Source organism: Phodopus roborovskii, unplaced genomic scaffold (assembly GCF_943737965.1).
Source record: "Phodopus roborovskii unplaced genomic scaffold, PHOROB, whole genome shotgun sequence".
In the NCBI taxonomy this organism is placed as follows: domain Eukaryota; kingdom Metazoa; phylum Chordata; class Mammalia; order Rodentia; family Cricetidae; genus Phodopus; species Phodopus roborovskii.
In genome coordinates this window covers 2325448-2432850 of record NW_026126515.1, presented here as the reverse complement: position 1 = coordinate 2432850, position 107403 = coordinate 2325448, and the positions used below count along the sequence as shown (strand labels likewise).

At 48.2% G+C, this 107403-nt stretch overlaps 1 protein-coding gene across 1 annotated transcript; it reads right to left on the bottom strand.

The window, feature by feature from the left end:
- Nucleotides 1-23462: 23462 nt before the first annotated feature.
- On the bottom strand, nt 23463-103876 carry Galnt16 (polypeptide N-acetylgalactosaminyltransferase 16). The gene is made up of 15 exons (XM_051196225.1): nt 103456-103876; nt 53964-54121; nt 51099-51197; nt 50437-50504; nt 49165-49230; nt 46961-47082; nt 44994-45081; nt 42731-42815; nt 42233-42336; nt 36576-36702; nt 35032-35124; nt 33616-33699; nt 28295-28436; nt 27575-27700; nt 23463-23779 (listed from the first exon to the last, which is right to left on the bottom strand). The coding sequence occupies exons 1-15, from the start codon at nt 103630-103632 to the stop codon at nt 23642-23644; spliced, it is 1677 nt and encodes a 558-aa protein (XP_051052182.1). The 5' UTR covers nt 103633-103876; the 3' UTR covers nt 23463-23641.
- Nucleotides 103877-107403: the final 3527 nt, after the last annotated feature.

Genomic DNA, 107403 nt, shown 5'->3' with positions numbered 1-107403 from the left:
GGAGTACAGTGGTTCTGTTACGGCTTGAACAGTATGTTCTCTAGTCAGAGTATATGGATACTCCTAATTCTGTTATTTTCCCTGTAGTCAGGTGACTTTTGATAGCATCTGTCCTGCTGACAGCTATATTTCTCTAGCATGGTGTTGGCTTTGTTTAAAGTATAACAGCAGACACGAAGGGGGTGGTACACTTCATTCTCCAGCGCTATGTAATACATGATGTTGGACTTAGAAGAAAATGTTTCAACCGTGCCCATTGTCACACAGGAGAGGGTCAAAGTGGCCTCTCAGGATGCTGGTAAAATGGCTCAGCAAGTAAAGGTGTTTGCCCTGCAAACCTAGTGACCTGAGTTTGATCTCAGTAATCCAAATAAAGGTGGAAGGAGCTAACTGATTCCATACAGTTACCCTTAGACCTTCCTATTGATATTTAAATTTGAAATAAATTTTTTAAAACTTTGCCTCTTTTAAATTGAGGTCTGTAATAAAACAGTGGTTTGAACCAGCTGTTACCACTGTCCAGTGATAGCAAAGATAGTCATTGATTGGCTTTTCTCCATAAGTAAAACAGGTTTGATTTCTGCTACCTAAGGCTAGGACTTGAAGAAAAATTACTAATCTAACTTGTGCAGTATGCTTGAGGGCTTCTAAACTGTTTCTTGATAATAGCTGTCTCTGTTTTCTGATTCCTGATCTGGGATCCTGGGAGTGTTAAAGGGAGATTTCAACTATCTTTTCAGTTCTCTGGCTTAAAGTACTTCAAGGTAGGAGTGGTGTGATATGGGATCTCCTGTATGCTGCAAATATGTGTTGCTTTTATTGGTCGGACAGGCAAAATTTAGCCAGGCAGGAAGTCCAAGTCGGGGAGACACCATTCTCCAGTAGGATAAGGCCACATGGAGACACAGATTAATAGGTATGGGTTAATAATTAAGAGGGGGACTAGCCAGTAAGAAGCCTAAGCCAATGGCCAAACAGTTATATATTAAATCTGGGTGGTTATTTTTTGAAGCAACTGTGAGACCCAGTGGGTAGAGGAAAATGGGTCCAGTGTGTCCCAGACTAGATGGGAAAAATCTCTGTTTTATGTGCAGTAAGGGATGAGCAGTTTTATACTTGTTGCAGAGAAAGGGCGGGGCAGTTCATTACACTGGCTTACTTGAAGGTAAGCTGTATTGTTTATAGCTTGAAGTATTTGGCAGTTGGGTTGAGTGTGACTGTTCTGGTCTAAGGAACACTGCTCTGTAGGAAGACCCTATGGCTGGACATTTTTATGCCAGCTTGATGAAACTAGCATTAGTACTTAGGACAACATTTTGCTGCTTAGGAAACAGTTGTCTCATCCCAGTAACATCCCAGTGGGAAATTATTATCAATTATTTTATGTGCATTTTAAATGTTTTGTTGACTTGGTTTTGGTATTTTGGCATTTTTCCCCCCCTGAGTCAGGATCTTATATAGTGTGTTTGATCTGGCATTTGACATGCAGCCTATATTGGCATCAAACTCTACAAACCTGCTTTAGCTACCCAAGTGCTAGAATTGCAGGCATATGTGAGTGTGCTTGCCTTTATTTTTTGAAAGATATATTTATTATGTATGTGTGCATGCCAGAGGAGGACACCGGATCTCATTGTAGGGTTGTGAGCCACCCTATGTTTCTGGGAATTGAACTCTGGAAGAGCAGCCAGCACTCTTAACCTCTGAGCCATCTCTTCCAGCCCACTTGCATTTATTTCCATAAAGGATGAAAAAATAGGAAGGACCAGGTTGTTTGAGTGATTCACTCTCACATTGCATAGCAGTAGACTTTGCTAAATGGAATAGCCAAGATTTTAATCTCAAAGATCTTCAGGAGGGTTGGAATACCACAAAATGAATGGCTGTGAGCTACATGGTGCATCTGATGGCTGTAGAGGCCTGATCAGATTTGAGCACTTAGATTCACAAGCCTGACAAGTCATACTTAGTGCACACTCATCACACCACATTCTGACTGAGTTGTCTTAGGATTACTACTATTGCTGTAACAAAACACTATGGCCAAAAGTAACTTGGAGAGGAAAGGGTTCATTTGGTTTATATATCCTGAATCACAGTCCTGTAAGGGAAACCAAGGCAAGAACTGATACAGAGGCCAAGGAAGAATGATACATATTCTGTAAGAAAGCTTGCTCAGCATGCTTTCTTATAGCACCCAGGACCACCTGTCCAGGGGTGGTACCACCCACAATGGACAAGGTGCTCCCACATCAATATCAAGAAAATGCCCTACAGGCTTGCCTACAGCTAGGTCTTATGAAGGCATTTTCTCAACCAAGGTTTCTTAGCTGACTCTAGCTTGTGTTGAGTTGACAGGACTAGGCAGCACATCGGCCCAGCAAGTGTTTCCCTTCCGTGTGGTGGTTCATCCATCTTCCCAAGGATTCTCTGCACAAAGACACAGCTCATGTACAGGTGATTTGTATAAAAGCCACCCTGGCTTAGACACCTCATGTGCAAGTGTCACCTCTTATGAGAGGTGACTGTCTAGGTTACCTTAGAGCAAGAGGTATGCCCCAGTCATGAGAGTCACTACTGAAACAGCTGTTTTCCTTGAGTGTGTAATTTTCCCCAGTTTAGGTACAATTTGCCATTTGAGGGTCATTACTTATATAATAGGCACTCTTGCCTATAGTAGTACATCATTACATCCTCTCAAGAATAAAGCTGAAAGCCAACCCACGGTCAAGTTTGTTGCAGAAGTTGTGTTGATCCCTTATCTACAGACACTATAGAGAAGTTTAAGATGGCACATCTAGCCAGCTCCATGAAGGAAGTGCCTCTTTCTAAGTTTGAGGGATTTGTTTCTGAAACATTCTCACTTTGTTGCCAAACCTGACCTCAAACTTCTGGACTCAAGGGGTTCTTTGCCTCTATTTTCTGAACAGGTTGGGCCACAGACTGGCTAGAGGACAGCAGGAAGCTAGGACCAGCAGTGAGGGGGTGTGGCCTGGAAAGTGCTGGGAGCCTTTATCATTTATTAGAGAAGTAGCCATTAATATTCTAGGTATCAACTCCAGAATATTTGTTACTGTGAATGTGAGTATGTGGGATATATACTGAGTGCTTTGTATTCTCACTGGGCATCAGCAGGAAGAGCTGCAGCCTCTGGGTCTCACACTACATAGCTTTAGTTTTTCCCTTTGATATAGCACTGAGAAGTTCCCTTTAATCAGTTAACAGCACATTCTACAAGTAACATCCCCCCTAAATGTTTTTAAGCAAGTCATGTCCAGGGGCGGAGATGTGAGGCACCTGCCTTTCTCAAGACCCTGCCTGCCTTCTTGACTCTGAGAGATACACATGTCCTATTGTCAGAGAGTTAATGTACCTATGGACATAAAGACTAGAAGCCTTATGGGATAAAAGGAACTTTTAGAGAATTTTTAGGAGGAACTTTAGGAGACTTTTTAGAAGGGACCTCAAGAGAATTTTTAGAAGGCACTTTTAGATCTTAAGAGAATTTGAGAGAGCTTTTAGAGGAGAGAACTTTTAGAAATTCTAAAGAGAACTCTTCAGAGAGAACTTTTTTGGGAAGAACATGTCTTGAGGAATAAAGAGCCATGAGAGGAATGCATGTGTGAGCCAGTTTATTTCTTTTGACCCTCAGATCAGAACCTTTTACAAAGCCCCTAACCCCCCCTGCTATAAGCCATAAGCCTTCTCTGAACCCCCGATAAAAGCGTTAGAAGGGTAGTAAGCCATTGTGTTTGGAGTGAAAAACAAAACTATAACATATAATAAAAGCCAGGAAAACTATAGCCACATTGCCTTAGAAATCAAACTAAGGCTTAGCCTTAATTCCCTATGCTGCAGGTAGCCTTAAAAGATTTTTCAGTCATAACCTGTCAAGTCTTTGCATGAGAAGGATTAAGCACTCTGCTTTAGAGACTGAATTAAAAAGCCAGAGTATATAATGTCATCGAAGCCAAGTGAAAGGAGTTTTTCAGTGAGGCGGGTAAGATGAAAAATTACAAAAGGCTTTGAATTCTATTTCAGGAGGTCTCTAGCAGTATGCTATGGAAGACAAATAGTGCATTTGCCAGTAAAGAGTACAGGAGCATGGGTTTGGTAAATGATATATCTATCTGATCCTAATGTTTGGAAATGGGGGCATGAGGATTCCCCCACTTGAGGCCAGGGAGTAATACCTTATAACCATTCTCTCTCACACACAGAGCCACCCCTTTCCAGAGGACTTTATCCTCGACTATGATCCAGTTTTTGCTTTTGTCAAGGATTTTTATCATATAACAGGAAAAGTAGTACAACAAAGTTCATTGAAAACTTAAAAGAATGGTGATACAGAATGGTAATTAACTTGGGAGGGTGACTGTGTGTGTGTGTACATGGCATGCATGTTAGTGCACATGTATGTGTTTGCCGGAGTGTCATATATGAGTATGCCTTGGATGTCATATATTCCTCAGGTGACAGCTACCTTTTCTTAATTTGAGACAAGCTCTCACTGGCCTAGAACTTGACAAAGAGGCTAGAGTATCTGACCAGCTGGCCCCAGGGATCTGCCTGTCTCTCCTTTCCTAAAGCTGAAAGTCCAAGATGGCTTCTTAAAACCTGCATCCTGGGTACTGAGCTTGAGTACTCATGCTTGTCAGACAAGCACTTTACTGACTGTGCTGTTTCCAGCCCTGGATATTTTATTTTACTTTAATGAGGGCAGTTTACTCACATGTAAGCAGAGGAAATATCTTAAGTTTTTATTTCTTTAATCTTTTGAGATTATAATATAGTTACATGTTCCCTTTTCTCCCTCCACACCTTTCCATATATCCCTTCCACCTCTTTCAAAGTTATGGTCTCCATTTTCATTAATTATCATTACATATGTGTGAATGTGTATGTATGTATGCATGCATATTCAAATACAACCTGAAGAAAATTATAAGAGCCAGAGGAACTGGGTTTTGCTGTGAGAATGCCAGAAGCTACACTTACAAAGTCTCACCAACATGGCTGCCTAAACATGAGCTGAACAAGAACAATAAGCTGGGCAGTGGTGGCTCATGCCTTTAATCCCAGGACTCCAGAGCCAGAGGCAAATGGATCTCTGGGAGTTCGGAGTCCAGCCTGACCAACAGAGCGAGTTCCAGGATAGCCAGAGCTACCCAGAGAAACCTGATGGTGGTGCTGGGGGCCAACAATAGATAAGCTAATGTGTATGGGGGAACTCAGGAGGCCTCAATCCTACCCAAAGGATGAAGTCAACTGAGGAATGCTGAGAATGGGAGAGACAGTCTTCCCCAGGTAAGAGCACACCAATATGTTATCTAATACCAAATGGCCACCCTGAAAGTATACACATAAAAGTAGCATCAGACCATAACAGAATAATAAAGCTCAGGTTAACAAACAAGCAGCAGTTATACATCTGAGCTACTAGTCAACAAGACAACACAGCCCTGTGAACCCTGAATGAGCCCCACACCTCTGCCTAGATGGACTTTTCTGGATGGTAGACATGGGGAGGGGTCCACATTGCTGATTGAAGAGACCATTCAAAATCTAAGAGAAGCCGAGGCAGCTGGGAGTCACAGTCATCTGGATAGAATGAAGCTGAAAAGAAAAGGAACTCCCAGAATTCCAGGGAGCAAGAGCCACAGAGGAGTCTGCACTGCCCACAGTGGGCTTGCTCCCCTACACAACCAAGACCATCTGCCCAGGGACTGTACCTCCCATACCTCCCACAGTGGGACTGCTCCTCGACACAACCCTAGACCACATGCCCAGGGATTGTACCACCCATAGTGGGCTGGGCCCTCCCACATCATCAATCAAAAAAATGTTCCAGAGTTACCTGCAGGCCAATCTGATGGCTGCATTTTCTCAGCTGAGGTTCTTCTTCCCAGATGACTAGTTTGTAACATGTTAATAAACCATCACAGAGACAGCAGCTTCCAGAAGTGGGGTGAGGAGACATATAGAAATGATCAGCCACAATAGGGTCCTCTATGATTATATATATAGGGCATGCTCTGAAGCCCCCCAGTGTGTGACACATTCATAACAAGACTGAAATGTCCCTCAAGGCAAGCCTCTAGACTTCCTCAAGCAGAGCCTAGAAATGCCACACAAAGGAATCAACTGATCTGCAAATAATCTGTGCAGAGCCTAGAAATGCTGCACAAAGGATATCAACTGATCTGTGTGCTAAAGACTGACCTTTATTAAAGGAAGATGAATAAAGTAACATCTGTTCAACATTCCAATTACTAGCTAGTCAGAGAAAAACTGGGAAGACATTGTTCATAGATGAAAATCAGTCAGCAGGAACTAACCTTGAAATGACAGGGATGGAGCTACCAGTAGTGGACATCTGTTATCTATTGCAAAGATACAGAACCAGCCGGGCATGGTGGCACATGCCTTTAGTAACAGAACTCAGGAAGCAGAAACAAGCAGCTCTCTGTGTGTTCAAGGTCAGCCTGGTCTACAAAGCAAGTTCCAGGACAGCCAGGACTGCTACACAGAGAAACTTTCAAAAAACAAAAATAAATATTCAGATCTCCTTACAGCTAATATGATTGTATTAGCAGAAAAGAGAAGATATTTCTAAATTAAATATTTTAGAAACAAAAGGAATTTCTAAAGAAAAATATATATTGAGCTGGAAATATGGCTCAGCTGTTTAGAGCATGTATTGCTCTTCCAGAAGGAATGGAGTTCAATTCCCAGCACCCACATCAGGTGGCTCAAAACTGCCTGTAACTCCAGCTCCATGGGATTCTTTGCCTTGGATTTCCATGGGTACACACATGGTATACATACACATATACACATGATTAAAAATAAAATAAATCTAAATATATATACATATATTTCAAATGCAAATTACACCGATTAGGCTTTAATTAAAAACAATGTGCTATATTCTTGAAAATTGCTGGGAGTACAAGCTTACCTGAAATAAAATGTTAGGTAACTCATATGTAATTAGTTTGACTTAGCTATTTCCTAATGCATAAATTAAAACATACATGACAATTTTATGCAATCTGTCAAATAAGGTTAAAAATAAAATGTAATTTTAAAGCCCTATTTGGAGTGTTCTAATTTCATTTCTGTTGTGGTGAAAAACACCCTGACCAAAAACGACATAAGGAAGGAAAGGGTTTATCTGGCTTGGGATTCTAGGTCATAGTCGCTGAGAGAAGTCAAGGCCGGCCTACTTGCTATTCCATACAGTATTGTCCAGGGAACTCACTTGACAGTCAAAGAAGCATGGCAGGAACATGGGGGATTCTGCTGGCTGGCTGGCAAGCAGGCTATGTGCTCAGCCTACAGAATGGTACCACCCACAGAGGCTGGACCCTCCTACTTCAACTTAGAAAGGGCAATCCTCCATAGAAATGTCCACAGGACAACTAAATCTAAGTAACTCTTCAACTGAGATGCTCTTCCCAGATAATTTTAACATGTGTCAAGTTGACAATTTAACTAGGACATAAAACAAAATAATAAAAATTATATATAAGGAAGTACTTATTGCATGTAATTTATAGCAGATCAGACACTGCAGAAAAACAACAATAGAAAGTGAAAGACTGAAACACAGAAAATTGGGAAGGAGGTGGTGGTGAAGGGAAGTGGGGGAGGGGCTATGGCAAGTGCTTCCTGCCCTTCCAGAGGACCAGAGTTCAATTTCCAGTACTCACTCGGGTGGCCCACACCTGCCTGTAATTCCATCTTCAGAGAATCTGATGCCCTCTTCTGGCTTCTGCCAGCACCTGCACACATGTAACACACACACACACACACACACACACACACACACACAGTAAATCTTAGCAATGCTAACTTTGACAGGTAGCAAAGATTTGTATGACCCCTCTGCAAGAATGATATAGAAGTGTGTAAATCTTTTTTTTTTAAATAAAACATTTATTTTCTAGTCTTCAAAAAGCCAAATTCTTCTTTCCACAAGCTAACCATGATTAACTTAGAAAAACAGATACTGAGGGTTGAAAAGGTGGCTCAGTGGTTAAGGGTGCTTACTGCTTTTGTAGAGGACCCACATTCAATTGGCAGCACTCACACAGTAGCTCACAACCATCTGTAACTCCAGGTCCAGGGCATCCTCAGGCACTGCACACTTGTGGTGCTCATACATACATGCAGGCAGAAACACTCATGGAATATTTTTTTAAGAGAAGAAAAAAGCATTTACCTTCAAAGTATTCCCCTCTAACAGGAACCTTGGCTTTACAGAATCTAAACATTAAAAGTCTTTATTAAAAAAAAAAAAAAGTCTACATCTTTGCCACTGTAAGACAAGACAGGCCCCAGCATAAGCACTCCATTCACGCTTCAGGCCTCTCTCTAAGAAGCATCCTTATTATATTATTCCCATTTAGCAAAATGTGATCTAAAAGAGTCAAACCCTGTGATATTTTCCAATGTCACGTTGGCACAGTCATCAGTCATCAAATCCTAGAAGAGCACCGACAATCTCTTCAACATTTTTATCACAGTTATCACAGTGTAAATTCTTGATTCTGCATTACCTGCCCACAAGCTCTCATGGCAGGAGCTGCAAAGGTTGTGGGTGGCAATCTTAGCCACCACGGCCACACTGGAAATATCACACTGGAAATGTCTTTTCATTTGAAGTCGTTCACCACAAAAATATATGACACTGTATGCTAATTGCCTTGACTTAACCATTCTACAATGTGATCATGTAGTGTCTTTTCTTTGTCTCACTCTCTCTGGTTCTGGGGATCAAACACAGCTTTGTACATGCATGGATACAAAGTTGCATAACTATGTTGATTTTGAAGTTTTGAGACAGGTTATTGCATATTCCTGGCTAGTCTCAAACTCACTATAGATAATCTTGGATTTTAATTCCAGCACTTGGGAAGCAGAGGCAGGCAGATCTCTGGGAATTGGGAGTCAGTTTGGTGTACATGGCTAGTTCCATGACAGCCAAGACTACAGAGAGACTCTGTCAAAAAAATATTCACCATTTAAAGTAACAGCATACCGTGGGGTTTATAACAAGCAAGTTTAATGTATGACAACATAGCTGTGCTATAGCTCAGTTGGTAGAGTGCTTGCCTACCTAACCCATGCTTGAAGCCCCGGGTTCGATCTCTGGTACCATATAAAGTATTTGCAATCCTGGCACTTGGGAGGCAGAGGCAAGATCAGAAGTTAAAGGTCATTCTCAGCCACACAAGGAGTTTGAGGCCAGCATAGGCTACATTAGACCCTGTCTGAAAAATCAAATTCCAAACCAAACAATGAAAAAAGTCCGTGTGCAACAAAATGCTCTTCAGGAGATTCAAAGGGCACTTACTCTAAACGCTGAACATCTGGGTATGTTATTTACTGGCCCAAGGTGAGGCAAACATTCTACATTTTGCAAAACTTCCATGTGATTATACTTTGAGTAGCAGCAAACCCCAGCTTGTCCAGCTTCCCGTGAAGTAACAGAACAAAAGTGCCTGGTACATTTAGATGCACAGTAATAAGTGACCTGAGCAGATGGAATATTGCAAAAACAGATTGACCCCGGGCACTGTGGGGAAAAGTATAAACTTCAGTTCCAGGGACTATACAAAGTTGTTGTGGGAGAGGATGTTGGTGGGAGAGGAGAGAATAAGGAAACAGATGGACATGTACAATATGCAAAGGACAGCCCAACAGTAGGCTAGTCATTCAGGTGAGTGACAGGTGATGGGGTGGAGGGACTGAGAATCTGAGAAAATCAGGACATTTGAGAGATTGCAAGGCTAAGAGAAGTTAGTTGATGGTTGGTAAAGAGGGTGGGGGTCAGTGATGAAAGCCTTGGGGATCATTTCCTAGTGATTTACTCCTCTATCTACTCCAATCTTCAGCTTGAGCCGTAAGCTGGCTCTAAGAAAGATGTTTTGTCTTTGACAACCACAGCAATACTTTCTGCTACATTTGAGGGCCTGTGCCAACTCATCCTCCACACACCTTTCTCTTTTGTGATTATATACTTGCACTGGATGCCAGACTCCAGACATATCATGGAAAGGTTGGTTTAAAAGCCTCTTCCGTGCCAAAGAATATTTGCTTTATGCTGCTCCAGAGAACAGGGTGAAGCTAACAAGAACTGATTACATCACTTAGCTGAGACAGGCCCTGGGTCCTTGTCAACAGATGTTTGAATTTAAGGCCTCTGGACTGTAATTTAAGAGAAATGGGATAGATCATGGTTTCTTTCTTAGAAGTCTGGGACTGAAGGGTTGCCATGGTTATGTTAAATCCCACCTCCACACACAGGCTTTGACTGAGAAGTACCTGCCCTGCCGCAGGACTCCAGGCCTAGCCAACTGCATTGCTCATGTGGTCTCAGACAAAGAAAGTGTGGGTGAGCCTTCCAGTGTCTGCTCCAGTGTGACTAGGAAAAGAACACCAGCAACACAGTCCCCTCGACAGCCGTAGCCATCCCAGAGGTTACTTTGCCTTTGACCCTTTGTGAGCCCAGATGCCTATACCATTTGGTTCCAAGAGGGGCTGCCACAATCACCCACCATCACTCCAGTCTCAATGATAGGTCACAGTTTCAATGACAGAGGAGTGTTAGCTGGGGATTTGAGGTGCCGGCACTGAAGGGCTATTAAGGACAAACATTTTCAAGTCTGAGGGACTGTTGTGGCTCTGGGGAACCTAAAAATCAAAAACCTTGATGTCCCCAGAGGTGTTGACTTCTGAGGCAGGCCTTCCAGAAAATTTCAAGGATTTGGTTGAGAAACAGCCTCCTTCACTTGTGTAAAACACCATGGTTGCCCTGGCATAACTACATACAAGAGACCTGCGTGACCTGTGTGACAAGAGAGCATTTCTGTGGTATCACCAGTTTTTCCTGAATTGGTGACTGCAGACACTGGGATCCTGTAGTTGGTATAAAAGAGTCTGGGTCACCCTTCAACAGGCCCCAACAGGAAGCAATGTTGGTGGCCCCCAAAGTATCTAGAGCATGATATCCTAAAGCCATCCATTGGAGGTCACTCAGGCATGCCCACACAGACCACCTCCTCCCTTTCAATGAGCAGTTTTCTGAGCATCTGTCCTGTAGATCTGGTAAGCGCCAAAAGGTTTAATAGAAACATGGAGTTTGGGGGTGGGGAGATGACTCAGTGGGTAAAGCACTTGCTGTGCCAGGGTGAGGACCTAAGGTTGCATCTCCCAAATCCACTGAGGCCCAGATATGGTAGTATGTGTCTAGAATCCGAGTTCCTATGACAAAATGGGAGACAGAGACATAAGAACCCCTGTAAGCTCGCAGGCCAGCTAGCCTGATGCACACAAACAAGACAGAAGGTGAGGATGGACACCCAAGGTTGTCCTCTGACCTCTACACACATGCTGGAGCACTCGCTAGTGTCAACACAAGCATTGTCACTTCATATACACACATATAAACATAAGCAGAGAAGGAAGGAGGGAGGTGGGACTTAGGGAAAGGCTCTGACGCTAGCCTTCTGGTCAACCTCTGTGTTGACCTCTCTCTGCTTGGGCTCTAATCCCCCTGCTTGGGATCATTCCTGCATGGTCACCCTGCTAACCCTTACACATCCACACAGGTGACTTCATATTCCTGTGCCTGCCAACAGATGGCAGCTGAGCTGACTCTCCTTCACCTTCACCACGGACCTTCTTCATCTTTGGTGCTAACAAGCATCACACAGGCATCAGACTTTGGGGCTTTTATGCTTTATGCTTTAATAACATTTAGTGCTACAGGCAAATACCACTAGAAAAGAAAGATTCCTATTGCCATTAACTCACCTCTGCCTCTTAGAGGCCTGATAACCCTGCACAGTCCCACTTCATAGACAGGAATCACATTTCATGTAGACACTTTGTGGGCCTCCCTGTAGCACCAGAACATGCCAGGAGGCTTGGTAAAAACTCCGAGGGCTGCTTTGGTTTTCTACTATACTATGTTAAAAGGGGCTTTAAGTCGAAAAGGCTGCTGATTTGTCCACTGCCTCCTGTGTTGTTTTTATATCTGGCACAATATCCTGAGAGAGGTTTGAGACAAAGGAGGAGGCAGCACCTGCATCTGGTTGCCTCAGGATGAAGCTTGTTTTGTTGGTTTTATTTTTTTAATATTTAATAAGGGTGATAGGCTTATTGCTGTTTTTGGTTTTTTACATTTATTTATTATGTGTGTACATGTGTGTGCGAATGCTCATGCACGTATGCACGCATGCCCTACAGCATGCTTGTTGAGGTCACAGAACAACGAACAGCTTATAGGAGTCAGTTCTCTCCTTCCATCATCTGGGTCCCTGAGAATCAAACTCAGGTTGTCAAGCTTGATGGCAAGCCCCTTATTGTCATTTTTACTATTCTCTGTGATGTTGGCAGTTAGAGCCACTGAGTCACATCCCAGGCCCAAGCATGGTTATTGTTATCTTTTAGGATATACACTGAAATATTTACAGATGACATGGCATAATGCCTGGGGTTTGCGCCAAACAGTTCTACAGAAAGTTGTAGCTAGAGTGATCATAAACTGGTAATTACTGACAGTAGGTGTTAGGTAAAAGATGTTTTTTCATATGTGTGAGATGTCCCATCTTGACGACTTTAAGAAGGTGAAAAGGACAAACTATGAAGTTGTGCCTGCCTTGGCTGCTGCAGACCTAAGCCTTTTCTTCTTACACTCATACTCTCTGTCCCTCCTGGATGGCTACCTAGCTAGAGGGGTGTTGCCTTCTCAGAGCAGTTCCTATGTAAGTCACAAAAAGCTTTTGAGCCAAAGGTCTTTTTGTTTGTGCTTGTGACAGGGTCTTTCTATGTAGCCCAGGCTGGCCTTGACCTTGCTGTCCTCTGGCCTCATCCTCCTGAGTGCTGAGATAACAGGTGAGTGCCATTATGCTTGAGAAAAGCAGCTTTTGCTATGGACTGTTTGGCTGTTTTCAGGAGGCACACACAGGAAGCTGAGGTGGTTCTTCTTTGTCAACTAGCCATTCTGTAAGTCTAAGAAGCAGCAAGGGGCATTTGGAGTCACTGAAGTTGCAACTTCTGACAGAGTCATGAGCCTCACCCAGGGCTATGAATCAAACTAAATCCTGGTAATACTTAGCAACCCCTGCTTATGCCCCTCCCTAGACTGCCTCTGCCCAGACACAGTGCCTGCTGGAAAGGGCATTCCCTGATCTGATGTGCTCGCTGTCAGTGCCAGCTTTTATGATGCTACCAATGAAGCCCAGCCTCGATGTAGGCATCCCCAAGGCAGAAAGCACATGTGTCCTATGAACTAGTCTCAAGCCTCTCAGTGTGACTCCCTCAGCTTCTGAGGTCTGAGCAGTATTCAGGGACACAGGGGGCCCTAGGAACTTCTGTTGAGCAGACAGAAGATGCATTAATATGACAGTTGATAGTCATAGTGTCACCCTAACTTTAGGCATTCCTAACAGAGAGTCACCAGTCTCTGGGGGTGGGGGTGGTCACTGTGATTTGCAAAAGTGGGTCTTTGTCTGAGACTAGCAATTAATTATACCATTCTATAGGTCACATAGACAGATCAAGGGAGACTAAAGGCCACGATGTTTCTCATGTGACTGGCCTACACCTTACTCCATGACATCACCCCTCACCTTGAAAATAGGCTGAGCCCATTGCCCTGATCCTGCTGAGCCCACCCAAAGCAGCTCCTCCTGCTTCCTAATGGGGCAGGCAAGCCAGCTGTGCTCCCCTGAGAGCAGGGTGGAAGGGTTCATTTCTCACTTTCTCCTTCTTGTCCTACGGGCTGGCACGTCTATCTCATTTTTATCTCCTGCTGTGTTCACTCATCTTACACTAAGACAGGGCATGGACCTGGGGACTATGAAGTGAGTAAGACAATCCATTTTGGTCTCCAGGCCCTGCCTTTGGTTCTTAAACATCCTCCCTAATCACTACGCCAGTGTCTTGGCTGAGGCCCTCATCTGTTCCCAGCTCATCTCCCCACCTCAGGGTAACCCTGTGTCCTCTCATCAGCACCCTCCTGTCACAAATGATCAAAACCCAAACAAGAAAGGGGTCAGCTCATCTGGCTAATGTAATCAAACTGTACCTGAGCATGGGTGGGTCTGAGGGGCCAGCTTGCCTGAGAGCCTCCTTCCCCAACCCTGAGGGCTGAGATTACAGGCCGGCTGCCAGGCCTGCCCAACTGTTTGTGGGTGCTGGACATCTGAATTTTTATCCACTGAACCATCTCCCCAGCACCACTTTGAGATCCCTAAAGACACAAACTCTATAGCCAGTATTTTCATTTGCACTAAATCCCCCAAACGTGCGCTGCTGCCAGAGAGCTTCCACGTGGTCAGATTTCAAAACAGTCAGGAACCCTGAGCACAACTGTGAACAGTTCTAACTGAATTAATATTTAAAGAAATGTAAAGAATACATGTTTTTCAGAGATGTATAGTTTAAGAATAAATTCTGGGAGTCAGCTATCTTTGGACTCCAAGCCCAATCCTGTTCTAGCTGGGTGTCCTTGGGTGACTCACACAGCATCTCTGAGTCTGGATTTCATCGTTACAAATGGAGACGAGCACAGGTCCAGCCCACTGAGTTCCTACAAAATGAGATGAACTAATGCTTAAGTACCCAGACTGGGTCCTGGACATCCTAAAGTCAGGTTCTCTCTACCACCCACACCCCCTTTCTTTTCCTATTTCCTCCCTCCTGTGCCCTCCTGGGATGGAAAATCTGGGTCAATGTGAGTAGCTGCTTAAGTGAGAGGAATATTGACGAGAAAAACTCAGGAATTATAGCCTTCGGGGAAGCAATAACATTTCACTTAAAAATTGTTTGAGCGGAGACTGTAGACATTTGCAATTTGTATGCAAATAAATGAGACTTCTCTGTCCTGAGCTGAGACATAGCCCTGGGCTAAAGCTTACAGAAGGCCCCTGCTTGGGCAGAGAAACCCCTGTGAGCTTCCCTCCACAGCCAGTTTAAAGGAAAAGCTTGCAGGATTGGAAGCTGCAGCCTCTACTGCCTTAGCCCTTTAGGGCCTTCATTAGCATGTCAGACAGCTAACTAGCAAGGCCGCACTCAGGCAGGCTTTCTGACTTCTCTGCTGTGTAATCCACCAGCTCGAATTCATTCTCTGTTTAATTGGGTACTGATTTGGCATTAACTTGCAAACGCTGTGTCTCCTGCTCTTGATGAAAAAGAATTTGCACTGGGTCAAACCTCACCTGATTTCATAAAAAGCCAAGTCAATAGACAAATTAGAAGAGGAAGCCAAGAACGAACTGGCATGTGTCCTCAAACTCTGACTCTCAGAATCAAGAGGCCACAGTTTTATTGTTATGCGCGCTTATGCATTCATTCATCCAGCAAGCATTTGTTGAGTACCTTACTTACTGTGTGTCTGGCACTGTACTAGGTGCTGTGGATAGGTCTGTCTTCATGGAGTTTGTAAGCCAGCGAGTAACAAACAGAGGTACAGACAGCTCTGATACAACCCTGACTCAAGATGAAAGAGCAGACAGCTAAGGAGCCCCCAGTAGGTCCTCTCAGCCAGGTGTTTAGGAATAGAGAAGCTGAACCTCATGAAACACCTGCCACGTATTTATTCATTCTTGAGAAAAGGTCTCACTATGTAGCCCTGGTTAGCCTGGAACTCATTCTATAGACCAGACTGGCTTCAAACTTGTGTGTGTTCATCCTGCCTCTGCCTCCCAAGTACTAGGATTACAGAGGACCACAGATATGACACCCAGCAGCAGTACTTGGCACTTTTGTTTTTCGAGACAGGGTTTTCTCTGTGTAACATCCGAGGCTATCCTGGAACTAGCTCTGTAGACCAGGTTAGCATCCAACTCAGAACTCACAGAAATCCACCTGCCTCTGCCTCCCAAGTGCTGGGATTAAGGGTGTGTGCCATCACCACCCAGCCAGGACTTGGTACTCTTACCTTATCTTACATCATTTGTCCATCTCTTGGATCCATCACTGCCAGGCTTTCTCTGCCTGCAAAATCGACAAGCACACCTCTCTCTGTAAGAGGGGGCAGGAAGGTGAGACAGTCTATGGACCCCAGGCTACCCTCCACCTCACAATCCTCCTGCCTCAGCTCTGGAATGCTGGGCTTACAGGTGTCTATCACCATGCCAACATCACTGTGCTCTCTATTTGACTCCTACAAGACACTGAGCTGGGACTGGAGCTAAGGTCAGAATCAAGAAAGATAACGCACTTAACAAAAACGCCTTGGGGAGGAAAGGGTCTATTTGACTTTACTCATAGTGCACCATCAAGCGAAGCCAGGAACCATGGAGGAACACACTACTCTCTGGCCTGTTCCCTACGGCTCACTCAGTTTCCTTTCTTATAAAACCCAGGCCCACCCGCCCAGGGAAGGAAATCACCTATAGTGGGCTGGGACCTCCCACGTCAATCATTAATCAAGAAAATGCCCCTATAGATTTCTGCTACAGGCTAATTAGATGGAGGCATTTTCCCACTGAGTTTCCCTCTCCACAGACTACCCCAGTTTTTGTTAACTCAAAAATAAAAAATAAAAACCCAAAAACAAAACAAAACAAAAAACTAACCAGTATATGACTTTCTAGAAGGACCCATTTTGGCTTACACAGAGCTTCATTCATGCATTCATCATTCACTGATGAGATGAAATTTTGTTGTGCCACACTCTGGTGAACAAGGCACCAGAGTTTTCCTCTGAGTACCAGGCCTCCTTCTGTGCATTTACTTCAGTCCACTTTCAAATGTCACCAAATCTCATAACATCTCCTAGATATCTGGTGTGAGGGTGTGTAAATTCTGTAGTTCTGTGCTGGTTTCATTATCCTGGACATGGAGATTATAGCACAAAAGTCCCAGGGGCAATGTGAACTCAGAACCGAAACATAAAAAGCAATCAGGATGATAAAAAGTGAGTATTTTGGCTCAAAATAATATTTTTGTTTTATTTTCTTTGCTTTAGGGTAGGGTCTATAGCCCAGGCTGGCCTTGAACTTACAGGATCATAATTTTAAACAATGACTTATTTCTTGTGTGCATGCAGTGTGTATGTATGGCGTGTGTATGAGGTCAGAGAACAATTTGGAGACGTTGATTCTCTCCTTCCACCAGATCAGCAGGTTTGATGGCAAGTGCCTTCACCTGTTAATTCATCTTGTCAGCCCAGATCTCACAATTTGAGCACCGACTCTGCCTTCTGTTAACTGAGCAATCTTTAAAAATGTAAAGATTTTATTTTTATTTTATGTGTATCTTAGCATTTTGCCTGCATGTATGTGTACCATGTATATGCAGTACCGAAAGCGGTCAGAAGAGGGCATCAGATCCTATGGAACTGGAATTACAGATGGCTGGGAGCCACCATGTGGGTGCTGAGAACCAAACCCATAGGTCCTCTGCAGGGAACAGCCAGTGCTCTTAACCACTGAGCCCTCTCTCCAGCCCACACTGAGTAATCTTAAATGCATGGGTTAATGTCTTAGGGAGTCCTTTCCTGTCTTGCAGATGGTGTAACCTCAAAGAATTGTAGGGAGGCGTGAGAAAGCTGGAATGTGTGACTGTCAGTGTATGCCCAGTAAACAGTGGACCCATCATGTAACTTACAGAAGCTGGTGGTGTGGCACAGATTCCTTGATTAATGGATCTTTGGGGTGGAAGCTTGTCTAGAAGGAAGGCAGTCATACGTGGATGCTAGTGGGGGAAAACTCATAAATCACAGGAAGAAATGCTGGCATGTGGTAGTGGGCTCAGTAGCAGCTCTCAGCCTGGACTCACACCCTTCCCAGCTCCAGAGGGATCATTCACTGTCTAAACCTTGTGGGAGACACCCTACTTAGCATATGTGAGCCTCCAGCACTCAGCCCTGAGTCTTCTGCCCCAGGCTGTGTGTGGCCCATAACTTCTAGTCACCAGATCAGAACGTATCTCAGTCATCAAACCAGCTCACTCAAAAAGGAGCAGGCAAACTGGGTACAGTGGCTCCAGGAGGTAACTCCAGCATTTAGGCTGTGGGGCTAAGGAAGCAAGAGTTCAAGGCTATCCTTGGCTACATGGCAAGTTGAGGTCAGCCTAGGCTAGATGAGACGTTACCCAAACAAACAAAAAGCAAAATCAAACCAAACCAGAAAAGCATGCCATCAGAATCTTGCTGAGGCAGCCTGGTGCAGTGGTGCCCGCCTTTAATCCCAGTGCCGGGGAGGCACATGCAGGCAGATCTCTGTGAGTTCAAGACCAGCCTGGTTCCTATAGTAAGTTCTAGGACAGCCAGAGCTACATAGTGAGACGCTGCCTCAAGCAAAGAAACGAAACCCAAACCCCAGCAAATATACTGAGGCCCCAATCCTCCAGCTCTCTCTCTCAATGCAGAGGACAAAAGGCTTCTACAAAAAAGCCTCGGATCACTTGGATAACTGATTGAGAGAGAGGAATCTGGGCAGCTGGCCTAAGGCAGAGCCAGGGCCACACCCCTTCACTAGAACCTCAAGGGTCTGAGCAGGTGGTCCTTGAACAAAAGGCTTTTATTGAAAGACAAAGGCCACAAGGCAGACTTGGTTTTAGGATGACTTGAGGGGATTGGAGAGACCTGGAGAGCCAGGAGAAAACAAATATTTCATGGATTTCTGGATTCCTCACCTCCATTCTCTCCACCCAGAGCCACAGAATCTCCCAGGCCTCCCTAAAGGAAAAAAGAAAACTAAAAACAAGCAAAATTCCAGCCCTGGAGAAGTGATCACTAGTTCAGGTCTGGCCTCTGCAGCTTTCTTCCAGATCCTTCCATGGGAATAGACTGGTCTGAGTCACCACTATGTTGTGTACACAGCAGAATATGCCCAGGTCACCTAGCAAGGTGACCACTGAACCCAACCTGGCTTCCCCTAGACCTCCCCAGCCCAAGGCAGTTGTCATCCAGGATGGAACCTGCACCTGTCAGGAAACATCACTTCTGGAAGGGTAGAGTGTCTCGTTGACTCACACCTGTTCACTTGGAACCTCCAGCTCACCATGAATGATCCAGAAAGCCCCATTCCAGTCTCTCTCTCTCTCTCTAAATCCTGCCCACTTAGAGGCTCCAAACAAAGGAAAGGTTCCAAAAATCTCAGTTCCGAATTATTAGCAGCTACTGCAGCTTCCTCCCCTAAAGTTGCCAGCCACCCAAATCCTCACCTAAAGCAGTCAGCTTTTGACCATACTTGGGCACAAACCCAGCTTGTGTAGGACACATCACCCCTTTCCTACAACCTATAAAGTCTCCACGCTTTTGTTTTTGGGCACAGATTCTCCAACCTTGATCTCTGGGACTGGAGAATCCAATCGCTTGGGGATTGCTTTGCTCAAATAAACCTGTTACTGTGTCAGTGGAGAAACCTATTATTGGTGATGGTGGGGACAAAAAAATTACTAATATCACCTTAGCAAAAGGGCCTGGTATAGAGCAGGGTGTGTGCGTGCATTTTTTCCTTTCCCAGCAGCTGCTGGCCAAGAGAACACAGCCCCTCCACTGCTCCATGACCAGGCCTTTACTGAGCTCCTGGCAGGGAGGTCCTCTTACCATGAGAGAAGCTGGTTGGGTCCCCTCCCTCCTGGAAGAGTGGTGACTCAGACCAGCATAGGGGACACACAAAAACACCAGACAACAGTTGGGTGGGGCTTCTCTATTTCTCTCTCTCTCTCTCTGTATGTATGTATGTATGTATGTATGTATGTATGTATGTATGTATACAGCCCCACCCCTGTTCCACACCCAGGTCTTAGCTCCTGGCAGGGAAGTCCTCCTACCAGGAAAGAAGCTGCCTGAGTCCCCTTCCTCCTGGAAGAGCTGTGACTCAGACACCGATGTACTCACATACAGAGGACAAACACCAGACCACAGTTGGGTGTGGTCATGGGGACATTGTGAACTCTGGCCTTTCCAGGTTTCCTTCCCTGGTCCCAGGGCTGTGGAAGAGTCTTTGAGGCCTCCTGATGGGCAGTGGAGCTGTCATAGGTATAAATGGGAATAAATAGAAGAGCCTATTTGAGGATCAAAGTCAAGTGACTGGGAGCAGGGGGCGGCAGGGAGCACCTCAGCAGCCAGTCAACAAAACAGCCTATGAACCAGACAGGTAAAATACAAAGAACTGAATCCGAATCCCGGGACCTAGGAACTGCTCTCTGTTGGACAAGCAGGAAGCCCTTGACTGCCCTGCAGTGAGAACTGTGATTAATGGCTAGTAGTTAGCTGGGTGTGGTAGTCTGAATGAAAATGCCCCCCCCAGAGACTCATAGGGAGGGGCATGATTAAAGGTGTGGCCTTGTTGATAGGTGTGGCCTTGTTGAAGCATGTGTGTCACTAGGGGTGGGCTTTCAGGTTTCAGAAGCTCATGCCAGGCCTAGTGGCTCACTGTCTCTTCCTGCTACCTGCAAATCCAGATGTAGAACTCTCAGCTCCCTCTCCAGCACCAGGTCTGCCTGCACGCCACCATGCTTCCTGCCATGACGACAATGGACTAACCTCTGAACTTTGAACCAGCCCCAGTGAAATGCTTTCCTTTGTAAGAGTAGCCATGGTCATGGTGTCTCTTCACAGCAATAAAACCCTACCTAAGACACTGGGCTAGCTAGTTAATGGTAGTTAGCTGGGCTCCTAAAGGGAATGACAGACAAAGGGAAGACTGTGGCCAAGAGCTTCTGCAAGGACCACGGACTGTAGCCCACTTGAGTGCCCTGCAGCCAGTCAGATATCTGTTCTAGACCCTTTAGACCCAGGGATCATTTTGAAGAACCCCAGGCTAGCTGCTCTAAGGTGTGTGTATGTTCGTGTGTATATTTGTGTGTACATGTGTGGTGGTGGACGGGTTGTTAGCAAGACTCTGGTCTATCCACTGCAGTTTGTTTGTTTTTGGCTGGGGGGGGGGCGGGCGTTGTGAGACAGGGTTTCTCTGTGTAACAGCCCTGGCTGTCCTGGAACTTGCTTTGTAGACCAGGCTGGCCTCCAACTAACAGAGATCCACCTGCCTCTCGCTCCCAAGTGCTGGGGATTTCCACTGCAGTTTATACGCACACCAAGTCGGTACTTATTTTTATCTGGAAAGGCTCAACTTTTGATCACAGAAACAGTGGAGTTTGTCTATTGGTTTCCATGGAAACTGTTAGGTAGAGCATCTGCTACCCGATCAAGCAAGCCTAGGGCAGTGGGACTCTTATAGAATGATGCTGCTGTTTTCACCCAGGAAGACCACCATGTCTGAATGCTTTCTCATGTACAAAACAGAGGAAAGGCAGGTCTGAGGGACTAGGATGGCTCCCAGGGAAGAAGAGAGAATTGCTGAAAGGTAAGCATGGTGGGATGGCCACATCTATTCTGAGAAGCCCTTGGATTGCTATTTCTAAGCAGTCAGCAGGGCCTTTGTGATGAAGCAAGGAACTTGGGCTCAACCTGACACTGTTTCCTGGATCCCAGACTGCCCTAGTAGCAAGGCCACCTGCTGGCTCCCCTCAGAACATCTGTCCTCAGCTACAGGAGAGGGCTCACCTTGAACTGTTCAGTTTAATTCACTTTTACAGGATAGGGACCTGATTCCCCTCTGACAGTGGAAGCTAGCTGAATGCTTGCAAAGTCAGAAGTCAAGGCACCGGCACACGTGGACACGGAAGAAGTGGTTTTATTCCAGGTGTATTTCATAAAGACATGGTCCCCCAGGACAGCTTAGTGGCACATGCTTTGGTCAAGAAGAAAAGCAAAACAGAGCTGGACTGCATCCCCACAACGGACAGTTGACAAATGCAGTGCCTGGTCGGTCGGACCACAGGAAATGGGGAGAGGTCTTCTCAAGGATGAGCAACAGTCCATACTTTCACACAGAGAGGCCCAGGTTCCTAGCCCCAATGGCCATGCTGGAGCAGAGCCCAAGTCTCTAGGGTAAAGCCTCTACCTTGACGCCAGTTCTGTCCCAGACTACAGCAGGAGGATTCCCAGATGGATATGGGACCAAGGCCAGTTCTGGAGAAAGCAGTGTATGAGACATCGTAATGGGATTGATGAAGCTTGGTCACCATGGTGAGAGACCCCTATGCTGATCCCAGGGGTGCATACGTATTTGGCACAGAACCACCAAGAGGTTGCTGGTGAGAGCCAGAGGTGCAAGGAAACTGCTGGAGAACCTTCCAGATGGGTACCACAAACCACTTGGCTCCTCACACCTGGCGATGAACAGGCCAGGCCCAGCAGGGAGGATGATGAGGGCTCATTCTGAGCAGAGGGTCAAATCCTTTGGAAACCAGGAAGCAGAGAAGATCCAGGCTCCACCCCTACCTAGGAAATTGCATCTGTACACACACATGCAATATTCTGGATATTTGTAGACTTTCTGGAGTCTGTAGGATTCCCTATGAATGTGTGGCTGTCTGGTCTATGAAAGAAAGACTGGGTGCCCCTGGGGTAAGAGTGGCCTCCTTAGGCCGACAGTTCTGGTTACCAATAGTCTTTTACCCAAGATTATACTGTGGAAGCCAGTGATGGGGAGAAGCCTGGGGTTTCAGGACGATATCGATGTACAGTCTCTGTGTCCTCAGTAACAAGAGAGGAGGGAGCAGGGAATTCTCTACACAGAGCCACAGCTTCCCAGCCCACTGCAACAGCTGGCCTTTGGAGAAGGTCTGGGCATGAGGTTCAGCCTGGGTGACCTGGTTCCTACCGATGGGGAGATGGTTATACTCCAGTAAGAGGGTCCCATTCTGAGCAGCCACTATGCCCCATGATGCTGTGTTTACAGAGGCAAAGACCTTTGAAAAGGTGGAGGTCCAAAACAGTGAGTGAAGATGAAGGTATTCCAGGGGGTATGACCAGCAGCCAGCTAGTGCGGACTGGTCATAAAGGCCCGAGCATGAGGTCTTGGCCTGACATGGCTAAGCAGAAGTAGAGTCTGCTTAATAAATTATGCCCCGGGTCCCTCCGCAGGCTCTTGCTAAGAATGTGGCCACCTGGAGGGGCTATAGGCATATGCTGGGCTTGGGGCCCGGGGCTATCCAAGCATGGACAGGATGGTACCCTGGAAAGAGACTTCGTTTTGTTTTGGTTTTGTTGTTGTTTCCTGGTACTCCAAGCTGCTTCTCCATCTCTGTTCTTCTTTGGATCTCCATCCTCTCCTCCCAGGGTACGTCCCTCCCTCACCCACCCACTGGACTGGGCCCTCAACCCTTCCTGACTAGAGCTGCCCCTGCCTTCTGCCTCTTCACACATGCTGCCACCTGTCTCCTTGTGTTGACCGCAGGCTAGCCCTGTGACCCAGTGTGGCCCCTCTGTGGGCTCTCTGTCCTTGTCCCTGCTAGGCACCAAGGGGAAGGCCCACACACCACTGTCTGGGGCCCCAAAGGGGCCAAGGGAGAAGACAAAGGGCCAGGAACAGCTGCACACTAACCATCCCCTCTCCCAGGGCAAGCCTGGGGTGGCGCAAGGGGGCATGGGATACGCCCCAGACCCTCCCCGAACTAGCGTTGGAGAAACGTGTGGTAGGGGTGTGTACTGATGATCCATTAGAAATGTGAGGAGATGGGAAACAGCCCGCTCGACACTCCCCCACCCTAACCCCTTCCAGTCCCCAAGTCTCATGCAGAAGGTACAGGAGGCTGGGGGCTACCATCATGTGTGTGGCAGCAGTTGCCATTGCTGAGCCTGGGCATCTGCCTGACACTTGCTGGTCACCAGCTGGGCAGGCTTTGTCTCCAGGCAGAGGCCGCTGACCGAGTGCTGGATGAAAGACCCTTTCCTTCTCCATTTCTGGGTAGAAGGGAGAAAGGACAGAAAGAAGAAAATTATTAAAAATAACACTATGGGAGCTGGGGATGGGGCTCACTAATACAGTGCTTACCCAACACACACAAGGCTGCAAGCTCCGTGCCTAGCACAGGGCCAAAAGGTAGTTGGTATCTTCATTTCATGTGCACATACACGATACTGCACATGCCCAGGACATACCACACTATTTATTTATTTACGTGTGTGCGCATGTTTAAAACGGTGTGCTTATGTTTTTCCTGCACAGGTATGTGAGCGTGTGCATTCATAGAGGCCAGAGGTGGATGACAGCTGTCTTCCTGCATCACTCCACCTTATTTTTTGATACAGGGTTTCTCCCTGAACATGGAGCTCATCAATTGAGCTAGACCGGCTGGTCAGCAAGCCCCAGGGATCCCCCTGGATCCTCCTCCCCAGTGCTGAGATAACAGGCTGAACCTGGCTTTCTCTGTGGGGGCTGGGGCTCTCATGATTACGCAGCAAGCACTTTAGCCACAATGCTGTCTTCTCCCCAGTCCTTATCCCCCGTCATCTAAGACAGACAGCGTCCCTCTCTGGAGTGCTCACTTCCGTAGTATAGCACAAAGTTACTGTATAGGTCAAAGGAAGCAACACTGCCCATAGGGGCCAACTCAGAAGTGTATTGTATTTGACCTGCATGGTGTTATTTAGCTACCACATGAAAATCTGCATTTTCAGTTTCTTTTTGGAGACAAGGCCCAGTTTCTATTAGTTGGTTGGGCTGGGGCTCTCCCTGCAATCTGTTTTAGGCAGGGCACTCATTCTCCAGCTCTCCAGAGTCCTAACCTGGTCGTGACTTTTGTCCCCTGGCCGCTTCCTTACCACTTTCCTGCAGACACCTAGTTAGTGAGCCCTGGTTGAGGCGAATCTCTTCTTTATGGGAAAAACGGCTTTTGTCTTCCTGCAACCCTACATGCGTGGCCTGGCCTATAATCCTGAGTCCTAGTACCTACACACTCAAGTGGCAAGGGGCCATCACCTTTGCAGTCATGGCTCATGCAGTGTGGTAAGGCCAGGAGACTTGAGTCCTTCTATGGGAGAGTCACAAAAGGGATCTGTAGTAGCATCTGGCCTTGCCAGTGAATTTGTGTTAGTGGCCACACCCCTTTGGGCGTGGCTTCAGGTGAGGCCCACCGCCCAAGAGAGATAGCCCTGTCCTGTGCCTCTCTACCTTGCAGTCAAGTCCACCTGAAGTCATGCCCAAAGGGGTGTGGCCACTAACACAAATTCACTGGCAAGGCCAGATGCTCCTACATGGATCCTAGCATTTTCTTCTCCCAAGTTTGACAAGGTAAGGGGAGGAAGTTGTTCCTATAGGACATTTCAGAAGATGAAACAGATAGAGGATGGTGTGTTATCTGGAACATGGAGAAAGGACGAGAGGCTCGGGTTGCAAGACCTAGAGAAGACTGAATAGCAACAGGCGTTTTTGTTTCTTGGCTACTTCCCTTCTGTGCAGCTATATCCTTTTTCTTGTATCCACCTTACCTTCCTAAGGGGCGATGGAGCTCAGGACCATGAGACTAGAGCCCACAGAGCTCTGAGGTAGACAGTCTGTGTTCTCACTGGGCAGATAGGGGGCAGAGATGAGCTGCACTCAACTATGGAGATGGTGTTACTTTCACGTGCACACCAGCATTTCCAATTTCTCTCTGGATACTGGACTGCTGTGACAGCTTCTCACATTTAACTCCACCGGCCAAACCTCCAGCAATGTCAAGCTGGGAATACTACGGCCTCTTCTCTCCCAGGGGAAGGGGAGGGGCTTGCCCCGGCCCTTGCGGCTCAGGCATAGTGCCGCCTTGGCACCTAGCTCTCAATAGTGTGGTGACTACTTCTTTCACCTCTTTTACCAGGTCTGAGAGCCAAACCATGCTCTCTTCCTTTTTCCCTTCTTGTACGTGATCTGTACATTCCTTGGCAAGGGGAAGTGATGAGCAAATGAATAACCCACTGGCAGAATTCTTACTTCACACGAAGAACTACCAGGCAGTCTTTCAGACCAATTCTCCCAGTCACTTCATTCCGAGCCTGTGCAGACACAGCGCAGGTTCAGGCACTCTCCTACCCTCTATTTGCAGGTCCCTGTGACGGTGCAGCAGCCCATTACTGTGTGAGTGTGGAACCCTGGGATTGGCTGAACTGGATGGAACCTGCTGACTGCAAACTCTCAGGAACCTCAAGGATGTATGAAGCCCAACTGGCCTTGGAATCAAGGTCAATCAATGTGGGACCTGGAAGGAAAGCCCAGAACCCTGACTGTACTGACCGTGGGAGAGTTGTTTATTTGTCCTCTATGGTGATGAGAAGTATGATACCCAGAGTGCTGGGGTGGGGTGTGGGGTGCAGCTAGCAGAGCTTGTATGAACACAATGCATGCAGCTTGTGAACATATGAGTCCTGGGGATCAAACTTAGGTTGTTGGGATTGGCAGCAAGCACCTCTACAATCCACAGAATTTTCAGAGAAGTGTTTGAGTGGGGGCTGCCCGGGCAGGCAGGCACCAAGAAGCTCTGACCTTAACACAGAGAAGGCATTCATGGGCTCAAGGATTTCCCTTCAGGATGGGGTCGGAGGCCCCAACTGAAGGGCAGGCTGCACCAGCCCCACTGCAGGAGAGGGCAGAGGTCGAGCTGATTTCTAGTAGGCTGAACGCTAACTGAAGTGGCCAGACAGTCCAGCAAGAGGCTACAGAGTATTTCCCCATCTCTCCCTCTCATACACCAAGGCTGGAGGGAGAGAACCTGGCTGCTTTTCCAGAACAGAATATCAACCTTCCACTCATCCCTAAAGAGAGAAATGACCCAGGCAAACAGAAGAGGCGTGGGAGGAGAGCCTGCTGGCTCAGTCTGAGCGCCAATCTCCACCACCTCCACCACCCTTTGCACGACCTTCAGCGGGCTGTGTTACCTGCAGGGTGGGCAAGGGGAGGGCTGCAGCAGACTGGGTCTTGGAGCCCATGCTCTGGGGTGCAAGGGGTCTTTTTAACCTGGAAGATTGCGGCAGCGAAGAGATAGGCTGACTCCAGAAATCTAGTGTTTAGTGCTCTGCCACTAGCTGCTGTATGCCCCAGGCAAGTGACAATATTTCTCTGAGCACCAGTTTTTGCTTCCACAAATAAGCCTGAGCTGTTTCCTAGGACACAGCTAAGGCTACTCATAATGAGCTTGCAAACCACCATTTCTGGCCCTCAGATGCCCAGTGAGCCAGCAGTCAAGAAATTCTTACTAAGTTCCAGCTTATGTCTGTGGGCTTAGGAGCCACACTGACCTGGGTTTAAATCCCAGCTAGTTGTACCCTTTCCCAGGGATGGGAGCTGATAACCTGTGTCTAGGGAGCCTTTGCTCACTCACTGTACAATATGGTTAGTGGAGAATTATCTTACCAAGTGGCTAGAGGAGGATATTCAATGACTGTCAATGTGAAACATCCAGCATAGTCTGGGAGTCAGAGTTAGCTTATTTGAGCTTTGTAGTTGTTGTCAAAGGCTGGGCAAGCAGCATTAACAAGACAAATTGCTCCTGCCCCTCAGACTGGCAAGACTAATGTTTTAAACAAACACTTAGCTGCAGTGTCTGCTCAAGAGTGAAATGATATGCTGGACCTAGATGATGCCAGAGGCTCCTTGAATCCTTATTCTAGAGGGCTTATTTGAGAGTATATGCCTCAAGTTGGAACTCCCTGCTCAGTGCCTGCCAACCCTGCTCAGTGTCCCTTGGGGCTGTTGGCCATCTGTGCCTGGCGGTACTGGCTTACCTGTTTGCCTTCTTTAGGATTGCAAACTTGGAGTATTACTGGGGACCCAGGGGAGGACATTAAGGTGGAGGTGGCAGCCAGGCATTTCCCTTGCTGCTGGATGAGGTGGTCACTGAACAGCCATGCCTGCAAGACAGGAAAAGGATAGCTCTGGATGGACAGATACAGGCAGACAAGTGATTAGGAGAAGAGACTGGGGACTTTTTTAGATTTCCAATGCATAGCCGCAAAAGCTAAAGGAGTGTATTCGTCTCAGAGTTTCCATTTTTGCTTCATGTTTGAAAATGCTCATAATGAAATAAGACGAGGAAGCTCAGCTGGAAACAGCTGGCGTGCAGTCAAGGAGGCTCCCAGAGATGCTGGAGATGGGAAAGGGTATAAGGACATAAGACCTGGCTAGGTCCATGGTGGGGTCTCCACAACCTGCTTTAGAGCTGGCATGGGTGTGGCACTCAAGCATTTGCTACACACACATCGTCCGGGAAACCCACAGCCCATCATACACATCCAAGCCATACTCCAGCATAGAACTGGGAAGTATTTCTTCCTTTAGAAGAAGTGGGAGACACAGGGCTGGAGAGGCATGGGCATGCAGCAGGAGCAAAGTGCGAGGAGCCCCGGGAAGGAGGTTTATAGAGGCGGCAGACAGAACAACAATGAACAGAGAGAAGTCCTAACCCCAGTCCTGGCCAATGGTCTTGGCACCTATCCTGTGCTTACCTGGGCTGGGGGAGGACTCTTGGCAGACCCTCTACAGATCCCCATTCCCAGCAGGAGGTCACCGGCTGTGTTCTGGCCCTGGGATTCTAAGCAGTTGACTCCTTGCTTAATGACACCAGGGAGCACTTCCTTCGCTGGGACACTGAGGAGAAAGGCAGTGTCAGGCTGCATCTCTGCCCAGGCTAGCGAAGCCACCCCTTCCTCCAGAGGGCAGCACACAGTCACTGAGGTCTCTGTGACAGGCAGGCCAGGCTGCAGTTTTGTGTGTGTGTGTGTGTGTGTGTGTGTGTGTGTGTGTGTGTGTGTGTGTGTGGAGTGTTAGAGGGGTGAGCGTTGGGGAGTATGGAGGGGGTTGGTGTGGCAGTGGGGTGGAGGTGAACAGGATTGTAAAGAAGAGGAACACCTTCAGCTTCAGTATGTTCTTATGGGAGATCCAGGGACTCCCTTAGCGACCAGGCCTGAGACACAGGGGACCCTGAGAGGACACTCAGGCCTGACTCACAGGACTCCTTAGCCCAGAAGCTGATACCTGGGAACCTAAGGGTGACATTAACACCCAATCTCAAAGTAACAGGGAAAGAATGACTTTGGTATGGATGATTGAAAATGTCCAAACATGCAAATGTGTTCAGTCTCACTATAACTAAAGAATGCGTGAGAGAGCAATCACTATTTGCTTCTCATACATTTGTGTGTGAGTATGTGTGTTTTAAACAATGCCCGGTGTTGTTGTCACCTGTGAGGCTCAATCTTGTCCTGCTCTACCAGCTGAGAGCATAAATTAGTTAAACTTTGAGACAGCAGTGTGAAATTAGGCATCAAAATCCTTAAAATGTATATGTTTTTGACATAAGAATGACAGTTTAAAAAATTTTCCTGATGGTGGGGGCTGGAGAGATGGCTCAGTGGTTAAGGGCACCAGCTACTCTTCCAGAGGACCAGGGTTCAATTCCCAGCACCCACATGTCAGCTTACAACTGTCTGTAACTCTAGTTCCATGGGATCTGGCATCCTCACACAGACATACATGCAGGCAAAACATATAAAATAGAAATAAATTATTAAAAAAAGAAACTCTTCTTAAAAAACAAAAAAGAAATGATTTTTCCCATGGGAATAAGTTTGGTATATTCTAAGATCTTTGTATGAGAATGACTGATACAAAAAGCATTGGATGTTCTGGTTATCCAGCAGGTGGGATGGGCTAGAAATACCCACAGGATATAAACCCTGCACCCATTACACATGACTGAAGAAAACCTGGAGATACAGACATTTGTGAGCTGCCATATGGTTGATGGGAATTGAACCCTCTGGAAGAGTAGCCAGTGCCCTTAACTACTGAGCCATCTCTCCAGTCCCAAGCTATCTCATTAGTAAAACATATCATGTATCAGGATAATACTTAAATACATGTACACATGTGTGCACACACTGATAACCTCTGGGTACCAAACCTAGGGAGGCTGCCATCTCCAGCCGACATCCATCACAAAGTATCAGGAAACCAGGCCCTCCTGAATCTGACCCCTGTTCCCTAGTACCTCTGCCCAGAGAGAGCCAGCACCCTGGCAGGGGACCTGTCTGCCACTCCTTGATATGGCAACCCTTGAAGGGTCTTAGCCAAAGCAAATCTTCCCCAGGCTGTTCAAGAACCCATGGGACCCCAGAACTGATTTGCTCTCAGGAAGCCTCGGAAAGCTCCCTTCACTCCCTCTTACACCCTGGACTGCCCCTCAGAACTACAGTACAGGTCCAGAGCAGGCATTGCAACTCCATCTGATCCATACAGAGGGGTTACTGCTGCTTTTAATCAGGCAGCAGTTTAAAAAATGAGGAGGCTGGCAAGATGGCTCAGCTGCTAAGCCTGACTACCTGAGTTCAGTCCTAGGGACCCACATGGTAGAAGGAGAGGACTGATTCCTGCACCTTGTCCATATAGGCATCCAAGTCCCCACCCAAATTAAATTAATTAATTAAAATATTTTTTAAAGGCTTAAGGTGGCTCAGTTGACTAAGTGTGTGTCATGCAAGCAGCAAAGACCCATGTAAAGCACCCATGTAAAACCAGGTATGGTCAGTTGTTTCTGTGACTCTAGTGCAGGGAGTTGGCACAGACAGGCAGAGTCTCAGGATGCGAGCCAGCCAGTCTAGTCAACTGGTGAACCCCAGTGAGAGACCATCTCAAAAGATAACGTAGAACACAACAGTGGAAGACATCTCACTTCCACCCACATCTGCACACACGCACGCACAGAGAGAGAGAGAGAGAGAGAGAGAGAGAGAGAGAGAGAGAGGATAAAATTAAAACCTTCAAGGTCATAGAGCAAAACCTGAATCCAGAATATCTTGAAATAAAATAAAGGGGGGGGATATCAGGCCCCCTGAGCTGGCACCCCAGCAATTCTCATCCTCTGTCTGGAGGGGCAGCCTCACTCCCCGCCGTTCACCCCATCAGTTGACTTGCTTTCATTGTCCTAGTACCTACACACTCAAGTGGCAAGGGGCCATCACCTTTGCAGTCATGGCTCATGCAGTGTGGTAAGGCCAGGAGACTTGAGTCTTCCTATGGTAGAATCACAAAAGAGATCTGTAGTAGCATCTGGGTGTTAGTGGCCACACCCCCTTTGGGCGTGGCTTCAGGTGAGGACCACCACCCAAGAGAGAGAGCCCTGTCCTGTGCCTCTCTACCTTGCAGTCAAGTCCATCTGATGGCTGAAGGAGCCACGCTTGCACCTCCTACTAGGAAAAGTTTCACCCTCGCTGCAGTGTTGGATTCCCTCTCTGCACAGACACAAGCTGCCTTCCAGGGCTCTTGAAGACTGAGAGTTGTGCTCCAGGGGAATGGATCAAGGGGTGCAGGGTTGTTCTGATCCCCCTACCCTCTTCTGCCCACTCCCCATTGCTCAGGGGCATGTGCCAGCTGGTCAGCTGTCAGAGGTGACAGGCACAGGCCCTGTGGGGCTGCCCAGGGAAGCTTGGGAAGGAAGTCATATTGGACAGCAGTGTCAAGAGCAGAGGCAGTTCCTGATGTGTACTGGCAGTTCTAGTTGGCCAAGATGGCAGCCGCCATCATCTTCCTCAGCTGTCCGGAAAGCAAGCCAACCTGTCTATAGGTGGTCCTCTGTGCCTCCCTCAGTGATGCCCCTCTACGCAGGGCTGCAATTAGATCTGACAATGCCTTCTTAGAAGTAGCTGTAGCAGCCGCAGCTCAGGCTGCCTTACTCCCGCATTCTAGGGAGTTGTTATGGCATACTATTTTGGTTAGAGTGCTTCCTGCCATCTGCTTGAAGTTATTGTAGAGTCTACAATGGCCACTATGTGACTAGCACCCGTATAAAGGTGTGATTCAGTCAGCACTGCTGTTCTAATAAAGGCGGCGAATTGGCAGCTGCTGAGGCTACCTGAAGCTAGGCCTGAACACAGAGCAGAGCTGTGGCCGGATTGCAGGCAGGCCTGGCAAAATGGAAGCTATTTTATCCTTCTCAGACCTTGTGGCGACATGCAGGCAATCTAAGGATCCTTGGTGTGGAGGGACAATGACATCGATCTGATCCACCGCTGGCTCCTCGACCTTTGACCTGGAGCTGAGTCAGCTAGATAGGAAGGAACCATGAACTCAATGGGCCAGGGGAGGGGTGGGCATTTTGTCCTAATTTAACAATGCACACTTAATATGCTGCCCTGTCTTGGGATGGACCCAGGTTTGGGGTAGAGAACTTCTTCCTCTGGGGTGTGGAGAGGAAGAACCCATTTCCATTTCCCCAGTTTCCCTCCTCATAGACTCCTCAGCGCCCAAGCGTGCGTCAAAAATGCCATCCAAATGTAGGAATTTTGACAGTGGGTAAAACACTGCTACTCTCTCTTCCTCCATGTCTCAGAAGGACCACATGGGTGAGGATGTGCGCCTCATACTCAGGGCTCTCACTTGCGTTCTTGTGAGTCAGTGCTCTACATTCCTCAGCTTGGGGCCGGAGGGCTGACTGCTTGCCGACTTGCTTCCAAAGAGGCTAGTGTAGCTTGGACTGTTGTTCGGGAATTTCTTAGACATTGCCAGCAGTCAGCCGGGCTTACTGGGCAGGCTGTATTTGGAATGTTGAGTTGTATTATCTGGGTTCAGCATCTAGCTATTTTCCAGGACTTGGCTGCAAACTAAAGGTGGGAACGTTCCAGGCAGTAGATATGCCCTTGGAGAACAGAGGTCCTCCTCCTTGTAGACAGCGAGGGGTGGAGTGTCCCAGAGAGCCATGACAACATCATGAGAGAAAGAAGCAACAGGGGAATGAACAGGCTCCCCAGGGGACTGTTCTAGAGGAAGGAGGCCAACTCCAGACACTCCCAAGTCTTGCTCTCTAGAATTTATTCTCTCAAAAATGTTTCTTTTAAAAGATGTTTACCCAGTGTGTATTTTGTGATAGGCACTATTCTAGGGGCTAGGGGAGAGCTTTGGACAGCACCAGCAATGGCTTCTGCCTCAGGCAGCTTCTAGGCAAGTGCAGGAGGTGACATCAAATTAACCAGCTAGGAGTGTATGTGAGATGCTGACGTAGGCCCCAGAGGAATGCCAGAGAAAGATGCTGCTATCAATTTAGTATTCAGACAAAGTGTCCCCAAGGAGGGGACAAATGAGTCAAAATCCAAAGAGGGCAAGGAAATAAACTGTATAACCGAGACACCCAAAAGGATTTAGAATCAGGAAGAAGGAACCTGAGTCCCCTCACCCCCACACACCCACTCCCCCCCCATCACAGTCATGGCCATTCCCTACCTCCCTCAGCTCCCTTCAGAGCCCACACAGCCAATCCTATTTGCATTTTGCTCCCTCTTTGCTAGAGCAAACATTTCCCTGTGCTTTCTTTGTCTCTGTGATTACATACTAATGGATGCATAATATTTGTTTAAATGGCTGTATCCATGATCCAATGGGCCAGCCTAAGAGTTAGCTGCATCTCATTTCCCCCCAGCAGACTGGCTGGCAGGGTCTGCGGTCAACAGCTCTGTGTCCTGATGACTTTATCTCCTTGGGATGAGCTTCCAGTAGAGAGAACAGGGTCAGAGGTGAGGAAAGCTGCAAGGCCTCAGCTGTATAACGCAGTGTTGTTTTCCTAGGGAGACAATATCCATTTCTAGTCTGGGAGCCAGTCTGCTAAAAATGCAGCCCTCTCATGCCTGACTGATAACTTGTGGTAATGCCTCCTCTGTTCCCTCAGAGCCTTCGAGGGCAGATGAAGGCTTGGCAGCTGAAGGATGCAGCCTCAGGGCATTGCCGGTCACTGGTCCCCAGCACTGGAAGCCCCCCCCCCAACCCCAGTCCTACTCACGTGAGCTCAGGGTAGACATTCTCCAGGTACCACCGGAAGGACTTGCAGTCCATTTTCTTCCTCTGCTCGATCCGTGTTGCCACACTGAAGGGAAAGGCAAAGCTGGGAAATGACCGAGATGTGGGGAGGAAGGCCCGAGGGAACGCGGCGGGAGACTAGCCCCCACTTCTCACACATCTCAGGTAGTTAATACTAACATCTGACAGGAACACTCAGTTTTCCTCATTTTAGTTCCTGCCTGAGCTTTCAGGGGCCACACTTTGCACACTTTGCCCTCAGCCTCTTGCTCCCAGAGACTCCTGTTAGCCTACACAAACTGTCCTCTATTTTTTTTTTTTTGCAGAGGGCAGAGGATTTTTGTCAACTTCTGTTTTAGGAGACAGGGTCTAATGTGAACATCTTTCAGGGTTTGGCAGGTCATGACCTTCTGATGTGCAGTTGGGACATGCTCTTCAATCTCCTCACCTTCCTCAGTTACACCAACCACAAAGGCCACCGAGGACCCAGGTAGTCACCTCTCCAAGTAACTAGGATTCCACTGCTCACCACGGGTTTTTATGAGGATCAAAAGGAGGCATTGCGTGCTTAGCCCAGGTTATGTCCTCAGTAATCATTAAAAGAAGTTACTTCCTGGCTTGCTTTTCTCTTTTTAAGAATAGATAGAAATAAACAGAGGTGGGATGATTCATTCGCCATTGATCGCTAACAATGTTTTCAAACTTTCCTGACAACAACATTAACAAGGAGGTTAGCACATCTTACATCCCATGGACACCCAGGCTGAGGACACACGGATGGGTGCACATCCACATACAATGCAATGAGTTTCATAAAACAATACTTACCGTAGACTGCAATCAAGTATGATTTTCTAGTCTCTTCAGTATTTAAACTCATCCATGGTGTCTTTTGCATCTTTTTTTTTAATGTTGATGATGATTCACTAAATTGATTTCATAATCCATCTGCATTTTTGAATTGCTTTAACTACACACTGGTCATCACAGGCCATGACAGGAAAGTAGGCTGATAGATCTCAGGCTTGGATGGGTGTGGAGGCAAACCTGCATGGTCCTCGGCAGACAACTCTGCCATGACTACCTCGAGGCAGACAACTCTGCCATGACTACCTCGACGCTGCTCTTCCTGAAGGCAGCTTTGAATGGCTACACTTTAAGCTTCCATGAAGAAACTTCTTATCTGTTTCCATGAAGTATGTAGGGCTCGGGTCTTGGATCAGGGTCTTATTTGTGCATCACACTCCCTCTCAGAGCTCAGAGAAGCCAGAAAAGCCAGGACTCAGTTACCAGGGAGACCATTTGGTCTTCCACTTAGACCAGTGTGCACTGTCCCATATTTGCTGGGCTATGCAAATGTGAGCAGAGGGAGGCAAATAGGGGATTTGGAGGGACCCACCTGCCAAAGGCCTTCCCAATGGCAGACGGCCGAGCCTCATAGTAGTATTGCTTGTACTCATCCATCCATACCTCTGCAGTACGCTTTGTATTCCTAAAGGCAGGGAAAGCAAAGCCAAGTTACCAGAGAGGGGGAAAGAGTGGAGGTAGGTTCTTACAGCTTTTAAAGTGGTGCTGGGGCCTGAACCGATGGCCTCACGTCTGCCAGATACCCGTAACCTCTGGCCTCTTTTACTTTTATGAAGATACAGTTGCAATTAGCTACTTGGGCTGGTCTTGAACTCAGTCTGTAGCCCTTGCAGGCCTTGAAACTTGAAGCAGCTGGGACTACAGGCCTGTACTGTCAGGTCTGGCTGTTTGTTGGTTAACAATATACACTTAAAAAGAAGACGAGTTCGTGCAGCAGAGAGCAACAAGAATTCCCGCAGTACAGCAAAAACAATAGTGATGCGGGTGAAGTGAATCGCTACAGCCTGTCTGCAGGGTGATCTGTCAGGACCCATGACAGGCTCTCCACTCAAAGAAATCTGCCCCATTGAAAGACCTGTCATGTGGGCAAAGGGGGCACACACAAGATTAGTTGCTTAACAAAACACTGGCAGCAAAATGAATGCCCTTCAACGGGAAAATATTTCTATACAATGGAGGGCGAGGCAGCCTTGGGAAAAAAATGCCATGGCCAGTGATGCTGAGAAGGAAGGATGGCTGTGGTATGGTGCCAGAGAGTCATGCCTCTAGAAGAGGGCATGGCAGCAACCTACTGACACAAACTATGGAGGGCGGCGGGTCTCTACAGACAAGCTACACAAGAGGATGTGTCTAAAGGTCTGACATGATCGAGCAGGTAGTTCTACTTAAAGGCTTTCATGCTAAGGACACCAGCAGGCAGATCTCTGTGAGTTCAAGGCCAGCCTGGTCTACAGAGTGAGTTCCTGTCTGAGAAACCAAAACCAAACCAACAAACAAACAAAAAAATGGGGTGGGAGAAGTCAAAGAAAACTTTAGATCATTATTAATCAAACGTGGAAAGCACTGCTCTGACCTATGCAAACCAGCATGAGGGGGGGGAATACATTCTTAGGAGGGGATGTATACTCAGGACAGTCCCCTGCCCCCAAATCCTTCATCAGGACCATGGGTCATGGGATGGTCTTCCAGGACACTGTTCACTCTCCTGTGAGACCAAGTGTACTCTATGTCTGGGAACATGGCCAGGTACCAGGCCAAGTCTACGTGAGAGCATTGAAAACCATGACCAACAACCATGTTCAATGAGGTCAGCAATATATTGATCATTTGACCGTTTGTCCAAGACTGTGGACAAAGGGAGTCAAGACAAGAGAGAGACAAAAGGGCAATGCTCCAATTTCATCCTTTACCCTCAGAAACACCCAAAATGTCAGCCCTAGGGCAGCAAATGGAGAAACAGAGGCCGGAGGTATAGGTTGGCAGCCCAAGGGCACACAGATGGTGAGTAACTGGCTGGGGGTGTCTAGAGTGAGGGAACCCCATGCTTCCTCCAGGGTGTTTCCCATTGGGACCTACCTGATATAGGTGAGGGCATTGCCCTCAGGGAAGTTGTAGGGGTGACGCTTCCTGAAGACATGGCCCACCCTGCTGCAGGGCACAATCTCCAAGCTGCCACCACACATCCATACCCTGAAGGAGAGTTCTGCAGGAGATGACTGTGTCAGAAGAAGGAGAAGGATCCCTCCAGGTGATGGCGGGAAGGTGGGAAGGGAATGGGTTTCTTTCTCTTTGGTGTCTCCCTGAAGGTATACGCTGGGATGTGAGCTCTTGTACAAGACAAAATGGGATGCTTGCACCCCTTGTACAAGCTCACGTCATGCAGGCACACATGCATAGGCATATACATGGTATTCTCTCTCTCTCTCTCAATAAAATAAAATGATTTTAAAGAGAGAGGTGAAGTCAGGCATGGTGGCACACACCTTTAATCCCAGCACTTGGAGGCAGAGGCAGGCAGAGCTCTAGGAGTTCAAGGCCAGCCTAGTCTACAGAGTGAGTTCCAGGACAGCCAGAACCACACAGAGAAACCCTGTCTGGAAAAGCAAAAGGGGATGAAAGGGTAAGCTCTACAGCTTCAGAATGGCTGCTCTACCATCACAGAAGTTCACTGAGAGGTACAGATGATGGCTCTGGCTAAGGATGTGTGATGTTTGTGTGCAAGTCCTTTGCAATAAGTTTTAATGTGGTGTTAACATTGTGGTCCCTGGACAGGCCTGGGGCTCTCACTGGCACAGTAGCTTGGGCTCCTCTCAAGGACTAATATCAGCCATGGTAGTGGATTTTCTTAGTTCCTCCCATAAACTGCCAGGCACCCATCCCCTTCCCCAGCCAGAGATCTGCATCTGGCTTTGGTGGTTGAGGTTTAGAATTGGGGATAGATGACTAACTTTGTTATGTTAGTGAGGACACCTCATCTCACTCAGCCCATAATGTCCGTACTTGTCATAAATTATTATCTACAATGGCAATGACAGCATCAGTAGCCATCATCCACTTACTATCTACTATGCGCCATGATGTAAACATCTGATTTTCACATTAACCCAGAAGTCAGACTATTACCTATCTTCCCTGCATCCTCCCCATCCCTTTCTTTCCCTTCCTCTTCCCTCCCTCCCCCTTCCTTTCTTCCTTTCTTAGTTTTCTGAGATAAGATCTTGCTATATATCCCTGGCTGATCTAGTATTCTCCGTGTAGCCTGTAGTCCAGGCTGGCTTTAAACTCTCAGTAATTCTCCTTAGCTTATCATGTGTGCCACTTTTTCTTGTTTTATTTGAGATGGGGGTCTATGTTGCTCAAAATGGTCTTGAACTTGTGAACTCAAGTAGTCCTCCTGCCTTACCCTCCCCGGTGCTAAGATAGAAGTATACATCATTGATCCTAGCTCTATTTTTATTCCCTCTCCAAAGTCACTGGACTAATAAGTGGCATCAGCATTGCAATATAAAGTTCATACTCTGTCAAGCAAACCACACATTGTTTTCTTTCTCTGACTTGTATGTGTGCGTGGCCTGCATGTGTTTGCACCTGTGTGGGCACAGTGGTATAGGTACCTGTGTGTCCGTGTGCGTGTGTGTGTGTGTGTGTGTGTGTGTTTGTGTGTGCATGTGTGCATGGGGGCCGGAGGTTGATGTCAGCAATCTCCCTCCATTGCTAACTTATATGCTAAGGCAGGGGTTCTCCCTGATACAGATACTGGGGCTAGTCAGCTTGTTCCAGGGATCCCACCCCTACCTTTCAAGGACTGAAATTATATGTTGCGCACTATATCCACTTGGCATTTCTGTAGGCTTTAGGGATTTGAACTCTGGTCCTCACAGATGCACGGCAAACATTTTGAGCACTCCCTAGCCCAAGCCACACTTGAGTGAAGTTCTTTAATTCATTCCGCAAATGTTAACTAAGCATCTTTTGTGTGTTGTGCACTATTCTGGATTTTCTTACGCGTGTGTGCACGCATGCACGTGTGCATGTGTGTGTGTGTGTGTATTGGGGGGGCAAAACTTATGACAAGTAAACAAGAACATGTGTAGCACATGGGAGATGATGTGTGCAAGGGAGAAAATGCAGCCAGGTCAGGGGCTGAGAGGGACAGTGGAGTGGAGGTGGGCGCTCAACATTTTTAATTAGGATCACTCAAGAATTTTTCTTATTTTATTTTGTATGTGTGTGGGTGTTTGCTGGCATGTATGTCTATGTACCAGATGCATGCCTGATGCTTGAAGAGGCCCGATGATAGTGTTAGAAACCCTGGGACTGGAGGTACAGCCGTTGTAAGCTGCCATGGGGTGCTGGGAATTGAACCTGGGTTCTCTGGAAGAGCAATCCATGCTCTGTTTTTCTTTTCTCTTTTTTATTTTGGTTTTTTGAGACAGGGTTTCTCTGCATAGCGTTGGAGTCCTTCCTGGAACTCACTCTGTAGACCATACTGGCCTCCAACTCACAGAGATCTGCCTGCCTCTGCCTCCCGAGTGCTGGATTAAAGGTGTGTCTCCTGCACCCCCTCCCAGCAATAGTCAGTGTTCTTTTTAAAAATTTTTTACATTCCCCCTCCCTCCTCACCTCCTGCTCCCCCTACTCCCCCCCCCACCTCCCATCCATTCCTCAGAGAGGGTAAGGCCTCCCCTGGGAAGTCTACTAAGTCTGTCCCATCATCTCATCGAGGCAGGACTAAGGTACATCTCCACCCCTATACCCTGTGTCTAGGCTGAGCAAGGTGTCTCCATATAGAATAGGCTTCACTAAGTCAGTTTGTGCATTAGAGTTAGATATTGTCCCAGTCACACCATTGTATATATGAAAGGAGTCTAGTTTGGTCTTATGCAGGTTCCCCCTTGTCAGACCTGAGTCTGATCTCTCACTAGCTGATTCAGTGAGTTTCCCCATCATGACCTTGCCTCCTTTGTTCATATTATCTCCTCCCTCACTTCAATTATACTCCAGGAACTTGGCCCATTGGTTAGTTGTAGATTTTTGCATCTCCTTCCATCTGGAGGCACACTCACATCACAAGGACATTTGCTCAACTATGTTCATAGCAACATTATTCATAACAGCCATATCTTGGAAACAAGCTAGATGTCCCTCAGCTGAAGAATGAATAAAGAAAATGTGGTATATTTACAAAATGGAGAACTACTTAGTGGTAAGGAACAATGACATCCTAAAATTCACAGGCAAATGGACTAAACTAGAAAAAAATCATCCTGAGTGAAATAACCCAAAACCAAAAAGGCAAATATAGTATGTACTCACTCAAAAGTGGATACCAGACATAAAGCAAAAGATACCCAGCCTACAATGCATAACCCCGGAGAATCTAGAGCCCTCTTCCAGTCAGTGCTCTTAACCATGAGCTATCACTCCAGGCCCTGATTTGAGAAACTTCTAACTGAAAAGGGGACACAGAGCAGAGATCTGAAACAGGCAAAGATCTGAAGAGGTTTTACAGTTCTCAGGGGAAGGATTTTCCAGAAGGGTATAAACCCTGAGAAACAGGCATGGCCTGTGAGCTCTGGGCAACAAAGGCCTGTTGAGTGAGGCAGGGCCTGGGAAGAGGGAGATGGGGGTAGAGTTCATGCATGGGTTTCCAGAAAGAACCGAGGAGCCCGCAGGAGGCCTCTGGGTGTCCTGTGAAGGACATGGGAGTCCCTGCAGCTTGAACAGAGGAAGAAATCCTAAGGTGACTTCCAAGGTTTCTAGATCTGCTAGCCCAACCCAGGTGGCCTCTTAGGAGACACAGGAACATGGCTCAATTTGGGTGGTTCCTGTTTTCAACCAAGAAATAAAAAGTCAAAGCCATCAGAGATAGGAGTCTCGGGCCCAGCAGCTGACCCTCTGAGGGCCACAGCCAGCCTAGACACTTCTTTGTATTTCTCCTGATGAACGGAACCTTGGCTAGAACCTCTCCTAGCTCTGCCTTTCAAGTTTCCCAGCCCAGGAGCCCTTGCCTTAGGCAGAGTTTGAAGTGAGCTATTTGATCATTCAAGGGTTTCTCTGTCAGTTCCCAGCATGGGGAAAAAAAATCAGAGAAAGAAAGGGAGGGAGAAATGTCTGCATGCAGGAAGGCTGGGCTTTGCCATGGCTTCACAGCAAACCTGTTTTGCCAAAGCTGCCTTCAAGCAGGGACCAGGATACAAAGCAGGCCACTAGGACTCCAATCACACGAAGTGGGTGAAGATGCAAGGGTCACTGTGCCCCAGCTCACAGAATCTGCTCCTGCGAGTGCCGCCTGTCCACTTTGAAAGTGATGTGAGAGTTGGAGAAAGCCTGTACCTATTTCCACTTGGTTAGTTAGTTCACCTGTTTTCCTGGTGAGGACAGGGAGAGAGGGCAAGGCCCACCCCCTAACATCACACACAGACCCTGAGAGTATCTCCTAACGCTCAGGGGCTCTTCTGGGACACCAGTCACATGGGTCACTTCCTGGCTGAACTTAGAGCCCCACCCACCACTCCAGAACCCTGGCCGGGTGGTAAAGGAGATTGTGAGAGGAGCTTCCAGGGCAGGACCAGAGCACTACCCTTGCCCCCCAGGACCCTGGGATAGCTCTCCACCCTGCCTGGTCTCTGTTTAGGAGGCTCCCATTTAGACTGAATGGACCCAAGTGCTTCAAGCCCTGGGCGTCCAGGTTTGGCCAGCAGGAGGCAGCAGCAGATAGAGATTTGTGAGAGGTGACACCCCCCCTACCCTCTTCCAACCAATCTCTCCACCCCCACCATGACCTCCATCGCCCCGTGAGAACACAGTAACTGCCAGGGTGCTCCCTTCCCCGTTTTTCAGACCTGTAAGTGGTTGGCTACAGCTCCCTGTGGCCACAGCACCACCCAAGGACTGTGCTGGTCAGGCACAGTCTGAGTTGTGAGTGAACACCCTTGCAGCAGGGGACCTGCATTTGCCTCCTGCTGGGGCCTGGCCTGAGATACCCAGTCTCATGCCCATTCCAGCAGCACCCAGAGAAGGAAGTGTTTTTTCCTTCATGTTCCCAAAGTTGACCGCTTCTCCCAGTGACCCAGACCACCTAAGCTGGAGCCTGGGCTTCAGCCTCACATGGTGACCTCCTCATGGTGCTCTGGGACAGCATAACAAACTACCCCCTCTCTTGTTCTGCTCCACGCTGTCCTCAGTGTTCTGATGGTCTCACACACACAGTCATCGCGGCCACAGCTGCAATCACTACTCAGAGCAAGCTCTGGAGGAAACTGGGTACCAAAGAGGTTTAATTTGCCCAGAATCAAACAGATTAAAGAAACCAAGCCAAGGCTGCACCCAGCCCTTCCCTGCTTACATGTGACTGTTATGCCCACGCCTCTGACTCCCTGCTTATACTTGACTACATTGCTCTGTTGTATACTTCCCTATCCCTTCTGGTAGAAAAACAGCCATATAGTTAAGCTGTATTTGGTCGTTTGTTCCTACACACACATGTCTAGCCATCTGGTCACATGCTGGTTGGACCTAAACTTTTTTGTCTATCTGAATGAATCTGCACAAATAGCTCCCTGGGCCTGTTTTCTAAGTGTGTAAAAATGGAGACGATTACCTCTGGGGGCCCTTATGATGATTAAATGACTCAACAAATGTCACATCCCTAAGACCAGGCCCTCACGTGTAGACTGTGAGAGCAATCAGCATTGCTCTTGTGTTTTTACTGCTATTATTTATTGACTCACCAAAGTTCTCTCCTCCCCAGATGTCCATCTGGGCGTCATATTTCCCCAAGTGATTAAACCAGGACTTGTCAATCACGAAGATTCCTCCAGCTATAACAGGTGTCCTGGGGGGACAGAGAGCGAAAGTGCAGCCATGAAATTTGGAAACCAAGAGCCTCAATTCTGGCCCCAACTCCCTACATGCAGGGTTGCTGGGGCAGGAGGCCTGGTCAGCTTTCAGGGTCCTCAAAACTGCTCCCATGATCTTAATGTAAGGACTCAGGAATTACACTGGCCTGCCCCTGTCACCTGGCAGAATGCACTCAGGCAGTGCCCTGGTCAGCCCAGGGCTCCATGATTGTGTAGTCTGCTGGAAGGTGCAAAGGACCCCTTTAAAAGACAGACCTAGACTAGGAACCCTTGAGCCCTGGTGATGATGTGCCCTCCCAAGAGCCTCCCAGGCCCTGGTTCAGGAAAGTTCCCTGGGCTGATGAGCTACTCCTGAGGGAGCAGCCTGACCTGATGGGCTTGGTGGGGTCTGTCCGGGTCATCTTCTGCTCCAGTGGGATCTGTTCCCATTTGAAATGCAGACTCCAGTCGAATCCTACAGGCAAAGTAGGGTGAGGGTGGACTCAGGGAAGAACCTGTTGGGGGCTTTGGACGTTTTCTTCCACCCTTCAGCCTCTTCTGATCACAGCAGGGTGGTAGAAGCCACTGTTCTGTCACTTCACATGGAGGCATGTGCCTACCTCACATGCTGTCACCTACTGGCAAGACAGATACTACAAAGTGTATGATGCGCCCATAGAGCTCTGCAACGCTCAAAATGAAAACTATGAGGTGTCCATATTATGTTAAAGGTAGTTGGCAAGGCTCACCCACAGGGATCTGAATGAAGGATACAATCCATACAGACATCTGGGGAAAGGGAATTCCAGACAGGGGCAGCAGCAAGTGGGTGGGGATTGAACTAGAATGATATCAATGGGCTTATAGATCTGAATGCTTATTGTTGGGATTGTTTGGTAAGGATTAGGAGGTGTGGCCTTGCTGGAGGAAGTGTGTCATTGGGCACAGGCTTTGAGGTTTTAAGAGTCCATGCCAGGCGCAGTAGCTACCTTGCCTCTTGCTTGTGGATCAGCTGTAAGCTCTCAGGTACTGCTCCAGCATCATGCCTGCCCGCCCTGCAACCATGCTTCTCACCATGATGGTTATGAACTCATCTTCTGGAACCATGAGTCTCAAATTATATGCTTTCTTTTATAAGGTGCGTTGATCATCATGTTTTGTCACAACAACAGAAAGGTAACTGAGACAAAGTAAAAAGGCCCTGAGGTGACTTCTCAAGAGGGGAAATGGCTGGCTTCCCTTAGAACCTTACCCAACTCCAAGGTCTAAGTTCTAGTTGGATCCACTTAGTGGGTAACCATGCCCTAAAGAAGAAGTGTCCCCCACGCCCACTGGTTCCCAGTAACAGACTCTCTACAGCAGTGGCATCCAATAGAACTTCCTGTAATGACAGACATGGTTTATATCTCTATGGCTCAGTGGGGTCACCAGAACCTTGTATGGCTGCCAAAGCCTCATGTGGGTTAAGCACTTGATACATAGCCAGGATACCTAAGGAATTTAATTGTAAATCTTATTTCATTTTAATTAAAGAGCCATATGTGGCTAGTGTCATCTGGATTGGGCAGTCTAATGCCAGGGTCCATAATTGTCCTAAAGGACAATAAGGCAAGCCACCAACCCAGGCCACATACACCACATAAAATAGTTCAGAGGGGACTAGAGGGGGCTAGAGCAGTTGTTCTCAAGCTTTCTAATGCTGCGACCCTTTAGTACAGTTCCTCATGTTGCGGTGACCCCCACCCATAACATTATTTTCATCACTACTTCATAACTTGCAATTTCGCTACTATTACAAATCATAATATAAATATCTGTGGGTTGGGACCCACAGGTTGAGAACCACTGTGCTAGAGCAATGGCTCGGCAGTTAGGAGTATCTGAGACTCTTCAGAGGAGCCAGGCTCCATTCCCAGCATGCACACGGTGGCTCACAACCACTTGTAACTCCAGTCTCAGGGGATCAGATGCCTTCCTCTGGCCTCTGTAGACATCACATGCACACGGCACACACACACATACACATAAAGTATAAGTAAATAAATAAATTTTAAAAACCAGTCCAGGAGTTACATGAAGAAACAACAACAACAACATGAGTCTAATTTGAATAAAACAGTCTTAAGACAGTACGTCTAAAACATTTCAACATGCAATCAGCACAAAACACCAATAAGACAGCTTACATTTGTCCACACTAAAATCCTAACCACTGCTGAGGGTTTTATATATTTAACAGCCCGTAGCAAATCTGACCAGCTGCTGCTTCAAGGCTTGCTTAGCAAATGTGGTGGGTAGCTGCTGTGAGTGCCTGTTGGATGTGCGTTAAGAATCCAGGCAAGGCCACAGGCTCTCGCTCTTCCTGTCCAGACAGCATCTGCGCCCCAGAAGACTCCCCTGGGCCTTTGGCCAAGCTCTCTGTGCCAGCAGCATTGGGGAGGGATGTGCCCACAGAGAGGGGAGGGGATGAGGAATGACTGGCTCGCCCCACCTCTGACTGCGAAGCACTCCCAACCCAGTGCTCTCCTTGTCTCTCCTCATTTTCTCTTTTAGGGGAAGGAGTGGCAGTGTGAGACTCAGGGGAACACTAGAACCTGGGCTTTCACCTGCCTCTTTCCAAGTCTAAATGTCGTCTCTGAGGAGCGGGACCCACCTCCTCGAAGATCCGCAGATGCGGCTAAGTAGGCGAAATTGTCCAGGCTGATGACATCGATGATGGGGCTCACCACACGGGTGTGGTCCTAGAAGAGGAGGATGAGGAGGTGTGAGCTGAGGGACTTCTGCACACAGAGGCCCAGCTGCCTGCTCTGAAGAGGGACCTCTGGAACATGCCACAGGCTCCCCAGGCTCCTGGAAGACACTATGGGCTGGACTAGGTCACTACCCACCACACACGCCCAGCTCCAGGCACAGCGCTACTCTCCCAGCCTCTTCCTCTTGCATCATTTTGAGCCCTTCTGGGATGTCACCCGCTCTGTGATGCCCTCCCTGACTGCTTGCAGGATGTCTTCCTCTCACCACCATGGTCTAGACGGGACAGCACTCAGCCACTGCATGTGCTGGCTCTGGTGCTGCAGTTTGGGCTGTTCTGTTCACTGCAATTCTACTCTCTAACTTCCGGAGTTTAGTCTTCCCAGACAGGCACCGTCAGCATAGGAGCAGGGACTTCATGGTTTCACTTCAAAGTCAGTCACCTCCCAGAACACAAATCCAGTTTCAAAACATCCATGTATAATACAAAACTCCCTGATTTCTTGAGTGGGGGTAAATCACGTTGTATACTCCAGGAAAAACCTAATCCCACTTGGCAGGCCCTTTTAATACTCCATTGAGGGGCACAGATTAGAGCCCCCCTTTCAACTCTAATTCCCTCTTATCCAAACCAGATATGATAACACATAGTCATTTACTCCAGCACTCAGAAGGCTGTGGCAGAAGAACCGTGTGTTCAAGGCCAGCCTGGGCTATCCAGTGAGGCAACAATAACAAAACCACTCTAAAATATTCTCTTCCAGAGGACCTGGGTTCAATACCCAGCACCCACATGGCAGCTCACAACTGTTTAACGTCAGTTCTACAGGATCGGACACCCTCACACAGACATACATACACGCAGGCAAAATACCAATCAATGCTCATAAAATAAAAATAAAGAAGCTTACAATTTTCTCTTTACATACAGTTTACTTATCTACTACCTGTTTTATTTATGTGCATGTACAAACATGCCACAGCATACATGTGGAGACCAAAAAGTTGCTGGAGTCAGTTCTCTTATGAGTCAAGCTCAGGTCCTCAGCCTTGGGGGCAAGCACCTTTACTCACTGGCTCCCAAGCCCCTCTGTACGTAATGGTAAGTCCCTCAGTTTGCATATGGCTCAAATAGTCAAAGCCAGGGTAGCGGCTGACCAGGGAGGCGGCCTGTAGTCGTTCTGGGCGCCCAAGGAACCAGTGCCTCCCTTTTCTCAGACTTTTTATTGAGATAGAATTAATACACTACAAAATGGATGCTTCATATTTAAAAGTACAATTTGGAGGATTTCTATGTTCACACAGTAGACTAGTCATCACATAATTCTAGTACACTATCACATACACTCTCTCTCTCTCTCTCTCTCTCTCTCTCTCACACACACACACACACACACACACACACACACACACACAGAGCCGTGGCTATCTATCTGCCTCCTATGGTTGGGTTATGACTTCCTCATCCTTTTCAGCCACTTCATCCTGATGAACAGCAGACACGTGGCAGGAGCCTCTGGTTCCTTCTTCTTTCTTGAACGCCAGTCTATGCTGCTTCCAACTTTCTTTCCAGCTAGACCACAAACTCCTCCCAGCCCAGGACTCTGTCTGTCTAGGGAGATGAGGGGCACCCACCACAGTGTGAGCTTCTTGGCTTACCAAACTTCCATGCAATGTGATTCTCACATACTTAGGGGGCACGAATATGACAATTATCCCCACTTTCGGGTGAGACAGCGGGGTGGGTGGGCTCTCTCAGAGAAAGCCCACCTACAATGCCAGTCTAGCACCTCAGATGGTGAGGGCTGGGAGGACAAGGGCATCTCCTGAAGGGTCCCGCTCCCACAGGCGGGCGGGCGGGCAGCTCACCTCCATCACCCGCTGCAGCATCGGCTGCAGCCAATCGATGTTCACCTCACAGTGACTATCTAGAAAGGTGAGAACCCTGGCTCCTGCCACATCTGCCCCACGAACCCGGGAGCGGATCAGTCCTGCAAAAGGAAAGGAAAAGGCTAAGCCAACAGCCTACCAGTGTGCCCCAAAGTCCCAGGGCCCTCGCTCGCTGCTTCAGGGGCTGAGGTTCCGAGCTTTGGCAGCTGGCCTCTTCTCTGTGCCCCCATTTCTTTCCTCCCTCCTGTCTCTCCCACTTCACAGTCACCCAGGGCCGCTCATTCCCCAAGTGCCCTCCAAGGTCTAGATATAGACGGGCAGCCAAGCTGAGTGAGCGAGGCTGTAATTTGGTACTGACAGATCAGATGACAAAACCTATCCCCTGGAGAACCTCCGAGGTTCCCTCCAGCTGCCCGACCAGATGTGACTGGGAGAGAATCTTGACTGAGCAGGATGTGTTTTGTATGCAAGCCCTTCACTCACTTGGCGTATGTTAAACTCTCTGAGCCTCACTCAGTTTCCTCCCTCCCTCCCTCTCTCCCTCCCTCCCTCTCTCCCTCTTCTTCCTCCCTTTTCCCTTCTTTCCTTCCTTTCTTGCCCCTTCTTTCTCCCTTTTCTTTCTTCAGTCCTGGGGATCAATGCCAGACACTCTTCCTCTGAGCTATATACCCACCCCTAAGCCTCAATTTCTTACTAATAGATTAAAAACCACCGTAACCCAGCCTGTCACATCAAACAGCAGAACAAGGGCAGTGCCTGGCACCAGAGAACCCAGTGTGTTGGGCTTTATCTCTCCTATCTCCATTTCCTGATGGTTTCACTAACTGCTTCTTAACTGGCTTTGCTGTGGCCCTTCTGCTGAGGGCTTGGGACAGGGGGTGGAGGTGTCTGTCTGTCAGGATAGTAGAAGCCCATCTGGTTCTGCCCTGGCCAGAACAACTACCCATGTCCTGTGAGCTGTGGAAAGCAAAGGACCTCATGCAGAAACTTCTGGATATGGGTCACTTTCTGGAGAGACAACCCTGGCCACAACTTTGCTCATCATTGTGCCTCTAACTAACTGCCCATCAGTCCAAAGGGCCTATGTTCCACCTTTCTACTTAAAGGTACTGCGAAAGCATCTGCCTGTAAATTTTCCTTCACTGTTGGTAAAACCCCAGGACAACATATTCCTAAGCCCGACAGTCCCTATTTTATAGTGGCTGGAGAGATGTTTCTCTTGGGCCTCTTTTATGACAGCTTGAAGATTTCACTCACCAATATGGCTCCTAGGCTTAAATGGCCTTTCTTCTCTTAATATCTAACACATATTTCTCTCACTCTAAAACCTTCCGTGGTTCTCTGCTGTCTGCCTCATCAAGTCTAAGAGTGTTCTTCTGACTTTTCAAGGCCTGCTTTCATCTCAAGCCACTGTCTACGGCCCCTGCTATCTAGGCCTGTGTTCTCACAGGAAGGAAGAATACACAGAGGGACTAAAAGACTGGCCTTGGACTAGGTCTCCCAGGCTAGAGTCCCGGCTCCTCTATTCACTACTTTTGGCAAATTATGCTATCTCAGTTCTCTGTGGACAGAGCAGGAGCAATGGCTGTCATGACTAAGTTTGAGAATGTCAGCCAAGCCAATGCCTGCCACAGCCCTTCAGGGAAGAGAGGCTGCTGGCACATACTGAACCTGTCAGCTCCTGCCCTTGACTGCAGTGTGCCATGTCCTTCCTTGTACTCCATCACCTGTCTCATGAAGGGCCTGCCACTCCTCCCGACACTGAGGCCCACTCCTCCACAGAAGTCCTTCCTGCTCAGCCTGCCCCCTCTCCTCCATATCCACACCATTTACACAAGCATAACCCGCCAGTGGCGAGGGTGCTGCCTGTGATCCCCTGGGCACAGTAAACATTCCTAGGACAAGAACTGTGCCCTAGATGGCTTGACACTGCACTGTGCCATCACAGATGCTCTGAAACACCCCTGATCGGTCGCACCTTTCTCCTTCCCGTTGGTTTTCTCAGGGCTTTCTACCACAAACCTCTTATTCATCCTTATAGCAGCCTTGCAAGGCCGAGGAGTGCCGGTACTGTCCCGTTTCTCAGAAGGCAACCAAGGCAGCCAGGCAGGATTTAAGACAACCCAGTGTCCAATAGGAGTGGGGAGGGGAGGAGACCACCATGACACGGATCCATCACTCACCTTCCCGCCTGTCATTGCGAAGGCATTTGACCTTGGGGATCCTAGTCAGAAGCAAACAGTCTTCAGCTGAGGGCAAAGGGGAGTAAGGCAAGCTCATTTAGATGTGGGCATCAGATCATAGTGACTGTCATGGCTGAAGGACAGCCCTGTTCCCACTACTCAGCCAGGTGAGGAACACCAGTGTCTATGAGCCACTTCTAGCCCAGTGGGCACCAGAGAACACCTGCCATATTTAAGGGGTTCTTCTTCCTATGGAAGGTGTAACTATGAAGGATGCTGTGGATACTGTTTCAGGTGTGTGTGTGTGTGTGTGTGTGTCTGTCTGTGTGTGTGTATATATCTGTGTGTCTGTGTGAGCGTGCGTGTTTCTGTACCTCTGTATCTGTGTGTGTGTGTCTGTGTGTGTGTGTGTGTGTGTATATATCTGTGTGTCTGTGTGAGCATGTGTGTTTCTGTACCTCTGTATCTGTGTGTGTGTGTGTATCTGTGTTTGTGTGTGTCTGTCTGTGTGTGTGTGTATATATATCTGTGTGTCTGTGTGAGCGTGTGTGTTTCTGTACCTCTGTATCTCTGTGTGTGTGTGTGTGTCTGTGTGTGTGTGTGTCTGTGTGTGTGTGTGTATATATCTGTGTGTCTGTGTGAGCGTGTGTGTTTCTGTACCTCTGTATCTCTGTGTGTGTGTGTGTCTGTGTGTGTGTATATATCTGTGTGTCTGTGTGAGCATGTGTGTTTCTGTACCTCTGTATCTCTGTGTGTGTGTGTGTGTGTATACAAGTGCACTTGCTCATGTGTATAGGCATGGAGGCCAGAGATCAGATACCTTCCTCTTTGTTCTTGACCTCTTGACCTTATTTTATGAACTGAACTTGGAGCTCACAGTTTTGTAGCCTGCCCGGCTAGCGAGGCACCCACCACCCTCCCATCTCACTCCCTGGAGCACTGGGTGACAGATGCAGACTGTGGCTCTTGGCTTCTTACATGGGTTCTCATGACTGTGCAGCAAGCACTTTATCTGCCGAGGAATCTCCTCAGCCCCTTGTTTCAGGTTTTTGCTTTTGCTTTTTTGCTTTCACGTTCTATCATGGGCGTATCGTTTAAACAATCCACTCCTTCCCTTTGTTGGGTGCCACAATGGGGAAGCATCCTAGAAAAGATTCCCTTCTTGACAGAGTGTGTAAGGACCAGGATGGCCGCAGGGCATCCATCTCAGCATTCTGGGGGACTGGTAGGGTGGGGCGTGGAGGGGCACACCAAAGAAAGATGAATACTTACGATCTGAACTGAAGTCATCCACTAAAATGATCTCCTGGATCAAGTTGGCAGGAGTTCGGTTCAGAACACTGGAGTGGCAGTGGGACAGAACAGTGGACTCAGCTTCTCTGGCACATCCCTGTCAACGCCTCTCCCACCATGGAGACTCCTGCTCCCTCCCCACCCTAAGGTTGGGAGGGGTGCCTGTCTTTCCCTGGGAAAGGATAGTCAAGCCCCATCTCTCCAAGAAATGCCACTGGACTCTCCCTTCCGTGTCCCATTTCCATCTAAGTGTATTGGGGAGGTGACATGGGTACAGGTCAAACTTGCCCACTAGCCCAAGCTTAGATTGAGAGTGGAATAGGCATGTTTACCTGGTTCTGTAACAGGCACTGGATATGTTGATCCCCACCTTTCTAAGGCCTCACGGCCATCACTGCCTCCCTCTACCCTCATCTGACCTTGGGTTTGCCTGCTGTTGACTTCTGGGGTCTCCCACAACATTCACCAGGCCTAGCTTCTCGGAAGGACAAGCCTTACCCTCCCCATGCTCACTGGTTTCCCTGCGGGCTGTACACCATCCCTAGCAACAAGGTACTGTATGGTCAGAAACCCCACGGGCCACCTGAGACCTCATGGGGCAGAGCCATGGAGACGACAGCCCACCGGGGCGAGGAACTTACCTCTTCACTGTACGCAGCAGTGTGGATCGAGCCTCGTTGTGGAAGGTGATGATGACACTGGTCGCTGGCAGGTCCAAGGAATAGGACAAGGATGGGCAACTGAGAAGAGGGCAGGGAGTCAGAGGCGAGTGGTGGTGGCATGCTAAGACAGCTCAGTGCTTTTCTACATCCGCTTTGCTGTGCTGGGACAGCTCTATAAGGCAGAGAAGGGTACAGCCTGCCTCCCACAATGTGATGCTCCATCCCACACAGGCCCAGCATCCACATGCTGCCTGGCCCAGGGGTCCAGGAAGGAAGGGGCAGATTGAGAGATCGTCCCAAGTCTGGGGGTTTCTTTGCCAAAGACCTAAAGTACCAGAGCATACATGCATTGCCTTTTGGGAAGGGATCAGGTCTATGTATGTCCCCAGGATACAGCCAGGAGCCAAACGGCAATGTTGTTGCTGGGGCAGGCTAGCGGCACAAGGTGGTGGCGTGAGAGAAAACCACCTTCCTTTTGCCTTCTCACACCCTGGTGCTTTTTCCTTCCTGTCTTCCAGCTCTGGTAGGATCTGGCCAGAAATTCCTCCCACTCTGCCTGCAGGGTGGGAGTGGAGGGACTTCCCTCCTCTCTCCACAGCACAAACAGCCTTGCAAGAGTCATCAGGCAGGGTGAGCCTGCAGGATAGCAGCTTCCCAGAGGACACCAAGGGCAGTTCCTGCCACTCTGCTCCCTCCACAGCAGCCCTGGACTCCCCCACCTACAGAACCCTATCTTTGGTCCCCTGTCTCCCGTTCCTCAGCAAGGGGAACTTAAAATCTTTATTCCTGTCAGCCTTCCTCACTATCGCTTCTGTGAATGTATTCATTCCGGGCTCCAGACAGCTGGAAGGCAGCCGCCTCCACTGGTTTTCCTAAGCGATGTTCTTTATTACAGTCGCTCCAGACAACCCCAGCAATGACTGTTTTTTTCATTACAGTATTCACTCCGCTGACAGTTGCTCACAGTCTGAATCCCCAGGCCCACATCCTGCCCTGCAGAGAGGCCGGGTCAGACAGGCAGGGAGTCCCACTGGCGTGAGACCTCAGGGAACACTCCTGAGGAGCTTTAAAATATCTCTCCTTGAGGCTGTGGGGGAGGGGCTCTCTCTGCCCCCAGAAGCCAGGCTGTGCCCAAGTGCCTGCTCACAAAGGGGCAGGGATCTGGGAACTGGCCTGAGCTAGACTAGCTGAGAAGCAGCCTCTTCCTGGTACCTAGCCTTGGAACACAGACCTGGGCCCCAGTTCTCTGTCCTTGTCCCCAGCCATCAACTGTCTAAGGAGGCAACCTCCCATACCTCTGGAGGGCAGACTCGAACTTCCCACACACTCACATTCTTTTGGAATTTAGACGGTGGGTGGAGCTACCCAAGTCCCAGGAGCCAGGAGTTGTCTAAGAGGCTGTCCCGTGTCTATGATTGAGGAGGTTTTCTCATGGTTCTAACAAGTCAGTCTTCTGTAGTTTCCACTCTTTGTTTCCCTTGACCTAGCATCCTAGACAGAGGCCAGGACCAGGAACTAGCCTGCAGCAGAGTCCAGCAGGAGCTGTAGCCTGGGAAGGCAGGGTGTGCACCAGCACACTGGCTCTACCAGGACAGCACCCCCTTGGCTCCCTCTTCGCAGTGTGCATGTGCACACATCCCCCACCTCAGCTCTCTGAGGGGCCTAGCGGCAGGCAGCACATGGCACCTCACCAATCCGCCACTGCCCCGGATGTGAATTCCACCTTTCAGCTTCTGTGAACAGTGACCGAGGAGGTCAAAGTGGGGTGCAGTGGGAAGGTGGGCAGAGATGGTCCAGGGCAAGTCCTCAGTTTACATAGACTTCCCCAAAGACCTGAGGACTAGGTTAGCCATGTCTAGGGCTGTCCACCAAAGACCTTGAAGAGCAAGACACAAACCTATCATTGCCTCAGTGGGGAGAGGGGCAGTTGCCTCCAGGCTGACTGGCGAAGGAGTTACAAACATGAAAGAAGCCATGAGAGCTAAGGAAGGGAGAGGTGTGCGTTCAGGGCTAGCCTGGGGTACATACAGTGAATTCCAGGCCAGCCTGAGCTACAGTGTGAAACACTGTCTTACACTCCACCCCACCCCCAACACACACATTATGAGAAGGAGGAGAAGGGAAGAAGGACATGGTAACATTACATGCTAACTGATGGGTAAATGAGGCCAGGCAGGAGAGACGGGGTTTCTGCAGAAGGTGATGGCAACACACACTCTAGCTAGGATCACATGGGACTGAACTCAGGAAGAAGGCGGCTGCCTTGCCGGGGTCTAGTCACGCTGAGCTGGGGACTGGGGGGGCCTCGCTGACCCTGGTCTAGGACCTTGTCCACCTCGCACAGAAGAATACGGCACAAGGCCAGGCTGTATATGTAGGTGCTGCTGGGGGCGAGGGTAGACAAGAAATACGGGGCAGCCCCAGCCTCTCACCGTTCAAAGGGACAGGCGGGAGACTGCTTCAGCTGTGCCGTTCACTCACCTCCTCGGACTTACTTGAAGTTCCCTGGCGGGCTATTCTTTCTGGGATCCCTGATTGAAGGGCCATGGGGGGGGGCCCTTCTGGCCCAGCTGTTTTTTTTTTTTTTTTTGACCTTCCCATTGAAACACAGAGGGCAGGAGAGTGCTGAGGATGAGTTCTATTGAATGTCTAAGTCACAAGACAGAGAATGAGGATGTCTTCCTTTGTAAAATACATGTGATTTGCATATGTGCTTGCTCACACACACGAGACACATGAATAACATAAATGTTTAAAGAAGCAACAATAAAATACACACAACAAATAAAACCCCAGACAAACAACACTGGTCTTTTCTTCCTGTCTACACAATGGACACCATACCTGTAATGGCGGGTGTCCCGGATGGGTCGGTCTGGGCTTAGTTTGTCACTCTCCAGCTGGTTGAAGGCATGTTGTCGGTATGGGTCCTCTCCAGGCTTCAGCTGCTTGGCTGACAGGTATGCCTTCTCATCAAAGCCTTTGGAGGGTGTTCCTGTCACCTGAGACAAAGGTCAGCATCAGAGAGGGCCCAGGCAGGAGGGTTCCCCTGATAGTGAATAGGGAAGGATGCAGTGAGTACCTGCCAGGACTGTGGCCGCTTGGCCCTCTCATCTCTACCCCCTCCTTAGAGAACTAGTAAATTATAAGTCTGGATTCAAACTAGCTGTTATTTTTGGGGGGGGGTGCACTTGGTATTGTGCATGTGTACATGCATGTGGAGGCCAGAAGATGATGTTGGGTGTTTTTTGAGACACTGAATCTGACACTCACTGATTTGGCTATACTAGTTGGTCAGTGAGCTTCAGCTTGCCCCTGCCTCCCCTACAATGGGGTTACAGACATGTACCACTACACCAGATTCTGATTTCTTTCCTTTTCTCGCTCCTTCTTTTTTTAAGTTAGGTTCTGGGGATCTGATTTAAGGTCTTCAAGCTTTGTGTGGCAGGCCTGTTATTGGCTGAAGTATCTCCCTAGCACCCAAACCGGCCTAATTCTAAAGCCAATGCTCTCTGCTGGATATGGAGAGGGTATTTCCAGATAAAAATCAGTCCCCTGGGATGAGGGGTTTTAAGGAGACTAGAAACTAGAGAGGGCACTCTGCAGATGGACTGTCTCCTAAGAATGCACTGGAGCCTGGTTCTGGGTGAGGCACATACAGGCTGCCTGTGGATAAGAGCCAGGGCTTGGACAAGCTGCTGCAGAGAGTTCTCACTCACATCTAGCAAGCCATCACATGCTAATGCCCCAAGCCAGCAGGACCAAATGTATTATATTAACACAGTGCTGGAGCCTCTTCGGGACTTCTGCTGGCTGCTTCGGTGGCCCCATGTCTGCTGATGCACTGAGCTGCTGGTCTAAGTCATGGGGGGTGGATAACTGATAAACCAGTCTTATGCTCCTTTGTCACACCCTGTGCACCAGAGTCCCTAGATACAGGGGAAGACACATCAGAGATGAAAGGATGGATACATGCATCATGATATGTCACTGTCTGAACCAAACTTCAGGCCAGATGTTTCCAGGAAGGCTAAGACACACTATCAACTGTGACTGCATCCCAACTCCAAATCTCCTTCCCAACCAACAGCCCTGGCCTACAGAAGGAGCAGAAAAGAGGGCAAGAACTATCTGCTCATATATCCAAAGAATGAGAACTCTATTGCATGCCTCATCCTATTTTTTAACACAACTCTTTATTGATTATTTGGGGATTTTACAACATGCGTCCCAATCCTGCTCATCTCCCGTCCTTCCGTAACCATCCCTCACCCCTGCAGCATGCCCCTCCCAAGTTAATTAAAAACGAAACAAACAAAACCACCTCAGTCTTCCATCCTTTTTAACGCCTCCACATTCATCCTAGTGGTGTCAGGAGCTGGGGTGTCACACGCCTTTTGGTCCAGTCAGCCCCATCCACAAAATGTTCATTGCAATTAGCCATCGGTCTGGTTCAAGGCCTCTGGCTTTCCATCATCACTGGGCCCTCACCAAAACTCCTCTTAGATATCCCAAAGTCATGGAGACTCTGCAGTTATTGTTCCACAGGACCAGTCCCTTCATGGGCTCCAGAGATGCAGCCCAGCTCCAACTATGACTCAGGTCTTAGACATGGTACATGTTAGGGTAGGCCACCCGAGGCCCAGAATGTGGGTCTGGGTGGTAGCTGAGCTGGTCAGCCTGGGCCACTGGGACTGTGCCCTCAGGAGAGGGGCAGAGCCAGCTTTCCTAGGCTATTGGGGCCAGCTCTCCCACACCTGTGGTGAGGGGTGGGGCCATCTCTCTGAACATGTCTCATCCCAGTGTGGTCCCAGTATAGCAGTGGGACCTGTAGAGAGAGGGACTATTCTGTAGCGTGACACTGAGGTGCTTCACCAACAGAGTATCTATGTCCCCTTGACAGCTTGCCCCCAACCTCCCTTGAGAGAATGCTAGAAGATCTGGAAGCTCCTAAGTGCTGACATTCTGCTGCTACTGCCATGCTCTCCAATGGCCTCTTGTCCTAGAAGCCTTCTGGAGAGCCCAGGGTTCTGGGCAGATCCAGAGAGGGAAATCTTGTTTCCTCCAGGCCTTGTCCCAAGTTGGGCTCAGCTGCTTAGGGTGTATGCTCAGAGGTGACACAGCTGTGGCCATGACATTCTAATATTCTGAGTCAGCGCCGTGCCAGGAAATGAACAGAAATGGCAGTGTCCCCTTGGGCTCAAAAATCCATTTCAGCCAAGGAAAGAGGTAAAGAGGAGGGAGGAGACAGGAGTGTTCCAGCTTGAGCCTTGAGTTGTTAGAAAATCCAACCCACCCACCTCCAGCTCTGAGCGGGAATGGAAAGGACTGGTGTTTCGTCCTTCCCACCTGGGACAATGATGATGCTAAGCTGGCCCCTCCCTTCCCCCAGCTCTGTGTAAGGGGAATGGAAAGAAGCCGCTAGCTCATGGCTGAGGAGCTAAAATTAAAGAAAAACCGCAGAGGGAAGAGCTTTTCAAACTCCCAAAGGGAGTGTACATCACCTCATTATCCTGAAAGTTGGCTGGGGGAAATAACCACGCTTATTTATTCAGGACTTTGGGCCACTCTGTGGGCTTAGGAAACCTCTGAGCCTGACCCCGAGCTCATCCACTGCTCATTCAACACTGACTGGGAACCATGTACCTAGCCGCACCCCTCCTAAGGGTGCAAGGCCTCAGGACCTCCTGGGCTTATGTTTATGAATGTATGAACCTACCCATTCACTCACTCATTCACTCATTCATTCCCCAGAGCGCCACCATGTGCCCAGAAGTGGGAAGGACCCTTCTGAGATGGTTCCTTGTCAACTGCCTTCCCATTTCTCACCCAAAGCCTCCTCCAGGCCCCAGAGGATGTTCTGGAAGAATGTCCAGATAGGCTAAAGCCCTCTAGAGAGGACTCTCCCAAACCCTCAAAACCAAGTTAGTCTCAGTGTGTTCTTGAGACAAGTCTCTGTACACAGCCTGGAGGTACTGTGTGGCCCAGTCCAACTCCATACGGGCCAGAGTCTGGGGTGAGACCTTCATCCTGAAGGACACAGAGCCATTCCCTCCCCGAGGTCTCTGCTCTCCTTTCACATCTCGGGATGTAGCTGAAGCATTAGCTGTCCTGAACCAACCAGGAAAAGGGAGACTGGGGAAGGTGGGATACGCCTGTGGAAAAGCCATGCTCTCTGTAGGGGTTCGCTTTCCTTTTCCCGCAGCTGCCATCTAGGTACCGCCCCAGCCTCTGATGTCTACCTCCTAGTTCAGCGGCCCAGACCATAACTCATTTCCTTGTGGCTCTCTGACTCCTGCGTTTACCTTTGATCCTGAGACATTCGCGCCTTTTCAGAACTAGGCCTCTAGAGTTGCGTCTCCACAAGCCCCCACTCTCCATCTCCGTTCACTTCTCTGTGCTCCCTGTAGCAGAGAGAGGCACCTCCACTTCTGTCTGCCAGGCTACACATTCAGGGTCAGCTCGGTGCCACCCCCATGCTCTGTCTAATTTAGACCTCTGCCTTGCATTGCTCAGTTGGTGCCCTACGGCTGTACCACTAGCACGGACACAGCAAGAACTGTGAGAGTCTGGGAATATAGAAACAGAAAGAGCTGTGAGGATGGCCCAGTTGGTAAAGGGCTTGCTTTGCAAGCTCAAGGACCCGAGTTCAACTCATAGCACCTATGGAAAAAGCTAGGTGGGCTGTGTGCCCTTATCATCCCGGTGCTAAGGAAGTGGAGACAGGAGGGTCCTCAGGGCTCACGGAACAGACAGTTTAGCCTAATTGGAGAGCTCCAGGCCAAGGAGAGACTCCAGCATCCACTTTGCCCACGACTGCCTAAATATACATGAATAATAACAATAACTTTTAAAAAGCTTTTGGGCAGTAAGTTAACAGAGAGGGAAATGGTATTGTCACCAAGCCTGACAATCTGAGTTCGATCCCTGGGACAGGTAAAGACAAAAGTAGAGAACAAATTCCAGAGTTGTCCTCTAACTTCCACACGTGAGCTGTGGCATGCACATACACCCCCATAGTAATTATTTTAAAAAATGAACAAAAAGAAAGAAACACAGAGCAGGGCAGCCCCAGAAGAGGTACCCAGTAGTCATCTGGTTCTTTTCTTGTTCACCTTTGACAGACATGGCTAAGGAAGGTCATGAAGAAGAGACTCCCGCTCCAAGGTGAGGATTTATAACAGAGAGCTGGTGACATGGACACAGAACCTCACTCCCATCGCAAGGCAGCTGGGCAGTGGCCACAGATACTGTCTCCTCTGTCCTCCAGGGGAACACAGTGATTATTCCTATTTCTGGCCCCCTGGCTTGCTAAGCACAGCAGGGGTGAGGGGAATCTGCATCCTTTGGTCCTTGGCTGTAAGGCCATCAGGAGCTATCAGTGGACGGGCCTGAAACTGCAGGTCCTGGGCCTGGAGACTTTCCTAGAGCAGGTGAGGGTACTGTGCCATGTGTGGAATTCTGAGGTCAGGCTGGCACCTGTCACGTGACACTGACATTTGTGTGGATGGGGAGGGGCTCACGGGGCGCCGTCTGTAGCTGAGGAGCTATGGGCAGATGGCAGCTACGGAGGCAGAGAGGGCTGTTCTTCGAGAGTGTGATCCGGGGTTACCCATGTTCCAGTGGACAGCCCCATATACATGTGCAGCCCTAACTGGACACGGTGAATTATTTCTTTTTAAAGGGGACATAAAGTTGGGAGGGGTGTTCTGGAGAGCCAGGGGGAGGTGAATGGGAGATAAGATCAAAACACATTGAATATATGTATGAGGTCCTCAACGACAACAACAACAAAAATACTGTTTTCTTAAGTGTTCCTCATTGCCAAGTGGTGGTGGCACATGTCTTTAATCCCAGCACTCAGAAGGCAGAGACAAGCCAATCTCTGAGTTGGGGGCATGCCTCCTGTAGGACTGTCACACCTCCTGCAGGACTGTCACCTCCTGCAGGACTGTCACCTCCTGCAGGACTGTCACCTCCTGCAGGACTGTCACACCTCCTGCAGGACTGTCACCTCCTGCAGGACTGTCACACCTCCTGCAGGACTGTCACCTCCTGCAGGACTGTCACCTCCTGCAGGACTGTCACCTCCTGCAGGACTGTCACCTCCTGCAGGACTGTCACACCTCCTGCAGGACTGTCACCTCCTGCAGGACTGTCACACCTCCTGCAGGACTGTCACCTCCTGCAGGACTGTCACACCTCCTGCAGGACTGTCACCTCCTGTAGGACTGTCACCTCCTGTAGGACTGTCACCTCCTGCAGGACTGTCACCTCCTGCAGGACTGTCACTTTGGAGGACCCTCCTGCAGGACTGTCACCTCCTGCAGGACTGTCACACCTCCTGCAGGACTGTCACCTCCTGCAGGACTGTCACCTCCTGGGCGTGCACTTCGGACTGTCACCTCCTGTAGGACTGTCACCTCCTGTAGGACTGTCACACCTCCTGTAGGACTGTCACCTCCTGTAGGACTGTCACCTCCTGTAGGACTGTCACCTCCTGTAGGACTGTCACCTCCTGCAGGACTGTCACCTCCTGTAGGACTGTCACCTCCTGTAGGACTGTCACACCTCCTGCAGGACTGTCACCTCCTGCAGGACTGTCACCTCCTGTAGGACTGTCACACCTCCTGCAGGACTGTCACCTCCTGCAGGACTGTCACCTCCTGTAGGACTGTCACCTCCTGCAGGACTGTCACCTCCTGCAGGACTGTCACCTCCTGTAGGACTGTCACCTCCTGTAGGACTGTCACACCTCCTGTAGGACTGTCACACCTCCTGCAGGACTGTCACCTCCTGCAGGACTGTCACCTCCTGCAGGACTGTCACACCTCCTGCAGGACTGTCACCTCCTGTAGGACTGTCACACCTCCTGCAGGACTGTCACCTCCTGTAGGACTGTCACACCTCCTGCAGGACTGTCACCTCCTGCAGGACTGTCACCTCCTGCAGGACTGTCACCTCCTGCAGGACTGTCACACCTCCTGCAGGACTGTCACACCTCCTGTAGGACTGTCACCTCCTGTAGGACTGTCACCTCCTGCAGGACTGTCACCTCCTGTAGGACTGTCACCTCCTGCAGGACTGTCACACCTCCTGCAGGACTGTCACCTCCTGCAGGACTGTCACCTCCTGCAGGACTGTCACACCTCCTGCAGGACTGTCATACCTCCATCTGCACTATGTAAAACCACAAGGCCACTCACTCTACCTCCTTTCCCACCGCACTCACCACCACCTAGAATTCTGCATGTATTTTATATCTTAATCTTCTCGGCACTTCCTGCAATGAGTACAAACTTCGTCAAAGCAGGAATTGCTTGTTTTGTTTAATGCTGGGACCTAAAGTCCACAGCGGTGCCTGAGCGATCACTGGCACTTTAAAACAAGGGGTATAGAACAAATGAGTGAGAGTGACAATGGCCCAACTCTCCAGGCCCACATCCCACGGTTGCACAAATACCGCACTTTGGATAAGCAGGTAGTGGGGTAGCTCTGACTGCTTTATGATTTTCTGTCCTGTTCTAGTAACCAAAAGTTCATTGATAGCAGCCCTTCAGTCCTTTCAATGAGCAGAAAAACAATCTCTAAAAGAAAAAGAAAAAAAGCAAACTAAACTAAAAAAACCCAAAACCCAGCAAATGAGCCACTGATGGCAACGACACAGCATGCAACCATCCATCCTGAGATATCAGGCTGGTGGTCTCGCTCGGTATTTGGGTCAGTGGCTGCAGTCCAGGACTAGCATTCCCTAGTAGGAAGGGCAGTGTTCAGCTTTCAAGATGGAGTTTCCATAAGAACCACACTAGAAGCCCTTTTGTGTTGCCATGGTGAGGAATGAAGGCTGAGTGATGGGCTGATGAGCATCTCATTGTCCTCTAGCCCCTGGCAGAGGGTTCTTGGCTGAAGTGTAAGCAACCACCCCTTTCTTCGGTATTTGTCCTTTTATGGAACACCAAACCCAGCACTTCCTCGAGCAATAAGGTCAATTACATGAAACTGCTTAAGTTGAAATAGTAGCTGGGGGGGGGGCAGAGGGAGGGAGGGACGCAGGACCCCTCATCTTGGAGAGCTTTCACCTCCATCCATCACTTTGATTAAACTTTGAGTCTTTCCTCATTGCTTCAGTCTTTTTCCATCAAGAATTGCTCATTGCTTCCTGCTGCTAAAATTAGGAAACAAACAGCAAAGGGGAGGTTTAAAATAAGAAGGAACTATTTTCCATGTCGTTTTCATCAAGAACAGTTCAGCCCTCAACCTCCGAGTCTGGCAAACTTACCCTTCAAACACACAGACCTCTACATCTGAAATGTAAACAATTTCAACCCTCTTTAAACAATCACTGCCCAATTTCCTTTTACTACCAGTAAAACAGGCACCTGCTGGGTTTCCCTTTCACTAAATTTCAATGAAACTACATATTAAAAGGCAGTGGCCCTGTTTTATGGATGGCTCCTGATTTTTTTCTTTTTCCTCCTGAGTCTGCTACAAACCAAAACAAAATGTGATTCCTGCTCTCTCTCCATCCCATCTGATGCTCTGACCCAAGAAGAAAGACTGCCATTCATTCCCAGGACTGACGATCACATCATTCAACAACTTGAGGTCTGGAACGGGGTCCCCCAGGGCTTCCCTGACATCTGCCACTGCTCTCATACAACCAGATGAGATGCTGCGGTGGCATAAGACCAGAGCTGTTACTGGGTCCAGGCCAGATTGGTCCCATTGCCTCAGAAGCAATAATTACAGTGGCAGCCTAGTGATCTCCTAGAATGTGAAGGTCCTGGCATGGCATGCCGCCTCCTGCTACTCTCTGACCTTGGAGGTTAACTTTGCTCATCTGAAAGTGCTTCATCTGGAAAATGGGAATTCTGGGGATTAAAGGAAATGAATATATGATGCACTTAGCACAGGGCCTGGCATGTGCATTGCAATAATAATTACTGCTGTTGTTAATTACCTCGCCTGCCATTTTTACTAGTGGTTCTCAACCGAAGCTTTACCACAGAAGCACCCAGGAAGATTTAAAAAGCCTGATTGATGCCCAGGCTGTACCGAAGACCACTTCAGTCAAGTCTTTGGAGCTGGGACACAAGCATCAAGACTGATGCCACCCACATTGCTCCTGTGTGCCCACAGAACCTTAGCTGTGGCTTTCATGGATAGCTATGGACGAGGGACCATCGCGAGCTAGTAAATCCCAGGAATCTTATCACTGTGGAGGATGTAGGGGCCATCTGCTCATGGGCCACCCTCAGCACTTCTCAGCCAAGCCTCACTTTGGGTTTCTCGATCTTGGTCTCTGTACTGATCTAGAACTTCACCTCCCGCAGAACCAAGGGCAGCTAAGCTTGAGCCTAGTTACTATGGAGACTGATCACTTTACAGCACTTTACCTTCCTTGAGAGGGGAGATTCAAGACCACTTACCTACCTAGTGCCCCTGACAACGATGACATTTCTTAGCTTGCATTTCCGAGTACTCTTCCAGGGAGCTGCCCACCATGTAGCTTTATGGGATATGTGTTCTCACTTAAGAGGAGTCCTAGTGCATTCCAATGGTTCTAGCAATTGCACTAAGAAAGCCCACCATATGTTCCTTCAGGCACGTGAGCCTGTTTGGCTTCTCCGTGCAAGGCTGGAACATGGTGTCAGGCCATGACACTAGACAGTTCTTGATCAGATCCAACAGGCTCCCAGGTCTCACGTTCCACCCTGTGGGCATTTCTGAGGCTACCTGGGAACAGAGGGAGTCTAAGGATGGGTTCCTGCTGAGATTTGTGGTGTGACAGTTCAGTCTGTGGTATGATCATTTTGTACCTTGGAAGGGCACCAAATCCTTGCCTTACTCTGTCAGCCACAGCTGCTGCAGCCCAGGGGATGGGGCCTATGGGCCCTCTTCTACAATAAGGGAGACACACTGGGGTCCTGCTGGGAACCTGAAGTTTAGGTGCTTATTTCCATTTCCAAATACTTCTGTAAAGTATGTTCTCTTCCTGTCCATACTTTACAGAAGAGGGAAACAAGGTCCCAAGAGGTACAGCAGCATGTCCTGGTCATGGGGCTGGGGTGATGACCATCTGTCCACAGAGCCTAGCCTTTCTGTGCCTCTGACCCATTCTGGACTCAGAGGAGCCCTGGAACCTCCTTCCAAAGTTGAGGCTCTCAGCTCTGAGGCAGGCTCCTGGCTGCCTTCCTCGTTGGCTTACGATCAGGGTGTCAGACTGTGGCTCACACAGGGACATGCCCAGTGCTGTCACTCTTGGCCTGCACATAGGCTTGGAAGTACTTCTTTGCTTATGGTTCAAAAGAACATGGGGGAGGGTAAAGGCAAGAGTTTGTGTTATTTAAACCAAAATAGCACATAGCTGGACTTCTCTGGACCATTCTGGGCCCTCCTGACTTTCCAGCCAGGGACACCCTTAGAATCCCGATAATCCTCCGCTACAGACTAACTGCAGAAGTGACCTCGCCTCTCTTCGGTTTTAGTCACAAGAGCAAAAGTGTCAAGGTCTACACAGTGGCCTTGCCCTCCAGGTGCTTACAGTCTAAGCCACTGAACTTGGACCTCTGAGATATTAACTGAAATAAAGCAACAATGGTCTCGAGAACACACAATGTGTTTCTTGCAATAGTGGTAGCAATCTCCTGCCCCACAGACTGAAGACCAACCCAGCTGAGACAGGATCAAATCCAACCAACTAGAACTTAGCAGAGTCCCTATCAGTAGCCGATTGTCTCATCTTATAACACTTCTCAGAACAAAGAACAGGATGAGGACCCGAGTTCAGATCTCTCCAGAACCTGTGTTACCTGTAACCCAAGCACCTGAGAGTCAGAGACTGGGGACCCCCGGGGCAGGCTGGTTACTTAGACTAGCCAGAATCTATAAGCTTCAACAAGAGACCTCACTTAGATAAATAAAATGGAAAGTGATAGAGGTAGACATCTCACATCAACTTCAGGTCTCTACATGCATATACATGTGCCCCCACACAGGAGAACACACCTACACATATGAACTCATAGCACATGTGCATACAAAAACAAAGAGGAAGAAAGGAGAAAAGATAAGACAAAGAGAGAGACATCAGACTGGCGGCTGATTGGTATCTTAACTGGCATGGTGGATCAAGCAAGACAAACTTCTGTGGTTCGTGGCCACCAATTGAGCTATTAGGAGATATGTGTGTATGTGTGTGTGCACATAATGACAGACTTTTAAAATCAGATATAGCATTAAGAAAAGGAGGACTGGGCATTGGTGGTACAGGCCTTCAATCCCAGCACTTTGGAGGCAGAGGCAGAGGCAGAGGCAGAGGCAGAGGCAGAGGCAGAGGCAGAGGCAGAGGCAGAGGCAGAGGCAGAGGCAGAGACAGGTGGATCTCTGAGTTTGAGGCCAGCCTGATCTACGGAGTGAGTTCCAGGCCAGCCTGATCTACGGAGTGAGTTCCAGGCCAGCCAGGGCTACACAGAGAAACCTGTCTGGGGAAAAAGAAAAAGAATCAAAGAAAAGACAAGGATAAGGGAAGGAGAACTCGAGGTGTAGCCTGCCTGCCTCTGGTCTGCCATGGTGTGAATGTTGAACCCTCATTCCCATCATGCTGGTATTAAGTAGTACAGTCTACGTGAAGGAGATTAAGCCCTCATGAATGGACTAAGGCTCCGGTAATAGAGACTTCAGAGAGAACTCACCCTTTGTGTCCTTCCTCCTCCCACCGTGTGAAGACAGAGCATCACCGGTGGGAAGCACGTGGCAACAATGTGCTATCTTGGGAACAGGAGAGGGTAGCCCTGATGAGATGTTGAACCTAGATCTTTATCACCTTCAAAACACCAAGAAGTGAATTTCTGTTGTTTCTGCGACACCTGGTCTGTGGCATCCTTTTATAGCACCACGGGTGGACTAAGCCAGGTCTGCTGCTAGACTTGTCCCCCCAGGAAGACCATGGACTGGGACACCACAACCCTCTGCTGGCCTGCAGCCCAGCATTTTATCTAAGAACAAATGAGAAGTGAAATCGAGAAACAGGAATGAAATGAATATTTCTTCTTTACAGACAGAAGGACCTTTTCATCTCTTTTGGGACACACCACAGTGTGGTCTTATTCAACAAAAATAAATAAAATTTTCAATGTTCTGGTCACAGTATGTCACAGATGCACACACAAGGTACAGGCGGATGTGCAGCGCTCACTACAGCTATATGCACAGTACTTACCACGTGGAATCCCTTATGAGATCTACCCTGTATTTACACTGACCCAAAGGGGCAGGCACAGTTTACTCTGATGAAAAGCTATCAACCCTCCTTGACATAATGAACAAATCCAAATCCAGTGCAATCCTGAGCAGGCGGCAGCTGTGTTGCGAAAAGGAGTTTCAGGTGGAAGAGTTAATTATGAGAGAAGAATTGGGAAATTAAAAAAAAAAAAAAAGATTAAGATGAGCAAATACCCTCAGAGAGTTGACAGGAGCTAGAACTTCGCCTTCACACCCCACTTGAGCAACGGCTAATCAGTTGTCAGTGTTGGAAAACTGACTTGACATTGCAAAGATCGATAAAGCTGAGTTCACTTCTTAAAAGACTGCCAAAGGCTCACAAATTTATAATGGAAGAAGAGATACAAAATACCAAGGAAGCAAAAATTTTACACTGTTTTCCTTGCTCTCCAACCTTGGCCAAAAAGACCAAATGCTAGTTAAAAAAGAGAGAGAGAAAGGAAGAAAGGAAGAAAGAAAGGAAGGAAGGAAGGAAGGAAGAAAAAAGAAAGGAAGGAAGGAAGAAAGAAAGAAAGAAAGAAAGAAAGAAAGAAAGGAGCAAGGAAGGAAGGAAGGAGGGAAAAAGAAAAGACACTACATGAAAGACAACTTTTTAGTAAAACAAAAATATCTGAGTCAAATACAAATCACACTGTGAACGAATATTAGCCAAATGATCAAATGGAAAAGAACTAAGTTCCTTTTCTAAAGGTTTATTCTTAATTATGTGGGGAGCCTGGGGGGGGGTAGGTATGGGAACAAGGACCAGCCTGGAGGTGGGGTCACAGGAGGCTGAAAGGGACTAGATGTGGGGGATGGGAACCCAACTGAGGCCCCTGGGAGAGCCAGCTCTCCGGACCAGGACTAATTTCTTTAATATATAAAGAGCTCTCATAGATCAACGAGAAAGGACCAAAAAATCCAAAAAGATTGGAGGTGGACGCAGGAAGACCAGAGTTCAAAGTCATCCTCGGCTACTTAGCAAGTTTGAGGCCAGCCTGGGCTACACAAGACCCTGTCTCAAAAGTAAAACAAAACACATAACTCAAAAGAAACAGGTGTAAAGGATACAGAAGACTTAGGAAAATGAATTTAAATAGCTAGTTATACGTGAAAAGATGTTCAAACTCATTGATTATTAAAGAAGTACAAGGTAACACCAGATATAATTTCTTGCTAATTCTCTGAGGAAGTTCAAGGATAATCATCCACACTCTGGATCTTGACAGCCTGAAGGGGAAACAGGAGTGCTCCTACGCTGGTGGATTATTCATTGGTATGACTGTGATTCAAAAGCTGTTTGGCAACCTTAGCGTCTCAAATTTTTGACTTAACAGAAATTCCATTTTTAGGTAAAAACACACCTGCTTTCCCATGAGATAGTCCCGGGTTGCACCTGTGCTCTCAGAGGCCCTCTACTAAATTTGCATTTGCTTTGCTGCAGGGGGTCAATTATCTGATCACCTACCATCTCCAGGCTTTAAGTCTGCAATTAAACTGAGGAGTACGTGAAATGTACCAGTTCAGCAACCATAGAGTTACTTGTAACAGAAAAAAAAAAAAAAAAAAAAACGCTAAGAATCCTACATGAGCGATTGGAGGCATGGGGGGGTGGGAGAGTCTATAGCATGATTCATTTCATAGAAACAGTTCAGAAGCTCATGTACTTGCAAAGGCACAGGTCTGCCTGGAATGTGTGGGGCAGACTGCTATACTATGTTCATAACAGGACTGAGCATGCAAATTGAAGAGTTGTACTTGTTCCTTTATGAGATGGTTTCGTGTAAATACATAAGCGCTTCTACTCTTCCTCCTCCTCCTCTTCTTTTGACTTTTAAGACAGGCTTTCCCTGTGTAGCCCTGGCTATCCTAAAACTAGCTCTGTAGACCAGGCTGGCCCTGAACTCAAGAGCTCGGCCTGCTTCTGCCTTCCAAGTGCTGGGATTAAAGGTGTGTGTCACCACAGTCCAGCCCTCCTTTTCTCTTTTCTCTTTCTTTCTTTTTTTTTTCTTTTCCTTTTCTTTCTTTCTTTCTTTCTTTCTTTTTTTTTTTTTTTTTTTTTTTTTTTTGCTTTGTTTTTGTTGGTTTTTCAAGACAGGGTTTCTCTGTGCAGCCCTGGCTGTTCTGGAACTCTGTCTGTAGACTGGGCTGGCCTTGAACTCTCACAGAGATCCTTATGCCTCTGCCTTCCAAGTGCTGGGATTAAAGGTGGCACCATCACTGCCCAGCCCTTCTCCTTTTCTTAGTGCTACATGTGATTCAAAAATTTATTTTTTAAATAAATCTTAGGCTGAGCATGGCGGGACATGCCTTAAACCCAGCCTTGGCTACACAACCCATCTCAAAACAAAATGCTTAGCTCTACTCTTTGTTTATGTGTGATCCCATGCATGTCATACGCAGGGGTAGAGGACAGGCAACTTCTCAGGAGTCAGGTCTCCTCTCTGCACAGTGGTCCTGGAGATCCAACTCAGTCCATCAGGCCAACAGCAGGTACTTTTACCCGTTGATCCAATCTCACCGGCCCCCTTAGCTCTCCTCTATCCAAGATAAAATCTGAACTAGTCAGAGGCTAGAGAAATGGCTCAAAGGTTAAGGGCACTGAATGATCTTCCAAAAGTCCTGAGTTCAATTCCCACAGCCATCTATAATGAGATGTGGTGCCCTCATCTGGTGTGTATGGTGTATAGGCATACAAAGAGGCAGAATAAGCCTTTTCAAAAAAGCAAACAAACAACAACAACAAAAAACTGAATTAGTCATTGTTACCATCATTAGTTTCGGGATGAATAAACTGATGGGCTGTGAGCCACGCCTCCTCAGCTACTACACCTATGGACAAGGGTGTGGCTGAGGAGGGAGGGTGACTGAACCTCGGTAGGGGTGGAAGTGGTGTTGTAGGTGGAATCTGGTGGAATGGAAGCTTAACTGAAAATGGTATGAAGGTAGGCGCCAAGTGTCTGCATGCCATGTTCACTGTGGCCCTATCTATCCACACTGTCGAAGCTACCATGTTCACTGTGGCCCTATCTATCCACACTGTCGAAGCTACAGAATCAACCTGTATCCACCCATGGCACATGTATACATTGGGATGCCATTGAGTCTTCATGAAAGAGGAAACTCTGCCACTTGCAACAACGTGGACAGAAGTAGGGAACAATCTCTCTCTACTGGGGGTGGGTAACAAGGAGATGATGCTCACAGGGTACAAACATTCATGGGAAGGAAATAAATTTGATTTTTTTTGTTTGTTTTTGAGCTACAATATAGTAAAGTAGATAAAGCTAGAGGAGTATAAGTCTCCAGTATTCCCATCATGTCCAATGTTGGGAGTGACAGGTGGATTAATAGCTTGACTTGGGCATCACTTTAAAAAGTTAATAGTGAGGGCCAGGTGGTGATGGTGGTGCACGTCTTTGATCCCAGCACTTGGGAGGCAGAAGCAGGTGGATCTCTGTGAGTCCGAGGCCAACTTAGTCTACAGAGTGAGTTCCAGGACAGCCAGAGCTATCCAAAAAACAAAAACAAAAACAAAAAAAAAACAAAAAAAAACAAAAAAAAACAAACAAACAAAAAAAAAAAACCCTGTCTCAAAACCAAAGCAAAACAAGAACAATCATAGTGAGACAGGCAAGTGTGGGGAATTAAGCTCCTGGAACTCTGCTTGATTTGGACTCTGCAATACCCCATTCCAAACAATAAAGCTAGCCATGTGTTAGCAACCTAGGACCCCCACAACCTGCACTAGGCTGTTCAAATGCTTACTTTAAATAGTGAAAATAAATTATTCCCTTTAGCAAACCTTTGATAACACCCTGTTTCTATTCAAACACATTAGGGAACTATGAGCAATGGGCCCATCTGGCCTATTCCAGGTTTGGATTCCTGTGCAAAGGCAAATGGTCCTCTGAATGAGTCCTCTATTTACCATCTCATGCCTATGACTAGTTGGGTGTGCACATGGTTAAAATAGGATACATCATGGAAGGGACATGCACAATAAGCAAATGCTTCTATAATCCAAGTCTGCTAATCACAATGGAGCTGCCCAGGCTAGCCCCCTCAGTAGCCAAACTCCTACTCTACTCTCAGATCTCACAAAAGCAAGCCCCAAACAAGACCTTGGTTCTTAGATACCATCTTCCATGTGATCTGCTCACACTCATGAGGGCATATGTTCTGACCTAGACTATTGTTTAGCTTGACTAAAATTGCCCTGCTTCTTGTGCAGTCTGTGTGAGCCTTTCAATTCCTTGAATCAGAGGTCAAGAAACACCCAGCCCAGACTCCTACCTCTGGTAGCAATAGCATCCATCTCTCTATGACCTGTAAATATGGTCAGCTGAAGTTTGTTAATAAATAGTAACAATATCATCACCATCAAAGCAAGGGGAATCAAGAAGGAACCCTAGTCAAATTGCCATGGGCATTGCTTGTACTGAAGACCCTGGTCACCTGGCCTGATGAGATTGGTACTTAGACAAATGGGTGTTTGGTGCCACTTTTTTTCCATACTAAATCTTTTATTTTTGTTTTCAATACTTCTGCTGTGGAATGCTTAACTTAGTAACCCAGCCAGAGGGTGTGCACCAGCCAAGAACTGAAAAGGGCTGTCAGTCAAGACCCTCCGGCTGGCCCACAAACCATTCTGTAGGTTGGCGAGCAGTTTCCACAGCTACAGAAGGTAGTAATGATACTGCCTGAGGGTATGTGAAGCCCTTAAGTGGCTTCTCAGGCTGGAGTCCACAGGAGGGCACTGAGCAAGCAGCTCTGGAAGGTTCTGCTACCTGGATCATTAAATGATCAGTAACAGCTGCCACTCATCTCACCATTGGTTCATGCATTTATTGCAGAACACCAGGCCAGGTTTGTGGGCAAGGTCACTGAAGAGCCCTGAGTTTCTCTGTTTGTGACCTATTTTTGTGTTTGACACTGTACAGGTGCCCAGGCATGTTACACATGGCAAGTGCACATTGTGCCCCAATGGCCTAGGAAGAATCTCCAGCAGCTCTGATGAAATGTCGCCAAGATGGTCCCTCAAAGGGTCTTGGGCTTCTGGACATAAGGAAATAAGAAAGCAATGATGTCTGGGAACAGGAGCAGCCTCTAGGTGGCCCCTGCCAGGTGCATGACATAGGCAGATGGAATTGTTGGCTTAGGGTTCAAGAGGGGCAGAAACATGTCTTATCATGGCCTAAAGGTCCCCTGAGGAGAATGACACTGTAGCTAAATGATGAGAAGTGCTTTCCTTCTTCCTATTATCTTCAGTTGCTACTTTGTTTTAAAGCCAATTCAGCTAACTTCAATTGTTACATCTTTTTAAAGCCACTTAAAGCAGATACTAAATTGACACCCTTTGGGAAAGTCTGGATGTGCATTTCTAGAGGTAAGTCCTTTGGCACCTGCCTTTTCCATTTTATTCTGTCACATGCCTTTCATAGCAGAGTATCCAAGACCATATCCTAGATATGCAGAAAATTTAACTTGAACCTTGGAAAGGGAGTGACTTGCATAAATGCACCCTCTTTTTAAATTTTTTATTTATTTTTATTTTACAAGGATTGGTGTTTTGTTTTGTTTTATTATTTATTTATTTATTTATTTATTGTCTGCATGTAAGTTTGTGTGAGGGTGTTGAAACTGGAGTTACAGACAGGTGTGAGCTGCCATTTGGGTGCCGGGAACTGAACCTGGGTCCTCTGGAACAACAGCCAGCGCTCTTAACCACTGGGCCATCTCTGCAACCCCTAAGCAGGTCCTCTTAGCTGGATGGTTTATTGTTTTTTGTTTTGTTTTGTTTTCAGTGCCAAGGATTAAGCTCACTGTTTCCCACAAGCGAGCAAAGTGAGGCAAGGACTCTGAGGCAAGCTCCGGGCTCCTAAGGTTCCTATACATCATTTATGACATGATCTTGCTGTGTTATTGGCAGCTGGCTTTGAACTTGAGATCCTCCAATCTTCACCTCTTGAGTGCTAGGATTATAGACATAATAAACTACACATTCCTGGCTTGAGGTTCCTATTTTTAAATCACAATTCAAATCACACACACACACACACACACACACACACACACAAAGGTGTGGAAAAGTCTTATTTATAGAAATGAAAACTAGAATAAACAACCTAAACAACAACTGCAGGGAAGAGTAAGTAAATTGCGTTCCGCCAACTCCACAGATTACCTGGCAGCCCACAGTATCTACTGTGGAGAAGGGTACTTAGCAGAGACAGACATCAGAATCAGATCTGAAGCCAGATCAGCACTCCAACTCCCATGTTCATTTCAGCGTGGTGCACAGCAGCCAAGGGGTGGAAATGAGCACCCACTGGTGGACGGATGAAAACAGGAAATACATGCACAACAAAATACCACTCAGGGCGGACCTTGAGGACATCGATTGGTGAAATAAGTCAATCACAGACACATCATGCAAAATACTACATGATTCCACTTACATGAGACATCTTGCATAAAGTCAGTTTGATAGCATTGAAATTTCAAAGGCATGGTTCCAGGACTGTGAGTAGGGAGAAGTGGAGAATTAACACACAGACACAATGTTTCAGTGAAGATGAGCTGCTTGCCAAGCCTGAGCCTGCAGTCAATGATGACACACTGAGCACTGCAGGTTCTCTTTAGAGGGTGAGGGTGTGTGTGTGTGAGTGTGTGTGTGTGTGTGTGCGCACCCAAGTGCAATAGATCTCCCTAGATACTTGTGAGCTGCTTAATGTGGGGAATGGGAACCTAACTCAGGTCCTGCCCACAGGTTAAATTTTTTGTTTTTACTACTGGGGTGATGGCTCAGTAAGAAGGCTTATTGCTCAAGCACAAAAACCTGACTTCAAATTTCCAGTACCCACGTAAAAATGAACCAGCCAACCAGGTTTGGCCATGTAGATGTTGCAGCCCCAGCACAATGGGGGTAAAGAGACACAGGAGCTTATTGGCTGCAGTCACTAGCTTCAGTGAGAGACCCTGTCTCAAAGCAATAAGATGGAGAGTGGCAGAACAGGACATCTGACGTCTTCCTTAGGCCTGGGTGTGCACACTTGCCTATAACACACACACACACACACACACACACACACACGCACACACACACACACACACACGCACACACAGACACACACGCACACACGCACTTACACATGCATGCACTCACGAATGCATGTACAGGGAGGGGCAGGAGGAAGGCAGGCTGTAGTGGTTTGAATGGCTTGGCTCCCACAATCTCAGGCATTTGGATACTTGACCCCAATAGTTGGTGGTATTTGGAGAGGCCTTGCTGGAGGAAGTCCGTCACTGCAGGTAGACTCTGAGGTTTCAATAGGTCCATGACATTTCCGCCGTGATCCCTGCTTCCTGCTTGAGGTTTGAAATGTAAGCTCTTAGCTTTTCCTGCCAGGATGTCTGCCACCTGCTGCCATCATTTCCTGCCATGATGCACTTTTATCCCTCTGGAATTGTAAGTCCAGATAAGCCCTTCCTTCTATAAGCCTCATCTTTCATGGTGCTTTAGCACTGCAATAAAGAAGTAATGAACATACACATACAAATAAAAATGAAATTGAAAGTGGAAACCACGATAACAGAAATGAAAAGGTTTATATCTTCTCATTCATTGGCATGGGATATACTGGAAGTTTCTTCCATTTTCTGGGTCCCTGTCTCTTCATTTATAAAGTTAAATCATCCTAGGGTCTAGAAAAAAAGTCATGGGGCACCCTTTAAATGGAATGCACTGTAGTTATTACAAGTAGCATAGAGGACTGGGGATGTAACTCAGGGGCAGAGTATGTGCTTAGCATGCTAAAGGCCCTGGGTACAATCCCTGGCACTGTAAATCTCATCACTAAATAATGTAGAAATGAAAATTTCACATGACAGAATGTTCACCATGCACAGTTAAATAGGGAGAGAAAACAAGCTACAAATTAAAATGTGTGCTATGATTCTGTTTGCTTATCTGGATGTTCTCATTTGTCCTAATGAATAATTATTACCTCTGTCAAGGGAAAACATTGTGAATGATATTAGCTCTGAAAACTCTATGACAGCACAGGAGCCTACCTTCACAGTAGGGGGTAGGGCAGGGCATGGCCTGCACAGCTCCTATGGTTGTAGTTATATAAAAATTATGGACCTTGACAAGAAAAGCCTAATGAAAGATAAAAACTGTGACTGGTTAGGATGGGAAGATTATGGGTGATTTTATGTCCTTTCATGTTATCTGTGTAATTTTTATCTTTTAAGTCAGGGAAGAAAAACCCTTTGGGGCTGGAGAAATGGCTCGGTGGTTAAAAGCCCTGGCTGCTCTTGCAGAAGAGCTGTGTTAAGTTCCTAGTTCCAACATGGGTGACTCACAACCATTCCCAACGGCAGTTTCAGAAGACCTAGCTCCCTCTTTGGACTTCCAAGGGCACCAGGCACACACATGGCACACACAAACACATGTAGGCAAAACATTCACACGCATCAAAAAGGGGAAAAATCATTTAAAAACAAAACAAACCTTATGGCACTTGTTCCTTTATAGCTTCTGCCATCTTTCGGATGACTGCGATGGTCCAGGATGCTTACTAGAGTATGCTTGCCTGGTTCACAGCTCACTGCTGTGTGACATATTGAAGAGATGGCTTCTTCAGCGGGGGCTGGGCCTGGGCCACATCTCTCTTATCTCTCTGACCTCTGACCCCCAGCCCCTAGTATCCATGAGCTGTTGGTCTGTCCAGCCCCTCCCTTTGGATTCTCAAGAACATCTGGCCCCCATTCCTTTGGCTTTCTTTGACCCCGTAGATCAAACATCTCAGCCTTGAAGTTTCATGTCTCAAGGCCTTATTGGAACAGAATGACAAGTTACTGCCATCTACCAGTAATGGATCCTTGTGTATTTACGCCCGCCCCATGAATCGGGCTCTCTCGGAAATAGCTCTGACAGCACACTCTTTGATGGAAGCCAGCTTTGAAAGGTATCTAAAGGCTTTTAGATGTTCACGACCTCTGATCCAGCAACTTTGATTCTAGGACGTTATAAAACAATACAGGCACGCTGTAGATACAAAGATAAGCCACCTACATTTCAAAACTGAACTTATTTATTTGATGTGTATGGGAATTCATCTGCAAGCATGTTTGTGCATCATATGGCAAGTCTGCTGCCCTTGGAGGTCAGAAAAGGGTGTCGGATTCCCTGGAACTGAACTAGCAGCTGTAAGGAGCCCTGTGGATGCTGGGAACTAAAATCTGGGTCTTCTAGGAGAGCAGCAAGTGCTTTTAACTACTAAGCAGTCTCTATAACCTCACATTTATGCTTTCAAAAGTAAGAAATATTTCAAGCATATGAAAATTATTCAGAATGAGAAATATTGAATTACCACCATTCTTTTGTTAAATCTTAACATTTTGCCATGTTTGCGTAGGATTGTTTTTTACATTTTAAAGACTATGAAAAAGTCATATTAAAAATTAGTATTTGGAGCCTGGGAAAAGGCTTAGTGGTAAACCACCAAAAAAAAGACACTTGCTGCCTAAGATCAACAACCTGAGTTTGATCCCCAGGACCCATGTGGTGGAAGGAGAGAGCCTGCCCTCCAAAGCACGTCCACATATTAGCCATGGCATGAGTGTCTCTATGTGACACTCTCGATGATGTATAAGGCCCTGGATTTGATCCCTAACAATGGGGGCGATTATCTGAATATTTGATTATGAGTCGTTTTTTGGATACTTCCATAATGAACTTTCACAATGAACTAATACCTTATTGGTCTCAGTATTTGTAAGTCTTAAATCTGGGAATGACACATTTTCTGCGGACCTAACGACATCTATGTTTAGAGAGTGTATTTAAATAAAATACACTTCTTGTTAAGAATCCCTCCCTAAAACATGGATTCTAGAATACACTTCCTTTAGTTGGCCTTGTTTGTGGGAGGGATTTTGCATTTATGTATTTATGTGAGTGGGGGAAGGATATATATGGAGGTCAGAGGACAACTCTAAAGGTCAATTTTCTCACCAGGTGTGGTGGCACAAGCCTGTGATCCCAGCACTGGGGAGGCAGAGGCAGGGGATCTCTGTGAGTTCAAAGCCAGCCTGGTCTATAAATCAAATTCCAGGATAGACAGGACTGTTACACAGAGAGACCCTGTCTTGAAAACAAAACAAAACAAAAATGGAAAGGAAAAAAAGAAAGTCAGTTCTTTCTTTTTAAAACCACGTGGGTCTCTGGAATAGAACTTAGAGATCATCCAACTTGGCATCAAGTGCCTTTAATTGAGACAGTTCACTGGCCCTTCTGAAGCCCTATTAAAAGCAACAAACTCTCTCCCAGGATAAAAAGCACCTGCATAGTCCTTAAACCCACAGGTAAGTTTCCTCATCAAGGAAACTTCCTTAGCAACAGACGGAGACCAATTCCGAAAACCACAACCAATCAAAATGCAGAGTTTTGGAGCTCAGTCCCAAGGGATGTATCTCCAATGCGATTCCTGTACTTAGAGACCAGGGGATCATTGTGGAAGAGGGGGTGGGAAGACTGTGGGAGCAGAGGATCAGGGAGTTTGCTGTGAGGCTGTGTCTCCTAGCAATGTCAGAAGCCGCATCCATAAAGTCACCAACGTGAGCTGAGCAAGGACAACGCCAATAGGCAGGACAAAGTGGATGGAGAAAGACCATGAGGCTTCGACCCTACACAACGGACTACGGAAAACTAAGGGACGCTGAGAGTGGGGAAAATAGTCTTCCCCAGGGAAGAACACACCTACTGGTTATCCAAACCAAAAGATTGGCCCTGAAAACTTACACATACAAGTAACATTATATGTACTGAACAGGTTGGACTTAGGTATTCACATACATATACACATATAACAACAATTAGTGAAAAAAAGAGGCCATGAGTTTGAAATAGAGCAAGGAGGGGGTGTATGGGAGGACTTGGAGGGAGTAAAGGGAATTGGGGAATGACGTAAATATATTATAATCTAAAAAGTAAAATAAATAATTTTTTTTAAAGAAACAGAAAATTTAAAGAGAGGAAAAAAAAAAAAAAAAACAACCATATATTCCCACATCACTGAAGGAGTTCAGCAGAGACAAAGCTTGTAATTTTTGGAGAAGCATCAAAGCTCTGGCCCTCATTGGAGCCTGACCCAACTTAGTGCCCTTAGGGCCAAACTGGGAAAATATGAACTTTGAGAGAAGGATAAAGCCAGAGATAGAATCCAAAGTCGGCTCCCATGACCCTGGCTTGCAGCAGGCACTTTGAAAGTAATACAGAGAGGTTGTGGAAGAGAGAAACTGCACAACACTTTGCCCTCCAAAACCACTGTTTGGGCAAGCTCCACAGACAGGCGCCAGGCTAGAATGGAACTCCGGAGCTGGTGCCTCTTGTTCCCCTGGACCTGGGCCTTTGGGTGGCTCAAGAGACAGGGAGAGCAATTCAGGAAGGCCCAGGAGTACTATTTCAATTCCAAGCTGGCTGGACGCCCACTCTGAAGATCTCTCAATCAGCTGTATTGGGCACCAGCCTTGTTTATGGCCAACAGCCCTGAGTCCCTTGCCAGCTGATAAGCCAAAAGAGACTTTGGGGACTTGGGGAGAAGATCCAGTGGGGGCAGGGAACATCTTGGCAGTAGTAGCCAGATGTTCAGTATGTACCCCTGACTGATACTGTGTGGATTCCTCGAATAACTTTGGCCAATCTTCAAGGTGGCATGCATCCCCTCTTGCGATCATGGGAACAGGCAAACACAGATGTACAGATATGCTTTCCTGAAGGGTGAGGGTGTCCACCTGCAGGGCTCCCTGGAGCAATGCAGCACCCACAGCCATGGCTTCACCCTACCCTGACTCTGGTAGGCAGTTCCACTTCTGGATCTGTGTGTGTGTGTGTGTGTGTGTGTGTGTGTGTGCATGCGCATATCCACAGCAGTGTGAGTGGATGGCACATATGTACCTAAGTGCTCATATGGTCACAGGCTCTGCTGTAGACACTATGCTATTAGAGGGCATATGTGAATGTGCACAGGTATGTTTGTTGAGATGGCCCAGATGCATACATATGTACACATATGTGCATATATTTTGGATATAAAAGCTCTTGCTGGGCTTGGTGGTACAATCCTTGCACTCCTAGCTACGAAGGAGACTTAGGCAGGAGGATCACAAGCTCAATATCTGCCTAAGCTACAAAGTGAGTCCAAGGCCAGCCTGGGCAATTTAAGTGAGGTTCTGTCATGATATAAAGATAGCTCAGTGGAAGAATACCTGTCTAACAAGCACAAGGCCCTGAGTTCAAGTCCTAACATTACAAAAGCACCAATACTCACTAAATGGTTCTGTGTCCAGGAAGACACATGGGTTTCACCCTATTAGCTAATGATTTTTTTCTCTCACCTAAAGTTTTTTTTTATTACATTTATTTATTTGTGTGGGGCGTATGTATGCATGTGTCATGATGCAAATGTACAGGTCAGGGGACAGCACGAAGGGGTCAGTTCTCTTCATCCATCATGTCAGTCCCCATGACCTAACTCAGGTAGTCAGGCTGGACAGCAAGCACTTCCACCTGCTGAACCATCTCATCTGGCCAAGATCAGCTCACTTTCTCATGGATTTCTTCCATTAAATGTCTGGCCTTAGGAGGGGTAGCAAGCAGAAGTGTAGGAACCCTCTCTCCCTAAAGTTTGCACAGTTGTTCAGTGTGGACACTTGGAAGTTAGAGATGACATCTGCCTTTCTGGAACCTGAGGCTTCATTTTGCCTCTGGAGTCACTTAAATTACTACATGGGTGCCTGTGGTCCTAAGAGGAACTATGTCTGTCTCCTCCAGACACCACGTGCAACCCACCCAGAACCTGACAGCCCCACAGTGAAAGGGGGTTTAGCAGTTGGTCCAGGGGAGGGTAACTCAGAGGGCTTCGAAAACGCACAAGTTAGAAGCCATGTAATGGAAAGGAAGGGGTTGTACGTTTGGCCGGCCTGGTCTTGTCCTTGTGTCTGTTTGGGGAAGGATTTGAGGTTATAGTTATCAATCTGGGTCCAAAGCCTCAAGGACAAGAGGTCATCCATTAAAGGATGTGTAGAGACACAAGTGAACAAGCATGGAATATCAACCCATTCTCTAAAGGCTTGCACACTGCTTTTCTATTAAGCAGAAGTAGGTATCATCCTGTTGTGGGCCTTTCAAGACAGGATTCCTGCAGCTTAGTAGCGGGAACACAGGGGCATGTGTAGAGGCCAGAAACTGATCTCAACATGCCATCCTCGCTTGCTTCTCTACTTTATTCTTTTGAGACAGGGCTTTTCAACCCATCAAGGCTGGACTGGCTGGGCAACCTGCTCCACCCTTACCACAGAATTCATCTGCTCTCAGAGACATGCCATTGCCAGGGACTTGAACTCAGGTCCTCATGCTTGCACAACAAACCCTTATCCACAGGGCCCTCTCCCCAACCCAGAGCTGTCTTTGTTTGCTTGCTTTTGAGGCAGGGGTTCATGTGGCTCAGATTAGCACAGAGCTCACATGCAGCTGAACATGGCTATGAACCCTGATTCTCCTGCCTCCACCTTCCTAGTACTAAGATTACAGCATGCACCATCATGCCCAACTCCCAGGGTTTTTTCATTTTAGTTTTTAAATAAAATTTTAGGAGTAGTGAGGCGACCCAGTGGATAAAGGCTTGCTGCCCAGCCTAATGACCTGAGTTTGATCCCCAGGGCCCAAATGGTGGAAGGAGAGAACCGACTCCCGTGGATTGTCCTCTGACCGCTAGATGGGTACTGTGTCACATGGATGCACATACACACATAATCAAATAAATGCAAAAAAATGTTAAACATGTATTATTACATACATATATGCATGTGTGGCGGTTAGAGTACTTTTGGGAGTTGGTTGTCACTTTCCAGTGTGGGTCCTGGGAATCTAAATAGGTCCTCAGGCTGGCACAGCAAGCACTTTGATCCCCTACGCCATCGCGTCAGCCTATCAGAATCTTTCTGGAGGATGTGTACAGCAGAAGTAAGGCTGGGGTTCGGGCCAGGGCAACAATGGACCTGAGTCTCAGCTCCTCACATTGAGCAAGATGTAGAATGTCACCTACCCTTGACTTCTGCACTTGAAAAATGAAGACAACAGGCAGTCCCTCCCTGTTGAGGGGCTCAAGAAGACTTCATGACATAATGGCCACCAAGGACACTCAGTCCCATCATGCCACCCAAAGCCTTCCCTGAAACCTTCTCAGAGCTCTGTTTTCCCTGCATACCCCGGGCTCTCCCCTCCTGCCAGGGACTCATCCAAGACCTTGCCCAGGATATGTGTTGATGAGAAACCTGTGTCTCCCAGGCCAATTCCGGTATAAAATAAAGCCAGAACAAGCAAGACGAATAAACCCCAGGCCTGGGCCTCTTCCAGGGGCAAGGGTCAGGACAGAAGAAAGTTATGAAGGGGATAGATCACCCAGGTCAGTGTGGACTCCAGAAGCTAAGAGCGACAGGAGGAGAGAGTGGCCAACAGTGTCAAAAGTGGCCAGAAACTGAGGACTGGGAGTTCCCTGTGGGGTCTGGTTCCATGTGGAGGTGGCTGGTTTCCTACACAGGAGCTGTTTGGAGGAACCGTGAGGACAGAGTACTGACTGGAGGGCTGGGGGTGTTGCTTAGTTGGTATAGTGCTTACATTGCATGCATGACGCCTTAGGTTTGATCACCCGCCCCATAAAAATCTGGTGTGGTGAAGCACACCTGTGAGGCAGAGGAAGGAGGACCATGAGTTCAAGGCCAGCCTGGGGTACATGGCATCCTGCCTCAAAACCTACAAGCAAACACAAGGACAAATTTCTGACTAGAACGGATTCCAGAAAGGATGAAAGAGCCCAGCAGACAGCCTTCTCTTCTTCCTCCCCCTCACTTCTCTCCTTTCTCATTTACCCCCTCTTTTTTTTCTTCTGTTTTTGTTGCTGCTGTTGCTGTTGTTTTGTCTGCTTGTTTTTATTTATTTATTTATTTATTTATTTATTTTTGAGGCAGGATATCACTATGAGGCTGGCCTCTAACTTGCTACAGAAACAATCAGCCTGGGCTCAAATTCACAGAGATCTGCCTAACTCTGCCTCCCAAGTGCTGTGATTAAGTCTGATTAAGGGTGTGCACCACCATGTCTGGTCTGAGGTTTTTTTTTTTTTTTTTTTTTTTTTTTTTTTTGTGTGTGTGTGTGTGTGTGTGTGTGTGTGTGTGTTTGTGTTTGAAGTAGTGTCTTGTTATATAGTCCTGGCTGGCACTGAACTTAATGCTCTTCTTGCTGCTATCTCCCTGGTGTTAGAGTTACCAGTGTGTGCCGCCATAAACTCGATACACAGAACTCTCTTCTCAAGAGTCTTGTTGTTCTATCCACAGCACCTTGTCAGAAAAAACAGGGATTTGCTCCTCCAGGGCTCTGTTCCCCCATGGCTCACCAGCTGCTGAGACCTCAGGAGGACAGCTGCCCTGCTCAATTTCACTGACATCGTTTGTGCTTTGCCCAGATTTTTCCATTTGTTCTCAATGGGAAGGCTGCTCGAATAGACACAAGCTAGTTCATCCTAGTGAAAAGCACAAGGGCAAGGCCTCAGCCATGTCCCTCCAAGTCTCAGACTCTGGCTCTTTGAGAATCTAGGATCTGGCGTGCTGGACAAAAGTCCTAACCCCACACCTTCACAGACACCTTCCTCCTACATACACATTGGCTCTGTCATCATCCCGGGCTACTACAATGCCTCACCAAGCAAGATGCCCAATAAAGCTTCTACGGAATCTTCACACTGAGTCCCAGGATTTGGTTTATTAAATTGTCTTCTGCCACAAGGACCACTGACTTACAATAGCTGTTGCCACAGCAACCAAGCAGCCAGCCTGCTGTTCTAGCTAACAGCCATGAACCTCCTGCTGGCAATTTGGCTTGGGGACAGCAGGGGAAGACATCCTGAAGTGTATAAGAGACTGGAACAGGGAACTTGGAAGTGAGGGAGAGGGAAGGGCAAGGAATTCGCCAGCTGCCTAGCCCAGCACTTGTGGAATTGTTCCACAGTTCAGCTGCAAGTGACCGGCACCAGAGCAGTCCCTACATCTTCTAGTGATGCAGGCCACCACTTTCAGTGAGGAGGAAGGTCCCTGGGGGCAGGAAAAGGGCCACACAGGAAAGAGAAGAGTCCTGCCAGCACAGGACACCCACCAAGCCAGGGACAGTGTGCCTTCAGGAGGATCTTGAGAGTCATGCGCCCTGTGCTCATTGTCTGTTTCCCAGAGAAAGGGAGGGAATACTCCCACCTAAAGTACAGTTATGACTAGGGGTTCTGAAGTCTCAAGGCAGGAATGCAAGCCCTGTCTCCTCCACTTGCAAACGGCTTTAACATCAGGCAAGTTGACTGGGGGTGGGGATGGGGTAGTGGCGCACGCCTTTAATCCCAGCACTCAGGAGGCAGAGGCAGGCAGGTCTCTGTGAGTTCCAGGCCAGCCTGGTCTACAGAGCTAGTTCTAGGATAGCCAGGACTACACAGAGAAACCCTGTTTGGAAAACCAAAACAACAACAACAAAAACCAAAACACCAAACCAAAACAAAAAACATTAGGTAAGTTGCTCAACCTCTATGAGCCTTGATCTACCCCACCCCCAATGTTAAAAAGCAAGGCGAACACAGAACCAATCTAATCCAAGGATAGATGTTAAGTATGAAAAGGAGACAAGACCAATGTCAAGGTCACAGTGAGCAAGTGCTCAGTAAGTAGGAAGAGTATTGCTACCACACTTTGATCATGGGTGATGACTATGTCAGTTAGCAAAGCCAGAGTCTGGGGCCATACACAAGACTTAAGACACTGAGAATAACTATAGGGGACCTCAGTAACGGGATATATGGGACATATAGTATAGTACCATTCTTTCACTCTTATTTATTACAAATAAAGTTACTAGTGGTTGAGGAGATGGCTCTGTTGGTGAAGCACCTGCTTTGTAAGCATTGAGGACCCGGATTCAGATCCCCAGCACGCATGTAAAACCCTGGTATGGTTGTGTGTGGGCATGTAACCCCAATGCTGGGGTGGTGGAGATAGGTGGACACCTGTAGCTTATTAGCTGGCCAGCCAGCCTAGCTGAATCAAGAGCTACAGATTCCCAAAGCATAAAGCAGGCAGTGACTGAAGAAGACATCTGACGTCAACCTTAGGCTTACACACACACACACACACACACACACACACACACACACACAAACACACACACACACAATTGCCAATGGGCAACTCTAGGTGATGGTGCTCTGTTGTTTATATTATTATTTTATTTTCATCTTTGTCTTCTGTCTTTTATGGCCTTTGAAAACCACCTAGCCCAGGCTGGCCTTGAACTCACTGGAGTCCTCCTGCCTCTGCCTCCTGAAGGGATTATAGGATGATTAATGTACCAGGCCAACTCAAGGGCACAGTTTGAATGGGTAAGCTGTATAGTGAGTTAGATCTCAGTGAAGCCATTCTTTATTTTTAAGCCTTAAAATATGAATCAAAAGGTGTAAGGACCATCCCTTCATTGGTCCAACCACACCAGACCTGGGCTCCTGCAGTCCTGACCCTCAGGAGACTGAACCAGAAGAATCACAAGACCTCATAAGTTTGAGACCAACCAAGGCAGAAAGTGAGACCCCTATCTCAAACAAACAATATCAGCATGCAATAGTTTTATACAAACTAGCACCAATTAAAAAAAAAGTAAAATAAAGGAAATGAGGTAGGAGCTGACAAATAGGACTATTATATAGAAGTCTCAGAGGCATACAGCTCACTGGACCGGGAGGCCACAGGGCCTCAAGCTTTCAAACATACAGAGTAGAAATCAGTACAACCGCCAAAGAATGTGGAACAATGAACGTGGTGGCATTGCGGAGGCATATATTTACTTCGGCTGCAGCAGCCCTGCCTTTGGAAACCAATGCCGTGAACGTTCTGTTGAGAGAAGTGATGGATGAGAAAGAATGACAATACAGAATGAATTACTTAGGCAGATGAGAGGCTAGAGACGGCCAAATGTCCATCAGCAGCTGGTTGACTGGTTGAATAACTTACAGTGTGGCCATAGAACGATGAAATATGTAACTGCAAAGAGAAATGACTAAAGGGACACTCAGAGGGGGGCCCAGGATGTAGTTCAGTGAGAGAATACTTGCCTGGCATGTGCAAGGTCTCGAGTTCAATTCCTTACCATGGGGGACATCCTATCATGGGGGGTGAATCTGTACTGTTTGGGCAACGCTCCCATATGTGCCCCCAAAAGTCTAAATATTTTTAAAATCAGAGTATAAACTAACAAAAAGTAAGACTTTCTCAGACTGGGTCTGACTATGTAGGCTGGGCTAACATTTACCTTAGTTCTCCATCCTCCTCCTCAGCCTGCAGAGCTCTGGGACTGTAAGAGTTAACCATCATGCCTGCTTCCCCCCCCCCCCCAGAACAACAGGGTAATATGCCTCCTTGTGTAAACCGTGAGACAAGATGGTGTCTTAGGTTTTGAGGTTTTTCTCCCCCTATTGCTGTAATAAAATGTCATGACAAAAAGCAGATTAAGGGAGAAAGGGTTTACTCTGGCCCTCAGGCTCACGCTTCAGGGTACAGTCTGCCATGGACGGGGAGGCATGGCAGCAGGAGCCTGAAGACCGCTGGTCCCAATCAAGGAGCAGAGAGCATGGATGAGTGCTCAGCTTCCTCTTCCCATCTCCTCCGGTCTAGGGCCCTGTGGTCTCACATCATTAACATGATCAAGATGACCCCCCACAGGCAATCTGATTTGTCAAGCAGAAATGAACGCCATCACACGCAATATGTTCCTGTTTTCTTATATTCAGGTAAAGAGATTCTGGAAGGCTCCACGGAACAGCAGGTAGGGGGATAGTACTTTCTATAATGCAACCAAACCAGGTACCGTTCTGTGATTCCCTGGTCTTAGGATCCTAGTCAGCACCCTGTCTATTCAATATTAAATAGAAACACACATACTTTAAAAACAGAGTTAAGAGCACAATGGTATATATAAGCTGAGGTTTGCTATGAAATACTAAATTGGTTCAAAGCAAGGTGGTATCCCAGTTGGGAAACTGAGGTAGGAGAACAGGAGAACCACAAATTTGACTTTAGCCTGAGATACAAGGGAGACAGTGTTAAAAAAAAAAAAAAACAAAGGCTGGCCAGGTGGCTCATCAGATGAAGACACTTCCCATGCAAGCCTGACGTTCAATCCGCAGAACCCGCATGGTGGAAGGAAAGAGGTGCCTTCCACAAGAGACCTGTACCCCAATAAACAAATAAATGTGGGGAATTAAAACAAAAAGCATGATCACTGAATGGTAGGTATGTTTGAGGCTGGGTAAATTATACCTCAATAAAATAGTTGTTCTGTATGGTGTGCTTGAGTGTATATGGGTGACCATATAAAGGGTATACATGTGTGGGGATCCAAGGTTGATGCCAAGTGTCTTTCTTGATCACTGTCCACCTTATTCACAGAGGCAAAGTCTCTCAGTTGTGGTCCTTGTGTTGGTGAGCCAAGCGCTTTAACCATGGAGGCATTTCCCCAACCCTTGGTGGGGCTTTGTTTCATTTTGCTTGAGTGTGTGTGTGTGTGTGTGTGTGTGTGTGTGAGAGAGAGAGAGAGAGAGAGAGAGAGAGAGAGAGAGAGAGAGAGAGATTCACTTTGATGTCCAGGATGGAGTTGAACTCATGGCAACCCTCTGTTGTGCTGGCATACAGACATGAGCTAAGCTGTTGGGGGGGGGTATTTTGTTTTCATTGTAAAGGAATCAGAGTTTCTAAGAGATGGTTAAGAACACAAACCATGGTCTTGGACTCAGTGGGTTAAAACACCGTCTCTCCTTGTGTAGCTGGGCTCGCCGTTCCTCCCAAAAGCCCCATCATAGTGTCCTGATGATAATTAATGCTCATCCTAATGCAAGCACTGTTCCAGGTACTTTGCAAATGATAGCCCAGTGAAGTCTCACAAGTCTCTGCTTACACGGAGGTTAGAAGACCAGCCCCTGGTCACACAAGTCACCCAGCTAGCCCGTGTTCGGGTGAGTGGTCACCAGCTGAGTCATGAGTTCAGTGCTTCGGCACAGTGCAGCATTTACCTCCTAGTGACATCTGACATTGCCTAATGCAGGTTATTGAACACTAAATGAATTCCCACAAAGTGCTGATATTCTCAATGCTCCCCGTGTACAGGACAGGGAGAAAGCCACTATTAATGGAGTCACATGACTTCGGCTTGTCTGATTGTATTTGAAGTGTGCAGGGAGAAAAAGGACAAGCCTACTTTAGAAATAGCATGAAAGAAAAGTGCTCGATTCCACGGAGCAGCTGTAATGAATCCCTTTCTTCTGTGGGCCAGACATTGAAGGATGGGATTGTACTCTGAAGTCAACACAATTCCTAGTGGACCTGCTTCTCTGGCAGCAGGGAGGCAGGGGGCTGGGGGCCTGGAGTTCAAGCTCCTCTAGCTATTTGAGCACATCGGTGAAAACACACCTGCCTCTTGCTGAGACTCAGTTTGTAGAGCTGTAAACAAACAAACCCAGGACAAATAAACCACTCAGTGGCAGGTGTCCTGAGGATTACCTGTGGTGACAGGAACAGCAGGAATAGACTCAGCATAGGATTATGGGGTACACTTAGGACCCTGTAAATGGGCAGAATTGTCAGAATTGTCTTCTGGCTCATTCAACTCTCACTGAGGAAATGGCACTTCACAGAGGGAGACAACCAGACTCTTTGCAATGAGAAAGGGTTGCCTAACAGGCCCTCTTGTCATGACCTGGAGGAGATATGGGGGACCTCCTACTGTTCCCAGGAGGCATCTATCAGCTTCCCTTCAGGGTGGCCTGCTAGCATGAGCCAGGAGTAGCTGCACATCTCCCTTGGCCAAGAGGAAGATGAGGCATTCAGGAGTTTAGGATAAGAAAGGTTATTCATGTATAGGACCCATCATTCTCCGTCTCCCCAGAGAACAGAGAAGTAGGCCTAGGAGGAAGGCTCAGGGTTGGGCAGAAACTCCTGCCTGGGGAGTCTGCCTGGTGTCTTCAGGAATGGGGATTAGTCTAGAGGCAATCAGGGGTTCCCTCAAGCAGATCTCTGGGATGGCACTAGCCCCCCCCCCCCCGCCCTGCCTTAACTGGTGTTGGTCCTGTCCTGCCAGGAGGAACAGAGCCTAGCAGGGCAGCACCCTGATACAGGGAACCTGCTTTAATCTCAATTTGGGATACGTCCCATTGGGAAAAGAAGAGATTCCAAGCATAGTGGCTAAGAGCACTAACTCGGAAATAAGACAACTTGTGTAGTGTGTCCCAGCTCTGCTTCATACCAGCTGTGTGAGCCAGGGCGGGTCATTTCACCTCTCTGTTCTCCAGGACCTACCCCACAGAGGTGTGGGAGAAGAAAATGAGATCCTATGCATGAAGTGCTTAGCATGCCTGGGTACAAGCCTCCACGCAGCACCACAATACCCACTTTACAGATGAAGAAAGGGGGTGGTGAAGAAGCTGCCCCACATGACCTTGAGCCTTCCTAGCAAGGGTGAGGCTGCTCCTGCTCAGCACACTCATTCACTGTCCCCCTAAGTTTCGTGCTTGGTGATTGACTAGGGAGGAGAGAGCCCTGCAGCCAGGGGTGTGTCTGACCAAGATCAGAACAGTTGGGACAGGCCCAAGTCTCCCTGACTGATGAGTACAGGGCTGGTTTTCTAGGGTCACCCAGCATAGATACACAGAGAGGTCAGAGCTGAGACCCCACAGCAGGCCTCCAATGCTCCTGTATTGGGCTAGGAATGTGGATCTGTTGGTAGAGTGTTTACCTGCCATACATCAAGTACTGGGTTCACTCCCCAGCACCAAAACAAATGAAAGAAAAACAAACAAACAAACACACACAAACGAAAAACATGCCTGGTGGCGCACAGCTATAATCTGGAGGCAGGAGGACTAGTTCCAGGTCATCCTTGGCTACATAGAGAGTTCAAGGTCAGCCTGGGCTACATGAGAGCCTATCTCATAGAAAGAAAGAAAGAAAGAAAGAAAGAAAGAAAGAAAGAAAGAAAGAAAGAAAGAAAGAACAAAAAACCAAACCAAAACAAAAAAACCCAAACATCAACAACAAACTCCTACATAAACTTTGACACACTAGTAAAAAGATATCCGTACAGACACATCTTCTAAGAGCATCTCCCTTCTCCCTCATCCCTTAGCTATCAGTTGAAGACTACCAGAGTTGAGGGCTTAGGTGTGATGAGGATCCCCATACCAGCAGGTCTAGAAGCTTCCTGTCCAAGAGGCTCTAACCCTTCCCTGGCTCAGGGTCACCATATTCCAGGCACCACAAGTGTCTTCAGGGAGCTTATGGGTCCCATATGCTGTGGGGGGCTTTCTTGGGTGACATTAACTTCCTTTAACACAGTTGAAGTGTCACCTGTCAAAGGACTCGAGTGGACAGCTGGGTGTTTAACTCTCTCCAATGAGGTCTGAAATTGAATTTTCAGTCTCCAGCCCCAGTGTCAAGGGCTAGTGGTTTTCTGAGATCATGTCCATTCAGGCTGAGGCTTGGCTGTGAGCTCAGAGGTGCAGTATCAGGGAATTTTCTCAAACCACACTGAGTGGTTGAAGTTGCCTTTTCTTTTATTTTAGATTGTATATTTTTTTATGTGTTTGGATGTTTTGCCTGGATGTATGTCTGTCTGTGCACCATGTGTGCAGTGCCTATGGAGGCCAGAAGAGGTTGTCAGATTTTCTGGAACTCATAGTGGGAGTTGAACCTGGATCCCCCAGAACAGCCAGTGTTCTTAACCACTGAACCATCTCTCCAGCCCCAAGATGTTCCTTTTAAGGGCTACACTCTTAATGGAGTCTGTCAATTCCCAGCAAGCATCCTGGGTCAGTGAGACTTTACAGTTTCTGCGATCTTTTTATTTCCCTCTCAACAATGCCTCATCAACAGAGGGGTCTAGAGCCCGCCCCTCAGAGCTGGTCTAGCAGAGGGAAGTTGGGACTCAGGTATGATGGATCCTGAGGCCTATCTCTCCCGCTCCTTCTTATTTGCTGCTGAGCCATCCAGGATGGTGGGAGTCAAAGGGTCCCTCTCCTGGGAGTGCAGGATTCAGGAAAGATAATTGCCTCTCAGGAGCTCACCTGGAGGGGTGCAACTCTAGGTGTCTCCAAACAGCAGATGACGGGATTCACTCCTTTCTTTCACCCTAGAGACCCGGGGATCAAACTCAGGTAGCCGCCAGGCTTGGCAGCAGCTGCCTTTACCTCAGTCATCTAGCTGGCCTGAAGACAGGATGGCCTCAAGCTCACTATGTAGCTGAAGATGACCTTGGGCTTGTGGTCCTTCTGCCCCCTTCTCATGAGTGCTAGGATCACAGATGTGTGCCATCACATCTGGCTCCAAACTGTTATACATTAGATCACTGGTAGAGCAACAAGCATGTTCCCATTTAGTCAGTTAAAAAAGATAATTGAGAACAACCGAGCCTTCGGGTAGGGGTGCTGCAGAGCATTTCCCACATCTGCCCCTAAGGACAACCGCACCAGGAGAGTACTGTGGAAACCAGATGGTGCCTCTGGCTGCTTCTTCCTACCAGAAGGTAACCAACCACAGGACAGCATGCTCTGGTCTGAGCTGTGGTCCTTCATTCTCTAAGTATGAACATTCACACACCCACACCTGCTGAGGTTATAAAACCTGATGCCAGAGAGACCAAGGATTCTCCCCTCTATGGAGCTCTGGTTTGTCAAACTCTACTGGCATCTTCTGGTCCATGGGGATGTGAGGGCACAGGGATCTTGAGTCTACTTATCTCAGAGTAATTGCAGGCAGATGTGAACTTGCAATGTCTGGGCCCTGCTCCCAGGCATGGTTAGGTGTTCATCCCATGCAAAAGGAATGAAGGACCACACCACCAGTCAGCCCTGGGGAACACGCTGTGCTAGGCAGGAAGGCCATGTTCCTCATGAAGACACAGAGTAGCCACAGATATGAGGGTGGGCAGTGTTCCACTAAAGTTAACCTACCACCCATTGCATCTGAGGTTTCTCTGTAGCAGAGACCAAGCCTGCTCCAAATGATTCTGGCTCATCTTAATGCAGAGCAAATGTCCAGTGGCTTTGCAAAGCAGCAGCGTGTGGTCCTGCTTCCTGGGGATCGTTGGCTGCACTGGTCCACAAGGGTGGAGGGAACAGAAGCAGGGAACAAGGTTAGGGCAGCTGTGGGTACATGGGAAATTGCTGGGGAGGGAGGGAATCTCCATGTTGCTGAGCTTTTGGGAAAAGCTGCCAGGCCATGACAGACTGCAACCTCTGACCAGCCAGCAAGGCCCTCCAACAGCAGGGTGAGTGGGGGAGAGTGGGAGCTTGAAGCCTGGCGGCTGGATTCAGAACTCCTCTCCCAAGGGAGCCACACTTCTTCAAACAATGCCTACTCCTTCCAGAAGTTCCGAAGACTTCGGGGAGAATTCAGAGCCCCTGGAGCTGTGTGGGGGCCTTCTCTGAGTCCTCTGAATGTCACTAAATGCCCCATCTAACAACATGAAGAACTTCCTACAGGACTGGTCTCTGGTTAGCATTTCTCACTCAGAAGCAGCTTCGCCATTTTCAAGCTGTGGTTTCACCTCAGATCAGAACACGAGCTCAATGTGACCTAAGAGAAAGACATATGGCAAGCTCTGCATTGGCCTGCTGCCTGGCAGATTGCTATTTGCCCTTGGGCAAGTCACTTAACCTCTCTGATCCAGTTTTCCTGCCAGCAAAATGAGAGGTTTAAAATAATTCCTGTTTGTGCATCTCTTTTGTATTCTTAGTATCATTAGATACAAGAAAAAAAAAATCTGGACTCATGAAAAGGAGCCCGGCCTCCCTGAGCAGCTGTAATGGCTAGACTAGATGCCTAGCTACCCCACTGGGGAGTACCCCAGTACCCAAGTCCTAGGCACTTGGTAAAAGGATGCTTACCCCTCAGTGGGAGGAGCAATGCTTTTTTCTGCACTGAAGCCCATGGAGCCACCCATCTTCACACCCAGCCCAGCAGACACGATGAGGCCTCTGCCCGTGAGGAGTCTACAGGGATTTACCTCTAGGACTTCTGCAACAGAAAGGCCAGCAATGTCAATGCAACTGAACAAAAGGGGCCCCATGAGAACAAAGGAAGCCCAGGGACAATCACATCCCTTCTAGGAGACCTATGGAATGTGGGAACTTAGGGAAGCCAAGCGCTGTGAGTGACACTTACATCCTAGAGGCTCAAGTATTCCCCCACTCTTGGATGTTGACAGGAGTTAGGTATGGGCTAGCCAGATGCCTGGCATGCGGCAGAGCTCTGGGCACAAGTATTCTATACTCTGAGCTGGAAAAGTGGCAAAGTGTAGCGAGATTCTGGCCAGTTCATACTTCCTTCCTTCCTTCTTTCCTCCCTTCCTTCCTTCCTTCCTTCTTTCCTTCCTTCCTTCCATCCATCCATCCCTTCCCTCCTTCCTTTTTGATTTTTGGTTTGGTTTTTGAGACAGGGAAAGAGAGGATGTTGCTATGTTCTCACCTTCTGACCAAGAGGAGGAGAGCATGAATAGGCTTCACAAGGTCCTGAGGAGAGCCTGGCCCCCTCAAGTACCTTATACAGCTGGAGGTAAAGGGACTTTGGCCCTGAGGTGGATTTCTGGGTTCAAGTCTTGGTCTGCCCATACCAACTACGGGATCTCAGGAAAGCTATTTATTTAGCAGGTCATTCTTCAGTGACCAGTTCCTGAGAGGGAGGTCCAGGGAATCAGAGAGAGAGAGAGATAGGAAAGCTTTACATCATGTGGGGAGGTTGACTGACTGATTGATTGGCTGATGGATTGATTGATGGATTGATTGATTGGGCCAGTGCCTCCTAGAGCCCAGGCCGACCTTGAACTCACCACAAAGCTGAGGAGAACTTGGACTTCTCATTGCTGTCACACACCTGTCGAGCTGGTTTCTCTGTTTTACTACTTACTGCACAGTATCCCATCCCGGGTGAAGGCCTGCTCCTTTTGAGTAAAATTCCTGGGGTTTAAGGAACACAGAGACTTTCTCTGCCACTGTCAGCAGCTGCGTGTTTGCAGAGGCTGAGCCAGCAGCAGGGGCTCTTGCCATCCCACATCCTTAAAGCCCAGAAGCCCTGCCAACTTACCCCATCCTTGTACTGCCCTCCAGCCTGAGCACCTGCTAAGAGCACCTCTGCTCCACCCTAGTCCTTCCTTTGGGATACATAGTACTCCCCGATATCCATCCTGACTTCAACAGGGTTCACTTTCCCCTGTGAGCTGTGACATCACAGGGCAACCATCGTGACAAGGAGATCTCTCCACAGGCTTAAAGCAGGGGACTCTGGCTGAATCTAGACTCTGCTGGCAGATAACCTGCCATCTCTGGCTCAGGCTCCTTATCTGAGAAATGGGGACAGTGACACACAGCTCAAAGGCTCTCTGTGAGGGATGGAAGGGATGCAGCAGGTGCACACTGCAGTCAAACATACTCTGTCCTTGTCCCTCATCACTTATTCTCAAACCAGCAGCTCCCAGCCACCTCCCAACACTCCAGCACCAACACACAAACCAAGCGAAGGACACCTAACAAACGGTGATTGTCTGAAGCCTTTGAGTCCAGGCAAGATTTGTCAGGTAACATTAGATAAGGAAATATACAAGTGAACAAACTATAACTTAGGATCACTAACAGCCTGTACAAGAGTGCACAGAGTCATTCTGCTAGGCTGTCCCCATCAGAGCTCTAAGAGAGCCCTAAATGTTCTTACATCCACAGCAACCTGCCTTCAAGGAAATATGGGGAAGACTGGGAGAGGAAAATGGAGTAACCCTTTCTTCCTACACCTTGCAGGTTCCGGCTCACCATGGTCTTCTGGCCACTTCTGGTGACCGAGTTCAATTCACAGAACCCATGGTTAGAGGAGAGAACTAACTCTCAAAAACTGTCCTTTGGCCATCACATGTGTACGTATGGCAGCAATCACATATAGATACCCCCACCCCTCCACACACACACTAATAATGATAAAACAGATACATTGGTCAGTGTTTCAAAGCATGTCCAGTTTGTAAAGTGGAGATGAATCCCTCAACAAAGACCACCTCTTGTTCAATAGCACCTTTCCAAGTCCCTTCCAGACACAGCCAATCAATCCCTTTCGTATTGGGCTTGGATTTGGCTTTGGAGTCCTCAGCATAGTGTTCCAGCCACCACTTCCACAGAGTCTGATCCAGAGTGACCTCTGAAGCCTATCTGTCATTCTGGCTCTAACAGGACAAAGAAGAAACACCAAAAGCACCAGACTAGGGGAGTAAAAGGCTTCCCGCCCCCATCACTCCCACCCCTCCTCCAAACGCAGTTCCATCACAGTGAGAAGTTAGAAGGCACTGAAAGGAAATAGTGGCTTTAATGATGGTATGAGGACTAGGGCCTGTGTGGAGAGGAGCGCTGTGCCCGAGGATGATAGCGCCCTGGGAACCAACATCTCAGCAGCTAGACTGGGAAAGATTAACCCAGCAGTCAAGGTAAGCAAACATGGACCCCCCTCATGGACCTCCTTCCTGAGACAATGTCCTAGCCCCTGAGAGAGTCATGAACCTATGCAGGCCCCAGAACTTTCCAGTGAGAACAGGACATAAACCACATGTGCAATGCAATTCAAACTTCACTAGTAGCCAATTTTAAAAAGGAACAGGTGAAATTAATTTTAATGGTAGACAGGGGGCTGGGAACTCTGCTCATGATAGAGCCTGTGCTTGGCATGCATAAGGTCTTGGGCTCAGTCCCAGGAATTTGGCACGGAGACACCAAATTCCTAAGGAGTGTGTGTGTATGTGTGTGTGTGTGTGTGTGTGTGTGTGTGTGTGTGTGTATTCTTAGTCTCAAAGCTCCAAATAGTATCATTAAAAAAAAAAATTAATGAAGTCATTTGAATCTTTTCTTGATGCTGTCTTTGAAATCCAATATATATTTTTATCGTATGCTTCAATTTAGATATGAACATTTCACTAGAAATAGCCTGTCTTGAGAATTCATAAAAAATTAGTTTAAAATGTAGATACCACATATAGATATTTTAAACATTCCAAAAAAGTTTTCCAACAACTGAAACCAGCGTCTGTTTTAAAGTTTAAATCAATAAAAACTAAACACAACAAAAGATTCAGTTTCTCAGTTGCAGTAGCCATATTCTACGTGCCCAGGGGACACAAGTGCCCGGCGATGATTTTGAGCATGGGCGAATGGATCTGGTGAAGGCAGCTCCGCCCACCCACGCAGAGGCACCAGCTTGCTCCTGACCTTATAAACAGTTTCAGAACCTTGGGGTCGGCTCCCCGTGGTCCCCTTGTCCAGGCCTTTTGCCCTGTTGTCCCACCTCTGCCTAAGCCATTGCCTGGCCCCATGTTGGCTTCCAGTTCCCTCCAACTCTATACTCTGAGCCCTGAAACAGGCCCACCCCAACTCACTCCGAACACCCCAGCCCAGGTTTCCATCCAGGTCTGGTTCATTAACCTAGGTTAATCAGGAGATACCATATTCTGCTAAGTAAAAGGGGGGGAAGTGGCAATCTTGGGGTGCACCCAGGAATGAGCTATCACCTCGAGACTAGTGTTCTGGGGGAAGGCCCTGGCAATTTTTTCATTCTCATGAGGTGGGACCAAGATGCCATCTATATTTTCCCTGGAAACCACTTACAGCTTGCTGTTCCACAGGACCTTCCAGGACTGGGGCCTCTGTCCTTTATTTGCTGTCTTGGGTTGGTGAATGATTTAGGTGTTGTGCTTTATCCTAACCACTTCACTCCTCCAAGCCACCAAACCCACAGCAGGCATCACTAATTGATCACATGTTCCTTCTCCATGAACCTCAGATTGAGCACCTCAGCCCCTGGGAGACTGCCCCAAAGCCCTGCCCCATAACCCAATCCCAGAAAGAGAGTTCACAGGAAAGGAAAAAAGACAGCTCCACACAAAGAAGCAGGTCCCAGACTTCATAGAAGCAAACAACAACAACAACAAAAACCTGTCTGAACACACAAACAGCAGCTCCCTATTCCTGTCCCCGGAGCTGACTGACTCGGCAATGTTGGAGCATAAGACAGGTCCCCCTCCAGTGGTGGCACCTGCAGACCAGCGCTTCAGAACTTCTTGCTATGAAGGTCCTTGAGACATGAGCAGCTCTCTCTAACTGCATCAGAGAAGCAGGGAGCCAGAACTGCTGTGACAACGTAGAGACAAAATTGAACTCTGGAGGCAGCATCTGAAGCATCGTCTGGAAGCAGAATCACTGGTCTGCAACGGACCTGTGGGACCTGAACCAAAAAATAAGGTCTTGCAGCCAGCCAGGGACACACGAAGCCCATTATCCATCATGTGAGCATTAGGGAAGTCACTTGGACATCAAGGGATGCAGCATCCCCTGCACCCATACGTCATTGAAAACAGCTGAGTGGGGTCCCCTGTCCTGCTGGCCCTGGTTGCCCCTGAACAAGTGCCACCTCTCCTTCTTGGGACAGCCTTGGCCCTCAGAGGCTCAGGCCAAAGGAAGGGGAAAGAATCCTAGTGTGCTGCACTGCCAGAATGCAGAGTCTCAGCTGTTCCTGAGGAGAACACCACCAACCACACACAAAGCAGGGCTTGATCAGACACCCAGCAGCAGCACACAAAGCCCACACAAAGCACTCTCTAGAGACAGGCCGCCCATCCTGCCTCACTCCAGTACTGTAACAAGGGCCCCTTTCTCCTGTGCCATTTACAGGCACCAACACCCTCCCTTCCCCCTCACGAGTCCCACACCACACATATCACACACACACACACCACATGATACCACAGGACACAGGTTACATCACACACAAGTGTATAACACACTTGAAACATATGCCACACATACCCACACCCACACACAGTACATAAGTATTTCACTAATCCCACACTCTAAGGACAAAGTGTTCCAAGCCATAGAACATTAAGCAACAACACTTAACAAATAGATGTGATCATCTTGCTGGAAAATGATTCTGAAATGAATGACACAGTTCCCTGACTTACCAAGCCTGCACACTGAATATAATTCATCATTTCTGGGCAATTTAGGGATGTATGTCTGAGCCTGTCTTTACCACAGCCCCTGAAGCCTAAGGATCTAGCCTCCACCTCTGGCTGTTTCCTCCTTGCTCAGGCTGTCCTAGCCAAGGACACCAAGCATTACAACCTCCAGGGATGGGGCTTGCTCTCAGCTGTCTGGAACACTCGCCCTCTCCCTAAATGTCTGCATGGCTCAGTCTCTTTCTACTCAGGCCTCTGCTCAAATGCTAGCTCACCAGAGAGACCCTTCCTGGCCCCCATTCACCCATTTTTCTGCCCTCTTACATTGCTTTGTTTCATCTTCACATACTTGCTGCTACCTATGTCCATATGTTTATCGCCTGCACCATCTCCAGGACCCAAGCTCCTCGGCCTATTCCTGTTTTTTAATGCTTATAACAGTCCTGGCACATAGTATATGCACAGTAAACAACTGTCAACAGTGAATACGGGATGCATTGGGCATTTTGACCAGTGAGTGCGTTGAACAGCAGTAAGTCCTATTTCTGTTTGGCCCTTTGCAGTCATCTGTCACTTCTCAGTATGTCTGCAGCTCCCAGGGATTCCATTATCTTCCTTCTGCTGATTTCTGGTATTTGTAACCAAGGAGAAGCTAAAGGTTGCCAAGAGATGACCAACCAGCAGAACTACTTAAACTGATTTTTTCTGAACAATGTTTCTTCCCGGGCTGTGGCCTGAGGGCAATCAAACACCTGTATTCTGATAGTAATGCTCAGGGTACAGGTCTTTCTAGCTTCCTTCTGGTTGTGAATTGTGGAAAGGTCTAAGTCTACCTGGGGACACTGGGGACATGTCTACAAGCACACCCTTGCACATCACACACACACACACACACACACACACACACACCTTCAGCAGAAGTAGCCACATGGCTCCACCAGTCAGTGGGAGAATGCGTTTCTTATGGAGAGGTCAAAGTTTCTGGCACTTCAGTAGACTGGCTTTGGTACGCCTGGCTCTCTGGACTTATCCTCTTCCTCAGTAAGAGGAGGCCTTGAGCCCAGGGGAAACGATCCCCATCTTTGCCATCTGAGCTGAGAGAGATGGCTGAGATCCTGGCCTAGAGAGTGGAAGTGACTCACCTAAGGATACAAGCCCCTCTAGAGCAGGGCTGGGCTTTACAGCAGTCCCCCCGACATCCATTTATATCCTCTCCACACCCCCACCCAATGTACCACCTTCTCAAACACCAGCCTCAGTTTCTCCTGGGCCTGTTCCCCTATAGGACCATCAAGGAGCCAGGGAGAGAGCAGAATGGCTGTTCCCACAACTCTGAGTACACTAAGAGTTTGTCACCTCTCTCTGAGCTGTGACGACATTGCTTTTGACTATCAGGGAGCCATGCTGCCCTCTACGAAACAGCAGGAGGAGCCTTATGTGTAGCATAAAAAAAAAATCAATGTTCTTCTGTTTGTCTCTTACCCAAAGTACCCCCAATCTCCCAGTCACTCCTGGTTCAAGATGTTCAGCAAAGTCCTTTGCATGGCCCTGAATCTCTGGCAGGCTACCCATGGGTGTGGCTGAAACCTGGAAGGTAAGGACACAGGCAGTCCTGATTTCCAGAAACCAGCGGTGACAGTGGTGGTGGTGGTGGTGGGTGTTGCCAGCCTGTATTGCCCTGGAAAGTAAAGGCCAAGACCCTGGTAGAAAGAACAAGCAATTTGCCAGTGGCACTTAAGTTGGGTCAGGAAGCAGATGTGCCAGGCAAAATAACACCAAAGAGGCACTAGTTAGTGTCTGCAGCGGGCCATCTGCTGAAGCCTCTCCCCAGGCTATTCAGCTAGGTCGGAGACCCTGCAGCTTCCCCTCCCTCCCTGCTGGGCTGCTCTGAAGTACAGAGAGGGGAGCACCCAGCAGCTGGAGATCCCTTTATTCACCCTCCTCTCCACAGCCCCAGTTAGGCCAGCCCTGCTTCTCAGGGCGCCAGGTCTCCTGCTGTGCAATAATTGGACCCTATTTCATGACGACGAGTCTTTTTTTTTCTCCCCTACCTGCTGCTATTGGAAGCATTTATCTGCTGACTTGGGCCTGTGGAGAGACACCCTGGCGGGCCTTGAACTATGTAGGCTGGTTCTGGAAGAAAGCTTTACCTTCTGCTGCAAAGAGATCTCTCTTCCTGCATCTGCACCCACTGGCCCAGTTCTAAAACCCAGATCCCAGTCTCCAAAGGAAGTTGGTTCTAGAACCACCTCTAGGCAGCAAGGAAACAAACAACTTGGCTGCAGAACTGGACCTCACAGTGGTCACTGGGCATCCATTCACAACCTGCATGTATGTGGACATGCGCGCGCGCTCACACACACACACACACACACACACACACGCACACACACACACACACACACACACACACACACACACACACACACACCCCATTACACACACACACCTTTTCCATCCTGGGTCTGTCCTCCTGCCAGCCCATAGAAGAGCCAAACAAAATCCAATGATGCTCAAATCTCTTATATAAAGTAGGAGAGAACACTGTGCCTGAAATCCTAGTCCTTGGGGAGGCTGAGGCAGAAGGATTTCTGTTGAGTCCCAGGCCAGCCAAGGCTACAAAATAAGAACCTGTCTCAAAATACAATACAATGGCCAAGTGTCTGCATAACCTTCTGAATACTTTGCATTATGTCTAGTTTCTTTTTTAATACCTTATTTTTAGTTATGCGTATCTGTGTGCTTCTGAATGTGGGTTTGTGCAATCTGAGAGCAGTGCTCGTGGAGGCCAGAAGAGGCCGATGGATCTGGAGCTGGAAGTTATAAGCAATCAAACCTGGTTCCTCTGGAAGAGCAGTATATGCTCTTCACTGCTGGGCCATGTGAGTAGCCCTTCTAGAGTATCCTTTACAGAATGTCAATGTGGGAGAAGCCTGTACATGCTCAGTACAGATGCAACCCCCCCCCAAGTATTTTGACTTGTGATGGTGAATGCTGGTTGTAGACCTGAAGAGATGAGAGGTAGGGAAGCCAACCAGGATCTTGCCAGGGAAAAGCCAGCTCAGCAGATCTAGCGTCTTAAATACATCCTATCTAGCGCCATCACTCGACAGATGATGGACAAGCCTCAGTTTACTCTTGAGCTAACTGCACATAATGTTGGTACCTAGCTCATGAGGCTGTTGAGGGAGGGAACTGATGGAAAGCTTGGGAAATACTTGCCTAATGTCAAAAGTATCAAATGCATGTTGCTATCATCAGCGTAACACAGGGCAGGCAGCTGTTATACAGGCTGCACTAAGTGGCCTGAATCAGTTCTCAGAGCAGGCAGAGCACAGTCTGAGACTGTCCAGTGCAAGCCTGATGTCTAAGTGAATCAAATTGGTGCCCCGGGGGTCATTAATTGACCTCACATAAAAGCTTGTTGCCCCTGCTCCCTTCTGGAAGACTTGGGTCTTGGTCTGTCCATTCTCATGTGACTTTGTTCTGCTGCTCATAGGAAGGTACTCTGGATTCCCTGAAGAAGCAGGCCAGGTATAAATCTCCAATCTTCTAACTATAATGAACTGCTTAGCTACAAGCTCCCCTTTGACCTTAAGGTGGTTTCTTCCATTATAGCATGACAGTTCCCTGGGCAGCTTAGGCAGCCTTATACCTAGTGTCCCCTCCATGTCCACCTTAAATGGTATTTCTTTTCCACCTCAGAGCATCCTCTGCTTGCTGAGCTGACAGATACAACCACCACAGAAGGCAGCCAAGTCCCTCAGGCCTCCCAGCATCTAGTCGGGATCACTGGCTGGCAGGGGCTGCTATTATAGCACAGAAATAATGGGGTTGCTGGAGGAATAAGCAGCATTCTAAGATGCAGTCTGCAACCTTGGGCCTCTGGTATCCCTGTGATGCTCTCTCCAGCCTTGGCTGCCTCTGACCTATTCCCCACATCCCAGGAATAGAACCCATGGACACTTTATATCTGAACATGCTAGAAAAGGGAATTGTGGGTATTAATGGTTTTCTCTCTCTAACCTCTTTCTCACCTAGGTACCTAGACACCTAGACAAATTGAATACAAAATCATTTTCTATCATTTAGGCAAATCATATTCCCACAGCCCCAAAATGTATACATTATAAATAAAGTACAAATCCATTCAACTCGTATTGAACCTTAGCTCTCAGACAACAGCACCAGAAAAGCTGCCATCAGTGTCCCCTTCTACTAGTGAACAGAGTTCCCTGGAAGACCTAAAGGGTTACTACAGAACCTCCCAACAGGTCATACCGGTCTACACTGTGTCTCACGCATCCCAGGGAACTTCCAAAACGATTTTCCCCTTTCTAGAAATCTAGCATCTGTTTATCAAGGCACTAACAAACCAGCCAATTATTTAACCCAAATTGAAGAAAGACTACAAAGCCCGAGATGGTATTTTGTTCGTGGTTACTCAGCACTGTCTCATCTTCAGGATGAGAAATTCTAGTTGAGGCCAAGGTGTGGAGCTACTTAGCTGTGATCCTAATACTCAGGAGGCTGAGGCCACAAGGTTTTGAGTTCGAGGCCAGCCTGGGTTATTCTGTCTCAAAACAAAACAAAATGAACAAAAAGAAAGAAGAGAAGACGAAAATAAAAGAAGTTCTGGCTCAGAAAAATTTGTGCCCAAATCTTTCATATGCTTAGACAGGAAACTGTTATCTTAAATGAGTACCACCCAAGATAGTTTTGTTTTTAAACAATGTAAAATGAAATTCTATGTAAGACCTTGATCTCTTACTCATGGCTGTTAGAGAACTGGTGTATGGAAAACCTGAATCCAGAGCCAAACAACCACAGACTACAACCCCGCTGCTCTGCCTCTTGTATCAGCTGGCATCCTCTGCCAGCGTAGATCAGTGTAGGTTCAAGGGGATGTTTCCACATATGCTGCCTGGCCCAGCACGGTACAGCAAGGAAAAGTGACAAACCTTGCCACAGTAAAGCTGCCTGCCAGAGGGATGGAGTCAGCTTGAATCCCAGCTTCCCCAATCAAGTCTTCACATCAGAATTTGTGACACACAGGCTGAGAGCAAGACAGAATATGAGACTCAGGGCCTCACTGAGAAATTCGGCCATAAGGTTGCCATGCCGACATCCTACAATGCCAAACAAGCTCTCCAAGGTCCAGAAGCAACTTGGCTGGCTTTGAACAGGCCAGATATCAGGGTGAAGGCAGAGCTGCCTTCAGGATGAGACTCTCACACAGACCCTCCCTTTCTGGTTTCAACTCTTCAGTTTCCCCTGGGGAGTGGTGATGATGTCTGCCTGACCACAGAGCTGGCCACCTCATTCTCTAAGAATCTGAAATTAAAGTCCAACTCAACAAAGAGATGTTTGGAAATGGCCAACAGTGAATAGTTACCAACACTTTTAGAGAATAATCATATCTTCAGCGGTGCCCTTTTAAGCTGAACAAAGGGTCCACTTCCTGAAGATGCTCAAGCATGTGCGCCTTGCCTTTCTAACTTGGTCAGGTTGGTGCTGTGGACAAGTAATAAAGGGATCTGAAGCTGGAACTGTTCGCTGCTCCTAGTGAGCAAAAATCCCGTTGCACTCCATTATCAAAGAGGTACTTATTAAGTCTTGCTGTGTGTATCAATGAGGGAATGCAAAAAGCATCCAGCATGGTCCTGTGTGCACAGTGTATATGCAGCTGAGAACCACATGGAAGAGAATTACTCAAGATAGGAACACAATGCAAGACAACATCAAGTGCAGCCTGTAATCAGGCCCGATGCTGGCAGGAGAGGCATCCCAGGCTAAAACCTAAGAATAGCGAGTGCTCTGGCTGTGCTCTCAAGTAGAGAGAAGGCTCTGCCACTCTGCTCCCTGGGACTTCCATTCTTGCCTTCACTTCCCAGCTCCTGGGTATCTCTCTAATTCTGCACATTTACCCTGAGCTTCAGATCTCAGCCCCTTACCAGCAATAATTTGGCTGCAGGAATCAGGAGCATGGAAATGTTCACTACTGTGCCCCCATAATTTCTAAATTTCATCCTTCAAAGTGTGTGCAGGATCCCACCAATAGTGCCCACCAATAGTATACACTACACGCATCCCATTCTGGGACTCTCATCTGGGAGGCACAGGGGACAGATGCCCCAGCCAAAGTCGGGTTTCATGCTTCTGCATCAGAAGCTACAGCAGGTTCTCTATAGTCTCTGCTCTCTTCTGCCTCCCAACCTTCGCCTCCTCCTCTTGTAGATGACAGCAAGCTCCTGACAGGTTATCGGAGAAAGAGGCGGGGGATATGACCAGCCTGCCTCACCCCTATCATGCAGGCTTTAGTCTGTGTTCCCTGAGACCAGGGCTGAAGTCATCCAGAACTAAGAATAGGGCAGCTGAGACTCACAGTGTGGGAACTCACTGGAGTCTAGAGCCAGCAATGTTTTTGTTGTTCCTAGTCCAAGCAGTCAGTCCACATAAACCTCAGGGTCCTTGCATGTCAGGTTTTTCCTCCATTCTGCCATTCCCTCCATTGGCAAGTGCTCTGGAAGCCGTGTCCCATGTGCAGGACAAGTGGACTTCCTGAGCAGTGTTTGTAGAGATGTACCACAACTTGGAATCTAGACTAAGACACAAATCTTAGGACCTAAGGTCTCCTCCCACCAGACCCAGAGAGTGAGCCCATCTCTAATTTTTTACAAGGTTGTTTGTTTGATTTTGTTTGATTTTTTAAGACAGGGTTTCTCTGTGTAGCCCTGGCTATCCTGGAACTCACTCTGCAGATCAGGCTGTCATCGGACTCACACAGATTCGCTTGCCTTTGCTCCCACCACCACCTGGTTACTTCTCTTTCAGCCCAGTGATTTGGATTTCACTAAAAATGCCTTGCATTCCACTGGATACAGGTGTCAGTCTGTACGCCTCACCTCGTGCCTTCCCCGGGTCAGAATGGCACCCCCCCCCACTCCCTTACTCCCTCACTGTTCTTTCCTTCTGATCTTGGTCGCCCAGAAATGTGTCCCAAGAGGTCACCTGCTCCCATAGGAAGAACACTTCCTTCCCAGCGGTCTAGAGATTAATCCCAGTCTCTTTCCTCAACAGGTGCTGGGCCCGGGTAACACGAAGCCATCCCCAGCCGACCAGGCCAGAATATAGACAGAAACGCCCCCTGCAGGCTCCACAAGCCCCCACCGGGGTCTGCTGTGCAGCTAAGTCCTCCCCCAACTCCCCGCCCCAGCTCCGCCAGGGCTCCTGGAGTGCTACACCGCTTTTGTTTCCCTGGCTCTCTCAGACGTCAGGAGGGTGAGCTCATGAGAGGGAATTGCCCAGTCCAGGCGCATACACTGTCCCCTTCTGCAGACCCTAGTGTTGGGGGAGCGCATACAGGACAAGCCTTCTCCGGGTCTCCGAGGAGCTAGAAAACACCTCTAGGGAAGAGATGGGTCAATGCCGAAGAAACGGATCCAAGTTGATCTGGGATGAGGAGGCACTAAGCCAAAGGCAGCGCTCAGCGACCCTTCCCTACCCACGCCGCCTTTACCCTAGAGGCTGGAGACCGGGTGCGCACCGCCACCTACGCGCTCTTACTGCGCTCTGCTCCCACCACCCGCTCGCTGCACTCCGGGGCCAGCCTCCTTCTGGGGATGGCAAGGCGCCCTCAGCCCCCCAGTCCCCAGCCCCGGCGGCGCGGGGCCGCGAGAGCCGCCACGTTCCCAATCGCGCGCGCACGCCGGGCCCACCAAACTTGCAGCACTTTCTCCCTGCCCCCACACGCTGTCACCCTCCTTGCATCCAAGCACCCTGGCCCCTCCGGGCCAGCACAGGTTGCCATAACAACGGGCAGGAATTCTCGAACATATACAAAGCCTGAACGGCTCTCGGGCTCGTAGCCCCCGGCCGGGCCCCGCGCCCTGGACTAACAACGCGGGGGCAGAACGCGAGCCCCTGCTCACCCGGTGCGCAGAGCGTACTCACAATGAGCGGGATGGTACGGTCCTCACGGAGCTGCTCCGGTCTCCCGCCGGCCCTCTGCGCGCCGCGGCCGCCCGAGGATGCTGCATGGGCTCGGTTGTCCTGCCATAAGTAGTAGAAAGTGCCCAGGATCCAAGCTACCGTCAGGATGGCGATGGCATTGGCTCGGATCTTCCTCATGGTGGGCGGACGGGCGCCCCGCGTGGGGCCCGGGGCCCGCGTGCTCTCAGGGCCGAGGAGGGAGCGCTCACTGCCCCAACTGTTTGTTATCGCTCGCGCGGGGCTGCTCAGTCCTGCAGAGCAGAAAAAGGAGAGAGGTGGTGGTGGTGGGGAGGTGATAGGAAGAGACAGGAGCGCAGAGCGATCCTCACGGTCCTAATGCCCTTCAGCCCCGAGCGCGCGCGGCCCCGGGCGTCCATTCATTCGCGCGCCTAGCGGGCTCCGCGCTCCAGACGCCGCGGGCGGCCCGGGCCACTGCGCACCGGCTGAAGAGCGCGCCCGCTGGGAAGTAGCGCCGGCCTTCCTCCCGCACCCGAGGCGAGTCAGACGCCCGGGAGGAATGGCGAAGGGCCAGGGTCGGTCTCGGCTTCCAACGCTCCGCTACCCCTCTACGGTCCGCTGCCCCCGCGCGGTCCTGCTCTGTCTGTCCACCCACACTCACCCCACCGCCGAGCGGCCCTGAGTCACCCGCAGCGAAGATGCGCGATCCCTGGCCTGGCTCGCGCGTCGCGAAGCTGCAGTTCCGGGCGGCGCTATGAACTGGGCTCTGGCGTGGGGTTCAAAGTATGTTCAGCGAGTCCTTGAAGGGAGCGAGGCTGGCGAGGAGGCAGTCCTGACTCTGCACCAGGATCCTCGGCAACCCAGGATTCTCAGCCGCCTCGGGCCACCGAGGCGGGGTTGGAGGCTGATGCACTTGACTTTCGCGCAGAGCGAGGTGAAGCTGCGCTGCCTTCTACACAATCAACACAAGTACAGGGATGCAATCACTGGACATCTTTCACTAGCCTGGGGCTTTCTCACAGCTCCTTTCCATCCCAGCTTCGCTGTTCCCTGAACAATCTTGAGGCATCATTACAATGAACGGAAGCCACAAGAGGCCTGGCTAAAGGGCGTAATGCATAGACAGAGCCCAGTCTACAACCCTTCTGACACTTTTCTGACAAAGTGCAAAATAAAGTGGCGAGTGACTGGACAGGCATCATTGACAGTCTGATCCTGCAGAGCCCCTGGGGTTGGTGAGAGGTGAGAAGCAGGTGTGAATAATTCAGGCTCCAGGCAGAAGACAGGGCAGACTAGGGCCTGTTAGGCGTAGGAAGACAGTCAATGAATAAGCTGTGAGATACCGAAGTAGGTACCACAGAGGAAAGCTGTCTTTAGTAACGAACTATAGAAATGATTCCTGAAAGTATAGTCCTGCAAAGTGGTCTTTAGGAAGGCTTCTTAGAGAAGGTGGGTACATCTAGGAGACGGGGAGAAATCCTAAAAAGGCAGAGGAGAACGCGGACAGGGTAAGGACAGCCAAGGTCCTAAGGTCCTTCGTGTGGAAAGGGAGAGCCCTGGATTCTAGCAATAGCAAAGACCTGGTGTGAGTTGAGACTGGCCAGGCTGGGCGAGTCTGGATTCTGGAGGTTCTTGAATGCCAGGGGCGGAATGGACTGGGTGGTGCTTTTTGGATAACATTGGGTATGTTGGTTCATCGAAAAACCCAAGATGTCAGGCTTGCAAATGAAGTCATCTGGGGAATGAGGTAAATAGTGAAATCACAGCATGTCCTGCCTCTCATATGAGCATCACTGGGGACACACAAATGAAACGAGATGGTGTTTCTCTGTCTTTCCAGCATTTGGCACTGAATCCCAATAGAAGGCTGATGTCTTTCTACTGAAGTGAAGAAAACCCCAGTGTTTTGTTTAGGAGAACCCAGGGTCATTATAGCAATGGTGATGCTTTGCCTTAGAGACAGAGAAAAGACCCAAATCAGGGTCAGGCATGGAACCTGCCTGTAACCGAGGTAGCTGTGAGAGAATCAAGAATTTGAGATTAGCCTTAGCACACACACATGAGTCTGAAGCCGGGGTACCTTGTCTTGAAGGGAGGTCTCAACATGGCCCAGTCAGCAATGTGACTCTAAGTGAAGATCATGTAACAGAGGATCTTACAATGAAAGGAGCAGGGAGTCTGAGGCTAGACCAGAATGGCAGTCACACAAAGAGGCAAGGTGACAAAGATGACATTGGCCCTGGAGCAGCAGGCCAGCCTTGTTCTTCCAGGGTTTAGTCATCCTGCATGGGGCCCAGGGTTCCTCTGCACCTCTAGTTACTTTTGATTTGGAGAGTTTGGGGAAAGAGTGTAGCTCCTGGTGAAGGACTCCAAACTTTCTCCTATATGTAGGAGTTGGAACTGGGCCAGGTCAAACTGACATCAGGTTAGTGAGGTCTGATGGCACCAGAGGGACACTTTATGAGGTGGCGGAGGAGTGCCAGAGGTGGTGCACGCCTTTAATCCCAACTCAGAAGGCAGGTGGATTTCTGTGAGTTTAAGGACAGCCTGATCTACAAAGTGAGTTTCAGGACAGTCAAGACCACATAGGGAAACCCTGTCTCAAACCCAAAACAAAAATATAAAAACCAACCAAACAAACAAAAAACTAGGGAGAGGAGCTGGAATAGGCTCAGAGCTGAGCACTCGCAGGACAATACTGTTCTTACCTACTCCATCCCTAAGAGCAGCCTCTCCACCACCAGTACTGCCACAGAGGGCCATGGAGTATGGCCTTTCTAGCAATCTCAGCCAGGCACTTCCTGAGCGTGGAAGCAGTGATCCCATTTGATGGAAAGTTGACATAACAGTTGACTCATGTCCCCTTCAGCCATGGGCACTCTGGACAGGCAGGGGACTAGGAGCTGCCACCTCAGATACAGCTGCTCATCTTCCAGGTTCAAATCCTGAATGGCTCAGAACCAAGCCTCACCCTCCCTGGGATTTCCTTGTTGGTGTTAGTAGGCCCTAACACAGAGTTAAATTCACCCCGAGAGATCTGCACACTCCTAACAGTCCTTTGAACTCTGAAAACACCAAGAGTAATATGATGCCCAGAGGTGATCTGAGGCTCCCAGGCGGTGTACTGTGCCAGCCCTCCATACATGCACTGCAGAGTTCCCACACTCTCAGCTGGGCTAATCACCACGCTGGCAGATGAGGACACTCAGCCCTCAGGAGGCCTGCAGGTGCCATTATCCAGAGACCAGTGCCACGCTGTTTGTGCAGGGACCTCACATCCACCCTGGCCTCTTTCCTCCTGGGTAAAAGGTGGGTATGGAGAGAGAGGATCCGCTCACTTCTGCAGATCTATTTCCAGCTTCTGGCACCTTAGGCATCTTCCGCCATTTGGCATTCCTCTCAGACACAGTTCACCTCTTCTACAGATGCCAAAGCCACTACTCAGAGTGAGATGAGCAAAATGCCACCAGCTCCAGGTTCACAGAGGCCCCGGGGCTCTGTCCCCTGTGCATCTGGATGGGGACTGGGAAGAGTGGTCCACAGGGGTTCAGATCAGCACAAACCTTGCCACTGGAGCAGGCCAGGTAAATTCAGAGTTGATTGTTTCCTATTAGGTGGATTGGGTCTGCTGTCGACCCCGGTTTTCTCAACTGGACAGTAAGGGTACTGAGTGCTTGCAGCATTGTTGGGGAAGATGGGATGAAATGATGCAAGATAGAGAAAGAGGTTTACCCCAGAACTCTAGAGGTCTGTCCCTATGGGCTGTGCTGTGGTTGCCACAGAGGCGTGGGTCCTGAAAGGGCACTCCCTAAAACCTGCCCAAAGCATATACAAAAGGGGCTTCCCACTACTGCCCAAAACAGAGCCCAGGACAGTGTCTCCAGCCACTCCTGGCATTACAGTGAGGGCAAGGTGGCCTACCCTCAGCCCAATCGATGATTCTTCCAGAGC

Coding starts and splice junctions, on each gene's coding strand:
- Galnt16 (XM_051196225.1), bottom strand. CDS start 103,632: ATGAGGAAGATCCGAGCCAATGCCATCGCCATCCTGACGGTAGCTTGG. Junction 36,703..42,232: donor CTGGGGAGGAGAGAACTTTG/GTGAGTCAATAA, acceptor CATCTCCTGCAG/AACTCTCCTTCAGGGTATGG. Junction 33,700..35,031: donor ATTGGGAAGGCCTTTGGCAG/GTGGGTCCCTCC, acceptor CTTTCCCTTCAG/TGTGGCAACACGGATCGAGC.